Source organism: Amphibalanus amphitrite, unplaced genomic scaffold (assembly GCF_019059575.1).
Source record: "Amphibalanus amphitrite isolate SeventyFive unplaced genomic scaffold, NRLGWU_Aamphi_draft 000259F_arrow, whole genome shotgun sequence".
In the NCBI taxonomy this organism is placed as follows: domain Eukaryota; kingdom Metazoa; phylum Arthropoda; class Thecostraca; order Balanomorpha; family Balanidae; genus Amphibalanus; species Amphibalanus amphitrite.
The window spans coordinates 4052-144050 of NW_024881754.1; the positions used below are offsets into that span (position 1 = coordinate 4052).

General features: G+C 49.3%; 4 protein-coding genes across 11 annotated transcripts; 1 reads left to right on the top strand and 3 right to left on the bottom strand.

Annotated features, from left to right (window-relative positions):
• Window positions 1-11757: 11757 nt before the first annotated feature.
• On the top strand, window positions 11758-29518 carry LOC122386670 (AKT-interacting protein-like). 2 transcript variants are annotated; one of them, XR_006257424.1, is made up of 7 exons: window positions 11758-12036; window positions 24379-24625; window positions 25351-25451; window positions 26416-26603; window positions 26997-27165; window positions 27848-28202; window positions 28674-29518. XR_006257424.1 is itself a non-coding variant. In XM_043376086.1 (6 exons), the coding sequence occupies exons 2-6, from the start codon at window positions 24379-24381 to the stop codon at window positions 27941-27943; spliced, it is 801 nt and encodes a 266-aa protein (XP_043232021.1). In that variant the 5' UTR covers window positions 11758-12036; the 3' UTR covers window positions 27944-29518. The 2 variants fall into 2 exon arrangements, 1 of the variants encoding a protein (XP_043232021.1); XM_043376086.1 differs by having other exon boundaries at window positions 27848-29518.
• LOC122386671 (UPF0598 protein CG30010-like) lies at window positions 29515-33067 on the bottom strand. Its single transcript, XM_043376087.1, has 4 exons — window positions 33008-33067; window positions 31283-31451; window positions 30930-30978; window positions 29515-30540 (listed from the first exon to the last, which is right to left on the bottom strand). The coding sequence occupies exons 2-4, from the start codon at window positions 31448-31450 to the stop codon at window positions 30062-30064; spliced, it is 696 nt and encodes a 231-aa protein (XP_043232022.1). The 5' UTR covers window position 31451; window positions 33008-33067; the 3' UTR covers window positions 29515-30061.
• Window positions 33068-33798: 731 nt separating this feature from the next.
• LOC122386672 (receptor expression-enhancing protein 2-like) lies at window positions 33799-52007 on the bottom strand. 7 transcript variants are annotated; one of them, XR_006257425.1, is made up of 4 exons: window positions 51823-51982; window positions 36656-37111; window positions 33922-35466; window positions 33799-33880 (listed from the first exon to the last, which is right to left on the bottom strand). XR_006257425.1 is itself a non-coding variant. In XM_043376088.1 (4 exons), exons 2-4 carry the CDS (start codon window positions 37046-37048, stop codon window positions 34837-34839), a joined length of 1077 nt encoding a protein of 358 aa, XP_043232023.1. In that variant the 5' UTR covers window positions 37049-37111; window positions 51823-51976; the 3' UTR covers window positions 33799-34836. The 7 variants fall into 7 exon arrangements, 6 of the variants coding, with proteins under 6 accessions (XP_043232023.1, XP_043232024.1, XP_043232025.1 ...); XM_043376088.1 differs by adding an exon at window positions 36084-36137 and having other exon boundaries at window positions 33799-35466; window positions 51823-51976; XM_043376089.1 differs by adding an exon at window positions 36084-36137 and having other exon boundaries at window positions 33799-35466; window positions 36656-37113; window positions 51831-51958.
• An 8283-nt stretch (window positions 52008-60290) lies between these two features.
• On the bottom strand, window positions 60291-115898 carry LOC122386674 (anoctamin-7-like). The gene is made up of 24 exons (XM_043376094.1): window positions 115613-115898; window positions 107398-107544; window positions 98680-98841; window positions 97881-98078; window positions 97278-97532; window positions 96820-97026; window positions 96428-96544; window positions 95773-95889; window positions 86403-86639; window positions 85744-85851; window positions 85191-85355; window positions 82054-82190; window positions 80732-80900; window positions 80097-80265; window positions 79815-79928; window positions 79525-79659; window positions 77268-77488; window positions 75570-75765; window positions 74760-74926; window positions 66958-67183; window positions 66452-66657; window positions 66096-66238; window positions 65587-65809; window positions 60291-61447 (listed from the first exon to the last, which is right to left on the bottom strand). The coding sequence occupies exons 2-24, from the start codon at window positions 107521-107523 to the stop codon at window positions 61346-61348; spliced, it is 3900 nt and encodes a 1299-aa protein (XP_043232029.1). The 5' UTR covers window positions 107524-107544; window positions 115613-115898; the 3' UTR covers window positions 60291-61345.
• Window positions 115899-139999: the final 24101 nt, after the last annotated feature.

Below are 139999 nucleotides of genomic sequence, written 5' to 3' on the forward strand. Positions count from 1 at the left end.
CCCAAAGAGGCCCTTTCTAAGTATTGCCCCTAATTTCGCGACCAACCCCGGCAATATGCACATCATTGGAAAGAGCGTAATTTCCCAAACAAAAAACCCAAGTAACATTTTTCGATGGGGCCCACCTGGGGCCCACGGGACCCAATTGAAATTTGGGGCCCAATGGGGCGGCCCCTACGATTTTCTTCAAAATTTGCACAGACACTCTCCTGGGCCCCCTCTTCAATCTGGCTGAAGAAAACCTACCGGGGAATCCAAAGGAAGGGGCCCAAAGAGGGCCCCAAAGAGGCCCTTTCTAAGTATTGCCCTCTAATTTCGCGACCAACCCCGGCAATATGCACATCATTGGAAAGAGCGTAATTTCCCAAACAAAAAACCCAAGTAACATTTTTCGATGGGGCCCACCTGGGGCCCACGGGACCCAATTGAAATTTGGGGCCCAATGGGGCGGCCCCTACGATTTTCTTCAAAATTTGCACAGACACTCTCCTGGGCCCCCTCTTCAATCTGGCTGAAGAAACCTACCGGGGAATCCAAAGGAAGGGGCCCAAAGAGGGCCCCAAAGAGGCCCTTTCTAAGTATTGCCCCTAATTTCGCGACCAACCCCGGCAATATGCACATCATTGGAAAGAGCGTAATTTCCCAAACAAAAAACCCAAGTAACATTTTTCGATGGGGCCCACCTGGGGCCCACGGGACCCAATTGAAATTTGGGGCCCAATGGGGCGGCCCCTACGATTTTCTTCAAAATTTGCACAGACACTCTCCTGGGCCCCCTCTTCAATCTGGCTGAAGAAACCTACCGGGGAATCCAAAGGAAGGGGCCCAAAGAGGGCCCCAAAGAGGCCCTTTCTAAGTATTGCCCCTAATTTCGCGACCAACCCCGGCAATATGCACATCATTGGAAAGAGCGTAATTTCCCAAACAAAAAACCCAAGTAACATTTTTCGATGGGGCCCACCTGGGGCCCACGGGACCCAATTGAAATTTGGGGCCCAATGGGGCGGCCCCTACGATTTTCTTCAAAATTTGCACAGACACTCTCCTGGGCCCCCTCTTCAATCTGGCTGAAGAAACCTACCGGGGAATCCAAAGGAAGGGGCCCAAAGAGGGCCCCAAAGAGGCCCTTTCTAAGTATTGCCCTAATTTCGCGACCAACCCCGGCAATATGCACATCATTGGAAAGAGCGTAATTTCCCAAACAAAAAACCCAAGTAACATTTTTCGATGGGGCCCACCTGGGGCCCACGGGACCCAATTGAAATTTGGGGCCCAATGGGGCGGCCCCTACGATTTTCTTCAAAATTTGCACAGACACTCTCCTGGGCCCCCTCTTCAATCTGGCTGAAGAAAACTACCGGGGAATCCAAAGGAAGGGGCCCAAAGAGGGCCCCAAAGAGGCCCTTTCTAAGTATTGCCCCTAATTTCGCGACCAACCCCGGCAATATGCACATCATTGGAAAGAGCGTAATTTCCCAAACAAAAAACCCAAGTAACATTTTTCGATGGGGCCCACCTGGGGCCCACGGGACCCAATTGAAATTTGGGGCCCAATGGGGCGGCCCCTACGATTTTCTTCAAAATTTGCACAGACACTCTCCTGGGCCCCCTCTTCAATCTGGCTGAAGAAACCTACCGGGGAATCCAAAGGGAGTGGCCCAAAGAGGGCCCCAAAGAGGCCCTTTCTAAGTATTGCCCCTAATTTCGCGACCAACCCCGGCAATATGCACATCATTGGAAAGAGCGTAATTTCCCAAACAAAAAACCTAAGTAACATTTTTCGATGGGGCCCACCTGGGGCCCACGGGACCCAATTGAAATTTGGGGCCCAATGGGGCGGCCCCTACGATTTTCTTCAAAATTTGCACAGACACTCTCCTGGGCCCCCTCTTCAATCTGGCTGAAGAAACCTACCGGGGAATCCAAAGGAAGGGGCCCAAAGAGGGCCCCAAAGAGGCCCTTTCTAAGTATTGCCCCTAATTTCGCGACCAACCCCAGGCAATATGCACATCATTGGAAAGAGCGTAATTTCCCAAACAAAAAACCCAAGTAACATTTTTCGATGGGGCCCACCTGGGGCCCACGGGACCCAATTGAAATTTGGGGCCCAATGGGGCGGCCCCTTACGATTTTCTTCAAAATTTGCACAGACACTCTCCTGGGCCCCCTCTTCAATCTGGCTGAAGAAACCTACCGGGGAATCCAAAGGAAGGGGCCCAAAGAGGGCCCCAAAGAGGCCCTTTCTAAGTATTGCCCCTAATTTCGCGACCAACCCCGGCAATATGCACATCATTGGAAAGAGCGTAATTTCCCAAACAAAAAACCCAAGTAACATTTTCGATGGGGCCCACCTGGGGCCCACGGGACCCAATTGAAATTTGGGGCCCAATGGGGCGGCCCCTACGATTTTCTTCAAAATTTGCGCAGACACTCTCCTGGGCCCCCTCTTCAATCTGGCTGAAGAAACCTACCGGGGAATCCAAAGGAAGAGGCCCAAAGAGGGCCCCAAAGAGGCCCTTTCTAAGTATTGCCCCTAATTTCGCGACCAACCCCGGCAATATGCACATCATTGGAAAGAGCGTAATTTCCCAAACAAAAAACCCAAGTAACATTTTTCGATGGGGCCCACCTGGGGCCCACGGGACCCAATTGAAATTTGGGGCCCAATGGGGCGGCCCCGACGATTTTCTTCAAAATTTGCGCAGACACTCTCCTGGGCCCCCTCTTCAATCTGGCTGAAGAAACCTACCGGGGAATCCAAAGGAAGGGGCCCAAAGAGGGCCCCAAAGAGGCCCTTTCTAAGTATTGCCCCTAATTTCGCGACCAACCCCGGCAATATGCACATCATTGGAAAGAGCGTAATTTCCCAAACAAAAAACCCAAGTAACATTTTTCGATGGGGCCCACCTGGGGCCCACGGGACCCAATTGAAATTTAGGGGCCCAATGGGGCGGCCCCTACGATTTTCTTCAAAATTTGCACAGACACTCTCCTGGGCCCCCTCTTCAATCTGGCTGAAGAAACCTACCGGGGAATCCAAAGGAAGGGGCCCAAAGAGGGCCCCAAAGAGGCCCTTTCTAAGTATTGCCCCTAATTTCGCGACCAACCCCGGCAATATGCACATCATTGGAAAGAGCGTAATTTCCCAAACAAAAACCCAAGTAACATTTTTCGATGGGGCCCACCTGGGGCCCACGGGACCCAATTGAAATTTGGGGCCCAATGGGCGGCCCCTACGATTTTCTTCAAAATTTGCACAGACACTCTCCTGGGCCCCCTCTTCAATCTGGCTGAAGAAACCTACCGGGGAATCCAGAGGAAGGGGCCCAAAGAGGGCCCCAAAGAGGCCCTTTCTAAGTATTGCCTCTAATTTCGCGACCAACCCCGGCAATATGCACATCATTGGAAAGAGCGTAATTTCCCAAACAAAAAACCCAAGTAACATTTTTCGATGGGGCCCACCTGGGGCCCACGGGACCCAATTGAAATTTGGGGCCCAATGGGGCGGCCCCTACGATTTTCTTCAAAATTTGCGCAGACACTCTCCTGGGCCCCCTCTTCAATCTGGCTGAAGAAACCTACCGGGGAATCCAAAGGAAGGGGCCCAAAGAGGGCCCCAAAGAGGCCCTTTCTAAGTATTGCCCCTAATTTCGCGACCAACCCCGGCAATATGCACATCATTGGAAAGAGCGTAATTTCCCAAACAAAAAACCCAAGTAACATTTTTCGATGGGGCCCACCTGGGGCCCACGGGACCCAATTGAAATTTGGGGCCCATTGGGGCGGCCCCTACGATTTTCTTCAAAATTTCACTCTCCTGGGCCCCCTCTTTAATCTGGCTGAAGAAACCTACCGGGGAATCCAAAGGAAGGGGCCCAAAGAGGGCCCCAAAGAGGCCCTTTCTAAGTATTGCCCCTAATTTCGCGACCAACCCCGGCAATATGCACATCATTGGAAAGAGCGTAATTTCCCAAACAAAAAACACAAGTAACATTTTTCGATGGGGCCCACCTGGGGCCCACGGGACCCAATTGAAATTTGGGGCCCAATGGGGCGGCCCCTACGATTTTCTTCAAAATTTGCACAGACACTCTCCTGGGCCCCCTCTTCAATCTGGCTGAAGAAAACTACCGGGGAATCCAAAGGAAGGGGCCCAAAGAGGGCCCCAAAGAGGCCCTTTCTAAGTATTGCCTCTAATTTCGCGACCAACCCCGGCAATATGCACATCATTGGAAAGAGCGTAATTTCCCAAACAAAAAACCCAAGTAACATTTTTCGATGGGGCCCACCTGGGGCCCACGGGACCCAATTGAAATTTGGGGCCCAATGGGGCGGCCCCTACGATTTTCTTCAAAATTTGCACAGACACTCTCCTGGGCCCCCTCTTCAATCTGGCTGAAGAAACCTACCGGGGAATCCAAAGGAAGGGGCCCAGAGAGGGCCCCAAAGAGGCCCTTTCTAAGTATTGCCCCTAATTTCGCGACCAACCCCGGCAATATGCACATCATTGGAAAGAGCGTAATTTCCCAAACAAAAACCCAAGTAACATTTTTCGATGGGGCCCACCTGGGGCCCACGGGACCCAATTGAAATTTGGGGCCCAATGGGGCGGCCCCTACGATTTTCTTCAAAATTTGCACAGACACTCTCCTGGGCCCCCTCTTCAATCTGGCTGAAGAAACCTACCGGGGAATCCAAAGGAAGGGGCCCAAAGAGGGCCCCAAAGAGGCCCTTTCTAAGTATTGCCCCTAATTTCGCGACCAACCCCGGCAATATGCACATCATTGGAAAGAGCGTAATTTCCCAAACAAAAAACCCAAGTAACATTTTTCGATGGGGCCCACCTGGGGCCCACGGGACCCAATTGAAATTTGGGGCCCAATGGGGCGGCCCCTACGATTTTCTTCAAAATTTGCACAGACACTCTCCTGGGCCCCCTCTTCAATCTGGCTGAAGAAACCTACCGGGGAATCCAAAGGAAGGGGCCCAAAGAGGGCCCCAAAGAGGCCCTTTATAAGTATTGCCCCTAATTTCGCGACCAACCCCGGCAATATGCACATCATTGGAAAGAGCGTAATTTCCCAAACAAAAAACCCAAGTGACATTTTTCGATGGGGCCCACCTGGGGCCCACGGCACCCAATTGAAATTTGGGGCCGAATGGGGCGGCCCCTACGATTTTCTTCAAAATCTGCATAGACACTCTCCTGGGCCCCCTCTTCAATCTGGCTGAAGAAACCTACCGGGGAATCCAAAGGAAGGGGCCCAAAGAGGGCCCCAAAGAGGCCCTTTCTAAGTATTGCCCCTAATTTCGCAACCAACCCCGGCAATATGCACATCATTGGAAAGAGCGTAATTTCCCAAACAAAAAACCCAAGTAACATTTTTCGATGGGGCCCACCTGGGGCCCACGGGACCCAATTGAAATTTGGGGCCCAATGGGGCGGCCCCTACGATTTTCTTCAAAATTTGCACAGACACTCTCCTGGGCCCCCTCTTCAATCTGGCTGAAGAAAACTACCGGGGAATCCAAAGGAAGGGGCCCAAAGAGGGCCCCAAAGAGGCCCTTTCTAAGTATTGCCCCTAATTTCGCGACCAACCCCGGCAATATGCACATCATTGGAAAGAGCGTAATTTCCCAAACAAAAAACCCAAGTAACATTTTTCGATGGGGCCCACCTGGGGCCAACGGGACCCAATTGAAATTTGGGGCCCAATGGGGGCCCCAGGTGGGCCCCATCGAAAAATGTTACTTGTGTTTTTTGTTTGGGAAATTACGCTCTTTCCAATGATGTGCATATTGCCGGGGTTGGTCGCGAAATTAGGGGCAATACTTAGAAAGGGCCTCTTTGGGGCCCTCTTTGGGCCCCTTCCTTTGGATTCCCCGGTAGGTTTCTTCAGCCAGATTGAAGAGGGGGCCCACGGAGAGTGTCTGTGCAAATTTTGAAGAAAATCGTAGGGGCCGCCCCATTGGGCCCCAAATTTCAATTGGGTCCCGTGGGCCCCAGGTGGGCCCAATCGAAAAATGTTACTTGGGTTTTTTGTTTGGGAAATTATGCTCTTTCCAATGATGTGCATATTGCCGGGGTTGGCCGCGAAATTAGGGGCAATACTTAGAAAGGGCCTCTTTGGGGCCCTCTTTGGGCCCCTTCCTTTGGATTCCCCGGTAGGTTTCTTCAGCCAGATTGAAGAGGGGGCCCAGGAGAGTGTCTGTGCAAATTTTGAAGAAAATCGTAGGGGCCGCCCCATTGGGCCCCAAATTTCAATTGGGTCCCGTGGGCCCCAGGTGGGCCCCATCGAAAAATGTTACTTGGGTTTTTTGTTTGGAAAATTACGCTCTCTCCAATGATGTGCATATTGCCGGGGTTGGTCGCGAAATTAGGGGCAATACTTAGAAAGGGCCTCTTTGGGGCCCTCTTTGGGCCCCTTCCTTTGGATTCCCCGGTAGGTTTCTTCAGCCAGATTGAAGAGGGGGCCCAGGAGAGTGTCTGTGCAAATTTTGAAGAAAATCGTAGGGCCGCCCCATTGGGCCCCAAATTTCAATTGGGTCCCGTGGGCCCCAGGTGGGCCCCATCGAAAAATGTTACTTGGGTTTTTTGTTTGGGAAATTATGCTCTTTCCAATGATGTGCATATTGCCGGGGTTGGTCGCGAAATTAGGGGCAATACTTAGAAAGGGCCTCTTTGGGGCCCTCTTTGGGCCCCTTCCTTTGGATTCCCCGGTAGGTTTCTTCAGCCAGATTGAAGAGGGGGCCCAGGAGAGTGTCTGTGCAAATTTTGAAGAAAATCGTAGGGGCCGCCCCATTAGAACCCAAATTTCAATTGGGTCCCGTGGGCCCCAGGTGGGCCCCATCGAAAAATGTTACTTGTGTTTTTTGTTTGGGAAATTACGCTCTTTCCAATGATGTGCATATTGCCGGGGTTGGTCGCGAAATTAGGGGCAATACTTAGAAAGGGCCTCTTTGGGGCCCTCTTTGGGCCCCTTCCTTTGGATTCCCCGGTAGGTTTCTTCAGCCAGATTGAAGAGGGGGCCCAGGAGAGTGTCTGTGCAAATTTTGAAGAAAATCGTAGGGGCCGCCCCATTGGGCCCCAAATTTCAATTGGGTCCCGTGGGCCCCAGGTGGGCCCCATCGAAAAATGTTACCTGGATTTTTTGTTTGGGAAATTACGCTCTTTCCAATGATGTGCATATTGCTGGGGTTGGTCGCGAAATTAGGGGCAATACTTAGAAAGGGCCTCTTTGGGGCCCTCTTTGGGCCCCTTCCTTTGGATTCCCCGGTAGGTTTCTTCAGCCAGATTGAAGAGGGGGCCCAGGAGAGTGTCTGTGCAAATTTTGAAGAAAATCGTAGGGGCCGCCCTATTGGGCCCCAAATTTCAATTGGGTCCCGTGGGCCCCAGGTGGGCCCCATCGAAAAATGTTACTTGGGTTTTTTGTTTGGGAAATTACGCTCTTTCCAATGATGTGCATATTGCCGGGGTTGGTCGCGAAATTAGGGGCAATACTTAGAAAGGGCCTCTTTGGGGCCCTCTTTGGGCCCCTTCCTTTGGATTCCCCGGTAGGTTTCTTCAGCCAGATTGAAGAGGGGGCCCAGGAGAGTGTCTGTGCAAATTTTGAAGAAAATCGTAGGGGCCGCCCCATTGGGCCCCAAATTTCAATTGGGTCCCGTGGGCACCAGGTGGGCCCCATCGAAAAATGTTACTTGGGTTTTTTGTTTGGGAAATTACGCTCTTTCCAATGATGTGCATATTGCCGGGGTTGGTCGCGAAATTAGGGGCAATACTTAGAAAGGGCCTCTTTGGGGCCCTCTTTGGGCCCCTTCCTTTGGATTCCCCGGTAGGTTTCTTCAGCCAGATTGAAGAGGGGGCCCAGGAGAGTGTCTGCGCAAATTTTGAAGAAAATCGTAGGGGCCGCCCCATTGGGCCCCAAATTTCAATTGGGTCCCGTGGGCCCCAGGTGGGCCCCATCGAAAAATGTTACTTGGGTTTTTTGTTTGGGAAATTACGCTCTTTCCAATGATGTGCATATTGCCGGGGTTGGTCGCGAAATTAGGGGCAATACTTAGAAAGGGCCTCTTTGGGGCCCTCTTTGGGCCCCTTCCTTTGGATTCCCCGGTAGGTTTCTTCAGCCAGATTGAAGAGGGGGCCCAGGAGAGTGTCTGTGCAAATTTTGAAGAAAATCGTAGGGGCCGCCCAATTGGGCACCAAATTTCAATTGGGTCCCGTGGGCCCCAGGTGGGCCCCATCGAAAAATGTTACTTGGGTTTTTTGTTTGGGAAATTACGCTCTTTCCAATGATGATCATATTGCCGGGGTTGGTCGCGAAATTAGGGGCAATACTTAGAAAGGGCCTCTTTGGGGCCCTCTTTGGGCATCTTCCTTTGGATTCCCCGGTAGGTTTCTTCAGCCAGATTGAAGAGGGGGCCCAGGAGAGTGTCTGCGCAAATTTTGAAGAAAATCGTAGGGGCCGCCCCATTGGGCCCCAAATTTCAATTGGGTCCCGTGGGCCCCAGGTGGGCCCCATCGAAAAATGTTACTTGGGTTTTTTGTTTGGGAAATTACGCTCTTTCCAATGATGTGCATATTGCCGGGGTTGGTCGCGAAATTAGGGGCAATACTTAGAAAGGGCCTCTTTGGGGCCCTCTTTGGGCCCCTTCCTTTGGATTCCCCGGTAGGTTTCTTCAGCCAGATTGAAGAGGGGGCCCAGGAGAGTGTCTGTGCAAATTTTGAAGAAAATCGTAGGGGCCGCCCCATTGGGCCCCAAATTTCAATTGGGTCCCGTGGGCCCCAGGTGGGCCCCATCGAAAAATGTTACTTGGGTTTTTTGTTTGGGAAATTACGCTCTTTCCAATGATGTGCATATTGCCGGGGTTGGTCGCGAAATTAGGGGCAATACTTAGAAAGGGCCTCTTTGGGGCCCTCTTTGGGCCCCTTCCTTTGGATTCCCCGGTAGGTTTCTTCAGCCAGATTGAAGAGGGGGCCCAGGAGAGTGTCTGTGCAAATTTTGAAGAAAATCGTAGGGGCCGCCCCATTGGGCCCCAAATTTCAATTGGGTCCCGTGGGCCCCAGGTGGGCCCCATCGAAAAATGTTACTTGGGTTTTTTGTTTGGGAAATTACGCTCTTTCCAATGATGTGCATATTGCTGGATTTTGTCGATGTTATAGGCCTGAAATTGTTGCAAACGTTTATTTATGCCCCGAGGGCATACTCCCGGGCCCATATATTTGAAGCTGTTATGTTCGGTTCAGGGGGGCGCTAGCCCCCTAAATTTGGTACCGTTGCACGTAAAATTTTGTCCTCTTTCGAATGACGTGCATTTTTAGCTGTTTTGACGGCTAGAAGTAGGGTTTTCAAAGTTCGTCGATTGTGCCCTGAGGGCATACTGTTTTTTGGGATTTGTGGCCCCCCTGATGGATTCCCCGCATTTTGGCACTAGGATTTTCGATAGAGGACACCATTCTGCACCTATCCACCAAAATTCAGCGAAATCGTAGGGGCCGTCGATCCCTGCTGAATCCCTGCTGAACCCCTGCTGAATCCCTGCTAACTTCCGTTACATCTAATAACTTCAGAATAAAAAATACTCAAAACCGAATCAAAACTCGCGCGCACGTAGGCAAGCATGGCGCGCTCCGGCAAAAGCGCATTCAAATTTGAGATGAGATTTGAGTAGGTACTTATAATTATTTTTTTGAAATTTTTAAAATGTTTTCATGATTTGATGCCTGTTGAAAGCAACATGAAACTTTCAAACTACTTCATTTTTAATCGACGTAATGACATGATGTGGAGATGGAATTAAATTGATCTGCCGCGCAGCTCCCGAACCTCTTCGATACCCGACTCGATTCGACCCGTTATTGATTCGCTGACGACGATATGTATAATACATATTGAAAGCGCTCCGACCCATTCGATCTCCTTGTGGAGTAAGTCCTAGTATTTCATCATTTTTAATCGTTATTTTGATTAAACGTAATGATTCTATCAAACTGTTGTAAACTGATTGGTACTTGTCATGTACTTGTGGTTTAGGAACCCCATCTCTATTTAGAGATATTTATGGAGATATTGGAAAATATAGGGAATCTTGTAAATATTTTCCCCTAGATCCTCGGAAACTAGTTACGTCATCAGAAACCGTACATCTGATTCGCTAGTTGGGTAGGCTGGGTCATTGTAAATATTATTTTCTCATTCATTGGTGGTTTCTTAGTACGTTGTTGGTACGTTGAGAGGCTCAGTGACATGGGTGGGACTAAATGCTTACTTCGAAATCTAAGCTACGTTGCGGCATTGGCGGTTATGTGCGGCGTGTATGCCGCATGATTAGTAAGAGGCGACCACTAAATTAAAGACTCAAACGCTCCGACCGGTTCTCAATGAATAACACTGCATACCAAAAATGCCAACCGCTCTCGTCATAAGATATTCAGCTTTAAATAACTAGGTTATCTACATCATCATTTTGAACCAAATTAATACTTTCAACTTAACTCACTCATTCCTTCCTTTGTTGTCTCCAAACAGTCGTTCGATTGTCTGGAAATCGTATGCTAAATCCCGTACCTGTATGCGACTGGTGCATATAAAGGCCGATAAAAGAATTTGAATAGGCTCTGGCATGCGATTTCCTGGCTACCCAAAAAAGTATGTTTCAGTCTTGCTATCAAAACATGACCTCGCCCGCACAGGGGGGGGGGGGGTTGATGCAACCCCCCTAAGGTTTTTCGCGAATAACTCGCTTAAAAAGCGGCTGATCGCGACGAAACTTTCAGTACCCTCGCATTGATCAATTTAACACCCATCCTGAAAATTTCATGACCCTGACCCAAATGACCTTTGACCTGTGACCTACTTTTCGAGACCATGTTTGGCCGGAACCGCGATTCAGCGTATGTCGGCTCGCATTAGCAGCGCGTTTGCAGTCTTTTCGTGGTTTCAAGCGTTCAAACATGTGATATGATGTTGCCCCCATGCATTAGGGTGGGTGTCAAGGTCACCTGAAGGTCAGGTCAGGTCATTGACCTTTGGTGACCTCGGTTCACTTTTTCGAGTTTGACATGTTTCTAGGTCAGTTTTTTTCGAGCTGAATTCGAATTAAGCAACCACATGAACGTTTACAAAGTAGTTTTGGTGCCTTCGTAACATGTTACGAGGCTGTCAGAGGCGGTTGACACCTACTACAAATACCTGGCAGGACCTCTACTGGTTGACCTGGCCTGACCTTACCCGACCTGGCCTAAATGAATGAAGACATCATCTGTGATCAAAACTAGCATGATATTCGTGATCAGCACCCCGAAAAACCCCATAGCAGCCACACTACGACGTTCTAACAGGTCCCAATTTTCCCGCCTTTTGGGTCATTGACCTGACCTGGAAGGTCAACCGATAACCTAGGACCTTAAAATTGGGTATCATCGGCTTTCTCTCGTCACGGGCAACACGCTCGTTTTTTCCGCGAAGCTCTAGCTTGATCAGGAGCGAAACGGCAAGGGGTTATACCTTATACGTTCGCGGCTGAGTATTAATTTGGTTCAAAACAATGATGTAGATAAGTTAGTTATTTAAATCTAAATATCCTATGACGAGAGCGATGGACATTTTTGGTATGCAGTGTTATCCATTGAAAACAGGTCGAAGCTATTGAATTTTTAATTTAGTGGTCGCCGCTTACTAATCATGCGGCATACACGCCGCACATAACCGCCAATGCCGCAACGCAGCTGAGATTTCGAAGTAAGCATTTATGTTTTCTCTCGTGACGCGTTGTTGCTCAGTGCGCTGTGTTGTGTGTTTTGTGTCACAACGGAAATTAATTATATTTTCTAGAACTAACCAAGACTTCGTACATTAATTGACTTATATGTGCTGAACGGTATCCACCTCAACTTGAATAAATTAAGGACACAATGTCATGTCCAGTCTGATGGAGAATTTACAATATTAATCTGTATGAGCATGGTCGTAATTTGACCAAGCTGGTGGTCTGCAAAGCCAAAAATCGCTGGACTCCTGAGCTTCAACTGCCCTAGAGGTAAGTCTTTGGTAAACAACACTAGTCTTCTTGGTGTGGTAAAAGTATACATTGAGTCCGAGTGACTGTAAAAAGATAAAGTTTTCATATTCTTACATTATTTGACATCCTGAATCCAAAAATGATACTTATATGTCCTGGAAATAAAAGAAAAAAACATAATCAAACCTGACCTAACCTTACCTATTTACCTGAGTCCGAGTGACTGTAAAAAGATAAAGTTTTCATATTCTTACATTATTTGACATCCTGAATCCAAAAATGATACTTATATGTCATGGAAATAAAAGAAAAAAACATAATCAAACCTGACCTAACCTTACCTATTTACCTACAACCTACGGTAACTGTAGCGCAGGCGTCACCGATTACCGATAGCTTCGGCGGTGTAAACAGTCAAGGTAGGTGTATTGTAAGTATATTGATATACAGTCGTCCTCAAAATTATTCATACCCTTGTTAATTTACGACATATTTTGCTTTTTTGATGAAAAGAAAACATTTTGTCGAGCTTATTTATGATTTATATATGACCAACAGGGGAATGAATAACAGCAACATACAACTGACAAAATATTCAGTTTCAGGTCTGTTTTATTCATGAATCTTTGAAAACACTCATGTTCAAAAATATTCATACCCTTAGTTTTCAGAGTTCAGTGTCTTTCTTCAGTAGTCGATAGCATATCCTTTGTTCCTTATTACTGCTTCTAGTCGGTTCCTGTAGGTGCTCACAAGTTTGCCACACGTTTCCTGTGGGATTTTGGCCCATTCTTCCCTGGCGAAAGCCTCCAGCTGGGTCAGGCTAGTCGGTTTCCTGGCCGTCACTCGGGTCTTCAAGTCCCGCCATAGATTCTCTATGGGATTCAGATCAGGACTCTGACTAGGCCACTCGAGGACGCTGATGTAATTGTCCTCGAACCATTCCTTGACTACTTTAGCCGTGTGTTTGGGATCATTGTCTTGCTGGAACTTCCAGTTGTTGCCGAGTTCCAGCTTCTCTGCAGATTCCTTCAGGTTTTCGTCCAGAATTTGGATATAGTCCTCCTTTCTCATGGTGCCCTGGATCCTGACGAGGTTTCCTGTGCCGCGGGAAGAGAAGCATCCCCACAACATGATGTTTCTGCCACCGTGCTTGACGGTTGGCACCGTGTTCTTGGGATTGTAGGCCTCTCCTTTACTCCTCCAAACATATGCAGCATCCATGTGTCCAAACAACTCCAACTTCGTCTCATCAGACCACAGGATGTTTGCCCAGAAGTTGGAATCTTGCTGCATATTGCCTCTAGCAAGGCTCACCTGGCCTTTGCTAGAGGCAATATGCAGCAAGATTCCAACTTCTGGGCAAACATCCTGTGGTCTGATGAGACGAAGTTGGAGTTGTTTGGGCACATGGATGCTGCATATGTTTGGAGGAGTAAAGGAGAGGCCTACAATCCCAAGAACACGGTGCCAACCGTCAAGCACGGTGGCAGAAACATGATGTTGTGGGGATGCTTCTCTTCCCGCGGCACAGGAAACCTCGTCAGGATCCAGGGCACCATGAGAAAGGAGGACTATATCCAAATTCTGGACGAAAACCTGAAGGAATCTGCAGAGAAGCTGGAACTTGGCAACAACTGGAAGTTCCAGCAAGACAATGATCCCAAACACACGGCTAAAGTAGTCAAGGAATGGTTCGAGGACAATGATATCAGCGTCCTCGAGTGGTCTAGTCAGAGTCCTGATCTGAATCCCATAGAGAATCTATGGCGGGACTTGAAGACCCGAGTGACGGCCAGGAAACCGACTAGCCTGACCCAGCTGGAGGCTTTCGCCAGGGAAGAATGGGCCAAAATCCCACAGGAAACGTGTGGCAAACTTGTGAGCACCTACAGGAACCGACTAGAAGCAGTAATAAGGAACAAAGGATATGCTATCGACTACTGAAGAAAGACACTGAACTCTGAAAACCAAGGGTATGAATATTTTTGAACATGAGTGTTTTCAAAGATTCATGAATAAAACAGACCTGAAACTGAATATTTTATCAGTTGTATGTTGCTGTTATTCATTCCCCTGTTGGTCATATATAAATCATAAATAAGCTCGACAAAATGTTTTCTTTTCATCAAAAAAGCAAAATATGTCGTAAATTAACAAGGGTATGAATAATTTTGAGGACGACTGTAGATATGGTAACACTGTTGAATTATATGATGTCATTGGATTATGAAAAGTCTAGAAAGTGTCAAGCGGGACAGAGTAGGACTCGGGCGGTTCCAGCGGGAAAAATTGGGACTCAGCCGACTACAGCGGGACATAGTGGGACTCAACCGACTACCACGGGACATAGAGGGACTCAGCCGATCTCAGCGGGACACAATGGAACTCGGCCGGTCCCAGCGGGACAAAGTGGAACTCAGCTGACTACCGCGGGGCATAGTGGAACTCAGCCGGTCTCAGCGGTACACAATGGGACTCGGCGGGTCCCAGTGGGACAAAGTGGGACTCAGCCGACTACAGCGGGAGATAGCGGGATTCGGCGGGTCCCAGCGGGACAAAGTCGGATTCGGCCTGTCCCAGCAGGACACCATGGGACTCGGCCAGTCCCAGCGGGACACAATGGGACTCGGCCGGTTCCACCGAGACAAAGTGGGACTCGGCCGACTACCGCAGGACATAATGGGACTCAGTCGGTCCCAGCGGGACACAATGGGACTCGGCCGGTCCCAGCGGGACAAAGTGGGACTCAGCTGACTACAGTGGGACATAGTGGGACTCAGCCGACTACTGCGGGACATAGTGGGACTCAGCCAACTACCGCTGGACGTAAGGAGACTCGGCCGACATCGGGATATAAGTGGGACTCGGTCGGTCCCAGCGGGACACAATGGGAGTCTGCCAGTCCCAGCGGGACACAATGGGACTCGGCCGGTCTCAGCGGGACATATTGGGATTCAGCCGACTACAGCAGAACATAGTGGGACTCAGTCGGCTCCAGCGGGACAAAGTCGGCCGGACCGAGTCCCACTATGTCCCGCTGTAGTCGTCTGGGTCCCACTTTGTCCCGCTGGGACCGGCCGAATCTTATTGTGTCCCGTTGGGACCGGCCGAGTCCCACTATGTCCCGCTGTAGTCGGCTGAGTCCCACTTTGTCCCGCTGGGACCGGCCGAGTACCATTGTGTTCCGCTGGGACCGGCCGAGTCCTACTATGTCCCGCTGTAGTCGGCTAAGTCCCACTTTGTCCCGCTGGGACCGGCCGAGTCCCATTGTGTCCCGCTGGGACCGGCAGAGTCCTACTATGTCCCGCTATAGTCGGCTGAGTCCCACTTTATCCCGCGGTAGTCGGCTGAGTCCCACCATGTCCCGCGGTAGTCGGCTGAGTCCCACTATGTCCCGTTGTAGTCGGCTGAGTCCCACTTTGTCACGCTGAGACCGGCCGAGTCCCATTGTGTCCCGCTGGGACTGGCCGAATCTCATTGTGTCCCGCTGGGACCGGCTGAGTCCCAATATGTCCCATGGTAGTCGGACGAGTCCCACTTTGTCCCGCTGTAGTCGGCTGAGTGCCAATTTTCCCGCTGGGACCGGCTGAATCCCACTCTGTCCCGCTTGACACGTTCTAGAGACTTTTTCATATGTATATTCTACTGACGTCATTTAATTCAACAGTGCTTCCATATCCATGTCAATATACTTGCAATACACCTACCTTGACTGTTTTCACCACCGAAGCTATCGGTGACGCCTGCCCTACCGTTACCCAACCTACCAACCTACAACCTACAAACCTACAACCTAACCTAACCTAACCTACAAACCTACCAACCTAAAACCTAAAACCTACAAACCTACAACCTAACCTAACCTAAAACCTAAATTTTTTGCTGTTACCTATTTGTATCAACAGCGTCACAATTGTCCACTCGGACCTAATATATACTAATACCCTTGGTGTTAGTAGAGCAGAATTAACACAGCCATGCTGCAAAGTATGGCTCGTAGGTCGACGAGGCGCATCAGCCCAAGTTCTAAATCCGCAGCAACCCTTCACAAAGAGCCGGAAAATCCGCACTTAACCCTAATAAGAGTACACAAAAGCGATGAACCCAAAAAATGACCAGTTTACATCCGCACTGACCTCTAGTCCAGGCTGCAAAGTATGGCAATTTCGATGAGATCTCATCGGTGCAGGCTTGTTCGGCTGGTGAGGATTTGGTGCAGTGTGGTGTAGTGGCAGGATTGGCTTTGCGACGGACATGGTAGACCAGACGAGCTAGAAGAGGAAAATCGAAGATTAAAACATTGTTGGAGCTTCAACATGTAATTCAGTGTGCTCTCGGGTCCAAATGAGTGTGTAGTGGTCAGAACGGACTATGCCAGCGCTGTTGGTCCCATAATCAGGTGGGTTGCCCGCAAATAATCAACATGACACTCACCACTCGGCTCTGCAGGCGCTGGCGGTAGAGTGAGAGAGATGAGTAGGGCGATGGGAGGATCTTGAGATGTGCAGGGCCGATGGCAGGGCTAGATCACTGCTCACCACCTGGCACTTCAAGCAGTCAATTCTGAACGATTTATCGAATGACTTAAAATGGTGACTTAAAACGGTTTATCGGGTAGGTTAGATGGGTTAGACGCAGCTAACATGTTGCATCAAAAGAATCTGCTGATGCATTTTGCAGCATTCGTAAACGAGATGCGCTCGGCTCATGTGAGAGTTTGGCGTTGTCGCTCGGTGGTAGGGCGAGGTGCACATGGCTGATGGCAGGCCTTGAGAACCGCCACTTCGCCGCGGCTAAGTAGTCAAATCCGCTGTGAATGACTTGCCGATCAGAGTTGTTGTATACAGCCCCAACGAAAGACGCAAAAATGGATGCATGAGATGATCCCACGCTTAGCCATTCAATGTTCATATTTTTGTTTTTATAGCTGGGTATACGTTATCAAGCTGTTAAGCTAACTGGTGATGTTGACATCATTGGGGTAACCATGGTACATAGCACAATAATCACCCTGGAAGAATCGCCAGGGGCAGGTACTGGATATGGTTTTTGTATTGGCTTGACATGCCTTTTGTTTGAGTTGTGTGGTGCGTATTTCTCGTTTCATTTCCATACTACTGAGAGCCGAGGGCAAACTTGCGGCTCATATCAACAATTGAGGCCAGTGCGGATGTAAACTGGCCAGTTTTTGGGTTCGGTGCGGTTTTTTATTGTACTCTTATTCGGCTTTGGTGCGGATTTTCCGGCTCTTTCTGAAGGGTTGGTGCGGATTTGAACTTGGACCGGTGCGCGTTATCGACCTACGAGCCATACTTTGCAGCATGGCGGCTGACACATTGCGTTGTAAGCTGAATCCTGCGTGTGCGGCATAAGCACAACATTCAGCATCGTAGCTAGCACCGAGCCATGTGCCAGGTGCACGTCTGCATGCGTGGGGCGTACCTTGCATGCCTGACACTTAACCTTACCTTATTGTAGGTATTCTCTAGGCCTGAGATCATTGCTCCCTTCAAGCCCCAATGTTAAGTGATAGGTGGCCATGAACATCAGATGTGGATGGAATGTAGTATGTACCTACATAAATAAAATATAAATCCCTCCCTAATCCCTCATAAATCCCCTATACATAAATCCCTCGTTGGCAGGCCATACCATGAAAATGATACCCAGCTCCCTTACTCAGGTGAAGCCTAGTTTGGGGCCTGGGGGTGACATCACCAGTTCATACTTCATAGGCTGACTTGATATGGTGCTGCTAGTTTGTGCTGATGACATGACTCTTAGTGACCATTCACAGTCTGTACATGATGGACCCCCACCTCATATACCATACCTACCTGCACTTCTACACACGGGTAGTGACTGACATGACAGGTCGATAACGCGCGGTGGGAAAATTTGCTGGGCTCAGCAACACGCTAATTGTGGGCTTACTGCAGAGTATCGCAATTTCGATGACGGCAGGCTCACCCAGCCCGTGGTTCAGCATGGTGTGGACTGTGGAATGTGGATATAAACATTGCAGTGTGGTGCAGACGGTGGATATTGTAGTGTGGCGCAAAGCTGGTGCAGAGTGGTGTGACCACTGACATGGTGGCAGGGCAGGCACCTGGACTGGAGAGTCAGAGTCTGAGTTGTTTGGAGTCGTCGGTTTTGGTTAGAGTCAGGGTCGACAAAATCGTACCACATGCCGAAATTTGGAGCCATAGTCGGCTTTTTTTGCATTGAAATCATGCTCTTTGCTTCCTAGGCAAAATAATCTTAGCCGGTATACGGCCAGTCGTGTTATACGGCGCACGTTGATGACGATTTAAAAAATATCATCTGCCTGAAGATGGGCCGGATCAGAGCTAGATTCTGTAGGCCATGGTCGTCGATGAGGGGTCAGATTAATGTGAGCCCACAATGAGAATTGAGGCCTCCCGGGCCCTCTCAGACTGAGCTGAGATGCTCTCACACCAGTTGAGTGCCAGCAGCGTGTAATGGAACGCCTTCGTGCATCGTGATACATAACTGATTCCGCTGTTTGACTCCGCCATGTCCAGACCTCGCGCAACAGATGGCGGTAAGACCAAACGTCTTCGTGACATCCAAACTCCAAAGCCCTTCATTTGGGATCTGTTCAACACCTGTAGCAGACTGCCTTTCTAGAGACCTAAGTGGGAGCCTCTCGCCGGGTTCAAAGCCGGTGTAAGACGGACTCCGCTACTCCCGGACCCGCTTTCCTCGGACGCTATGTCTGGCCTCTCCCGCTCTCCCCTGACGCTTTGTCTGGTCGTTCGTGCCTCTCGGCTCCCCTCCCCCTCCACGTCCGTCGCGTCCGGGGCGGTGTTCACACCTGGCGACCAGCTGCGGTCAGCTGACGAGCCGCTGATGTCCGCCGGCCGACCGTCGAGCGACGGCCACCGAGACGCACCGGCCAACTCCGCAGCGCCGAGCGGTCCAATGCTCTGCTCTCCTGGCCCGCGTGACTGGGGAGTATGGCCGGCGTGATTGCATCCGGAGTCCCACAGGCGGCCGGTTCATGGAGTCGACTCGGTTATTTGCTGTTGATTTACAGTACTGTTTTTGCATTTGTCACGGTGGCTGTTTCCGTGACTTCAGTTGAGGGGATGACCTGAGTGGCGTTTGTTCAGTGTTATGCACCACGCTGTCGTCGCCATATCGTGTTGCCGCCCCACTCACTGTACTGATTGTCGTTCGTGACGGAGCATGAGTTGATGAATCATCTCGGTCCCCGTGTCGGCGACCGCCATTTCCGGCACGCTCCACCCCACCCTGTCCCGTCCGTCCCATCCATCCTTTGTGTCGTTTCCTTCAATCCTTTCGCCCATCCTGTCTCATTTGCTCTCTCCTCTGCTTCGTTAGGTCTCATTAATCTTCTTCCTTCCACTCGTTCGCGCCTCATTTATTGTTGTGTAGTCTCGGTTGACGGTTACTCTATGACTTTTCCATCCCTTGTATAAATGTATAGTCGCCTCCCTACCTACATCTCTCATCCCATCATGCTTTCATCTTTACATCTGTCCTCCATACCTATGTCTCTCTGTTTCTCCAAAGAGGGACCAGTCGGTACGGCGGCGTCCGATAAAACCCCGTGAGGAGCACGTAGCCGAGCCGGCCGGCGGGTGAAATCCTGGGAGCGCAGCGGCGATGATTGCTGCGGTGGCCTCCGTTCCGGTGGCGGCCGACAGACAGCGCGGCAGGCGCCCTGTTAGACAGTGGATATTAGGTGGCAGACAGCAGACAGCCCCGTGGTGGCCGGCCAGATAGTAGATATTAGATGGCAGACATCACACAATGCCGGCTAGCATAACGTGGCGACTGACAGGCGCCGCGGTGGCCGACGCCCTGTCGAACAGCCGATATAAGACGGTATGCATTATACAACGCTGGCGGACCATGGCGCCGCAGCTGCCGGGCTTGGTATCATGTATTTCTGAGTAACGCCTTGTTGTTCTTCTTTTTTTTTGCAGCATAGACCGCTGTATACAGAGGTCTATGTTTGCAGCATTACGAGGGATCTTGCCGATTATTTCGGAAGCCTAGTTTTTCTTTATAAAGACAGATCGCACAAAGCAGGACATCCATTGTGCGATTATCGTGTTTGTGACCATGACTCGTGTCGACGAAGTCATTCGACTAACTTAACGGTGTCGTTTGCCGGGCCAATTTGTGTGCCTACAGTGGAAAAACAGTTTCCGTTTCGCTGTTCCCACCGCGCTCGCGGCTTGCTGGTGAGGACCAGCGACCTGAGATCTGCGAGCGTCCCCCGGGCCGCACCTCTGACTCTGAACGGTGACATTGTGTCTACTCCACCCTCCTCACTCTCACTGCGGGCAGAGCCACGCCGGCATTGTCCGAGCGGTTGATGTTTAAATCGGCGCGTCCAAACGCTTCGTGGCGCGCCCACTTTTCCACGTGTTTGCGCGCCATTCGAAGCTGACCTCGAAGGCGCGCCGCCTCAGTGCTCGGTTGGCCGGCCGTTACGGTGAACCGGCGGGGGTCGTGCCCGCCGCGCCCTGGCACCGATCCTGAATAGACGGCGGTCGGTGCGCCTGTCTCAACTGTCCGCCCACCCACCTGCCTGCCAATCCGATCGTGAGTCGATCGGTGTATTGGTCTGATACACAGAATCTGGCTGCTCAGTGCTCATCTCCGATATTTGCTCGTTTCTTGTTAAAATTTAGCAATTATCTGCCTTTGCAGTGTTTGTGCTGTCTGTTCTCGATCTGATTAGCTCAGCTCTCCCTATCATTTTATCCTTTATCCCTGCCAGTCCTGGTGATCTTCCCCTCCTTTCACAGTCCGCCCTCTCCAGCCTGCCCTCACAGCTGCCTTCGGCCGTCAGCCTGCCTTCCGTCACCTGCCACCTGCCTGCCACTACCGGCCGATCTGGCACGCGTTAGGCATTCGTTGACCCCGCCGGGCGGTCGCCGTGGCCGGGCGTGCTCGGTCGTGCCGCTCCGGCGCGCGCGGCGTGCACGCCCCACGCCGCTCCCTGCAGAGGGGCCGGAGAGAGGCACGGAGAGTGCCGAGGTGGCGTGTCGGTGGGTGTGTGGAATGGTGGGTTTTTAGGGGTCTAACGTGCGATCGTGTGGGTAGATGAAGCTGGGCGTTTTAGTGCGGTGGAGGTGAAGTGTGGGTTGATAATTCGTGGGGCGTTGTCACGGAGCTCAGCTGGGATTTACCCGTGATGGGTGGCGCGAGTTTGATTATGAATGGTTTGTTTTATTTTCATTCATCGGTAGATTAAGCCTGCTATGAACCTTTCCCATACAGTACGCGCCCCTGTCTCGTGAGAACTTTCCCCGAATGACTGATAGAATTACTGTCGGAATCGTATCGCTGGCCGCTGTCTCAGTGTCCACTGTCCAGGAACTCGATGTGGGAGTGTGGGCGCCGACCGCCGCCGTATCAGACCGCCCGGCCGGCTCTGTCCCAGTTTTTGGGCAGTCTCTAGCCTTGGAAATATATCGGTGCTATTGAACGATCAGGTGTTGGTTGTTGGGACACCCACACTCGCAGCCATTTTTTTTTTAGGTTCCAACACCAAGACATTTCAGCCACTGCCGTCCTCGAACGCTGCGCCACGGTACCTATCTTGCAGATCTTTCACTGCATGGCTGCTGTGCTGGTCCTCCGACCAGAATATTGAACGAACTGGCCTCCGTGACCGGCTCCAGCGCTAACCCTGGGCGGCCGTCGATTTGGTATTCATTAATCGTCAGGGACTCGTTTTATTCCGAATGGATTGACCGCAGACCTACTGTGTCATAAAACCACAACATCTGGGTCAAGTGAACACACTCACGCAGCCATTCGTTAGAACTATCATCAGTTACTACTCTCTCATTATGAAGATTGGTGCAGCTACCTACTAGTTTGATTACTTCATGAGCTTCCTCTCTGTCCTGGACATTGCCAGTGTCTTTCCTCACGTCGAGGCATGCTGTACGACCTCCTCATGGAAGCAATGCGGTATGCGTGCTCTGTGAACAGGAATGCCGGTCGGGTCTGTCCGCATGCTTTAGGGTGCGCTGCTGGATTACAAATCCGCGCACATGCCATTCCTTCCAAACGACTGCCAATGCCGGTCGCCGCTCTTTGTTCTTGATCGGTCGGCTAGGCATTGTGATTAACTACTAATGGCTGCGGTTAGGATGGTTTTTGTATGACATCGGTGCGGTATACCGCAAAGATATATCTTAATGTTGAAGATATTAACTTATTGAAATATATATCTTTCAATTTTTTAACCATCAATTATATAACTGGTAGGGTCTTAAGTTTAACCGCTTTGAACTCATCTATCTCCCATGTCCTGTTATCACTTATACTTTTTCCGTCACCTGTCTTAGTCCTATATCATATTGTATTCTACATGTCGTTGTGTGCCTTGTTCATTTCGGTTTTAATATTCTTTCACCGCTTGTACCCGGCCCTTTTCTCGCGCCCGCACCTGCCTGTCCCTTGTCTCCCCCGACGCCTCCCGCGGCCCGCCCAGACACCACCCGGGGCGCACCGCTGTTCCGTCTACTGCCGTTTCCGGCGCACGGGACGGCGGTGAGCGTCGCCGACCGCCGATCAGCATAGCTGGCACCCGCGCACCTCGCTCCAGCGGGCCCGCTTCCGGTCTCGTTCGGCCCGCCGCCGTCACTGGCCGGCCGCCCGGCGGCGCTTGGCGCTTGGCGTCCCTAGCTGGGCGGACATGTGACGGTTTGCGGCGAGACGCGCTGCTCCAGCAGGCTTCGCACACCTTGCTAGGACCTGCTAGGCCGTGCTAGGCCGTGATGGGCCGTGCTGGGCTGTGGTGATCCTTCTGATCGTCATGGGCCGAGCTAGCCGCGCTTAGTCCCGGCCATGCCCGGCCATGCTGGGTCGCACTTGGTCGTACTGTCCGTGCTGGGCAGTGCTGGCTGTTTTGGGTCGCATTCCGTGACTCCGTCGTACTCGGGGACATAATTTACCAGGAAATGCGTCAACACCAGGCAGACATGAGACTGGTGCTGCGTGGGTTAGCGCGTTGGAGCCGGCGGGTGGAGTGGTCACTGGCCAGTCGAGCTCTAAAGCCGCTACGTAGCGGGCGTGGGTGCAGTGGCGCGCGGCGTGCTCGAGTGGAGGTGTGTGGTCGCCGGTCTCCGTCTGGTTGGCTGTGGAGGCAGGAGATGGCTCGTTAATTGTTGTCGGTACCTACTCAGTGAGACGGTGAGTACCGACGGCTGGTTTGCTTTGGAGCGGTAGAACGGACCAGGATCCAAGGGAGCCGACAGCTAGACGTGTAGAAGGTGCCATCACCGCACCGTGATGTCGGCTTTGTTGCACCTTTGGAGCTTTGATTTATTAGCAGGGGTCGATTCAGTTGAATTTCATCAGCATTATCATTAGTTTCATTTTCATATGTTAGTTTTTTCGTAATTCGCGCTTTCCAGTCGCGCTTTCCAGTGACAACTCCGATGTGATTGGTGGTTTTACAAATCCATGTGTTGCTGGTTATCATCTTCAACCTTGTGTACCGTGCAGTATCATTGGCCTGTGGATTGAGCCGTACCATTTGCACCACTGAGACGGCCCTTTGTCGCTCTATCCTGCCGGCCGGTGCGCCTGTTTCCTTCCCTGTTGGCGTCCGTGCCGGTCGGTTCCTGACCAAGTTTACCCGTGGCGAGCTGTGCCACGGGTCGGGTCGGTCCGCCGGTTGTTGGTGATTAGAACGGCTGGTTTCCGGGGCAGTTTTTACCGGGTGATTGATTATGCTGAGTTTACACTTACTTCTGCTGTGAATAAGGAACCTCTGATGCTGGATGGATAGGTTATTGAAATCGAGACTTTTGTGTAAGCTATGGGACTTGCCTACGGAACTAAGACGTGCTACTGTACTGTGGCTCAGTGCCATTTTCGTCACTGTAACTTGACTTGCATCAACATAGATCATGCTGATGCAGCGCACGGATCCATTGTACTTTGTCCCACATTTCTTATATACTTCTCACATACGTGTTGGGAGCCGACAGGCGTAAAAATTATCACTTTTCCGATTTCGCAATCTCATTGTTTGATGATATCTACAGTGTAGTGCTTGCTGTACAAGCGAACTTTGCAACTTGGTCTCAGTCTCGCTATCGTTGCATGTTCCCGCAAAGCTTGAGAAGCATTTCGAGGACAGCCTTTGTCAGAGAAGTTTAGTTAATCCCCGACTCAGGTCGGTTGCAGAGGTGTGTTCCACAATTTTCCTCTGATGGGGACGGGGGACATGTATCTATTCTATTTCCCTGCGCACCTTGAGATGGACGGCGCAGAGAGCAATGCCTTCCCTTCCCTCTGTGGTTGTCATTTTAACACCTCCCCATCCGTCCCCAGATGGACGGGGCGGGGCCGGCGCTGGTGCGGCGCGGCTCCATGCGGAAGCTGCTGCCCAGCGTACCGGACCAGCAGCAGCAGCTGGCCATGAGTAACCAGCTGATCGACAGCCGGACCAGCTCGCCGCGCGGCGCCCACTGCTACGGGCCGTTCTTCCTCGAGTATGCCCTGCTGGCCGAGTACAACCTGCTGCAGCGGCAGCGGCTGCCCGGCGTGTACACCGTGCCCGCCGCGCGGACGCCGCTGGGTGGGTACCGGGACAGACGCGACGGGAGGGGACGGAGGGGATGGGAGAAGTCATGTCTAGGGGGAAGGGGGGGGGGGTTGAGAGGGTGTGTTAGGAAACGGACGGATTTAGGTAGGATGTGAGCAATTTAGAAGGAAATCGAGCAAGAGATGTGTGTAAAGATGCATGCTCACTTAGCTTTCGACCGGTTTTTATCATGAGTGGTATAGTTAGGCTAATAATGCTGTTAAATCAGTTAATCGTGATCAGCATGATCATATAATGCTGAGCGTCTAGTATGATTCGAATTCAGTATTGAATCTGCTGAGTGTCAGGTGTGGCTCATTGTGTTCACTCAACCGAGTGACCAGGATGTTGATGTTGGGTCGTGATACGAAGCGGTACGACGTGGTTCGTGGTGGGGAATGATAGTGAAACTGTGGGTGCGATTGATAAACGTCATGCACTGAGCTCAGAGCTTGCACTCAATGTGCCCTCACTATCGGTCCTGTGGCAATGTGTTAGTCTTATCAGCAAGTGTTTATCCAACGATGTCCTTTGATACGATCATTCTTTGTCCTTTCATTTGATTACGAAATTGTAACTATGCTGTTAACACGCCTACTATTTCAAGCTTGTGCGGGCATGGTCGTGTTCCGTAACATATTTCCCGTCCTGTCGTTTCAGTGTGGTTCGCGGTGTTGTTACCAGGAGGGCGTGTTGTGACCACTGTCCTGTTGTTTCAGTGTGGTTCGGAGTGCTGTTCATACGGCAGGGCTACTACCAGGAGGGCGTGTTCCGGTTCTCCGTCATCATCCCTGAGCAGTTTCCCGACGGAGACTGCCCGGTAAGAAAGGAGAGAGGGAGGGAGGGCGCTGGTGGTTTTGAAAGGGAGAGGGAAGGAAGGATATGGATAGTGGATACCTATAATAGTAAAGGAAAGTCAGCTGCCGTGGAACTTTGTGCCGAGCTGGGGGGGGGGGGGGAGGGGGGCCTGAGCTCTCCAAATTCGACGCCGGCTTGGCTTTGGAGCCGCAACAGACCGCGGAGGTCAAGATCACCGCTAGGGCGGCGGCGGAATTGCTGCGCCCGGGCCCTTCCAGCTCCGCACTAAGTTTCACCCGTGGAAGTCAGAGCTCGTATCGCTCTCAAGTATTAGATAATCATCTAGCCGCCGCTTTCCTTATCTCAGCTCGGCTAAGTGTCATTTCATTCATGTTAGCCTTTGGCTCGCTCACTTCAAGTCCCCGGATGCTGCCTATCGTTGATAGCTTTCCGCCTTTGCACTGTATGAATCACTCGGTTACAATGGCCAGCGACACCCGGTACCTCGTTTTTCCGTCGTAAATGCGCTATTATTGTCGTCATCGTGTCCCTTCGGTAACAACTAGGTCACCGTGCGAACTATTAAATCACACAACATCCGAGCATCTTGCCTTGGTTCGGCCTTGTCCATTGTTTTTCGTGGACGGTACATTATCCAAACATTGAGTGTATCACGACTGCATTGTCACGGTTCTGCCGTCACGGTTTACTAAGTATCATGACCGTGACAGTAAGCCACTGCGACGCCGAGTGTGCGAATTGCGAGGCTCATGACTTGTTATCACTGATGCGCCAGAGAAGACCGAATCAAATCATCATTATCACAGTGTACTGAATAACAAAAAGTGATAACATAAGCATAGTGGACTGAGTAATCGGAAGAGACTGAGCAACTAGAGTAGACTGAGATACCAGAGATTAAGAGGGTGGACCGTGGGTACTATGCCGGGACTATGTTCTAACCTCCCCTCGCCCTCCGCTTGCAGCGAGTGGTAATGGAGACGCCCGTCTTCCACCCGCTCGTCCACCCGGAGACGGGCGAGGTGGACATCCGGCGCGGCTTCCAGCGGTGGAAGCGCAACTCGCATCACATCTGGCACGTGCTGCTCTACCTGCGGAAGGCCTTCTACAAGATCGAGACGGTGCAGCCGTCCAACCCGGAGGCGGCCGTCATGTGAGTGATCCAGGATGCTAGTAGGGAGGGTCAGCTGCCGTAGATTAGAATAACAGTGCTGTGCAGTGCTATAACCCGTGCTCAGTTAAGCCTATAATCTGGATCGTTGTATGTCAACTAGTCTTGTGTTTTTTCCTATACTTCGTGTCGTATAAATGATGTTACTCGTATATTCAATACGTCATATGAAGTCCATTCGGTTCGGGACTGGTTGAAAACTCCGGAACTGAATCAATTGTGGGATAGTGAAACATGACACCATGTTCATTGATGCTTCTTAGCGCCATTTAGAGTAACTGCATTTATTTAGGCAGCGAGACAGCCCGTTATTGGGCTTTCCACGCAAACGCTACGGACTCGCATTTCTGATCCTTCTTTTGTGCCTGTGCCCAGGTTTGAGAAGGCGCGTGACATGTTCGCGCTGCGAGCCGCCGAGTGTGTGAAGCTGAGCAGGGACCGGCTGATGGACCCGCCGGCCTCTGACGACCCGCACAGTATTGTGTTCAGCCAGTTCCGGCCCGAGGTGCACGAGCCCGTCCGACAGGCCATGCTCCAGCCCAAGGTACCGTAGGGGAAATGGATGGGATGGGGAACGGTGGATGAGGGTAAAGGACGGGTGACTAGGGGGCGTGAGAGGAAGAGGGAGAAGGGAGAGAGCAAGTGATGGTGTATGCTGTGAGTCGTAAAGAAGAATAGGGCGGCTGTGGAGTGTTGGAGGAGTGCCGAGTTGTCTCAACGAAACAGTCCCCCCGTTAGAGTAGATACTGGATACCAAGTACCAACTGCTTACATTGTTCGCTGTTTTATGGAGGGTGGACTGTTAATCGTGCTGGTCTCGATCACAATTGGTTGGTGGAGTGTAAACTTCAGGACGGGATGTTTGGTGATTAGATCGGCGTGTTTAGTTTGAGGCCGAATGTGTCTTCCGTTTCGGGTTCACTGGCTGGCATCCGCATGGCTGTGGTAGATAGTAGATATGACCTTATCTTTGTTCCATGTTCCTTATTTACAATATTTGTAATGAAGTTAAAATTGTTCCTTTTGTATGCGTCGTCAGCTGTGGAATTGATATTTGAAATTACCCCCGGACCCATGGCGTTTTCCGTGGAGTGGGTACCACATTAGTCACTATTGTTCTTTGGTTCGTAATTTCTCTTCTGACCGCTGGCTGCTTGCCGCCTGGCTGCTGACTGCTGACCGTTTACATCTGACCTCTCACCTCTGACCGGTTCCGTTCCTTGCAGAAGGAGGAGGACCTGCCCTCGGGACCGGCCAGCGCCGGCTACTCCTGGGTCCAGCCAGGCACTCTGGACATCTTCTCCAAGCCCGAGTCGCTCTGAGGTCCGCCCGCCGCGCCGGACAGCCCGAGTGTGACGCTGAGTGACGTTACGGAGGGGTGATGTGACGGCGAGTGACGTGACGGACGGGCAGCGTGACGGCGAGTGATGTGACACTGAGTGACGTGACGTCAGCCGGGCCCTCGGACGGTGATGCGCCGCCGAACCAAAGCGCCCGAGAGACTGTGATTGTGTGTGTGATAAAGAGTTACTTCCTCGAAGACGCTAGTACGTGGCTCCAACTAAGGACTGCAACAGCTAACTTTAAAGGGACCCTCCCACCTTAACATTAGTTTTGAGTTGAGATAGCCAAGTTTGCGGCCAGGCTCAGAAACCACCATTTATCCTGGTCGCAACCCCCGCAGCTTTATGGTGTTCAAGAAATTTATTCCCTTTACTTGCAGGGTGGGACCAGCGTGGTCCCTATCTCTTAACCATTACGGGAATCTGATGACGTCATCAGGCTTTCGAACGTCCGTTAAATGTTTGATTAAAACGTTTTGTAGCGCGCGGTGGTATATGCTGCTTTGCGCGCAACAAATGCCGCACTTTCAAATAAAGTCGCTAGGAACAGCGGAGATCCCAAAAAGTAAACAAAAGTAAAAGTCTAATATCTTGAAAACCGGTGAATATTTTTCGATGAAATTTGGTAGATATTCGTTTTTGCTCTTTCTGAACCGAGCGACATCACTTTCATGCCAATTCATTAACTTTTTTGAAGGTGGGAGGGTCCCTTTAAACTCGAAGATTACCATCGTCAAGAGTGACGTAATGAATCATAGTGCAGTCTGCAGGTGGACAAACACCCCGCGCAACTGACTTCCTATTAGTGGCGACGGATGGAGAGACATCTACTACGCTGTGAGGCGGACGACCTTGCAGTAGCGACCCACCCGACGAGCCGTCTGGCAGTACAGGGGACCGCGGCGACAAAATCAATGATATTCTGAGAACGAGAGCCGCGGGGCTGCGATATTGACCGTAGTTAGCCGTGTAGTGCGGGACCCGCCGAGACGGGTTCGGCGAATATTGTATAACAATATTGTATAACAATGTAAAACAAGACGTAGTTTGGCAGCCGATTCAGAGTGAATTTCGCTTGCATGCGTCGTTAGGAGTTGAAGTCTGAGGCATGAAATACGAAGCACAAGTACATCCTAATAGTTCTTCACCATTAATATTTAAACATTAACATGTATGTACCGATTGTATGTGATGCTATGCTACGTTTGTTCCTCCCTGATCATAATTGATATTCGTAATTGTATGTTGCTGATCTATGAAGGCGATTGCCGATATTGTATCCCGCTAGTGTGTCTTCCATGGTTGCGCGCATTCCCTCTATGAAGTCCACCGTTACCCCGATTCCAGGGGCGAAGTGACACTGACATGGATAATATGTCCCGCATAATGATGTGTGAATGATCCGTCTCGTCTGACGAATTCCTAACCCGTTTTAATGCCGACACTGACGTGCTTCCTGTGATTCTAGTAGCGGCGGAACCGAACCAGGCCTGGACGCAGCTTCTAATTAGAGCCTGGCGCCGCCGTGGTTATTTAATAAATGGCTAATGCATCGTCACGTGTGTATTTCGGATTATTTACATGATGATACTATTCAACATCTTATATAACGCTGCATATGGCTCGTCCAGCTATGACGCACCATGTATATTGTATAACAATGTAAAACAATGTTAAATTACACTAATGAGTATCAGCTGGGACAAAACCGTGCAGCGGCTGTCAATGACTGGCTACAGCGGATTCGTCGATCGACTTTTAACCCCGCCCGGCTCCGCAGCGGTGGCTTGCGCTTCACAAAAGCGCAACAGATCTTCACCTTGACCGCATGACATTATGAGCACATATGCTGCGTCTGCCTCAAGGCACTCGCACGAAAACATCAACAACTGGTCTAGAAATCGCGTACTGCGCTTTGAGCATATCTGTCATCAAGTATATACAAATGACTCACAGTCGACGAAACAATATACAATATGCAGCCATAACGCCGCATCTCCATTGCACAAAGATGACTGCACCCCTTACCGCCACATGGTACCGCCACTCAAATGCACCCCACCCTCCTGTCATGACCTCAGCTCCCATCAGAGGCCGTCAGGTGTCGCTCGGGTGCGCGTCCATGTTACAGCGGCCCCTCATCTGCAGCAGGGCCGGCACCAGCTCGTTGGTCAGCTTGTACGTCTCGCCTTCCCACTGGAAGTGTGTCGGCGGCATCGTCTCGCCCTTGTCGAAGCGGAAGCCGCGGCTGAACTCGATGGCCAGCGCCGATCGGACCAGCCCGACGCCGCCGGAGCGTGCCGGTCCCGGGTGGTAGACTCGACCCGTGCCCGGCAGCATACAGAGCAGGTGCGGGTCGAACGCGGTCGACAGCAGCGCCCCAGCGTGGTTATACGACAGCTTGAAGTTCGACGACCCGTCGCTAGGCGCCAGCACATGTGTGAACACAATGGGCAGGTCGTTACAGCGGACAAAGTTTCGTTCGCGCCCGCACGGTGATATGAATGGGAACTCCGGGTACCGCTCCGTGTCGTTCATCCGCAGCTGGTTGAAGAAGAAGCGCAGGAATTTCTGCTCTGTAACGAGGGGCAGAACTCAGATTAACACAACACAGAGGAACAGATCAGCGTGAATGGGATGCGTGATTTCTGCCATTTCGATGGTACCGGAACTAATGTGCGTGAGACGCTGACAAAAGATGTCGAAAACATATTAATGACATCTGGAAAATGTAAATGGAGCAAGCGACTTCGAACAACCGTCTTTATGAAAGGCGAATGTTAACAATATGGCGATGAGGCACTGTCATGCAAATACTGATTCCGAACTTCGCGCTATTTGCATTTCAATTCTTATGAAAGAAGACCAAACAGAATGCAATTCAACGCCCCTGATTCAACAAGAAAATGAGATGACTGCATAAATAGTAGGCCACTCCCAAGTCCCAGACCCTATATACACTAACCTTTGATGCATGAGGTGAAATTCTTCATCTTGGCGTCGTCCAGGAACAGCTGGAAAGAACACGGGGCAGGTTACTCGGTCACCTCCGGCACCAACAGGCCACACGTCGACCAGATAATACTTGTATTAACATCACACTTTTTTAATGCAGAAGGGAGAAATCACTAAACAATCTGGCACTCCTTGCCTATTTGGCTAACCACTCACCACCAACTTACAGCCAAGATAAGAACCCATCGTCAGCCATACACAAATACCTCCCCGTCGTCCTACATTGAAGACGACAATACATCCACCATCGTCACCTCAATGGCTCAACATTATTAATTAGTACCGACACCATTCCATACTCACCATTCCCTGATGATCGATATAGTAGAAGTACTCTCGGACATTGGGTGCCGGCGACTGACCCTGGACATAATCAGAGAATGGTCCCAGGTGGGCAGGGCCGCTCAGACAGCGGCGCACCAGGGCGCGCGTCGGCCGCAGGGGCGCCGACAGAGCCGGCAGCATCCCCATCCTGCGGAAATGGCGGGGGAGAGGCTTAGAGAGCGAAATCAGTTAAAAATGCAGCTGCTTCTTCTTTTGGCAGCATGCAATGTGACCATGAGAGTGCTGGCATATCTATGTGTAATGTGCGATGTGCATTATTCACCTTCACTGATTTGGGATTCCATACTCCTTTTGATGCCCAACCACAATGGCTGATAAAAATGATGATGGAAAAAAAATGAACTGGAAAGCCTTGTCAGTCTTAATTTGCCTTGGATGGACTGGTGCATTGCACCTTTTTCATCCTATGTCTGCAAACAGACTGATGCAAATCTGCCCTCCCAGCAGCCAGCTAGGCCCTGTTCCAAGGCATGACACTACAGCACAATACACGTATCAGGGTATTGGGTTTCCATTCCACTTTCCATAGAAGCATCAACAAGCTTGGACACTTACAACGCTGGTCGCTGAAGGGTCAAGGCAAATTTGTTTCAAATGCCGCACCAACAATGTAGCAAAGCATACCATAACCATAGCTCACTGTAAAGTGTAACATCATGCTGTGAAACAGGGCCCGGTGTTAATGTAACTTGTCGCCTCTTTTCAGGTATACTGTCCTGTGTTTATACTTGTCATTACGGAGCGAGCGAAGCGAGCGTAGTCTTTCCTTAGATTAACGGAAATTTCTGAGTATGAGCGGCCGGCCGGCCGGCCGGCCGTGGTCACGCTTTTGCGAGGCTTATATCTCAGCAACCACTTGACCGATTTACACGCGGTAATTTTTGTAGGGTAGCTTCATTCCTTCTACCAAGTATTGGACTATTCCCGATGCATGTGGGTGACCCCTTATGCACGTGCCACGTGCAAAACGAAGAGGTGTCAGCTTTGTAATTGTTGCAATATCTCGGTAACTACTTGGCCGATTGCGCTGAAAGTTGGCATGTAGGTAGGCACCCACTAGGCACTGCATATACATGTGCCAGAGTTGGGGTGCTGCTGCACGTGCGCACGTGCAGGGGTCGTTTCCAGATCTCGGGAACGGCTGGACCGATTGCGCTCAAATTTGGTACACGGTTAGGGACCGGTTAGTAGGGTGCCGTGCACAAGTCAGTTGGGACCCATTTTGCACGTGCGCACGTGCAGGGTGCCGCTTCCAGATCTCGAGAACGGCTGGGCCGATTGTGCCCAAATTTGGCACATCGCTAGAGACCAGTTAGTAGGGTGCCGTGCACAAGTCAGTTGGAGGTACCCCCTCGCAATTTCGCACGTGCAAGGCCCACCCTCTCGCTCGCTCCGTTAGTCGCCCCAAAAGGCGTTATACTGGTGTTTAAGACTCTCTTGCCATACTTTTCTGGCTGGTCCTGCCCAGGTCCTGCCTGCTGTGTGGAAATCAAAATTGTGGGAAATCGGTTTAGTCCAAGTCTGTTCAGTCATTTTCATAATAAATCAACAACCATGAAATGCAACATTATTATGAAAGCTTGAGCTTCAATGATACAGAGGCACGCAATAAACATACATTTGGCGGTGAAATGTAAAATAAATAGGAAAGTGTGAAGATAAAACGTAAACTCAGGCACTTACGTAATCGAGCGTTTGCCTGCGTTTGCCAATGCCACACACAACACAGCATGCGAAGATCGGTGCGGGATATTTTGTATCAGCTGCGCTGTTATTGTGAACTCATTCAGCTGATATGAGTTTTTCTTTTACCGACGGTACCTCAAACTAAATTTTTAGTATCGTCCTCAGAAATACTCAGTTGGTCATCAAAATATCAATTGGCTATCTATTAACATCAAGCCTGTAAGTATTACTGGGAAAGCACTAGCATGCTGGCGAATCGATCCCGTAAGAATCCTCTATCAAATTAGAATAGTATCTAGGATGAGTCTGTGCAATGATAGAAACAGCTTCGGCTGCAATTACAATCAAATGTTGTTGGCGTAGCTGCATTTTTTTTTTTTTTTGGTGATTAGGCCAGGATGTCTTGTCCAAGGTCCAAGGACCAACATTAGCCAGCATTTCGGTATGTTCCGTTCCAGAATGTCCAGCTCTTTTCTGCATATACAAATTTATAAATTAGACAACCACGGAATCTTCGGAAGTCTCTGCAGTCTGCATGATATTGAACTAATGGCCAGGATTATTTTCAGGCAATCACAACACTTCACCGACTCACCATTCCTCGCATATGTGAAGCGTATGACGTATCTACTACGTGTAACCTTACCTACCATTGTCATTTTCATTCATATCAGCATGCCACAGCGTCATACCTCTCGGGCGTGACTCACATCGCCTCGGCCACGCTACTACAAGCAAGCCAAGCCAGTTATAAAGAAAAATCTGAGCGAACTAAAAAAACAGGCCACTCACAAAATGATAATGGTTTATTGTTCACAAATACATTATGTTAGTTGACATGTACGGTATCACGGTGGTGGGCGGCCGGCGGCCGGCGGGCGCTGTATCGCCGCCCCCAGCCGCCGCCGGCGCCCCTCTGGGGGTACGATCCCGAGTGGATGTCTTGTATCCTCGTGACCGGTGGTAAAATAACACACGTCCCAGCCAGCACTAGCACACACACACACGGGTCACACGGGTCACAAAGCCTCGTTAGTCGCAAATATCAGGAATTTATTGGCTAAAGGACGGGACGGAAAAGTGGGGGTGAGCAAACATACTTCACGGGGTAAGCGTTATCGTTTGCGTAAAAAACATGCACACAAACCGTCACGCGTGGCAAAAAATGAACGGCGGCGCGCGGCATGTTTCAGCTACGACAAACCGAGTCGGTCGTGGCGACGCGACATGCTCCCGACGCGGCCCTGTGCGGCCCGTCTGTGCCACACGTTCTCACCGGAGAACGGGGGACAGCCGGGCGGCACAGCCCAGACGACGTTCCAAATGAGATCACAGTAGTCTCTCCAAACGGTCAACACGCAGAACGTAGAACGGTGCATAGTTTCGGTAAAAAATCCCACGGAACAGAAGTTCGGGCGGCGAATTTTCGGTAAAAAGCAGATCGAAGGTAGCTCGCTGGGGCGAAAGATCCCTCGTAAATCGTCCACACCACTCTCCGTTCGGAATATCGTCGTGGAATCTCGAGTAAATGTGCGGCCGCCGCGACTCCCGTGCAGACAGGCGCCAAGACAGCCGATCCGCACTCGCTACTGTGCACCGGCCTGTGGTAGCCGGCTGGTGCGTCCCCGAGGGAAGTCCCCTAGAGCACAGTGACTGGTGGATGGCCCGCAGGTCCACGAGCCCCAAACTCATCCAGTGGAGCACCGGCCTCAACACACCTCTTACTCATTTTCACTAACCATGATCTTTCCCCACCCGACTGGCGTCCTTTGTTTACCCAATGCACGTCCGGCCACCCAGCCCCGCCCCTCGTTACCCGCACTGGCTCAGTCATACTTGGGGATGGGTTTTCGCGTGGAGGCGCGCCGCCGGGGCAGCGTGGCGTACCCGGAGACGTCGGTGGTTGCTGACGACTTGACTCGGGTGGAGGCCCGCTGCCCGTGCAGGGGCGGGCGGGCGCGCGCTGCGCGGCTGCCGCCGGAGCGCCGACCGGCCAGCGCCGCGTCATCGTCCTCCCGGGTGACGGCGTCGTAGAACGGCTCGCCGGAGTTGTACCCGGAGCTGATGTCCTCCATCGACTGCGCCTGCTCCCACGCCGGCGGCGGCGGGCGGTCCGCCTCGTCACTCTCCTCGCGCTCGGCCGAGCGCGGTTTGCGCGTGGCGCGCGCGCGCGGCACCGCCGGCTTGGTGGCGGCGCGGCGCGGTCGGCGCTTGGGTTCGGCGGCCGCCTCGGCAGCTCCGCCCGACGGACCGGCCATCGGGAAGGTGACGGGCTCGGCGTCAGAGTCCAGCTCCTCCGTCACGTCAACGATCTGCGGCAGCCGCTTCACACGGTTAGAGTTGAAGTCGCCGGCGTCCGGGCCGCCGGCCAGGTCGGCCACGTCGTTGACGCTGTAGCTGCGCCTCAGGTGGTCGAGGATGCCGCCGCCGCCGCGGATCGCCGTCTGCATGATCATCTGTCGGAGAGATCAGGTCAGGTCAGAACAGGTCGCGTTATCGCAGGTCACAGCGCCGCAACGCGCCAGGTTAGAAGCACAAACGACCAAAGAGTGCATGTGGAACACAAGGAAGGGAATGGACAGGTAGACAGGTCATGATTGATAGATGTTATGACGGGAGTAGACAGACACACGTCTCCGTAAACCATAGTAAACAAAGTGGCACAACGCAAAGGACTATGTCCAGAGGAACACATCACTTGGATTAACTCAAAAGGTGTAGCTTGAGGGATTTGAACATAGCCGCTGTAAATTTGAGCAGCTACTGAGTCAAGAATTCTATGAAAATGTTGCCATGAAGCGGAAACTGCTGACAGGGATGCCACCAACAGACTAGCTCACATGACAGTTTTCTGACCGAGCCAGCCCAACAAAACTTCAGGCATGCCAATCCGACGCTAACCCACGCTTCCGCGTCCCCATTTGATTTCACCCTTATGGGCCATCAACATTCTCGGCAGGTTTACATCCCACGTGAATCAGGTAAGCACACACGCTGTGAGCGCCGCTATATCGCGCGTGTTTATGTAAATCTGTCCGGCGGGCGCGGCGGCCGCACGCAGCTAGGAATAGACCTGTGCCGTGCAGGTGCTCCGTCCAACGGAGCGGGAGAGCGCTGCGGGCCGGTCCTTCTCGAGTCTCGCACATACCGGCAGTAGGAAGGGAGGGGCGGGGATGACAGATGGGCTACAGCACTGGGTTCAGGATTCTGGGAGTCTGGTACTGACAAACGTTTTAGATATCCGGCATCGGTTAACACAGTTCAGGATTGAGTCAACAATGATCGGCGGTAAGACGGACACAGAAGACATGGCAACAGCTCTCTAAGTGGTTGGGAGATCTGGGTTGTTTAGGTGGAAGTGGAACATCATTGGAAACCGACAGGTTTATCATCAAGCATTATCAAAATATTTTGAGGGACGGTACTGGATCAAAGGTTAACCTTTGCAAAAGCAGCTCGGCATGCTGGAACAAGAAGTCACCTGCTTTAACGTGATCGCCCCTTTGCTACATAACAAGCTACCAGTAAGCAGCTCATCACCATCTGCACAATAACCATTGGCGGAGGAAAGTAAAACTAATCAAATTTGTTCAAAACCACTCATATATAACTTAATCTAACACCCGCCTGAAGCGCCGATCTCACCTGGGTGGCCATGTTGACTCCCCGCACACCCAGCGTCATGACGGTCGAGTAGCTCTTCTTGCTGGCGCGCTCGATGTACTGGTCGATCTCATTCTCATTCCGCTCCAGCCAGGGATGCACAAACTTCTTGTAGAGAATCGAGGACCCCCGTGTGACCGGCGAGAGCAGCCATATGACCAGCAGGATCTTGATTTCATAGTAGAAGGGAAACCACACCAGGAACAAGTCTGTCACCGTCTCCAGGCACGTGAAGAAGGCGAACACGATCCAGTACATCATCCATTTGACGTACTCCTTGATGTTCTTGGTCCTGACGGCCTTGTACGAGGCGAAGGCGGGGTAGAGCGTGCCGAAGACGAGGATCACCAGTCGGGAGAACATCTGGGAGAGCATGGTGACTAAGGGCGGCCGCGGGCGGCTCCCGGCCGGCCCTCACCGCGTCGGAGCCTCCTCCACCTGACGGGCAGAGGGCGGCGTTAGTCAAGGGCTCAGTGGCGCCACAGCACGGAGACTAAAAGGGGAGACACGTGGGTGTTATAATTTAATCAAACTCCTCCGCTACAGGACTGGGAGCACTGGTGTCACACTGGGGTCACCTTCGTCGCATCAGATGCTGCACACGAATTCCTCACATGATGGGCAAAACGACACAGAATGCAATTGCTTTTATTTCATTTCAACGACAGATACACTTTCTCGTGTAAAATAAGCATGAGGATGACCCATAATTTAATTGTGAACCGCGACTTAAGTGCAAAAAGTTCTAAACATAATCAAATTGGTGGGATACAAGATGCCGGATATGAAATGAAAACGAAGTTAATACGTGTAACAGAACAGATAACCATCAGAGCAGAAAACCATCAAATGTCAGTTGGGCTCTCATGTAAGTCAGGCTCTCGACCCTGGGAAGGCCAAAGCTGTGGCTTTGAACTCCTGACCATGGTAACCTCGGCTCACATCAGCCATGTGCAAGCCCGGTTCACATCAGCCATGTGTAAGCCCGGTTCACATTAGCCGGAGCGCGACAGAGCCCCGAACAATGCCGTTTTCCCCTCATAACGACACACTGCACTACCGGTCGGAACTGGCCATAGCGGGAGGCACCAAGGTTACATGAGCCCCGGTCTAACAATGTCTAACAGTCCCGACGCGAGCCAACGAGTCAGCGGGTTTACCCATCAGTTTTAGGTATCAGTGTCCTGCAGAAAACCACACCAAGCCGCGCCGTGCAGGAGACGGAAATACATTCGGTAGCGCCTACACAAGCACAGCAGTTCATTAATCACACCCATTGCTGAAGTGGTCCACAATGCCTGAGTGACGCAACAGGTTCAGCTAGCGTCCACGAAGGAGGACTGAACGACTCATCGGCGCCTTCCTTCCCGTCATTTCCGGGGTGAGGAAGGGCTGCTCTTGGCAACTGCTTCGATTACAGCATCCCTCAGAGAGGAAGCTCATCTTTTTCCGGAGGTTAACCTCTCAGACTAGCTACCTGCCTGTTTAGTAACCGATAGTCCTTATCGTTCTACCCAATCAGTGTTAAAAACACATGTGATACATGTGCATCTCATGAGGCGATCGGCTACGAAATGCAACGGAGCTGGAAGCGATGACGTAATGGGAGAGCTGGTTGAGACAGTCAAGACCACGACCGGTAGCAGAATAGAAATAAAACACTCAGATTCCAGATGCAGCACGTGATGCGATGGCCCTCACGCGCGGCTAGCTAACGGAGCAGACCAAGCTCATCTCTGCGTCATCAGCTTTAGAACGACTCAGCTGATTGCAGAATACTGGCGACAGGTAACGAGTGTGAATTTTCTGGCGCTAATGCAATCCCGACCCAAATCACGGTGACTTGCGGCTGGCACATGGGAATCCCTCTGGCTGTGACGGGCGGGCCCTCACCGCGGCCGCCGGCGCAGCGACCGCCAGCCGCCCCGGGCAGGGTACCCGTGCCTCGGGGCGGGGAGCGGGGGGAGGGGCTGGCCCACTGCCAGGAGCGCAGCACCTCTCGCTTTGTCGGCGGACCGAGCGGCGATCAGCTGACTAGGGAAGGGCGGGGCTGCGCGGGGGAGGGGAGCGGGCCGGAAGCAGACGGCTGCTCGTGGGACGGGGGGGGGGGGGGCGGGCCGCGAGGTCTGCCTCTGAAATGCCGTGTCAGCCCAGCCCCGGCAGCGGTGGCGGTCGTCACAGCCCACGGCGCGGCGTGCACGGCGCAAACGGTGCATGGCTACTGCTGGAGCGTTCAGCGGCTCAGTCACAACAAAGGAGCACCTGACACCAGGCGGCGAAGCTGGAACGCGGCTGAGCTCAGACGGCTGAGCTTCTACAGCCTCCAGAGGCACCCTCCCCAACACCCAACAGCGACACAATAAACAGCAACACTGGATAATAAACACTCAAAACAGTCGACCTGGCGAGGTCGGCTATCGGCGTGGGTGAAACAACAGCAGGACGCCGAGGGTCGACAGAGCTGCCGAGGGGCTCAACAGTAGAAAAACTAGAGCGCGATCACGACACGTAGCACGGTGCATCGCTATAGAGGGTTTGATAAACACTTCGTGTACCTCACCCGCTACTGAAAGCGGCAAAGACAGCACCCAGACCCAGCTCCAGTCCCGTGCTACCGTCTGCGGAGGCGACCGATCGGCAGCAGACGCTGTATCGCGTCACGCCACAGCCGTACCGGGAGAGCCGGTGGCGGCTGGCGGCGCCGGGCAGGCACGCGACATGTCGGTGCGCCCGCCGCCGGAGGCCAGCCGTTGCAGACGGAGCTATCGCCGCCATCTCCCCCCAGGGATGGAGGCGGAATCCGCGGAATCCGCCGCGGAGGGAGAGGGTGCGGTACAATCCGCCTCTGGGCGGAGGACACCCGACAGAAACTGCTGCTGATGGGAGCACATCGGCCATTACAAGCTGCCACGTCGAAGCAAGAACGCCAGCTACAATCCGCCGCGGAGAGAGTACTCCTGAAAGAACCCACCAACTGAGAGAGCCTGTTCAATACAATCTGACATTGAAAGGAACACGCCCGAAATACTCGTAATCCGCTGGAGAGAGTCGATCCGCGACAGACTCAGTCACTGGAGAGCGCACACCAGTTTTTAGTCTCCACGCAACGCATTTATGCTTTGCGAAACGCAGCAGGCACGGGACACAGCTGTGTTTCGGATACGATAAGTGATTCAGGACGAAATACCAATCGAACATTACGGATTCATCCGAGACGTCCGTTCAGTCACCACGGCAAACGACGCCGTTTGGTCAAGTCAACTCAGCCAGTCATCGTATCACGTGACCCAGCCGGTCGGCTCGGTCGGCTGATTTTGCGTGTCACGTGACCCGCGCCGACCTGTATTCACAGGCCGGTCACGTCTCGTTGAACAGCGCAGCGGACTAGGATCGGGGCCGGCAGCGGCCTAAAGCTCGCCGGCATACATACACGCCGCTACAGTATATACAGCCCCGAGGGGAAAGCAGGACAAGGCGAAGGGAAGCGGTCGATGGAACACAACGACACAAGATAGGACGGGATATGGTGAGACAGCAGGCCAGGACAAGGCAGGCAACACATGGCAAGGCAGATGAGAAACACAACAAACGCCAGACAGACCAAATAATTGAAAATGTTCAATACGAAGAAGTAGAACTTCTATGGAGTCTGACAAAAACGAGTCAGCGTGAAGGTAACGAACGGCGAGATCGAAAAACGTCGATCGATCCAAACCTCAAATACAATTTGATTCGATCCAAGCGAGTTTAGCCATTGAAAACCGGATATTTTTCGATACTTCTGTTCCTATTTGTAAGCCCTGAGCCACAAAAACCACGGAAGGGATACAACAATTGATATCAGTCATAATGACCTCCTCTCCCAACCGACAGTGAGTAATACCTACCCGTCCGCCGCTACCCAGTCCATCAAATACCGGGCTCGAGCGGAAGCGAGAGTGGTCAGCCGAGTTCAGAGTCGTCCCGGGTGAAAACTACGGCCCCAGTCGGTCATTTGTATGCACCGCCCGTGTGAGGCCATGGCCAAACGTAACAAGGCCCAGTGGTAGTAAGGCAGCCCTGCCGGCCGGCAGTGCGGCTCAGCGAGCGTCAATGTGCTGTGACCGAAAGAGAGCGGCCTGTGCAACGATCGCGATGACATAGGTCGAGGGAGGAGAGGGTGGCAGGGAAGAGGGTGGGAGGGAGGGGGAACGAAGGGAAGGAGAGATAAAGAGAGAGGGAGATAGAGAGAGGGAGATAGAGAGAGGGAGAGGGAGAGAGAGAGAGAGAGAGAGAGGGAGAGAGAGAGAGGGAGAGAGAGAGAGAGGGAGAGAGAGAGAGAGAGAGAGAGAGAGAGAGAGAGAGAGAGAGAGGGAGAGAGAGGGGGGTCAGCCGACAGAAAACAAATGATCCCCTCTCCACTTCAGCGCTTCCCTAATTTATAAATGAAAGCCTTGCAGTGAGGGTCAAACACGACGCAATCAAAACGACCGCGCGGCAGCTGTTCAAGTGGCCGGAATCGAGCACAAGTGGCATCCCGAGCACCCTCAGTCGCCTCCGCCTCCCCACACCGGCCCTGCAGGGTGGTGCAGTGGGGTGGGGAGCTCTGCAGCCCATCAGCCCCGCGGCGGTACCGGTCTGTCCCACCGGCAGCGACCACAGAGGTCTGTGAGCCGTAAACACGGTGCTACCGCCTCGGTAGCCACATTAGCGAGCACGGGCCGTGTCGATGGCGGGTCGCGGCCCGCCGACGCCGTCACCGACGCCATGATTGGAGCGCCGGCCCAGCGGACCGGGGAGGACGACGGTACACGGCCCCGCCGGCTCGGACGGAGCGGGGCAGAGGGCTGGCCGGAGCACGCCACTGCAGGACCCGGCGACCCTACCGGACAGGTGGGCGCGCCACCTTATATGGCCGATCGGCGACCCTGGGGCGGTGGACACTGAGCGGCTGCTGGAAACAATGAGCACCGAACCAAGGGCTGCCGAACCTGTCCAGTGTCCACAACGGACGGGACAGGGAATATCGGAAAAGGCAGGCCGCAGAGCGGTATAGCAACGGAGCGCAGCATTGACTGAGGTATAAGCACGTATGTCGCCCAACATTTAGCACAGCCGACAGCACCCGGCAGATTCCTATTCAATGCTATTTGTAAATTAGTTGAGAGCTTCCCGTTGCTCGGATGTTTATCGAATAGCGGCAGTTGCTGGCGCACGGTAGCAGTGAAAGGTAACAGCTAACAGCTCAGCAGCAATGTAGCCCGCCGCAGGTGCAAAGAGTGCAGCACACCATACGCCTCTGGTCGGCTGGCCTCAAAATTCCAATTTGCATAAGCGAGCCACGGCATGCAGAGAAGAGAGTTAGTCATACTAGCATTGGAAATGAATCACAACATAAGAGAACCGCCACAGACAGATTTCTGGGAAAACGAACAAACGAACGCAATTCGTTATAAGCATGACGTACGGCGGATTGTGTGGGATGGTTCTGCATATACCACTACTGTGCAGTTACGAAAGCAGACAATTCAGCTAGTGGCACGCATATTGTGCAATACTGATCGAGCCGCAGCACTACCCTACAATCATCCAGTCAAGTTGAAGTGGTGATCGATTATCGACGCGATTTTCCGCTGTGCTCCAAATTCGGAGGTAAGCACTGAGTGACGTCACCCGTGTCCACCCCTTGTGGGATGGAAAGTAGGGAGGGGGCAAACCGACATCAAAAACAAGGGTGACAGAACAAAGCCTTGTGACGTATGTCGCCCGACCCAGCCCCCCCCCCTTCCCCTGTGTCCCACCGACAGCGTTCACTGGGCGGCCGCGACCTCCGTCGGCAGCTCAATAACAACGCTATCGATTCCGCAGACTTGCCTCAGCTGTGAGCTCCACTGCCGCCTGTCTGCGCGCACAGGGCCGCACACGACCACACTGGTCTCCTGCGGTACACACCGGGACCGAACACCACCTCCGAGCAGCGCGGCGCGCTCACTGGCGGCGGACTGCCGCGCGGGCCACGCACGCGCCGCCGCTGCCGGCGGCGGGGACACGGCCGACGCCGAGCGCCGCAGTAACCCACTGCAGGGGCCGGGCGGACGGCGGGCGGCAGCGTGCCGACGGCAGCCAGCCAGCCGGTCCGTATACGGCTGGGACTGTCTGAGACAGCGGCGGCCGTGAAAGGGAGACGGCGCTGACAGCCGCTCAGACTGGCCGGTCAAGGCCTTGTTGTCGCGAATCAAAAGAAGAAGAGCTTGACGTCATACAAGGGATGATGTGGCACCTTCCCGGCGCGGGGACTGATGTCAACACAGAGCGGAAGGGTTATTTATGGTATTTATTGGCCGTGAGAGCAGCAGTACCAGCGGTGGCGCACACCGGCCGACCGTCATCCGGACCCAGCCAAACCAGTAGCCACCCATAACGAGACAACCGTCCTGACGTCACTCCAAACCGGCGGCCACGAAATAACTGGGAGCAACTCCCAGCACAGCCACGCGCCTACGTCGCCATCCTAACATAATAATAACTCTGAGACAAGAAATTCGAAGCCGAAAGCTGTCACATCCAGCAGGTGACTATGAGCGCACCGGTAATCCGCTACCTGTCTGCTGCTAGTTCCGCCCGGATCAGGGCGGTGTCTCAGTTTCTGTCATTTTCTCCACCTAGCCTCCGTCGTCAGCTGACCAGTGGGCAATCGATGGGCGGCGGTCTAGCGGCAGTGACCGTCACTCTGGCCGGCCTCCGTTCTCCGCCGGCCCTGACCGGCGCGGCGGCGGCCAGCCACGTGACTGGCCGTAGAGGCCGGCGTTTCGGGCGGCTCACCGGGTCCACAAAGGAAGTGCACGGCCGGTGACGGCCTTCAGGGCGCCACCGAGTCAGTCAAGGCGGCCGGCGTGCCGGTGCGAAGTGAGTCAGAGTCCTCTGGCGTGACTGAGTCTCCGACAGCGGCACGCAGCCCGTCGGCCGGCCAGCTGTGGATCATTATCCCAGACAGCTCCGGCACGCAGGACGGACACTTGTTCCAATCAGGACAGCAAATCGGTCACGGACGTTATCGATCGACCTAACTCGATTTAAATCGATGATCAATAAACGGAACGTTCTTGAATCAGCACAGCCCCGTCCCTCCTGTCATAAGCATCTGGCTAGATTCACTCCGCCTGCTTCCCTTAGACCAGACGCCGTCCGGAGTGGCGCCTGTCTCAGTCGCCGCCCGCTAGAGTTCTCACTCCGAGCGTCCCTCCGACAGCCGCCTGAGGCGCCCAGGTGGGACGCAGGTGGTGCCTGAACTCCGTCACACCCCCATCAGGGAGGGTAGGAGTTGGCACAGGGCCGGTCACTGATCGACGCCGCCGCGCCGAGCGGCGGCCAGATTCCAGTGCCCGGCGACACGAACCGGGCAGGCGTGGCAGCGGCCCAGGACGGGTCAGGGCTGGCAGAAAGCCGGCAGGGGTGGGAGAGGGGGCTGGCAGAGGGTAGAGGAGTCAGTGATGGGGGGAAGGAGCGGGGCGTGGCCGCGGTTGGCGTGGAGCTCGCAGGGGACCGGTTTAAGTCCAGTAACTAGAGAGCAAGTGCACCATGCACGAAACCTCAGTTGTGTAGTGTGTACTGCTTACATACTACTTTCTATGTTTGTAAGCATGTGTGCGATTATTTTGGCTAGTGGGACGGGCCACCTGTTGCCCTATACTCAATGAATGAATGACCCTCTTACTCCCGGTAAATATTCAAAGCGGACTGCGACAGAACATGGCGACCAAACCAGCATAGGTTGGACATTGCAAGACGAATCCTAGCAGCTCGCTGGTCGAGATATTTCACAGCAAACAGAGATTGACAGGCATCACTGGTCATGTTCACATGACAACCACCACCTCATCGACACGCTTGTATAGCGGTATCACCCAAAAATCCCAGAATTAGCTTAACGGATCGTAACCGACGCCGTTCTCCTCAGTAAACACGGTAACGAACACGGAAAGCGAACACGGGAACGGACTCAGCCAGCGCAGCGGAGCGCCGAGAAAACGGTTCCGCTGGACTGCTGAGAGCTGAGACACAGCTCCAGTGAGTCTGTTCCTGACTTCCGTCCGGCGCCACGTCAGCTAAACGTCCTGTGATCATCGACCATCCATCGCTATCGCCCGCATAAGCGGAGGCGGATATGGCGGCTGGCGGGTCCGCCAAGAAAGGAGTCCGGCCAGTTTGGCGGAGGACGTTCAGATTAGCGTTCGGAAACTGCTTAAAATGACTCAGTGGAAGTCATAGACATTAAAATGGAGCTCACACTAGTTCAGACTGGTGATCGAAGCAAGAAGCACCAGAATCAAACGATGCATCACTCGGTAGATGTTTCGAGAAACGTGCAGCTATCGTAACAATATCGACCTATTTTTATTCACCAGCTCTCCCTCGCTCCTTACAAAGATCTTGCAGCGATTCTGACACTAGATTCTCCAGCGCCGACAACTCCTGTGCGCACTTTGCACGTCCCAGGTCGGGAGAGAGTTCTTTGTTCCCCGGCCTGCACCGGCCTCATGCTGGGATCGGGCTACGCTCCATCTGGCGCGGAATGTTGGTACGTGCGCGTCGAGCTCGAGCGAACATGGGTGTCGATTTGTATACCTTTGGGGGTGCTGCAGCACCCCCAATGCTCAAATGAGCACCCCCAATGCTCAAATGAGCACCCCCAATGGTTTTCCGGGCACCCCCAAATGTTCCAGTTTAGCATCCCCAATGATTTGGTCCCTCAAAAACTCCCACTAACTCTGCTTGAGGAAAATAATTGGTTCCGCAGTCTTTCACTACTAAAAATAAAACAATTACGCAATTTACCTACAATGCATGAAATAAAGTTGTAAAGAAAGTAAAAGTTAGTCTTAAGAAGAAGGGCGTAAAAAGATGTTAAGTTGCAAAGACACTGGTGTGGGTCCGTCGTAGACGGGTGTCGGACCCTTAGAGCTGATGGCGTGTACCCTTTACAAGCCGGCAGGGGGCTCCAGAGACCGGCGACGGGCCCTCAGAGGCCGGCAAAGTGCCATCAGAGGCCGGTGGTACCTTCAGAATCTCTAGAGACCGGCACGGGCTCAGATGCCGATGGGGCCCTCAGAGTCGCCGGTGTGGGGCCTTCAAATGTCACCGGTGGGTGGCCATCACATGTGCACTTGTGGGGCCTTCAGAAGCGACGATGTTGGGCCCTCAAAGCCGCCGATATAGGGCCTTAAGAGGCACTAGTGTGGGGCCCTCAGATATGGCAATGTATGGCCCTCACAGGCGCCGTTGTGGGGGCTCTCAGAGACACTGGTTTAGGGCCATCACAGGCGCGCGTGTGGCCCTCAGAACTGCTGTTACGGAGCGGACCCTTCATAGGCCGACAAGAAGATATCAATAGGTCACCGGTGCCATCAGGAGCCTTGTGGGGTTCTCAGAGACCGGCATGGCGCTCTCAGACGCCGCTGGGACCCTCCGAGTCACCTGTGTGGGACCGTCAGGGTCGCTGATAACTGACAAGGGCCCTCAGAACCGCCCATGTGGGGTTTTTAAATGCATTGGTGTGGGGCCTCAGAGTTAGGGGTGTGGGGCCCTCAGAGACGCCGGTGTGGCGCTCAGAGGCGCCGGTGAGGGCCCTCACAGTCGCCGTTATAGGGGCCCTCAGAGAAATAGGTGTGGGGCTATTACAGGCGGGTGTGGAGCTCCCAGAGAGCTCCCAGAGCCCCCTAACCCAGCCAGCAATTTGGTTCGGCGCAAGTCCGTTTTGCCCCGGCAACTCCGACATGCCAGACTCGGGCCGGTATAAAAGGAACGCCGTCAGAGCCGGGGTTTGGGTCGATACGGCTCTATTCCGGTTAGCCAGTCTTGGCCGTAGCGCTCCCGGGTTGGTATGGTTCCGGACCGCCAAGTCTGGCTCAAGTCCGGCTCCCTGCCACGGCTCAAGTCCGGCTCTCTTACGACCAGTCCGGCTGCCTCATAGCTGCTCTGGCTTACTGTGGCTGAAGTACGGTGGAGGTACGGCACGGCTGATGCGGCATAAGTCCGGCTGTGGTGCGGGCGAGCTCCGGGATCGTGTCAGCTCCAGTAGAGCCCCAGACCTTGCCCGTACTTTAGCCGGAGCAAATGCCTGAGCTATCCAGAGTAAAACCAGCTACGGCCAAGGCCAAATTTGCTGGCTGGGAATAGGCCGGTTAGGACCCCCAGAGTCCGGCAAGTGGCCCTCCGAGGCCGGTAAGGGCCCTCAGAGGCTGGCTTGGGCCCTTATGGAGATCTTATTGTTGATACTTGTGGGCCCATGAGGTGTTTTTTACGAGCCCTGTGGGGCCCTTCTGAGTCCAAATATGGTCAACATGGACCCTTATCGGCCAATTGGCGCCGCAGGGCCCCTCAGGCCCGAATAACCCGAGCGGACCGTGAACCTGATGGGGGGGGGGGGGCACGTTCCTCACGGGCCCACCTGGCTACGCCACTGAGGAAAATCGTAAACCTGTAAATATCCAAATGCGATCACCTTTCATTTTTTCAGCGATTATTGTGATCGTCTAATTACTGCCAGAGCATCGTAGCTACCGTTGTCTCCGCGCAATGTCCGCCCCTGCGGACCGCAGCGACTGCTGCACCGGTGCTAATCGCCGTCATCGGTTTCTGTCACCTTTTAACAGAGGTGCCGGGACTGCTGCCATACTGCCGGCAAATATACGACTTTTTTTCGGAAAGATGTTTATGTAATAAGGTAGCCAAGTACTAGGGCGAGCGGAATGATTTTCAAGAAGAACGTTCTGCCCTTGGGAAATATTAGTGGAAATCTCGGCATTATCAGTATTCAGTACCTTATGGGGATAACCAACCCTATACGGTTGTGCCCCATGGCAAAGCTGCAATCTTTCACCCGGTGCAGGGGTTGAGCACCCCCAACCATTTTGAAAAATCGACACCCCTGCGAGCGAAACAACGAAAACAGGAGAGTTGGTGTCACGGAAATAGAACTTCATTCTAATTGGACATGACGGGTGGGTTATTGCACGATGAAAGTGCTCAGTGCTCACTACAAAATTGTATTTGTTCGATGCAATTCAACTGTTTTTGTACCTGTATCACGAAACAGGCACACCAATCGACGTTGTTTCTTCAGCCTCAGTGATGTAACACTAACAGAAATGTCACACGCAGATGTGACAAATAGCTCACCACAATCCCTTACTCCCACCGTGCCCCCACCATTCGGCCCAAGATAATCGTTAGTACAAACGAGTGCCCTCTCCACTCTCCCATCGTTTGGCCGGCCGTCTCTCGGCAGTCGGCACTTCCTCGATCTCCCAGGGAAGGGAAGGCCGGCTGACCCTGACCTCCACTCCGGAGCGGAGGGGAGGGGAGAGGGAGCGGGAGGAGCGCTTCCTGGTCCGCCGGCGAGACAGGAAGAGTCGCGTCGCCCAGTGCCGCGCGCCCCACGAGACAGCTAGGCGGCGTTCATCAGGACGTCACAGTAAGAGGAAGGTGTATGTTTGGTTATATCAGCAGGCAGTCTTTACCTCTGAATGCCAGAAAATTAGGACACGATGAATATTAAGTTATGCACAGAGATAAGAGTTCGATATTAGAGCTTCTGCAGTTTTGTCATAGAGATCACAACTATAAGTACCTACTTTTATTGTATGTTTTTCACAATTTTCCTTTTTTCCTTTCTTCAATTGTTCCCCATGGGAATACCGGCAAAGATTGCTTTATACCGACTACTGGACGTCTACTTATTTAGTCTGTCCATCTAAAAATCCCTTCAGTTCGCCGCGTAGGTAGGTAGTTGAAGACACTGTCACGTCACACTGAACACCTTGTCCTTGACAAAATCTAAGGTATGGTTAGATGAGAGTAACATCTCCATTATCTTTTAGCATTTTGCTGTTTCGCCAATAACGAATAATATTCAGTAAGAAACAGGGCTGCGGAGCCGGATTGGAGTCGGAGTCGGTCGGAGTCGACAGTTCTGCCCGGAGACGGAGTCGCCAAAATGTTGCCGACTCCGACTCCGGAGTTGGAGTTACGCTGCATGGCTCAACGTCATGCACTGCACCTGTTTGCTTGACGATACTGCATTCGAAATTATATTTTGTCAAAAAAGGCCATTTTGTTGTGTTGGACGAACGTTTTCAACGAAAGAAGCAGAAGACGATGAATGCCACAGAACCTGCTTTTTAATTCTGCATGTTATTTTTAATGCAGATTTGCAACGCAAAACCTTGGAACGCATAAGGGATGGTTTCAGGCAAGATAAAACCAGTATAGCGCCTTTTGGGGCGACTAACGGAGCGAGCGAGGGGGTGAGTCTTGCACGTGCGAAATTTCGAGGGGGTACCTCCAACTGACTTGCGCACGGCACCCTACTGACCGGTTTCTGGCGATGTGCCAAATTTGAGCACAATCGGCCCAGCCGTTCTCGAGATCTGGGAGCGGCACCCTGCACATGCGCACGTGCAAAAACAGTCCCAACTGACTAGTGCACGGCACCCTACTAACTGGTCCCTAACCGTGTACCAAATTTGAGCGCAATCCGTCCAGCCGTTCTCGAGATCTGGAAACGACCCCTGCACGTGCGCACGTGCAGCAGCACCCCAACTCTGGCACATGGATATGCAGTGCCTAGTGGGTGCCTACCTACATGCCAACTTTCAGCGCAATCGGCCAAGTAGTTACCGAGATATTGCAACAATTACAAAACTGACACCTCTTCGTTTTGCACGTGGCACGTGCGTCGTGCATAAGGGGTCACCCACATGCATCGGGAATAGTCCAATACTTGGTAGAAGGAATGAAGCTACCCTACAAAAATTACCGCGTGTAAATCGGTCAAGTGGTTGCTGAGATATAAGCCTCGCAAAAGCGTCCGCACGGCCGGCCGGCCGCTCATACTCAGAAATTTCCGTTAATCTAAGGAAAGACTCCGCTCGCTTCGCTCGCTCCGTAAACACCTCCATTATGAACTTCAATATAATGATTTGGTTATAATGGAAATCAGATGGAATAGGGCTTTTTGGGTTTGTTTTTAGCTTACTTTAGTTATGAGTAAAAGGCCTACTATTCCATCTGATTTCCATTATAATCATAATCACCAGTATAGCGCCTTTTGGGGCGACTAACGGAGCGAGCGAGGGGGTGAGTCTTGCACGTGCGAAATTTCGAGGGGGTACCTCCAACTGACTTGTGCACGGCACCCTACTGACCGGTTTCTAGCGATGTGCCAAATTTGAGCACAATCGGCCCAGCCGTTCTCGAGATCTGGGAGCGGCACCCTGCACGTGCGCACGTGCAAAATGGGTCCCAACTGACTTGTGCACGGCACCCTACTAACTGGTCCCTAACCGTGTACCAAATTTGAGCGCCATCGGTCCAGCCGTTCTCGAGATCTGGAAACGACCCCTGCACGTGCGCACGTGCAAGGACTACGCTCGCTTCGCTCGCTCCGTAATCATAGTCTACCTGACCCGTGGGTCCATCTCTGAACGATTGGGACATCTCGAATTTTCCAAAGAAATGAAGTCAAACGAAATATCCAGGGACTTCTTGTCTCTACGGTACCTGCCTGACTGCGTCTATCCTGTAGCTGAGAATGATTCCCGAATGAGAATATCCTAGGATGAGAATGACTGAGAGCTAGAATGACTCTCGCTAGCTCAGCTTGCAGTGGACTGGAACTACACCGGAAGGGAAACTCTCTTTTTGTAAATCGAGGGTAATGATTCGTGCCGACAGCCGAACTGCCGACCTAGGACGTATAACGGGGCCAAAGATGATCCCAAGACACTATCACTGTAGGAGACCTCGATACTGCATCTCCACAGCCAGTTGAATTGCTGATAACATTCAATATTGCCCAATGTTACTCAAACTTCAAGTTCACAGAGCAAGCTATTTCAATTTGGCTCAAGTGCTGGTTGTAGTAGGAGTGCCATACTCTCATTTTTATGCCCATACCTATTTTCACAGTATTTGGGACCCTGATGTCAATGTGGCAGCCACAATGGTTTCACTGGAGTCCACACTCATCTGGGAATCATTCAAACAAACTGAATGGCACTTGGCACTTGGCAGCAGACTAGCATGAAGAAAGGCAATGAATATCATAATAGGAGTCATATGCTTTTCCTTCCTTAGCCTGGGAATTGGGAAGGATGCCAAATACAGTCTACATGTTACAGATATGTACTAATTACCAGAAGGTAAATGGCACAAGGCATGATTGTAGAAAATAGTTTCCTCAGTGATGATGACAAAAGGCACCTTATGACATCTTCAATTCACAGTTGAGTTGGATGGATAGGTGACTTAGAAACCAGCCACAGTAATCATAAACTGGCATGGCAGACCCAAAAATCAATTGCAACAACACAACACACAACACAGCCAGGACATAACCATCTTGATCTATGTCAGGGTGACAGCAACTGAAACAGTGTGCCACCATCTCTGTAAGCTTTTGGCCTTATGCAATGATATGCTATTCATATCACACTTCACAAGCAGGGAGGCTTCACAAGCATAATGCTAGAGGCCGAACAAACAAACCTAGAGTTGGACTTGCCAGGCCATCAATTAAACAGCATCTCATGACTCATAATAAACTAACCATGTATAAATGTATCTTCTGGCTTCTTTTAGCAGAAGCAAACTGAAACAGGTTCAGAATCTGGAACAAAATCTGCGGCTGATGCAGCACATCTTTTATTTTAATTTGATGGCCTAAATCATAATAGCATCTGAAAATCAGACCTGACATGTTTGCTTTCTTTTCTTATTGAGGAAAATAATGCAATTTTGTCAACTTTGGAAGCTTCAAAAGTGGTAAATAACCCCAGATCATATGCCTGCCTTAGATAGCCGATAGGTAAGCACGCCATTGGAGTCAGAGCCAGGCAGTGGGCTTTCGTAACACTGTGACTCCAGAGTTTAGCATCCATCATCCATCACAATCGGCAAGATGGAATATTGATATAGACCAGGGTTTCAGCAAATTCATATAAATAATTTGATAGTAAACTGAAGGGATACAGATAAATAGTCCTGAACTAACCAAAGGACCATCATGAGTCATGAGCAAGAGCTCAAGTTTCGTTTTAAAACCAACATCAACATGCATCGCGATCCACATCAACATCAACATTCGTTGTAACAGGATTTAAAATCCTCACCTTTTGCTTTACCAAGGCCGTACCCTTACGATGATCCGCAACCAAATTACTGAAAATTAATAGCCAACTGTCGATATCTTTAAACTTCAACTTGCAATAGCAGACCCCGCGCCTCACGACGGACCTCACGACCACCCAACCATACTTCGCCGCCGAATCAACTGCAACGCGCGTTCTTGTTTTGATTTTGGTTTGAAAGGAATGCCCATTCAGATGTTGCCCTAAAAATATGGATTTCGCACTTTTTTGGAGAATATTTCACCTTTTCTAAAATTTGAATTTTACTGCATTTTTATTCCTTAGCTGAAATCAACCGATTTTTGGCAGCCTATATAAAAATTATATCAGGATCACCAGAATATTAATGCAAATAATCAAGCCAATGAAATGGACGTAACCATATATGACATAACCAAGGCTATGGACATAACTTATGCTGATTGAGCCTTGGCACCGTTTTTAGCGTCATCTATAATATTCTGAAGACGATGCTACTGCCCTCTGCAAAGATAATGAACCTAAGCCGCAGCAGCTGTAGAGATGCGAGTGGACGCGGTGTGGGCAGTCATAGGCGGCGGAACGGGGAGGGCAGTGGCACCGGGGCACCGTGCCCCCTTTGATTTTGGTATTTTAACCCTCGCCGGACCTATTGGTTTTCTACATACGCGCCGGCCGAGGGGGGGGGGGGCGGGTACGACCCCCCCTCGCCGTTTCGCCCCTGGTGGAGCTAGCGCGTCGCGGAAAAAAACGAGCGTGTGCGCCGTTACGAGACCCAGAGATTGGTACCCGATTTTAAGGTACTAGGTCACCCGGTGACCTCTGAGGTCAGGTCAAGTGCCCCAAGGTACGGTTCAGTTTTTGGTGAATAACTTCGCAAAAAAAACGGTCGCAGAGCCGCGATTTTGGCAGCATCGTGTTCGCCTCGCTCATGCGCGTCGAATGATATACTTTTTGCTCGGGTCGGGTCAACTTTGGGTGTTAACCTCAGGTCAAGGTCAGGTCAGCACCCCCAGGTCACGAAGCTGGTCGAAAGAGGTCATGTCGCATATCATTCGATTCGGCAGGTCTTCCTGAGTCCATTTGGTGGCTTTCCCGACTCGCTAGCTCAATTTGATCGGGAGTTATTGACGAAAAACTAATATGACTTTAACCCTATTCCTGGCGGGCTCCGCCGGGACAAGAAACTGGCGGGGGGGGGGCGATTCGGCCCCCGCTTCAGATCTCAAAAACTACACATCGTAGCGACAAACGGCGAACGGCGTTTGATAGGTCGTTTAAAGATCTACAACTTTTACATAAAACATTTTCAGGTCAGGTCAATATTGAGGTCACCAGAGGTCATCATCGATACAATGTTTTGGAATTAGTTACCTATATAACTTTTAAACTAAGAAACATAGAGACATAAAACCAATACATTTTTTGTTGCTCTCGCCGAGGCGATGCGAAATAAGTATGTGATGACCTTCACAGGTCAATTTAAAATTTGACCTGAGGTCAAGGTCAGGTCATTCATCAATGAGGTTGTGGGGTATGGTCATGCTGCATACCAAACGACGCGCCTTGACCAGGCGAGCAGTTTGGTACCACTTACAAGTCTTTAGCACCATCATGTCGTGATTTATTGACAGAAAAACGATTTATGACGTCACATGACCTCAGATGACGTTTGCCGGTGCCCCTGTCAATTAGCGGCACCAGGATCATCACCGATGAGATAATCTTCTGTAATACTGAAAGAACTGGGTGTTTTTGACTCGTTTACACGAAGCAGGAGGCGTTTCAATATTTTCCCATAGGCTTGCAATGTAAAGGTCACGAGTCTGGCCTGACCTCAGGTCACAGATATGAAAATTCTGAGACATAAAAATTGCACATACTGGTACCCTAACTAAAGCCTGAAGAGAAGAAATTGATCGGTCAAAAACTCTAGCTCTGGCGTGATTGCAAACTTTTCTGAGGTAGGGTCACCAAACCGCCTCTGGTGACCTGACCTGAGGTCAGATCAACTCAAAATTTTCAGAAATGTTGCGTAAAAGCCTTTAAGAAAAAGTCAGAAAATTTGAGCTTCCTAGCTCAAAGCGTTTGGGAGATATAACCAAAAAACCTCAGGGGGGGGGCTCCTGAGGCCCCCCCCCCGCCAGGAATAGGGTTAATGGACGTCACACAAGGTCAACATTGCAAAAGTGACGCATCTAACCTTGCAAGGAGTGCATCAAATCACGATTCTGTTTGCTTGAGATAGTTGGAGATCGTTCCCGGCGCCAGAATAGCAGTTTTCATTTTCCCCCATTGACTTATAATGGTGAGGTCACGAAGATGACCTGACCTCATATGACCTTTAGGAAAAATCCGAGATATACAAGTTGTGACACTCATAATGGATACTACATAGATCCTGTAATTTTCATTTCCCTGTGACATCTCCTCTGGCAGTCATGAGGGCGTTGCAAAGTTGCGACATCTGAAGACCGTGCAGAGGTCCACTTATGACGTCATAGGTCAGTGACTTCACCTGACCCCAAAATTCGGTTGGTGTCAATTTCACCTTATTTCACCTGAGTTTGACCTGACCTCCACCAGAAAGCAACCTAAACCGTTCCTGATGGTGATATAACCAACACCATTGAGCTTGAAATGAAAAATTGGCCATAAAACATGCATCACACAGTCCTAGTAAAATTGGGTTCCTGTGCTGACCCTTGGTGACCTGACCTGTGACCTGACCTGGTATTATCAGTGACCTCTAATAGCAACATATATGCTAGGCACTACTGATCGCTGTATCGCTGATTTTCGATAAAATGCGTTTTACCCGATGTTATAGCGCATTACATGGAAGATCCGTGACCGGCAAAACATTTTATATTTGACCTGACCTTTGACGTCATCGATGACCCCGGGGTCACTCAAATTGGATTTCCATCGACAAATTTGATAGGGCTTTCGAACGACATTTGAATTTTGCGGATCCGTCCAGTGGTTTCGGAGACAGGAGGGGGGGGCAAAAATAGCCCCCCCCCCCCAACCAGGTCGCGTTATAAACGGACCCCACCAGGGCGCGGGTTAATTTGGACCGTCATTGCTCACGCTCTATGGGTGCCACCGTATTACTGACTTGATTTTCGGAGAGCGAAAAGGACAGGGCGTCGGATAACGAATTTTCACTGGGTGGGCAAATGCCAAAAGTTTGCCCGTAAAGCAAAATTATGTATTTTTCGCCATATTTTAGTTGCTAAGATGGTATCTTGGCCAGGATCCCTAAAGAACAGGGATACCCGATGAAGTTTTTGCAATATCGCTGCGGTCACGGAGTACAATTCTGAGCCGTCAATGTATTTTCTTGAATGCTGATTACGAGACAGGCCGGGGTTGTAGCGGTTCACTCCCGACTGTAGCTGTAACTGGACGAGACTGACCGAGACTGACTGAGGGAGTGTGCCTGTGAGAGACTGCCTGCCCGACGTCGGTCGCCGGTCGGGCCAGCGCTGAGCGCAGTCGTCGACTCAATCCGCGCCGGGCCAGGAGTGTTTGAGCATCCCCTGCGGTTTTTCGGATATTAAAAAAACGGCGTGTGCATTGCTTCCGCACAAATTTTAATTTAGTAAATTTTTGACCTCAGGTCACCAGGTCACTTGGGGTGACCTCACCTCCTAAAAAAGTTTCAATGTCTGTCATGGCTACACTGAGTCGCTGATTGCTTTTAAACTTTCACCGACTGATATAAGGCCAACAATTTGTTCAAAATGTACATATATCTCGAAGCTTCGAAAACGATGAGGTAATGGTCATCTTTGCGATCTTCCCATTATAAGTCAATGGGATAATTCTTCGGAATGCTTGCGACAAGGTATCACTCATGTTAGTTGTCGGACTTCCGTCCCTGTCTTGAGTTGGGATGTTTTACAACGTTTCGGCCAGTCTCTTCTCCGGCCGCCGTCAGGCGTTCTTTGGTCCTTAGAAAGACCTGTTTGTAGAGTTGCGCCGTAAGCGTCTTCCTCCTCCTCCTCATCATTTATTCTTATGTCCATCCATGGTAAATGGCTTTTCGGGTGCTAAAGTAAATACATACAAATATATAATACACATACGAAAGCTAGTAGTAACGCTTATGTAAGTGCACAATACCCATACGAAGCCACAAAGCAGGGGCGTAGCTTCCTATGCATACAGTTGGTGGGGCAGCTGCCCCACCAACTTCGTGTTTTGCCCCACCAATAAGTGTTCTGCCCCACCAACTTAAGCTGATTTCTAAGACTTTGTTGTTTTGCAAATTAATCTTTTTCGCACTGAAAGGCTTTGGAGTGTCTGTTTAATGCAACATATAATATCTGTAATGATAGGAATTGATTCAGTGTGGCATTTTATTCAACATCATAATCGGACATTGTGGGTTTGACGACATTTTGCCCCACCAACTTCCCTGGAAAAGCTCCACCCATGCCACAAAGTATACGTAATGTACATTAGTGACACATCTATCAGTCGCGTTCCCTCCAGCCAGTCTTTCGCTCTTTTGCGACACAGCGCCGCTGAGCGAGCCCCTCTCACACCGGCAGGGGCGCGATTCCATTGGGCAGGCGCGCAGGAAAAGAAAAAGTTTCGTCATGCACTCGTCATACCTTATCGAAAGCTCCTGTGGTCAGCGGGAAATGATCTCGGGTTTTCCTGGTGGTAAAGCCACGGTTGTAACTATTCCACCATAGAGGCCGACATAGTGGCCTCGATAGTGGAGCGGTTAGAACCGCAACCTAATTATCAACGGGAAACCAAAGTTCAATTCCCGCTAAGCACAGTAGCTTCCGAATAAGTATGACGCGTACGGCACAATCCTACAAACACTAAGGTCCTTCTAAGGACCAAAGAACGCCTGACGACGGCCGGAGAAGTAGGTGACTGGGCGAAACGATGTAAAACGAACATCTCAACTCAAGACGGGGACGGAAGCGAACTAATATCAAGGGTAATTGGAGGAAATTGAAATGCGTTTTGTGTGTGTTTTTTTTTTAAACGTTAATATATTAACGTTTTTTTTCACAAAAAAACACCGAACCTAATTTGACCAAATATGCACCTAATCTGCACCAAACGTGCACCAAACGTGTAACAGATGACCGTCGTAAAAACGGCTACCATCGCTTTAGCATGCGCCTACCAGAAGTTATTAGCGAAAAACTGTTGGGCTTCTTACAGCCTACGACGACCTAAGATGGCCTCAGAGATATAAAAAAGGATCACGGGTACCATTTTTCAGTTTAAAGTGTCTTATAGAATTGTTAATATGTGTTTGAAAGTGTTCAGAATGGAGTCTGTCCAGAACAAAACGCATTTCAATTTCCTCCAATTGCCCTTGATATTAGTTGTCGGACTTTCGTCCCGTCTTGAGTTGAGATGTTCGTTTTACACCCTAAATCAATATACATATGAATGTATCTCACGACAGCTAACAGCATTGAAGCGCGCGCCTCATAAAGATAGGTATAGTCGACTACAGAATGATGTTCCACTTTTCACAGGCAATTATTTGCCTGGAGTGGTAGGCTGTGCCGCATCACACGGACTGAGTCCACAAATTATAGCTTTGTCCCAATGCTCACAATCGACACGCTTAATTGCGTGATAAACGGCACAACTTAGCGCTCCGGTCAACTGATAGCTTCTGAGGAGTGGAACATCATTCTGTAGTCGACTATATATACTTACATACGCATAGAAAGGCATGTTACGAAACACGCGAACGGATAAAGATGGTGGCGAAGGGAACTTCTCCCAAAACTGTCATTCCTTTTTAGTCACTGCCCCATACACCTGTATGTGATGCCTCAAATAGAGTTGTAGGTGAAGGGAACCGAGGCTACCATTCGATCCTTCAGATAGCACCTTGTATTAAAAGGCATAATATATCAGACGCCCCCTCCCCTTTAACAGCTTTTTGGTGTCCAGGTTGCGGACTCAAAGCGTGCGGCTAGACCCACCCTTGGATTCGCCCCATAACTCTAAAAAGTTATCGCGTCCCTGGCCAGGGGGTTCCTGGCCAGGAACGCGGGCCTGTCCTTTTTACAACGTTAAGACTAACTTTCTTGCATGAGGAGTCGAGGACCCATGCAGATATTGCCGCGTGATATTAACAAAATTTGACATAGAGGCATCTTGTTAAGCGTCATAATTGTACAAAATTCAGGAGTGAAAAACGTGTATCTATGCTGAGAAACACATAAAATTTTAAGGTGACTTTTCTATAAAATACAGAGACGATTCAGTGGCCGTCTTTATTTTGAATTCGAGGTGCCTGACGACGGTCAGCTAAATTATCGCGCATGACCAATACCACGATATGTCGGTGACTAGTCCTGCTCGACGGCGACTAATGCTCGACCTTAAACGTCTTCAAATGGAACCGCCGGATGGTGTCAGCGCGTCTCCAGTGGGTGATGATTTTATGATATGGGACGCAATTATTTTTGGACCACCAGACACCCCTTTCGAAGACGGAACGTTTCGCCTCAAGCTACAATTCACCGAAGAATATCCTCACAAGCCACCAGATGTTCGATTCATGTCAAAACTTTTCCACCCAAATGTTTATGCAGATGGTTCAATTTGTCTCGATATATTGCAAGGTCGCTGGAGTCCAGTCTACGACGTTGCGTCTATCCTGACATCAATTCAGTCTCTGCTAAATGAGCCGAACCCAAACTCTCCAGCCAATGCATACGCAGCTCAATTATATCAAACGGACAAGAAAGAATACGCTCGCCACGTTCAGGCAATGGTTACTAGCTCGTGGAAATCATTGGATGACGATCAAGAAGGAACAAGTTATCAAGAGACAGTCGAACCGGATTCTGGAAGAGAGTCTGATCTTGACGAAGTGTCATGACGGGCAGCGTTTGGGAAGTGCGAGCTGGGAGATTGTACCCGGTAAGACTGCTAACAACTGTTTGCTGTTGGCCAGATGTAAATTAATCATAATGTTGGCATCGCATCAATGTATTCGTTGAATCTGACCTACGCAATGTAGCAATTTTCCTTGTGAATTTTCTTTAAACTGGCGGGCATATGTTTTAGTAGGTACTTACGACTAGTCTAGAGAGCGTAAAACAACGAGGTGGCAGCAGCGGGCTTCAATCAGATTACACTGCAAAATATTGTTTCAACGGTGTTATCACACAATTGTTCAAACACATTTTGTGGAAAAATATATTATAGTGCCTTTCACCAAGCTATCACATCTACCCTTTAAACTAAAATGAGTACACATCAGAATGGGGTCAAAGACGAGCATTATACCTGTCTATGCCAATTACAAACTACATGAGTTCATCAACTCATCGATTGATTCTATTCAGTTGTTGGAGTGAGAATCGGATGAGCATTGCAATTCGAAAATATTTACGCAAAGATGGATAGATGTCTTGCTCAGATTAGCATCACGCGCTAGTGCACACTGCTAAGTGCTAATTAATCGCAATCAGCAGACATTGTATCTACAAACGGCGCCACATTGAAGTCCCTGCTAAGTAATTAGCAGCAGCAGCTAAATATCCCTAAATATGTATTCAATTCATTATAGAGACAAGATGTGTTTAAAGGGATATGTAACCGTCTTTCTTCCGCTTTGCCCTTATGCGCCACTTGGATCAATAAATCGGCCATCCGTATTTTAGCTTATCATGGCACGAGTATCATTGCATAATATTGAAGTTAGTAATCTGCATACCTATGTTTCTCCTGTTTCCGAAATCAGCAGCAAACTGCCATCTATGTATTCTTGTTTGCCTATGAAGTAAATTACCTTTCAAGCAGAGACGATTATTAGAAAAGGAAATAAAATAAAATGTCAATGGTAGGTATGGACGTTATGCAATAGAAATTTAAGAGTGGAATATACCTGTAGTGCTTTTATTATCTATAGACTGAGCTAAGATAATACATTCAGGAGCCTTCACTGTCCAATAACAATTATCTCCTCGTTATAATTATCTCCTCACTATTTTTCTTTATAGATGCGTTGAAATCACGTGAAAAACGGCAGCTGAAAAACGGGAAAATGGGAAAAACTGATGTTGACAGCAAAGCCTTGCAGTGTGAAGAAGTAATCCTTCACGTCGTCAGTGGACAAAACAAAGCTTTTGTCATACCGAATCGCGCACTATTGTTTACAAAGAAAAAAGATTGACTGTCATGGAACTTGGCCGATTGTGCTAAGCTAATAGCATAACATATCTTACGCTAAGCAAACTGCTCTCGACTGGCGTTTCAGTTCGAGCGTTTTTGACTAATTTGACTAGGAATATCAGTCGGATTATGATTCGTTGTAGGTACTAGGTACGCAATAACTACACATACTGTAAGGCAACGTAACAAACTCAAGTTGTCTAAGCTTGAATTAAATGAATCTGCGCTTCAAATGACTGTGAAACGAATATTAACCGCTTTGTATAACAATGAATTATACACATTCTGTGTTAACAAAAGTGTAGCTGCATTCATATTCATGTCATTTATCTTCACAACAACGCTATCTTCAGATCTACATAAGTCGGACGATATTGGACGGCAAAAACACTGCTGATGAGGCTACCATTGAATCAAACGTACCGAATTATCGCACAAGTACGACCTATAAGCACTGTTGATATCATAAATCCTTTGATTAAGTGATATTCGGATGTTGTACCAAGACGATCAGCAAATCCTTGAAAACCTGATACAGCAATAAGCATAAGGTTAAGCTGCTATCATTGTCTTGCGGGTTTTCTTTCTAGTGTAGGCACGATTTACATTCCATAGATATTTAGATAACGATCAATAAAAACAAACAAAAATCCCAACGGCTGAGCGGATGTTACCAAATTCCAAACTAATACCTATCATCATTAAATCTCATTCAGGACTAAAAACAAACCAACACAAAATAGTTAAAGCACTTAAACACAGCACTCCGATGACGCTAGTCACACATTATCCCTGATTTTAACAGAATGTTAAAGCATGATACACCTAATCTCCAACTGAAAATCGTAGTTCATGGAATGTATCGATAAAAATAAATTGGTGGCAAAGAGTCACACTGTCCTCAACCACTGCACTCTCCGGAATATCCGGGTAACGAAGCCAGTCTTTCTGGCACAATACACAACAATACCTCTCGATACGACACAAGTGGCCCTGGCGGAAGCAGCCTAGCCGGAACAATGGCCCAATGATATCGCTTCACCAGTGCCATCTGCAAAAGATCCTGGCGGGCACACACGCACTACAGGTCCAACACAGTTCAGCAATATTACGGCCTCTCAGCCAGCCGTCCGAGCGGCGCAAGGCAGCGAGGTGCTCCTGACCCGGGCGGAAGGGTCGGCCGGGCCGCCACGGCATAAAACGCCGCCGGGCAGGGTCGCGACCGGCTGACCGGGCGGCGGCAGGGGCGCACCCAGGCCCGGCGGCAGGGGCGCCCGGCCGGCCCGGCCCAGGGTCAGACGAGCGTTTCGCGATGTCAGGAGGGCGGCTGCCCGTTGTCCATTCGTCATAACGCGGTGCGCACGCCGTCCTCCGCCTGGCCGGGCAGGTAGACGAGGGTGTCGGCCGGCGGCTCTGTCAGCTCGTCCTTCTCCTCGTCTCCGCCGCCCTGCGGAACAGGCGTCCGGTGATGGGACGGAAAACAATGACAGGCGTCCAGTGAGGGAACGAGAAACGCTGACAGGTCACAGGGCCCCGAGCTCGGCGCACAGTAAAACAGGGCCAGTCCGCCAAGCAGAATCTTTACAGGAACATGGCGGAAGTGAACTAGAACCCCTACATTTAACCATTTCCTAGATATCAATATTGATATGAATGGCGCGGCATTGTTTCGCAGCCATTAATAATGCACAACATGTCATCATTCCTTATTCATTCGCCACACGTCCACCATAATATGGGCTCCGACCGCTTCCATTTCATGGACATGGAAGGTGCTATAATTTCCTATTTCATAACGTTGGTGGTGCAGTCGCCATCGCTACCGCCACCACCTCACTCTATTTCAGCCAAAGAGACCTGATATACAGATCTCTATGATATTGGCTACCTGCCGGGGTCCATCCACAATGGTTCGGACAGCACATGGAGATTCCTGGCAGGAACGCCATCACCTCAGGAATGTCGCGGCCACTCGGGTGCCAACAACACCCCGGCATTCTTAGTGCCGGCCGATATTGATTTGTCCTCTAACGCTTCCGACCTTACGACTATTATTGTGCGAACATGAGCCGCTGTCACTAATGGAGGTCGTTGCCGCAACCAGTGGCGTATCCAGGATCTTGAAAAGGGGGAGGCCAAACCTACTCAAGGGGCCCCACCCTTACCTGAGGGCCCCAGTGGTAGAATACTTAACCCACGCACAGGTGCGGTTTTTTGCCACTTTCGCCATGTGAGGGAGCCTTTTTAGGCACGCTTGGCAATCTAAAAACTCTGAAGGCTCATTCTGGCCTCTGAAAGCCTCTCTTCGGCAACAGAGTGAACGACTCTGGCCTCAGCCGGCCCCATAATGGCCTCAGGAGACCCATGCTGACCTCCCAGGACCCCACGCTGGCTCTTTGGAGCCTTTGAGTCAGTCTAATGGCCCTATGCCGCTCTCGAACCCACGCCGGTCTCTAGAAGCCCATGATGCCCTCTGAGGGTTCCGCGCCGGCTTCTAAGGGCCAAGCTCCTACCTCAGGGAACTCAAACATGCATAAGATCTGAAGTATGGCTGCCGAGGCCCTCGAAGTGGCTTTAATGGCCCGACGCCAGTCTATGAAGGCCCCGTGCTGGCTTCTGAGGGCCCAGCACCAGCGTCTGAAGTCAGATGACAGCTGGCCCCACGCTGGCCTTAGAGGGCACACGCTGGTCACAGAGGGCCTCACACTGGCCTCAGTGGGCTCCACATTATCTTCAGAGGGCCCAAGCTGGTCTCAGTGGCCGGTGGGCCTCAAACTGACTTCAGAAGGCCCCACGCCGCTGGGCTTTGTAGACCCCAAGCTGGACATAGACAGCCCTACACTGAACATGAGGGTCCCACACTGGCCTTAGAAGGCCCAACGGCCAACACTGTCCTCAGAAAGCCCCACAATGGACTTAGAGAGCCCCACGCTAGCCTTAGAGGGCTCCACGGCTGGCCTTAGAGGGCTGCGCGCTGGCTCCTTAGGGTTCCACGCCAGCGTCAAAGGGTCCCACCCACGCCCAAGTCTAAGCTTCTGGAGGACCGCCGAAGCGGCCTCTGAGGGCCTCAACGCTAGCCTCTGGGGCTCAGCCTCAGCCTCTGATGGCCCTAAGACGGCCTATGAGGGCCCTACGCCGGCCTCTGAGGGCCATCAAACGGCAAAATTAAAATAGTTTGACGTAGTTGACTTTATTTAAGGATTTAATGCCTAATGACTTTATTTAAGTTTGGGCCAGTACTTCGGATAAGGCCCTGAAGGTCGTTTCTCTTGGGACACCCAAGCATGCACGGACATCCAGAATTTCGCCCAGAAGGGGGCAACCTGCTCTCGAAGGGCCCCGGGTTACCTGGGGGACACTGACAACCCAGGCAGGGACGTATCTAGAACATTTCGATGGGGGGGGGGATTGGGCACAGTGAGTCCGGTCCCCTTGCGGACAGGCCCCTCTGTCTGTCTGTCTCACTGTTTGCCTGTCTGTCTGTCTGTCTAGGCCCTGAGAAAATGTGGAAAATTGGCAGGTAAAGTATCATTTTGCCTGAGCAATGTGCATAAAATGCACGGTCTTTTATGAAGAAGCGAAGCGAGCGAGCCGCTCAGAGTCGCCGGTGTTGGTCCCTCAGACGTGTCTGTGAAAGGCCGTCAGATGCGCTGGTGCGGGGTCCACACAGGCGCCGTTGTGGGGCCTTAGGGCTTAGAGACGCTGGTAGGGGTCGTCATAGGCATGTAAGGGGCCCTGAAAGTTACTAGTGGCCCTTCATAGGCCGGCAAGGGAACCTCAGATGCCGGTAAGAGGCCCTCTGAGTCGCTGGTAAGTGGCCGTCAGATGCGCTGGTATAGGGCCCTCGGAGGCGCCGGTGAGCGGGCCTTCAGAGCCGCCGATGTAGGCCGTTAAGAGGCGCTGGTGTGGGAACCTTAGAGGTGGCGGTTAGGGCCCTCCCAGGCGCCATTCTGAGGCCCCTCAGAAACAATGGTGTGGGCCGTGTGGCATAACAAACAGGTGTGGGGCCCTTACAGCTGATCTCTCATTAGCCTTCAAGGACCCTCAGAGGCCGGCAAGGTCCTTCAGAACCTGGGGTGAGGCCCTTCTGGAGATAAGTGTGGCTACATAAGAGCCCATGGCGTGTTCTCAAAAGCCCTGTGGTGTCCTTTCACTCCTTTCCAGTTGAACCGTGGCCAGCGCGGACCCTCTGATGTCAATTGGCACCGTAGGGCCCCTCCGGCCCGAGGGGACCCTAAACCATATAACGGACACGTGTCCCCTCGCCCCTGGCTATGCCATTGAATCCAAGTGATCAGGGGCCCTTTAGGTAATCAGGGGCCTCTCAGGTGACTGCAGGGGCTTTTCAATTGATCAGGGGCCCACCAGGCTACCGTGACCAGGGGACCCTCTGATAATCAGGGGCCGGTTATACCAGGGGCTCCTCGGGAAACTAAGGGCCTTCATGTGACTGCAGGAGGTACTCCCCGGGTAAGCATGGCCCCTCAGGTGACCAGAACTTCATCAGATGACTGGCCAGGGGCCATACAGGGGTCAGGGGCCCATGGGTAACTAGGGGCCCCTCAGATAACCAGGAGCCCCTCAGGTAACCAGAGGCCCCTCGGATAACCAGGGGCCCCTCAGGTAGCCAGGGGCCCTCGTAACCAGGGGTCCCTTACCAGGAGTCCTTTAGATAACCAGGGGTCCCTCAGGTAACCAGGGGCCCCTCAGGTAAACAAGGGTCCCGTGACCAGGGACCCTCAGGTAACCAGGGCCCCTCAGACAACCAGGGGCCCCTCAGGTGACCAGGGGCCCCTCGGATAGCCAGGGGTCCTTAGACAACCAGGAACCTCTCAGATAACCAGGGGCCCCTCAGATAACCAGGGCCCCTCAGGTAACTAGGGGCTCGTCAGATAACCAGGGGCTCCTCAGGTGACCAGGGGGACCCTCAGGTAACCAGGGGCCCCTCAGGTAGTCAGGGGCTCTCAGGTAGTTAGGGGCCCTCTGTGTTCGTCACTGTGATAGATATCGCTCTTTGATATTGGTTTTTCTTACGAGTAAAAGACGCTCTGTCTGGTACTGGAATTAAGACAGGGAGACCCCGCCATTCTGGGGGCGGAGACCCAAAACGCCTTCGTCACACTGGTCCCCCTGAGTTATCCTTGGACCTCAGGCACCCGAGGCCCTCTTGGGTACGTCACTGCACTCAAGTGACCCAAAGGGCCCACTTGCAAGTCTGATCCCAAAGGGGGAGCCATGGCCTCTTGGCCTCCCCCCTGGATACGCCACTGGCCGCAACTTCCGCTTTTTTCTAACATCCTCATTCTTTTTTCTCATAGTGCTCTCCTGCCCCTCTCTTTCTTACCTACTTTTTCTCTTTCCCACTATCAGTCTCTCTCTTCTTTTTTTTTTTTCTCTCTCTCTCTCTCTCTCTCTCTCTCTCTCTCTCTCTCTCTTCTCTCTCTCTCCCTATCTCTCTCTCTCGCTCTCTCTCTCTCTCTCTCTCTCTCTCTCTCTCTCTCTCTCTCTCTCTCTCTCTCTCTCTCTCTCTCTCTCTCTCCTTCTCCCCCTCCTTCTCCCCCCTCCCTCCCTCCCTCCCTCGCTCACCGTTCCTATAGCGCTCGCATCCGCCAGCGCCTGTTTGGCCAAGTAGCGCTCCCGCTTGATCTTCATGTTGAGGCTCTCGGGAACGTCCGGCACCACCAAGTCGATCATCTTGCAGATGAAGAAGACGACGTGCTCGAAGAGGATGACGAAGCCGAGACGCACGGCCAGCAGCCGCCAGTAGAAGGTGGTGAACTTGCCGTTCTCGTCTCGGAAGCCTCGGTACCTGTCGATGGTTGGTCAATCAGCTCGTTGACTAGCCGATAGGAGTCTAACATATACGGCATCCCGGTAAAAGAGAACAAAGGATATGTGTGTAGAGGTTTGGTAATTAGTACGCAGCATTGTAGCAGATAAGCATGACTATTGACTTTCTAGGACACGTCTGCATGATCAGTGATCACATCATTTCATTCAAAACCATGCACTTTAATTTAACTCCCATAAGTTACATAGTTAGAACGCCATCTCCTACCAACGTAGCTGAAAATGCGATGCCGTTTAGTGTTTACCTGCAGTCGCCCTTGACGTCGGGGTCCGAGCTGTTGGGTGCGTACGCCATGGTGAAGTTGACGTAGCCCTCCAGGTGCCAGTGCATCTCGTACTGATACAGCATCTTGGGCAGGAACTCAGACGTGAAGGCAATCAAGAAGGCCTGAAATGCCGGACATGTTGCAACGACATCAGCAGACAAGAATCAACGTCAACAAATGATAAAAATGACTCTAATCTAATGCACTTTATGGAAGAGATCGCTCTGCAATCTCTGCTCTGCAATTCAGCATATCCCATGATCTAGCATAAAATGAAAATTTTGGAAAGTAAAAAGAATATATTTGCCCCAACACAGTTCGGTCGGCTATCTCACATTGCTGATGACGGCAAGGTGGGCCAGCGTCTCGAGGATGGTGAACCAGATGCCGATGTTGGCGCACCGCTCGGGGACCGGCCGGCGCGTCTCGCAGAGGAACTTTTGCGCGTCCAGCCGGATCTCCACCCAGTTGTTGAGCAGCGCGAACAGCGGCGCCAGCGGGAACGCCGCCACGAAAATGGTGATGAAGCCGAACTGAAGCACTGTGCAATGGAAGTTGGTGACGAAGCGTTTTAATTTGACGACATGCGCATTATGCAGAGTTGGGTAAAGCACTTTTATAAGATCGTAATTGCAAGAACTTGTTTCAACACGATTACTGTACGGTACATGCAATAATTTACGCAATATATGTTCATATGCGAACCCAGAATTAAAAACTTCCGATTTCAATTTTCAAGGTATGCCGTTCACTTAAAAAAAAGCTTCTCTGTACTAAGTTCAGGATTTCAAGTACCAAAAGCTGACAAATCATGCACTCTCTCCAACCCAAAGCACCGTACCCATTTCCAGGTACTCCTGGAAGAGGCCCTCGGAGTCGATGAGCTGGTAGTCCTCCTCCCAGCGGGTCTTGCTGCACGCGCCGCTCATGCCCTTGACGCCGCGGTTCTGCCAGAAGGCCTTCAGCTTGGGCAGGATGATCTCCTGGGCGTTGTTGACCATCTGTTTGCCGATCATGATGACCGCCAACTGCTGTGCCAACTCCACCAGGCAGCCGCCCGCGGCGCACTGGGGAACCGCGTCTCATGGTCAGCTCACGAGCGACTTGGGTGCTCTGATTGCCATTTGAAATGCATTTGAGTCGAGGGTGGGACTTTTAATACGAGTTTTAATAACCTTCTTAACCCTCGCCCGCACATGCCATTTTCCCATCCTAGAACGCACATGGGGGGGGGGGGGTTGCCACCCCCCCGCGCCATTTCGTTCCTGTTGGAGATAGAGCTTAGCAGTAAAGACCAAAAAGATTCTTTGGGAAGAGACGAATCCAATGATACCCAGTTTTACCTTCTCAGGTCAGTCATTGACCTTCCAGGTCAGGTCAAACTAAAAAAATGTTGCTGTTTTGGGTCACCGTTGGATATCAAGTGCGCTGCTTATCAAATACCGATGACGATGCTGTTTTCTGGTGCCAAGCCAGCTAGAACCTCTTTGTCACACTATCCGACCAGAATTTTGCTGCTGAGGTCATTTCAGGTCAAGTTAGGTCAAGGTCAATTATATGTGTTTGTATGTCTGTGTGTGTCTGTGTGTATACTGATGTGTGCACCGATTGTTTTTGGGTCCATATCTCATGAAATCATGATCTGAGAAGCTTTTACCAAAAATGCAGTCAAAAAACTTCACAAAAAGTAAATTCAGCTTGCCTAAAACGCAATTATCTTAGATGACCTAGGTTGACCTTGACCCTGACCTTGACCCCTGTACATCGTCGAACAACATGTTCCATGATAGGTGGGAGGTAAGACTGGCAAAAAAGGCCGAAATCGGGGTGTCAAAAGCTCACAAGGCCCATGGCAAACGCAAGATGTTGAGAATTGGCCATTTGGGTCATGACATGACCTGAAAAACAAGGTCATATCTCCGAAACCAAAAATCACAGAAACTTGAAATTTTCAGTGGACATCAAGAAAGGATAGATGAGCAGCTATACGAAAAATCAGCCTTCTAGCTCTAAAAATGTTGAGTGCAGAGCAGAAAGACTGCCTGGGGGGTGGCAACCACCCCCCATGTGCGGGCGAGGGTTAAGAGTTGCTATATGTAAGACATTCTTTGTTAACCTCCTTGCGCAAAAGTTATTTTCTACAACACGTTGTGCTGGATTCCTCAGACTAATGATCCGCTACGTTACCTGACATGCATCCTGGACTTCCAGCACGCAATGTCCTTGTCTAAGTAAATGGATAAGTGGCATACAACGCTAAACGGATAATTATGCACACTGCACACTAAGCGTTGTATATGCGTATGGACACAGCGCAGCTAACGGGTGACTGATACATTACGTTATGAGTTAACTCTTGCCGTGAACGTTGTTTAGTGTTCACACAAAAGCTGCTAATTGCTATTGGTTTCTTCGTTAGATTATCACGCAAGACGTCCCTTGTGGCACGTGCGTCTCAAGATATAACCGACGGCCTGATGTAGTAGGCAGAGTGGCAGGAGTGTGATGGGAGGGAGAGTGGAAGAGCAGGACGTCTGCTGCCGCGCGCGACGGCCGTTCCTCATCCCGCTATCTCATTAGGGCAGGGGCGTGATCGAATTAGCCTGCGAGTCGGCTCTGCGGCCAGAGCCGCGGTCGGTCCCAAGGTCCGCGGTCGGTAAGAAACACGACCGCCGCCGAGCCGGAACCCCGGCCCCCGAACGGCGCTCTGCACCGAATTCCGGACTGGCAGAAGCGCTAACAAGGTCTTAAAAATGGTGCTAAACTTGGTAATAAACGGCTCTTTGATCGCCGTGTCAGGCTTCTTGCTCCGGTATTTGTGGCAAAAGCGACGTTCATATAGAAGCTGCGTATAGTTCGTTTTTTCTAAGTTCGACCCTCACTGTAAACATCTTTTTGAACATAGCACGAGAATTGCTGGCTGAATTACTTAGAAAACTGGTTAGCGCACATTGTACTGCAGACATAAATAATATTTTCCAAATAAGTTTTAAACACCGATGATATATCATTATGTTTAATGCCGTGCGATCTATTGATCAGTTCAGTTATAATTTTTGATAAGATGTCTATCCCTGTGGGGTTGTAATATAAAGGCAAATACGAGCTAGGTGTCTAAGAAATAAGAACCAGGAAGCAGTGGCGCAGCCAGGGGGGGTGAAAGGGGTGAGATCTCACCCCCGTCTCTTATCCTAGGGGCCCACCGTCGATTCGAACTGTAACGTTATGCAGCCTGACAATTTTTTATCTCTAATGTCAAGGTCCGTCATAGGACTGAAAAACAGTTTTCAGGCCTGATAGGCCCCCCCCCCTTTAGGATTTATAGTCCCATTTTATGATTTAAGGGGGTACATCCAAGGCCCGATTAACCTAATCCAAGGCATAGGAGGGCCCGTTCCATGGCATGAGAGGGCCATTTCAGGCCTGAGAGCGCCCATTTCAGGTCTGTGAGGGCCCATTTCAGGCCTGAAAGGGCCCAGTTGAAGCTTGAGAGGGCCCATTTCAGGCCCTAGAGGGCCTGTTTGAGGCTTGAGAGGGGCCCATTTCAGGCCTGAGAGGGCCCATTTGATGCCTGTGAGGGCCCATTTCAGGCCTGAAGGGGTCCATTTCAGGCTTGATAGGGCCCATTTCAGGCCTGAGAGGGGCCCAGTTCAGGCCTGAGAGGGGCCCATTTCAGGCCTGAGGGGCCCATTTCAGGCCTGAGGGGCCCATTTCAGGCTTGAGAGGGCCTGTTCGAGGCCAGAGAGGGCCCGTTTGAGGCCAGAGAGGGCCCGTTTGAGGCCAGAGAGGGCCCGTTTGAGGCCTGAGAGGGCCCGTTTGAGGCCTGAGAGGGGCCCATTTCAGGCATAAGAGGCACCATTTCAGACCTGAGATGGCCCAGTTACGGTATGAGGGGCCCTTTTTCGACATGATAGGGACCATTTCCGGGCTGAGGGGGCCCATTTCAGGTCTGAGAGGGCCCATTTCAGGTCTGAGAGGGCTAATGTCAGGCCTGAGAGGGCTAATGTCAGGCCTGAGAGGGCCCATTTCAGGCCCTTGAGGTCCTGTTTGAGGCCTGAGAGGGGCCCATTTCAGGTCTGAGAGGGCTAATGTCAGGCCTGAGAGGGCCATTTCAGGCCTGAGAGGGGCCCATTTCAGGTCTGAGAGGGCCCAGTTCAGGCCTGAGAAGACTCATCCCAGGAATGAAAGAATCATCCTATGTGTGGGAGGGTCCGTACTCCGTGCCTGGTCTGGGTCTGAGAGGGCCTATCCCAATCCTGATTAAGCCGATATCATGTTTGATATAGGTCAACTCACCACATGTATATTGATGGCCCAGTTCATGTCTAATGGGCCCATCTCAAGACTCAGAGATTTTATGCTTCAGGAAGCCTACCCCAAGCGTGAGGGGGCCCATAGAGGTTTTTGAGGCTCATGGAGGTCCGCAGTACGATTTGTCAGCCTCTGAGAAAGCCACGCAGGGCCCTTAAGATGCCAAGCCGACATCTGAAAATTCCTCTTCTCTTCAGGCCTAAGCCTGCCTCACCGCCCGGCCCCACCCTGACGTCTAGGGGTTTGACGCCTAGGTATTCATCAGGGCTCCACACCGGTCCATGATGGCTCCAAACTGACACCTGAGGCTCCTGCACCGGCTTTTGAGGGGCCCACCGACCTCTGATAGCCACCACGCAGGTCTCAAAAGACCATGTTGATTGTTGATAGCTAAACCCCCAAGTCTTGGAAGGCCTGTGCTCTATGCAGATTCTTGATAGCTTTACGAGGGCTTGTAAACATCCCGAACTGGCTCTAGCCTAGCTCGACCGCGCCCCGCAGAGCAGGGCCCCAGGCTTTCCAGTTTTACGCCCCTAGGGGATGTTTGAATATTCCCTTCTAACCTGACTCCAGGGTCACGTAGCGACAAGTGCGGCGGTAGGAGGCTTTCTAAAGAGCGTCGAAAATCATGGAGAAATTACTTCAGTCATTCTTGTATTCTTGTATTCTTGTATTGCATAATATCACCAACAGGCATGATCCCTATGATAGGTGAAGTCAAAAGATAAAATACGAAAAAAACATGCAAAATAAACTATCATAATAAAAACAGTATTCTCATGTACATTGCCCTAGAGTCTCACGGATCCGGTATAGAGGACGAGGCGCCTCTTGATGCTTCCAACAGGATCACATAACACATCAGTTTGAGGCTGGGCTTCCAGAAATTTGTTGGTGGCACGAGGACAGCGCGTAAACAGGCCGTTTGCAATGCAGTTCACTCGCCCACGCGGCACATGGAACAATGTCGACACAGCGCTGCGTGTCGCTCTGAGCGGAGCGTGTAACGAGAACGACCGTAGAAGATGAGAGGATGACACCGAACCTTTGAATACCTTGCACAAAAATATAATGTCACTCTCAATGCGCCTGGCATGTAGCGATCTCACGTCGAACAGCTTCAGCAGGTAATGATATTCAATCGAGTCATGGTGAACGTTCGTCATGTTTGCCAGCCAAATCAAAAACTTGTGTTGGACACGTTCCAAACGCACGAGATGACACTTGGAAGCACCGGCCCAAACTACAGAACAGTACTCTAGGATGGCCCTAACATTTGCATTGAATGCCGCGAACACTGCTCTCCTGTCCAGTTTGCACCGCGGAGAGGTCGCCTGGAGGCTCCGCATGAGTAGCCCTAGTGCCCGATTGGCCTTTGAAACAATCACATTTGTATGGTCTGCAAAAGTAAGTTTTTGGTCAAGTACCACACCCAAATCACGAATCGAAGTCACTTCCTGCAGAGTGCTACCACTGATTTGATACACAGATGGATATATGTCTCTTTTGAGCGTGATTTTAAAAGTTTTACACTTCGAGGGATTCAGCTTGAGCCCCCAGACCGCCGCCCATTCCGTTACAGCATCAATATCGTTCTGGAGCCTTTGTACATCATCGTGATTTCTAACTTTCTGAAAAATCTTCAAATCATCGGCAAACATCAAGCAATCTGTCTTGACGACAGATGGCAGGTCGTTCACAAGGAGCGAAAAAAGCATCGGACTGAGCAAACCGCCCTCCGGCGTTCCTGAGACAACTGGGGCCCACTCTGACACCTTGCCGTTTAAAACAACTCGTTGCTTCCGCCTTCCTAAATATGACGACAGCCACTTCAGAGCCAACCCTCTCACACCATACATGTGTTCCAGTTTGTACAGTAAAAGACGATGGTTAACGCTCTGGAATGCACTTGAAAAATCTGTGTATACCGCATCAAGTTGGACACCCTCAGATATTGCGTCATATCCACTGGACAGAAAGGTAGCCAGATTTGTGGCGCAAGATCGGCCCGGCATAAAGCCATGCTGATAGGACGAAAGTAGTGGCTGAACATGATGCATGAGTTGCTGACCGACTACCTTTTCGAAGATTTTGGCACAAATTGGGAGAAGTGATACTGAACGATAATTTTCGGGTGAACTGCGAGAACCTTTTTTGAATATCGGAACAATGTTTGCCTCAGCCCACTGTTCAGGGAAAATACCGGAAGACAGAGAAGACGAGAAAATTTTACATAGGGGGACAGCAAGCTCGTCGGAGCACTCACGCAGTAGGCGGGCACTCAGGCCATCTGGGCCACATGCTTTACCTACTGGGACGTTTCTCAGGAGATCGCGCACCGTCTCCATCGAGACGTTGAAGGACATGATATTGTCCTGACTGGCCTGCGAGATGACTGGAAAATGGGTGATGCGTGGGTTGGTTTGTTTGTTTGTTAATTGGGGCTTTAGGGCGCGCCGACTACTTAGGTCATTTTGCGCCCATGATGCGTGGGTTGGAAAACGGGTTGGAAAACTTTTTTGAAAAGGTAGAGTTTAGAAGGTTGGCTCTGCCTACGTCATCCGCGACCTTCACGCCATGGTCATCTAACACTGCCATGCCCCTGTTCTGCCTGAAACACTTCAGAAATGTCCAAAAACGCTTCGGGTTAGTCGCAAAGTCTCATGTTGCAGTTCAGACCAAAGCCCACGTCATCATGTTCATCGAAGGAAAAGTTTCGCCTATTTCGACACTCGAGGACATACATATAAAGGTATAGCGCGCTGAAAGTGGGTTCGATAGCTCTCTAACGCCTGCAATCAGCCAGGGGGGGGGGCGTATTGGCCAAACCCGATCATAATTTAAGAAGGCTAGAAAGACGAGAAAAGCAACAGATAGCTGTAGGATGCTTCAGAATCATAGAGGTCATTTTCCGATTAGGTCATCGCTGAGGTCATTGAAGATGAAATTATGATAAAATTATGATAAACACAAAGACAAGATTACGACGAAAAAATTCTAGTTTTTATATTTTCACAAATAACCGTATAACTCGTAAACCAAAGAGCTAGAGCTTCGCGGAACAACTCATTCGATAGGCCTTTCAAAACGTTTTCGCTTTTAAGATTTGACCTCAAAGTCTCATGTCAATGGTTTGGCAACAGAGCAGAGGGCAAAACCATCTTAATAGTCGCATTTTACCAAAATAGTTTTGCTAAAAACTTTTGCAAGAACTTTGGTGAGAAAAATTATGAGACATTTACTTTGTCATCATTCTCTCGTTAACATGCATCGAATGTTAACACCTATAATTTCACATAAAAAGTTCAACTTCAAAATGTGACCGCAGATCAAGGTCATGCCCTTACTTGAGAAGTTCATGATGGTCATCAACTGATCCGTATGGATGATTTAACACCTTCAAGACAATTTCATTACTCTACCTCGTCTCCTATATCCAAAATAATAGTCGAAAAACTGATGTTGATCTTTTTAAAAGCTTTTTGACCTAGCCCGACCATTTGAGTGGCCGCTGGCCATCAATTGCACGCTGTCCATCAAATATGGGCAGAATGGTCGTGTTTCTGTAAATATGCTGTTGTTTTTTATGTGCCTCTTCAGATCAAGAGATATTTGTCCTTTTCTCCGATTTGGCTGCTAATGATCAGGACAATGATATTAACTTTCGTTGTTGGTAAGGAGCCCCCATTAGGTTGAGGGGGGCCCACTTTGCTGGGGGGCCCATCGCGAACGTCTCTCACCCCCGTCGCCAGAGTTCTGGCTGCGCCACTGCCAGGAAGAAATAATTTTGAGTAAAAATAATCGTCTGTGAAATCAATGTGCGCCAACCAGTTTTCTAAGCAATTCAGCTAGCAATTCTCGTGCTGTGTTCAAAGAGACGATTACAGTGAGGGTCGAACTTAAGAAAAACGAACTTATAACAACGCCATCAGAGGACGGATTCGATACAATTATCAGCGAACACTGCGCAGAAGGCCTTGTTACGGATGTTTCTTTTTACATTATTAAATAAATAATAGTAACATTTTTCAACTTAATCATGCAAAGTGTTTGCCTAACGTAATATGATTTGTGCAAGCGTTGCGGCACAGCATACATTCAGGCGTTTTCCATAATTCCGATCCACCACAACATTATGAGCAGGCACGCGTCTTTTTTGGAGAGAGTAGCATCATACGATCTTTAAAATTATGACGATGCTGGGTCCAAGAACGACCAAAACTGTTTATTTTCACATTAAGGCCCGTATATCGTATCGACTGAAGTTCAAATGAAAAGTCGGATAAATTCCGACTAACAGGACGTACGGAACAGATGATTTTTCTCACTCACGTCTTCGTTTCGCAGCCCGAGGATATGGTTGTAGTGGCCCGGGTAGCCCACGAAGCGACCCTTGAAAAAGGCGATGTAGAAGATGGACGAATAAAAGTTGATGAATTGGAAGACAAACACTTTGAATGTCAGGTTATCCTCAAACTCGCTCTGGGTCCGATGCATCTCTGGAAAGCGAAGCGGGGTTGTTAGCTGGAAGGCCAATACCTAAAGCAAGGACATGTTAGTGGCGTTTGAGGGGATCTAAGCTCTGAAAGCACCAGTTGATATACAAATAGTACGGGCGTTATCGTTCATCAATTAACCCATGTAACCAGGCAATGGGCATTGCTAAGCACGTCGGGCTACGACGACGCCACACGATTAATGTTACTATATGCGAACTTCTATGCGAACGGTCGCGTTATACCACAGTGTTTACATGGATTTAGTTTTTGAAGGCAGTTGAGGAAGGTTAAGTACCTACAAAAATAAATTTCGATTTACTCCATTGTAATCATACAATACCGAAAAGCATTCCATTTGATTCTAACGTACAAAGAAAACTAAAATCAAATCAATCTTCAATAATCTAAAATATATTTCGTATTATTGATAATGATTCCATCCGGGAACCAGCGCGGAAAATGATCAGCGACTCAGCCGTTCCAAAAATCGCTGACGGAGCTCCGCATTCGGCGGCAGATTCTTCGACAAAGCGTCGCGTCCGACAAAGCCCCGCTCTATCGCTCGCCCGCCGTTGTGCCGCGCCAGCACGCGCCCCGGTCAGCACCCGATGACGTCACCAGTCCCCCCGCTGACGTCACGCACCCCAGACGGTGAGCCGGTAGGCGAGCTTCTCGTACACGCGGCCCATGCACATGATGAGGATCAAGTTGACGATGGCGCCCGATAGCGAGCTGATGGCCTGCGCCTGCGAGCGGAACGTCGGGTTCTGGAAGAGCGGGATCGAGACCAGCACCCGGTAGATGATGACGGCCACAATGAAGATGATTACCAGTGACATCTGCCGGGAAAAAGACGACATTTAGCGTGTCAGCAGTGGAGATAGACGGGCTGATGAATGATGAGGTGGAACTTGGTTTGAATTATTAATGTGTCGGCTTTGTTCCTGATTTGTCTGTGCGAAACTCGGGGGATTGAGTTGTGCAATTTTTGACTGACCAAGTTAGCAGGTCTGTCAGTGGAGACAACTTTTGGGTTGTCCAAGCGGCGAGAAGGCGTTGTGAACTTTGAAAAGGTGGCGGCGCTCATCAAAATTTCGGTCAAGTTGTTCACTATTCTGGGTCCCCGGAGGAGCAGCGATCGATTGCGGTCGACCGGCGGGCCCGGTCAAGTCGCCACCGCTCCGGGGACAGCCAGGCGGACCTCACCGGTCGGCGGCACGTCTCAACTGCCACTTCAACTGAATCAGGGCAATGCAACATCGCATCAAATGTGATTTAAAAATCGATATAACGAGCATCAACAAAAGCTCCATAACATTTGTCATGCATCTTCACACGGTCCGGGTATACATATTTATGTACCTAACTGTTTGGGGAAAAATCATTTTCATCCAAATAAGCAATCAACAAAGCGTACACATATTCTACCTTCCTTGTTCTTATCTGTGATCTTCGTCATATTTAAATTGATTCACCACATATACGAGTATTCCAAATTGAAACGACTCAGGAATCAGGCGCAAAACCCTGCTTAAAGCGTGATGCGAGAATCGGCTCCATGCAGAATGCACTCCAATCGATGTGTGCTAGACAGGGCAGAGGTACGACAAGCAGCACAGTTATGTCCGATGGTCTGAATTCTTTATGCGGCCGCTTTAGTCTGCGGCGACCGAGGCGAAGACATAGCGTTCGAAGTCGCACGCGATGTGGGTGTAAAAATAGTGTTAGATCAATAAGACCGTGACGCTTTAATAACTATACAGCATAGAACTGTTGCCTAGTGCAGACTTTTCAAAGCTGTAACACGTTTGAGATTACTTTTGTGAAAATTTAACACACAATTCAACGAATCGGTTGGGCTGAAATTGCACGGTAAATTACTGTCCCTGAAATACAGAACCATGTACCTACATTTCGGTATCTTCTCGTCACCATAGCACTCTCAAATAAACCACAATTGAAAGTTTCCTATGAGTCAACAGTCAACACTAACAGGGAGGATAGCAATTCTATCATCCCCCGGTCTGAGACGAAACAGGTAATATGAGCTTTTGGCATAGTTTGTGGTCCATCATAAAATTATGTAACACTAACAAGTGTACATATATGCGAATGTGTGCATTTGTGCGAGCCTTCCCGAGCATTGACCATTGGTCATTGAGTAAAAATGTGTGGTTTTAAATATTTCGTTCACCTGATTTACTTTTCTCATTCATGACGAGATTACCGAGCCGCGTCTTCTCACTACAATGAACATCTACATTTGTATTATGCGTGGTTCTGCATTTAAGATTGGCCCCTACGCTGCCCGCCTACCCCGGTCGCGGCGGCAGGCTCTCACCATGAGCACGATGATGCCGGCGCCGGCAGCGATCCGCTTCAACCTCACGCCGTGGGGGAAGGTGGGCTCGCGCTGGCCCGTGATGGGGTTCTTGCCGTAGGCGGGTGCGCGCGCGGCGAAGTCGGGCCGCGGCCGTTCCTCCTCCTCCTGGTAGTCCATGCAGTCCCAGTGGTGGGAGAGCGTGGCACACTTGCGCTTCCAGTACTCGAGGAACGTCACCGCTGCAGGTCACGGGGAAACGGCTAGATCAGAGATTGAACAGCTGGGGCTGAATGGTCGCTGCTTTGTAAGAAACGGGATGGGTGAGAGGGAAGGACTCAGGGTCTTCTTTTCAGCTGCAGCCATTGATAGTTGATACCACCAGCCAGTTTGACCTGCAACGAAAAGGTCATTCTGGATGTTGCGGACGTCTCTGGCTTTCTTGTGTGGACTGTATAGTGTTTGCTACGTCTCGCAGCATTCGGGTTGGCGGCCGGGGGAAATTGTGAGAGGATGTAGGATTAATAGAGGCAGTGAACGAATAATGAAGAAGGGAAGTATCTAATCGGTAAATAAATAAACACGGATGAATAATTTACGGATCAAGGTTCAACAGCGCCCGTCTCAGAGCGCACAAGGAGCACACCTCGCGGCATGCATGTTGGGTCGTTCAACAGCGCCCGTCTCAGAGCGCATCAGGAGCACACCCCGCGGCATGCATGTTGGGTCGTTCAACAGCGCCCGTCTCAGAGCGCATAAGGAGCACACCTCGCGGCATGCATAACCGAAGGTTTGTTGTCAATAGTTAAAACACTATTCTTTAGAATTGTGTTTTTCTACGCTCCTCCTCCTCCTGGTAGTCCATGCAGTCCCAGTGGTGGGAGAGCGTGGCACACTTGCGCTTCCAGTACTCGAGGAACGTCACCGCTGCAGGTCACGGGGAAACGGCTAGATCAGAGATTGAACAGCTGGGGCTGAATGGTCGCTGCTTTATGTAAGAAACGGGATGGGTGAGAGGGAAGGACTCAGGGTCTTCTTTTCAGCTGCAGCCATTGATAGTTGATACCACCAGCCAGTTTGATCTGCAACGAAAAGGTCATTCTGGACATGGTCCTCCACTTTCTGATAAAAGAGCCCGGTACCGAGCTACACAACTATGCAAGGTACGTTAGCTATGTCTGAGAACAATCAAACGGAACACAAGATGATCATCAGAGAATGGTTATACTATGTAGGTAAAGGACTTTGCACACGGCCAGATAATGGTTAAAAGAACGGAAAATAGGTAGTACGCGAGACAGCTGACCGGAGGTTTAGGCATTTAAAAAGTTTCGCTGATTTATCACAAGGTCATTTAAAGTAAAACTACTTAAATATTGCTTCCAAACTCCCTTTCGACATGAACGGTGTGAGCAATGTCTTCAAGGTTAGCAAATATCTTCGGCAAATATAAATGGCAATATTTTCGAGGCCGGCAGACAGACGAACATCTGGCCAATCTAGCGTCATTGATGGTCGACCTTTGGAGCCTGATGCAACTTGTACATCATGCGGAAGCTTGATAAAGAATGCACTGAAAGCTGGACGGACGCTATTACATTATTTTTTATTGGATATCGCAAAGGGTTGTGAATGAGAGAAAACCCGGTGAAGCAGCAACTCGCGAGCTAAAGGGATCATTCACTGCATGATGCATCATGATACAACATCACTCTCCCTCTCCCTCCCCCACCTCTCTCTCTCTCTCTCTCTCTCTCTCTCTCTCTCTCTCTCTCTCTCTCTCTCTCTCTCTCTCTCTCTCTCTCTCTCTCTCTCTCTCTCTCTCTCCACAGCTAGTGTCCCGCTGTGCCAGTTCCGCGAGCGCTATGGACAAGTGGCGACTGCCGGGGGTGGTCTGTGACCCACAGGTGCCATCGCCCAGCTGTGGTCGGCCGTTATCTGCTCCGGAGAAACAGAGCCACCTGAGCGACACACCTGCGACCGAGGCGCACCGACCACACCACCATACCGTCCGGGGCGGTCCGTATGGGACGTGTAACAGTGGGCATTGTTTATATAGAGCTGCCGCTGTCAGGTGAATCAGCGATGTCGCTATCGAACATCGGAAATCAGGATTGATATTTAAAACTGACTAGTGATTAGGGCTTCAGGTGAAGCCAAGCAAAACTGAAGTAATTATGGGATATACGATAATTTGGAGTGGGAGGGCTAGGCGGTGCCTGTCACTGGCTGAGTAAAGTGTGGGTAGCAAGCGAAGTTATAAGAGCGATGGACTCACCCCAGAACGAGACGAACACGCTGTAGAACACAGTTCCCGGGTGGTCGAACAGGTAGGCGATCTTGGCGTAGGCGCAGATGGTGTCCAAGTACCAGTAGTTGCAGTAATCACACAGTGGACACATCTTGAACTGGCCTGCAGAGGGGCCAAGAGGAATTGTCATCAATAATTATCGCAACCAGCCAGCACGCCAAAAGATAATTGGGTTTTAAGTTCAGATATTTAGCTATATAAAACATACTGAAACAACACATGACAAAAGCATGAGAGTCTGTCAGAACAAGACTCACCTGGGTTATCACATATTTCGTTCGCCACATCGTTTCGATTTATGGTGATGACACCGTACATAAACACCAGTAACCCTATCACAGCGGCAGGCAGCAGCCAGCCAGTGTAAAAACCTGCGGCAGACGGACCGAATGTCAGTTCAAAACGTAATTTTCAAAACGCTGCAGCTCCACAAATGCACCACAAAACGTTTCACTCGAGAAACCCGACACAATAAGCAAAAATAAAACTTAATAAAACGGTTGAGAGCTAGCGCTGAACTGGTATCAATCATTGCTGACCTAGCCAGGCGAAGTAGATGCCGATCTTCTCGCCAAAGTACTCTCGGATATGGTCGAGCGGCTGGTACTTGTACCACCGCGAGTACCGCCCCCAGTACTCGTGCAGTATTTGACGGGCGTTCAGGCGGCTGTGGTCGAGGTCCGGGTCCTTAGGGACCTTGAAGTCGCCCTGAAATCACGCCAGTACTGACGATTGTGAGGGGCAGAAGGTGGACAGATTCGCTGTTTTGGCGATGAAAGCTCAAGGCATTTTGAGGAAATTAGGATTAATTTTAAATTGCTCTTCTTGTTTTTTTTTCTTTGGTGAAATAAAATATGATTTTGAAGACATGAGGCAGCATTTAAATTACAAACGGTAAGATGATAACACTTAGCAATGTTACAGACTTGCTGCTCTGGTATATTTCGATGAGCCGTAAAACATGACTCGACTCCCCCCCCCCCCAATATTATCCACTGACAGCCTCCACCGTCCGAAGAAATATCAACCCACATATATGTGGGTTGATATTTCTTCGGACGGCGGGTGTATACACCCGCACCGGGACAGCTTCTTCCGCAGCCACCTCACGCCTCCCGTGACAATCAGTCGGGATCGATGGATGGTGCCGATCGGCCGCGGACAGATGCCTTACGTCATGCAGCGGAAAGGCGGCGTTGTAGGTGCCCTCGTCCACCAGACGCTCGATGCCCACTTCGCCCTGCTTCCGTTTGCCGAACACGGACGTGGCCAGGATCTCGTAGACGATCCGGATCCGCTGACCGGTGGAGAAGTAGTTGTCCTGGTCCTCGCTGCCCAGAAACCTAACGGAGAACAATGCATGTAATGATGTGAAACAATGAGATTATTATGAGACTCTTCACTTTAAACATTTCTTGCAACCAGACACGGATAAACTAAAGTGACATCAGAATATTCCAGTAACTAGGTTTATATAATATAGCAGGTCTCAGAATACGCTATAGGCCTATGTCCAAAGCATTAATAATGATAATTTTCTGATAAAATATTGCCTTGATATGGCAGGCTGCTACGTGTGTGCGTTTTTGTTCCTATGCTGAATGATTGTTACATCACCCGTCTCTTCTCGCGCTTTGACCACTTATTTCTATTTCACGTCCATAAGGTATTTTGCTTTTAAATACAAGAATGCAAATGCAATTTAACTTTACCCGCCAACAACAGGTGAAAAGGGTAGAAAATTTAATCATTCTTAGTTTCATCAATAATGAAAATAAAGGCGATAATAATGACTAAAAAGTTCCATTTTGAGCGGGTTTGGCCAGTGCGCCTGTCGCCTGTGACCCTCGTCAAGGTAGAGTTAGGCTGTCCATCAGCAGTGTATCCGGGTGAAGGGAGGGAGTCCATCGGAACTATGGTGCAGCGGGGAGCGGACGGAGGCCACCGCCCTGCTGTGGCCGCGGGCGCTGCCACCGCGCCGGTCTGGCCTTTGTGCGACGGTCACCGGCAGCCGGTCACGGCGGATGGCCTCGGGGCATTTATCAGAGGCCGGCCGTATATGGAGGAAAGGGACCAGGGCCGGCTGGCGCCGCCAGATGCCGGTCCACGTCAATTACCAGAGACCGAGAGAGAGAGTGAGAGAGAGAGAGAGAGAGAGAGAGAGAGAGAGAGAGAGAGAGAGAGAGAGAGAGAGGGAGAGAGAACTGGTGGGAGGTAGAAAATCGGTCATGGAGAAAGACAAGAAACGAGAGAAAGTCATGGAACGGTAAAAGGGAAACAAATAGTCACCAAATGTCATAGACCAAATAGAGCAAGGGAACTGTGGCAACCGTTTGTGCAAGGCCAGACTGCGTCAATTACGGGAATATAATACGGCAGCAAAAGGTCACAATGGTACCAGTTCTTTATGGAGCCCTGCGCTGACAATGCCCTGGCGGGCCCATTACTGGAACGAACGAGAGCTGGCTCAGCAGCTCTGCACGGTTTCCAACTCACTTGTCTAGCTTGGCCTTCTTGAAGGGACAGGTGAAATACTCGACCGGCTTGTTGGGGACGTCTTGCTGCATGACGTTGGGGATGTGCAGCTTCTTGAGCACCCACTCGGACCAGTTGTGCGGCATGTTCGGTCTGACCTGCGCGCAGCGACGATGGCGGATAGTTAGACACTCATGCAGAGATTGGGTGAATTCAGTGCCGGCTGCTGGCGGCGCGACACTGCTGATAGCAGCATTAGCAGGGCAACGCTGCGCTGATTACCAACTGAACAGACCACTTTCAGCGGGGACTTTGGAAGGCACTCTGAGGCGACTACTAATGTGGCGCTGCATTGGCTGAAATGACTCGCTGATACCACCTTTTCGTCGACACTGGTTATTGATCTGGGCCGCCTGATTGCCGCCAGGCACGTTATCGGAACTCCCGCAGGCACGGACAGAGAGCAACACGAACGCTGATACTGACACGCACACGCACACACATACCTCTACAGTGAGTATACACTATGCGCACGCATACAAACACTCATCAACACACATACATACACACATCAACACACAAACACACAGGCCTACAATACTATGGTCAATATAAATGCTAGCCTATGAATTTACATATGACCGTCAGAGTCACACATGCATAAACACTAAACAGGTGAAGAAAGAGAAAAATGGGCAACTCCACGCCAATGGACCGGTTTAGAAAATGAATTAACGGAGCATTTAGTTTCTATTACTTTTTTTTGGGATAAGTTATGGCTCATTGTGATCACTTGCGCGTTGCAGATTCAAGCGTCGCATGTCGCTTGTTTTAACCCAAAAAACGAGGGTTAAATTTCTGCATGAAGACTGCAAATAAAATATCTTTCGTAATATATGTATCCTTATCCATCCGATAAGCCAAATGGTTCCTTCGGGGTACCTGAAACACCACATTAGACAAACAAATAATGCTACAAAAATATGAAATTTAATAGCCTACTTAGTGTGCAGAGCCATTACATGAATTCCATAACTACAAAATTTTCAAATTGTCCGTTTTGCAATACGACCTGCCGAGATTCAAGCAAATCATGTCAACTATGATGACCGAATGTTATTTCAAATTAATTAATATCTTCTCTGACTGGTATTGATTTAAAAATAACTGATAAATTCTTTAAATCTTGTCAAAAATAGCGTTGTAAAATGTAGGAAATCGACAAATGTAACTAAGATGAATGTCAATGCTGCTCTGTTGAAGAAAAGTATGGTTAGGAAAACTTTAAACGCTCTGAGGGTGTTTTCTCATGCGTTAAACTGAACGTGCAGGGTGTTGGTGTTAGGGCAATATCAAAAATGCAAAAATATTTTGTTTCCATATAGTTATCACTTCAAGAAATTATTTCGTTCAATAGTGCTCCTTTGAGAAGGAGCAAGAATATCGAAATGAAACCCATTCTCATTGTTGAAAACCTTGGATTTGGTAATGCTACTTCAACGAAAAACTTCGATTTGAAGAAAACAGCCTCGATGGAGAATAGAAAACACTTTGAACTTGGAGAAAAGCATGCACAGCGCCTGCCGCGAACTTGGCAAACGTACAAAAATCACCTTCGAAAACTTTTTATCCGACATACACACATCCGTACGGTGTGCCAGTATACACTATATACTGTGCTTCACTCGGAGGGCAGGTAACAATCGGGTTACAACCGAGCGGATGGAGAGGGCGGGCTATACACAGACCCTGCACTGGTGCTAGTCGACGCAGCCGCGTGCGAGTTGCTGCCGGAGAGCGCGTGCCGCTAGGTAGGGACGGCCGGGCCTGGCCGGGAGCTACTCACATCAGTACCCGTCCGGGCGTCCTTTTTCTGACACAGGCGCAAGTGGCACAGACAGAGAGAAGCCAGCTACGGTGATCGGGACCGAGACGCCAGAGGCCGGCGCGCGGCACAGCGCCGCGGCGCTTACAGAAGCATGGTGGTGGTGGCGGTCGATAGGTAACTTTGCTACGTGAAGTTCGGCGCAGCTCGGCATCACCAAGTGAAGAAGAACAGAAGCACTTGAGAGAATAGCAATGAAAATAAAATGGAAGACAAAATGTTTCGATGTTGTGCTTCTGGTTCTCAGTTCACTTCGTGATGCTTTGCTGGCTGGGGTTTGAATCAGTGAGGTGAAGTAAGCTTGGTTCAGTAGTGTGGCGTGGAAAGGAGTTAAAGTGACATCAGTGCTGTTCAGGGGCTAATCTACAACACTCGGCACTTATCTTTGTGAACATCAACAGCTGTGTTTGGGTAACAAGGGGTAAAGATAACTAAAAGAAATGATAGATATGTCGATTCCTTTGAATTGCGAACCACAAATGAGCACTGTTTTGACTGGCATAAATTCAATTATAACCCATGAGAAACCGCTAAACCGCATTTGAACCTCAGTCCTCAACATGGATAGAAAATCAAACGCTCTTAGAAACACAGTAATTACCATGGGCTTAGTTTGCCCTCAAACTGGCCACTAGCTAATTTCACAGCTGAAGCCGTGCCGATAGCTCGCCTCTCGGCCGGCCGCGGCCGTCCGCCGCAGTCAGACCGCTGGGGTATAGACTGTCCCGCAATGCACCCGTGCTGAGCGGTACAGCATACTCCCTACTCTGGCTGATTGGGTGGGATCCTCGCACAGAAGCTTCCCTATCGTCGACGCTTGCATATATCATCATCATCACATGCTGTGGAGAGCCAAGAGGCCTCCTCAATCATGAAGCTCTATAAGCAGGGCCCGTTTATCTTCTTATAGGCTTTTTATCTGGCCTGATGGAGAAAAAGAGCAGATTATGGTCTTACTAGCCCACTTCATGTGCCCGTAAAAGCTTTGGGGTGTGCCGCGGTGTATTCTACATATAACCCGTATTCTGGGTCATTTTTTATGCCATTTTGTAATGTAAATCGAGCATCGGCGCAGTATTTGACTTCCGATTCCGTTCAAAGGCAGCACAGCACAACGTGAACGGCATTTCAGATGGGATTTGGCTCGAACACCAGCGATTCCTTATCGGAGTGTTTGTTAGCCGAGTGGGGACGCTCTCGCTAAGCTCGCGCTCTATATCTCTCCTAACCAGGCTATTTGTAGACCGGGTCTGCCGCGATATTGGCCACTCACTATGCGGGCGATGAATAGTTCCATTTTGGGGCTCATCTGGGTGGCGCTCATCTGAAGCTGGTCTTCCACGTTCATTCTGGTGACGGAGTCAAGGAAGCCATCCAGGTACTGAGGCCCGATCGACTTTCTCGGCGTGATTCGCTCCCGGACCATGTGGAAGAGTGGCTTCCAGGAAAGAGGACAGGATAGCAGAGGTCAGAGGACAGAGCAGGGGGATGAAAGGAATTGGTCAGGGCAGATGTATCGTACGTTTTCCTGAGGAGAAGGGTCAGAGAAATAGGTACGGGCTCTTGTCATCTCCTGGGGTGTTGGGAAACAAATGGCTTGTGAAATCATGAACGACGATGTCATTAACTGTCGACGAGGGACGCTTTATTCGCGGGCTGGTGAACTATTCTGGGAACTTATTACCTCCGGCGGCACTCTCTGGATTTGTGGGGGTGATGGGACCGAGCTGTAAACCGAACTGCACTCGTCGAATGACGGGCCATTATGTCAAAACACTGCCCGCTGGCGACGTGGTGCACGGGAGCCGACAGACGCAGAGACTCACCTGAAGAGGTGCCCGCATCTTCAGCTCCTCTGCCCAGGTGCAGAGCACGTCCCACGGCGCGTGCAGCTTGATAAAATAAATGGTTTTCTTCGGACCGGGAACGATTTCCTGTAGCAAAATATCATCACCCTCTGTTGTTATTTAGTTATTTAGTATTTCTATTGTGATGCATATTTAGTATTTCGTTATTTAGCTGTTATTTAGTGTAGTTGTTACTCTGAATACAATCTGTTCTCCTTTTATTTTAATGCTCACCAAAACGATTCATTCAAAGTATTGCAATTGTCAATACACTCTGAAGACGTAAAAGGTTAAAGTATCCAACATGTGGCTATATAATTACATATATGGCGTGAAAAGGATTGCTGTCAAGATTCGTGAAACATCTCTACATTTAACGTTAATGGCAAGCTCCTCGATCGAAAACAATTGAGCTTGAAAGTGTATAGTTAGTGTAGTGTAGTGGTTAGCTGACTTTATGAACATACAACAATGCCCATTGCGCAATGATATACTTAGTATGATAATGATGTGCGCGTCTTTCAACAGCATACTGAAAACGTCGTACATAACCAGCAGCCACAATTATTTCTCATAAGGTCATAACGCAATAACGTGGACTCATACGGCTTCCTCAGCCGCCTGAACGGGCTTCTTACCTCCTCCATCTGAAGGCCGGCCTTGCGAAGGTTGGCCCTGAACCGGCCGCGCCATGCCTCCTGTTTGAGGAAGCGTTTTTCGGCCAGCCTGCCGCGCACCTTCCCCTGGATGGTGGTGTCCTCGTACACCAGGATGTAGTCGATCCGACGCTTACCGTCCCGGAAGAAGCAGCTGTCGATCTCAGCCGGCAGCTGCGCGTCCTTCCGTCGCTCGATGTGGTACTCATTGTTTTGGTTCTGAGAAATGAGGGGAGTTTGGTCATTGCCTGTGCTATAGAAGCACAGGTAGGAAATAGAAAACTTCTTTGTTATAGAACTTGTTTGAAATATAAAGATTGAAAACTTAAACGATATTTGCTCTGTTTTGATGCCACTTTTTGTGCTACCGCCAACTTTTGCTTATTTCCAACAACAGGCATTGCGATGTATTTTGGACAAACAGAGCTAAAATATAGACTGCTGAAATTTTTGTAAGAAAAATATTGAATGGTAAACACAAAACCATCTTGTGATAACCGATTTCGGAAAGCCTGGCATCTCCGAGTCAAGCTTGCCGTCCAGTGTTGGCAGTGACGGCTCTATTTCACACAGCTCAGTCGACGGTTGAATAAATCTAGAGAGTGAGTTAATATTTGAGGCCGGTCAGCCATCATGGTAATGATGATGGAGATGGTGGTCGTGAGGTTTTAAACTTCGCAACAACCACAAGCTTAACTAGTGTCACTTATCAACAGCTGGTCTCTCGATGCTTCACTACGATTGTTTTGGAGCAGTGGGTGTTTGCTTGGTTTGTGTTTGTTTGCCTGCTTCGTAGGTATTGTGGTTTTGTGTGTAACTGTATGGAACCCTCGATGTCATCCATGCAGGTTTTTCACGGTCAGCGCAAGAACTAAAGTGCACAATTCTATTTATCGGTAACCCTAAGCAGCAAACTTCGTAGGCGAGACGGAGGAGACTGCCTTCGGAAAAGGTAAAAGAAGCCATCCGTTTTCCAATGGGCTCGCGCTTTCATGAAATGTGTCAGCGGCTTGCCTCGTCCAACGGCACTCGCAGCTCCGTTCAGATCAGCCGCGTGATGCCGCGTGATACCTGCCGCGTGATACCTGTCGCGAAATTGGTTCCGCCCCGACTGGCACGCCCATCGTTCGCAAATAAAAAACAACGAAATGTGTTCCAGTAGACCGACAAGCAGAACGAGAAAACAATTTATTTCAGCTCAGTCTAGATAGTGATATAGCTAAGCCACGCTGTAAAACAAACGATTGCAATTTGCAATGGAGGAAAATACAACAATATGAAAAATAAGGAAAGTTTTGTTAACTTTTTATTATTTTAGGTAGCATTTCAATAGGCGATTTACAAAATTTCTGACACAGGACACATGCGTTTGACTGACATTTAGCTGTTTATTTCCATCCCACCCTATCCAGTCCAGTGTTCGCCCTGGCTCGACGGGCTCCTAACGCGGCAGCACCGGTGCACTGTTTTTCCACGACCGCCCGCACTGATCACGGCAGTGTAACGGCGGGATACCGCCACCCCACTTTCTCTAATGTGTCCTGACGGCTGGACGCCACCGATATGCAGCTCACGCAGCTACGGCAGCGTGCAAAACAACAGCTCCGTATAGGTAGGTCCATACAAGGGGTCACACCTGACAGGGGCTGGTGCTCCTGAATGAGCTAAGACTACTGAAAAAAAGATCAGTTAATAAAAAACGCATTTCGTGGAATCACATATTGCCTGTGCCAAGGAGGCTAATAAAAGATACGGTCTGACCTAAATTCATCCGTTTTTTTTTTTAATCCAAACTAACTCCTTAATGGCACACCTTGACAATGATGAAATCATTTTCTTAGAACAACTTCTCTTCATTTTGTATGGTGATTCTCTGCTAAGGAGTTCTTTGAAATAGATCTTTTATGCGATATCCCATGCCGGCACGTATATACCTAAAACGTAGCTAAAAACTTCCCTGCACTGTAAACTCATTTTGACAAGGGGTTGTCGTACAACGACGAGCGTTTGTCAAAAATACTAATAAAGGTTATGTCGAACGACGAATATCTTGTCATAGTTGGTTGAATCAACAGGGCAAATATAAGTATCAGCCCCAGCACCTAGTCGACCATTCATAAAATTGACGAGGATTATGGAGGCTATTGTGAAAACTACCAGGGTCTTATTCGTAATATGGAACATAGATTTGCTTATGATTTGTAATGTATATCCTTGTCGAAAGAACCAGCTACACCATTGCAAAAATGCTGATACATACTTATGTAATCTATGTCCTAGTTGAAGGTATCAGCTACACCTTTGCAACACGGACTTTAGTTACGCTAGTTAGACGTGTTAGTAGTAACATACACAAAGCTGTTACTTGTTATATAGGTGGCGCCAAAAACGTTTCCGGCCGTTTCATTTTGAAAATTTCAGTTGCGCACCAACCGCCGTGCAGTGATGTGGCCTCCTGCTCACTTCCGTGAAAAATGGTAGGTGATAACAGTGTTCGGTCGTTTTTGTCATTTTTTAATGAAATGTTATGTCTTCCAACTACTAGTAATGCAGATTGAATCAGAGAAATTTGCTGAATAAGTGCGTGATGTATGGAAGTAAGCACAATGTGTTCTGCTCCAGGCCATATTGTTCTGCATATGCATATTAGCGATTCTTTCTTTCAGGCTTTCATCAGGAGCGAAAGCTCCAGCTTGCAAGCAAGGGTCGCTACACTGAAGACAGCAAACTGCAGAAACTCAAGAAGTCTAAAAATCAAAAAGCACCTGAATTCCAAGGGGCTAATGAATTCGAATGCCCCTTAGATTCGAATGGGTTTGCCCCTTAAAATTCGTGTTCCGCAGACTTAGAAATAACATATTTCCGAATCAAGGCATTCCTCGATGTTGCGAGTCCCCAAACCAGTTATTGCGAGGCAGGAAACCCAAGATGACTATCTTAACTCAAACCTAATGCATGTAAACGTGTGATTCTACAGTGTGCTCGTAAGTGATGACGCTCATTGCTTTTTCGCATGCGTTATTGCCCTTGCCCCTTGGGTCATCAGTGTCATCACCATTGTGTGTGTAATGTGTATGTACCATTTTAAATACATGACCTACTTTCAGTAATGCTGTTTTGCTGTAATAATGAGACTGCAGAGCGGCGACCTGCGATTTGTGGAGAAAACTGACGAATACAAGGGAGGTCTTTGTAAAACGTTACAAGCCTGAGACTAGTAGATTGCTTACAAGTACAGGTTTGCTGCACGTAGACATTACTATGCTAACTAAGATTTACATTGATTTGACTGAACAAGTACACGGCTCAGCCCTGTTAAATGCAAACATGCGCAGGTCTTTACCTAGTAGCCGCATGATCATAACTAGGAACACAGTCGTTCACACAACAACGACAAAGCAAACTTTGGTAGCTAGTCTAACGAACTACATGTGAGTGGGTTGTAAGAACAACTACCATGACAAACAATAGGGTCGTTCGATGACATGGCAAAGGGTGCGGGGATTTGCGCTAAATAATTTTCCTTGTAAAAGTAGCAAACGTTTGTTGAAATGAGTTTACAGTGTGTCTCTTTGTTGTTAGCATGAGGCAGCATGGCTGCGTGCGAGCGAACAGTGCTTCACAAGATAAAACAAAAAGTATGAAAAATAAGCCTATTGAACTCTTCACAAAGTTCAGCTCCATTTTTCCTTCCCTAACTTGCTGAAGCGCTCCACCGGGAGTTCTTAGACTGGAAAATGCCTGCATCAGCATTTCAACGAGTGTTTCGACTGCGTGCTGGCGCCTAAGAGGCACTGCATCAGCCGAGTGGCCCCCGCCCACTGAGTCACGACCATAAACCGTGCCTGCTGTCCGCGGCGGGGGCCGGTCTCCCACACGCCGCTCATATACCGGCACTGTTTACTGGTCACTGCAGTCACTGGCCACTGGTCACTGGTCACTGGTCACTGGTCACTGGTCACTGGTCACTGGTCACTGGTCACTGGTCACTGGTCACTGGCCAGTGGTCACTGGTCAGTGGTCAGCGGTGGTAACTGAAGGTTACTGATGGTCACTAAGGGTTACCGATGGTCACTGTGGGCATTTACTGCCAAGTAAAGTCACTGGGGTTCACTGAGCGTCACAAAAGATGACCATTGACCGTGGACTATTTATAGTGACGGATGATAGCTGGCAGTGCCTGTCACAGATATGGCAACAAATGAAATAACTTTTCATTGCAATGGTTCCCTGGTGTTCACTGCTGATGAACCAGCGTCTGGTGAGCCAAAGACATCGGCACTGAAAATCACTGACGGCTTCTGGTGGTATTCGCCAGCCAGTGGGAAGGCCGGTCAGTGACAACTTTTGCACGTCAGTCAGCGACCATCATTGAAGACCCCTGTAGAGTATAGAATCCTCCGCTCACTTCAGTCTCTTCCGATTGCTGACACCCTTACGGGGCCACCGGGACAGTCGCCTTCATTGGAGGGTCGACAGATGACTCCCAGAGGTGACCGAGCGGGGCATGCACCTCTGGCTTGGAACGGGACCCTGAACGGCCGTACGATGTGTGAAACGGTCACCGGAAAAGGGCAGTGACCGATTGATCTAGCATTGACCGTCGCAAGGGACGCGGGACTATCAAGTTATGTAGAAAGTGCGAGAAATCAGGCATTACATGCGCGTGTGTGGAGGCCACAATCTACTGAAATGTCGCGATGCTTGATCGCTTCCGAGGTTTTTGCGAAGTCATGGAAACCAAACTGAGCCTATAGCAAATATAGGCATGTCATGCAATTTAGGAAGAGGGCATGTTATTGTTGAAGTACATTGGCTTACACAATGCACAATTATTGCACATAGCTGCCCATCATTGTATCATGGGCGATCAAACATCAAGCCCACATCTTGAGGCATCATGTCACGCAAATTAGCACTTACCTATCATTAATTCCCTTGCGTGCAACTCGCGAATATATGAACAAGCATAATAGGCCGTTCTAGTGTTCACTATTTTTTAGGCATGATCCCTCTCATGCACTGAATTAACATCATGCCATATTTACTTTATGCAATACTTTGCAGCGCGTATACCTACGTCACAATAGTTATCATTGTATCATGGGCGATCAAACATCAAGCCCACATCTTGAGGCATCATGTCACGCAAATTAGCACTTACCTATCAGTAATTCCCTTGCGTGCAACTCGCGAATATATGAACAAACATAATAGGCCGTTCTAGTGTTCACTATTTTTTAGGCATGATCCCTCTCATGCACTGAATTAACATCATGCAATATTTACTTTATGCAATACTTTGCAGCGCGTATACCTACGTCGCAATAGTTATCGCTTCACGCAGCATATTGTTCCAGTTTTGTATAATTTCCCAGAACGTTTTACACGACGTGAGCCATTTTAGTATTTTAGCATCCTTTCGAATCCAGAAGCAGCTCAATGCGGCGCACAGCATAAACACTCGAACACTCCGAACAGCTTTCGGCTGTTATCATTGCCAGACGTTGAGCTCCGTCCACCTTTCTAGTTCCTACAAGCTTCTCAGTTCCTTTTTTCACTCAAACCCATCCTAGTCCCACTGCCCCACCTCCGAACCACCCTAGTCCCCTCCTAGTCCCACGCCGCTACCCCAGTCCCTGTCCCGCCCTATACATAGTCGCACCCAGGCTGGCCATTGGCCGCCCCCGACTTTATGCAGTACACAACGGCCGCCCACAGTCCAACCTTCCGACCAAAGGTCAGCAGAGATATGAGGGCGATTTGGTAGACGCTGACCGAGGACAGCTCGACTGAATGTGCTGGCATGCCGAGGAGAAATGGCGGCTCCACAACGGCGACTGAAAGTGAAGTGAAAATAGACTGTGAAAATGGACGGTGGAATTCGGAGGCCTTGACACTGCCCGTTTAAAATGTTTTTTTAATTAAACTGTTGTTCGTGCGGCGGGAGGAACTCCAGCTGTCAAAACACCTCAAATATTAGATATCTGATGTTAGAAGACAGTAGAACAAATATCGGTCGTGAGCAGCAGCCATCGAAAAGATACGCCAGATATTAGACACCATACGACATAAAAACGATCAGGCCTTGGACACTATAGAAAAACAGCAATGTGATAAGACGTATTTCAGACATCGGATGTTAGGTAAGCACAAATGCAGCATACAGCTGCGCCGCATGGTGCAAGAATCATGTAGGTAATCCAATAGACAAGAGACATGCATTGACCTCCAAACGCCAGCAACCAGAACTCGGACTATCGGAACCTCCAACAACGCCTTAGCAATCAGACTTGGGCCTTGGAAATCAGCCCACACATCAATCAGTGCCAAACTCATCTAAATTCAGACATGGACGCTAGACAAGATCCGTTCTCCTCAGACATCTGGGCAGGACATCAGCAGGAAATCTTAGCACGTATCTAACCATGGGGCATCGTACCTACATCAGGTGTCGAGAGGCATACGTGGAATATCACCCAGCCACCAACAAACAGGACACATCCTTCAGACATCTGACTCAGCCGTCGTACATGAGACAGAACCGGAGAAGTGGACATTCTTCCTCTGACATCAGACAGGATATCAGCCGTCGGACATGAGACAGAAGCATGAGAAATGAGAAATGAGACAGCCGACACATGAGAGCCCTAAAGAAAAAAAAAAAAACAGAGCATCCGCCGTCGGATATTAGACAGGTCACCCGACGTCAGATATGATTCGGCTGGTGGACATCAGCGAGGACCTCGGCCGGTGGACAGCTGTCCTCTGATATCAGACGGGACCCATCTGTCGCAGATCTGACCGCTCTGTCGGCCAGCACGCACCGGCAGTGCGGCGCGCCGCGGCCGGCGTGGCGCGGTCGATAGGCGCAGAGCGGCGCCTACCCACCGACCGACCCGGTCCCGACTGGACAACAGGGGAGCTGGCGGGACCGGCGCGCCGCTGGCCCGGTGCCATCCCACCCCGGGAGACGCGCGCCGCGCCGTGCAGCCGCCTCGGAGAGCTCCAGCGGCCGGCACCGGACATCGGGACAGCCGGACTACGGCGCACAGCCATTAACCGTCCGTCATTCGAATAGGCGCGGGGCTCCGGGCGCTGAAATTATTCCCCGGAAAGATGCTCAAGTAGTAGAAACTGGCGCCTCAGGGCAGAGCTGGATCCTGAGCCGGAGCTCGATACGGGTGGTGGGCCGGGAGAATCAGGAGAGCCCCGGTCAGCGAATGTGCAGTTGACCCTGCCGGCTCTCTCCGATATTGGATTGACACAGCATCGTGGGACTGACATCCAGAACAGATCCAGCGCGGCTCTGCAAACACTCCGGGGCGCAGCGTCTTTAGCCCGGAGAGAGGGAGAGAGAGGGCGAGAGAGGGAGAGAAAGGGAGAGAGGGAGAGAGAGTGAAAGAAGGACAGAGAGAGACGGACAGAGAACGAGAAAGAGGGGCTAGATAGGGAGAAGGAGAATGGGAAGAGAGAGAGAAAGGGATAGAGGAAGAGAGAGAGAGGCGGGAGAGGGAGAGAGAGAGGCGGGGAGAGGGAGAGAGAGAGAGAGAGAGAGAGAGAGAGAGAGAGAGAGAGAGAGAGAAAGTGAGAGAGAGAGAGAGAGAGAGAGAGAGAGAGAGAGAGAGAGAGAGAGAGAGAGAGAGAGAGAGAGAGAGAGAGAGAGAGAGAGGAGAGAGGAGGGGGCGCTACCAAAACAGCCGTCCGCGTGCGCGGCGACTAATCAGAGAAGGTTCCGTGCCGGCGTCGGCGGCTACTGCCTCTGACGACCGGCTGATGGAAAAACAACGAGCTCTTTGTTATGCCTGATCGGCTGGCGGCAACAGAACCGTATGTCGAATGTCTCGATCTCGCGCCGAAAGGGCCAATCGGAAGTCGGGAAAAGGAATTGGTATCCCAGAATATCATTCATTCAAGTTAAGAAAACTCGCAACTTAATATGTTTGCTTTTACGATAGACGGACGTCTTTGAATTGGCATTCGCTTTCACAAAAGTTTGGAGAAGCTTTGCTTTTAGTGTCGTGCATCATATCTCCTATATATTATCTTATGCGATTCACTGTCGGTCTAGAAGACAAATGCTGCAATCAATGGCGCCTGATCCTAGGTGTACTATGTTCCCACCTCATTAACCGGTCTGGATGCCAGCACTCCTCAGTCCTTTGCGTCTATTTATTATGCCATCGTCTGTGGTTTTCATCAAAGTCGGTTTGAACGAGGATTATTCTGAAGTTTGAAATGTCGATTGTTGCGCTGACCCTGCCGATCGCGCGATTCCGGTTCTATGGCAGAATAGAATCTGGAGTCCAAAGTTTAACGTGCGCACATAGCCGCGCACGGTCGGTCCCCTCACTGACTTCGGCTGGCTACGGCTTGCCACCAACCGCAACCATACCTGTCAGGATGCCCATAAATGTCGAGCGCCCGTAGCGCTTCGAACCCGGACTGTTATAACCGGGAACGCGTGCTCTCACCACGCGGAGTCCATCGCTCTACCGACTGAGCTACGGGACCGAACGTAGCCATGTCTGTGCATTTCCGATTAATCCATGCTTTCATCTATATGATGCCTGTGCTACTTTTCACAGATGAATATCTGGAATGAAAATAGGTAAATAAAAGCCCATATACTATAAGCCCATATAATATAAAGCCCATAAAGCCCATATATTCAGGTTGATGCTGATCCATGTTACTCACTTGACATAAAAAGTAGCTCTCACTTATAGAACAAATGCAAGTGGAGTCTAAAACAGGTCAAGATAACGGCCTATGGGGATATCAGTTGAGCGCTCTCTGTGCTAAATTTCAGGAGCAGACCTACGGTCAGTTAACTATCGTTCATTAGCATAACTGAGTTTGGGCGTGCGAATCTAGGAATGCGCGCCGAGCTCCATATAAAGTTAAATATGGCTCACTGAAAGTCAGCTCGTCATCGAGGGATTGCAATCAATTGTCTGTTCATGCCTTTATAAGAAAGTATCATAATGATCTTCAAGGGAGGAACACAAGGTCATTCAAGTATGAAAAGGACGAAAACGATGACGCCTAAAACGAAGACTTTTAACGTGCAAATTCGACCAAACTTTTGTTTTTATTCCAGCGAACCAACCCAGACTAAGTGGGAAGAATTGGGCATGAGGGTTAGGACGCTATCTTCTATAGTTTAGGGACGGAGCAGCGCACTCGTTACCTGCATCACTATAATTCTATCACACATCATCCTTTACCCACAGTGACGTGCCGATGTGGCAGGATGGGACGCCGGTTACCTCAGGATCGGCGGTGAGGAGGGCGGTGAATCAGGACGCTGGTTACCTCAGGATCGGCGGTGAATCGGGACGCCGGTTACCTCAGGATCGGCGGTGAGGAGGGCGGTAAATCTCTCGGCTCCAGTCAGAGACGCGTCCATAGCCAGAGGTTTGTGTCGGGCCTGCTGCTGCGCCGCCGCCAGCATCGCCGCCTCCGGCTGCCGCATCGGGAAGCGGTATCACCACACCATCCAGCCTGTTGACTCTGGTTCGGGATCGGAAGGATTTCTGGGCTTTGCATTAAACCTATCTACGATAAGCTGGATACATCAAAACCGAAACACATCAGCTATTCTGTCTGAAACTGTTCGTGAAATAGGTGATATAAATAATAAAGAAATTAATCTCTGCCTCGAAGTTATCAATTAATGCAATCGATCACGCTGAGTCCGTGCTGAGCTTTCTGACACATTACGGCCTGCGTTCGTGTGGCTGTGCCCGGCCACTGTCGGGTTCATTTCTCATCAGCTATCAGTGGCTGTCAGCCGGGTACAAAGCTGCGTCAGCTCAGCCCCAACCATCCCCTCCACCGCCACACGGGCGGTGTAGCGGTGGCGGTAGCGGCAGCGCTGCACCCTCTACCAGCGGGACCGTCCGACGGGGCCATCGCCACGGGCGCGTCGGAATTCACGGCCCCGGCACCGGTATCGAGCGGCCCTCCCCTGCCCTGCCCTGGCCGCCGTCCGCAGGGCTCACATCACCGCTGCTGGCCGGGTCGAACGCGAACGTCGCCAGATCCTCCACGCTGCCCTGCCGCTGTCCGGAGAGTTTCCTCTGCAGCCAGCCCGTGATGGAGCCTCGCTGCTCCACCGGCTGCGCGCGGGACGCAGGACGTAGGTGCAGGTACAGGACACAAGAGGGAAAGAGCCACGGGAAGTCAATCTATCAGGAAGTTACCGTCCATCAATGTATCACCTCGAGGGGTATCATTGGCCATAGCGGAAACGGAGACAAAATGAATAATGACTTTAAAAAAAAAAAAACGTTGGAAGAACAGTATGTGGAGGTTTTCAAATCATTCTCCAGATGAGCAAATGCTGTTGATTATTTTCAATTAAATAATCGCCTGACGGCGTGCAATATTATACCTGTTCTGGCTCATCTCGGATTATCTGGATGGCCTGGTAGGACCTAGTGACTCTCGAAGGTCGTCTTGAAGAGGCACTGCTGGAGGGATGGGGCAGCAGACTGAGCCGCTCAGACTCAGGCGGGGAGGCGGTCTGGAGAGGATCCTGGGAGGGTGACGGCTCAGCAGGGAAGGCCGCCTGCTGCTCTTCAAGTCCCTGCTCTTCCGGCTGGGAATGATACGATAGGCGCGATGGAAACATGCATAGTACGAAAGAAAATGTAGGAAAGGAATGAGATGGGAAAAAGGCATTTTATATTGACAGACTGGTTTGTGCCTCTGCAACATTTGTATTTTTAAACAGTTAGAAACCCTGAAGGGCTAATTCTTTTTCTCTCTAAAAAAAGCACGAGACTGCCAAAGATGGCATTCAAATATAACTTGTCTGCTAGCACGGAGGCTATTGTAAAGTCCCGTTACCTGTTCTTGTTGGTACCCCTGGAATTCTGGGATAGGTTGAATCACAGCACTGCCAAAGGGTTGAGGCATCAGGCTGTTTCGCTCCACTGCTAGAGCCGACGGATTCAGGGGAGGATCCTGAGGTGTATCCAGGAGTGCATCCTGAGAGGCACCCAGGAGACGCCCCTGAGAGGTATCCAGGAGAGGATCTCGAGAGGCAGAAGATGCGGCGGCAGCAGCGGGATTCATTTGCTCCACACTGCCCTCCAGTCCTGTCTGAAGGCGGCGATGGAAGAGGATCAGGTCGATTACCTGTCCTAAGATCAATAGGCTTTCAACATCAGCTCTGGGCGAGGGGCGCAGTAATCCCCGATATTTCGCATCCCGCGGATCATCGAGAGGAAAAAACATAGCTTGAGGCAAGGCTATTGCTCTTATCTTATTAGTTTGTGATTTAGGTGAAATACGACAGTTTTATTTCACAAATTATTGCTTGCTTAGCCCAACCAATTCGGTTGAAATAACATAAAACCTATCAGTTGAAAAGTCCACTATTCAAATGTCCGTCATTCTAACAGACACTTTATCTCTCACGCGCGCTCAGCGCTGCCCCACGAATATCACCTGACTCCTCCGCTTCTTCCGAAAGCTGGCGATGGAGCGCAGCGACCTGACCAGCAGGGAGGATCTCCTAGGGGAAGCGCTGCTGGACCGCCTGACATCCAGCGGTGAGGGCGAGGGGTCCAGGAGAGGAACTTGGTCAGATGAGTCGGCGGCTGCGGTCATCTGGTCACCTTCCTCCAGCCCTTCCTCCTCCTCCGGCTGGGGATGGAAAGGGATGGGATGAAGGATGAATAACATGGGTGGGATGGATGGAAGGTAGGACGCGTTGTTGTTGTTGTTGTTGCTGTTGTTGGAAGGTAGGACGCGTGTTGAAGTGCATATAGGGATGGGGTATTTGAATGGGATCAAGAAATGAATAACTTACTTGGACAGACACTCAAATACCCATGCAGCTATTTCACTTTTGATCAGAGTAGACACCTTTGTTGTCAACAGCAACTGCTCAGATCAATCACGTAGTTATAACACCCGGTGCTAGACGTGATGGGAGCATTACATATTAGACAGTCAAAATAATAATAATAAAAAATAGTAAGCTTCTTATAGTTGTTTTAGCTGCGATAGTCGGCCAGCTGTGCAAAGCTCCAAATCGGGTGCCGAGAAAAGATATGAACTAAAATCAAAGGAGAAACACACTGTTATTGAGTTAGGTCTTATCAAGGAAAGATGAAAGGACGTTGAAGGGTTAGCTTTAATGAAAAAAGCGGCACCTCATTTCTCGAAACTGATTGAAACAAAACGCAGCTCTGGCGGAGATGACAGCATGAAATGAATGGGTCTGGCAGGATGGAAAGGTTACCATGGTGATAGTGACGGCTTCAAAGGAGGGCGCCGCGCCGTCTGGGGCCAGGCCGAGCTCAGAGACGTTCTGCACGTTCTGCGCGTAGCTGGAGGCGCTGGTGCCCGGCTGCGGCGGCTCCAGCAGGCTAGTCTGCTCTGTGGTCCCGTCATCGGGCACCGCCTGGGAACGGACAGCTGCTCACATAAAGAGGTCCGCCGTGAGCGACGGCCGGTCCGATACGTGCACTGCACGCACGGAGCGGCCTGACGCGCCCGGAGGGCAGGCCCCCCGGCCGCCCCCCTCCGCGGCTACGGCCCGGTCGCGTGGTCTCTCTCGTTTCCTGACCGGATGCCTGCTGACGCCGTCATGGCCTCTTTTCCGGTGTGAGTTATGGTGCACATGGTTACACGCGTAACGAAGTAACCACGCAAGCTAGGCTGTTAATACTTCATGACCTTACCATACTGGGAGTGTTTGAATAGCAAAGGGTTTCTTTCAGGTGAAAACTGACGACATTTTAGGAAGGATACTTGACTAACAACCATTAATTGTCACTTTGCTATGATGGTTGTGTTAGAAAAGAAGCAATGAGCAGATCCGTCGAAAACATCAAAGTTTTCAGTATGTAACAATCAGTAAAGGCTTGATGACATCTGGTTACCTTAGTTTCATTCTGGCCTAAAACTGGCCAAAGCATTTGTAATTTTCGAGCATAAATGGAAATACTTGCCTAAATCTTGCACTGCAGAACACCATGAATATTGTTAGAACACTTTCTCTCCAATCACACATTTGTTCGTAATCATGACACATTTATGAGATATGAGAAGCTGCACATCGTTCGTATTTCAGGCAATTCAGCCAGGGGTGCAAACTCATGTATAAAATTAACATATAACTCATAAAGCATGGGGCTTAAAATGAATTTTATTCGATTATTTCGAGCAAATGTAAGGCATTTAAAAGATAAGATTGCTTCTTTAAGCAGTAGGTAAACGAATATTTATGTAAACATTACTATCAATCTTTACGTATCATATATTATGACGTTCAACAAATATACCAGGGCCTATTTTAACATGTTAACTGGGGTGGCAAAACCCACCCCAGTGGTGCGGTTTTCCACCCCAGTCGTCTTGCTTTGCCACCCCAGTGCAAAACAGCCCAAAAGTCTGCCCACAGATATTGGCTGCCGACAATCACGGAGGCGACACATTCTTGGGGCGAACTCAGCTTGACAGGGGGAAAAGGGCTCACTGAGGCGCCACCACCACCAATGGGATGCCCTCTCACTACTGGGGGCGCCCTGCCGCAACTGTGGCGCCCTACTTTTTTTTTATAAATTTAGCTTGAATGTTTGAATGGACGGATTGACAGAGCCGGAGCCCACGCTAAGCAGAGCTTGTTGCGTAGACCCCGACCCCTACCGTCTGATCGCGCAATTCCGGGTAACGGAATAATTTAGATGCCTAAGTTTAACGTGCCCTTCAAAGCCGGACACAACCTGTCCCACTCAACTGACTTCAACTGGCTGCGGCTGCTCCCACCAACCGCAGACCATCCCCGTCAGGAGTCTCAAATATCGAGCACCGGAGCGACTCGAACCCGGGCTCTCACTACCGGGAGTCCGGTGCTCTACCAACTGAGCTATGGGACTCTCTAATTCGATTGGGACACACTACCGGCAATGGGGCGCCCTACCAGCACTTGGGCGCCTACCACGACTGAAGAGCCCTATCAACATTCGGGCGCCCAGACACGATTGGGGCGCCACACCACTACTGGGGCGCCAACTGCACCTTTGGGAGCCCTATCAGTATCGGCCGCAAAATTAAATTTGTCATGTGGCTATGAGACAGGCCGTGTGATCAACAATGGATTTTCAAACGCACGTGCACGCATTGCTTCTGACGAGGGTATTTCCAAGAGAAAAATCTGGCGGGCGGCGGTTTAACCCGCGCCCCACTGGGGGTCCTGGATTTCCACGCCCTGCTGGGGGGGGGGGGGGGGCGGGGATTTGAACACCCCCCTTCTAAGTCGGCTCCTGGGCCAAGTAGCGACACGCGGTAAGCGGCATCCGAAAGGACGTCAAAAACCATGACGAAAATACCCACTTGTTATTTTTTTAGGTCAGGTCAAAGGTCAGGTCACCAAAGGTCATCAAAGGTCAAATTTTGTTATTTCAACATTTTTCGAAACTGCCGACGGACAACTCGGGAACCAATAGAGCTACAGCGCCGCGGAAAAGCGCAATCGATAGCTCTTTTACAGGGCTTTCTGAATAATGTTCTCAGGTTTGACCTCAGGTCAACGGTTTAGCCTCCAGAGTGCAAAAACTTCGTTTTCTTCAATAACTTTTGACTCAAGAGAGACACGACAGTATTTTTGCCAGCATGGTGTTCCTCTCGTCTAGACGCGTCGAATGAACTATAATTTGACCTTGAAAGGTCAACTTGAAAATTTGACTACAGGTCAAGGTAATGACCTGAACGGAAAAGGTCGTGCTGCATATCAGTCGATCCGCAACGTCGAGCCGAACACATCTAAGGCGTTTTCATCGCTCTAGCTTGCCTCTATCAGAAGCTATTAGCGAAAAACTGTTAGATACCATTCGTGACCTGATATGACCTCGGGGGCATAACGAGGGGTCACGGGTGCCATTTTCTGGTTCAGCGTGTCATGTTAACTCGTAATTTAGTGTTTGAAAATGTTTAGAATGGCGTTCGTCTAAAAGAGGCGCTTTTCAATTTTCTCCCATTGACTTATACCTAATGGAGAGGTCGAAAAATTGACCTGACCTTAGGTCATCGATATCGAAATTTCAAGATAAAGTGACCTCGAGTGACGCCGGCTGCTTGGTATGGGAAGGTGTTTATCATGGACGGATCGGGGGGGGGGGGGGATTTGAGGGCCATCGGCATAAGCAGTAAAAGTTCTCTGACGAAAGGGGGTTGCACCATGCACAGCCGACTTTTGGCTTAATTCTTTCCATGCATCGCCCGAAAGGGCTATGTTAGAAAAAAAAACTATGCCAACAAAGGCCTCCAGACACTTTCCCGAAACGTTAGTCCTTACGTACTACCGTCACAAAGAAAAGATTCTGAGACTCGATTGCGACGCCCCCCCCCCCCATCGAAATGCTGCGCACAGCAGTATTTCGGTGGGGGGGGGGGGGCGCCAACACAAGAGACAGGGGCGCCACCACTGCCTGGCCACCCCAGTCCAATTGTCTTAAAATAGGCCCTGAAATATACTAGCCCAAAATATCTACAATTATATTGTAGATATTTTATACAAGCATAAGCAAGGTTTAGGTTTCAGGGTGACTGTGAACAACAATCGAAGTCAGCTTAACTACGAGGCAAAGTTGCATATTTGTATGGTATGTCTAAAATAACAGAAGCAAGTAATCTCACTTTGTCACAAGGAGTGCTGTAATCATAGGCGTCGCCAGAGATTTTCGGTTGGGGGGGGCAAAATCAACTTTTGTGTTAAAATTTGCCTTTCCCCAGTCTTTACTCACTCGTTTTACATATCATTCGACGCGCAATTATGCGAGGAATCCGATGGCGATAGGTAAAGGTTGCTTTCTAGCTATGACATGTAATTTTTTTTTTTTTACAGAAAAATTCGAAATTTTGAAATTTCATGACAATAACGACTGGTAGAATCATAGTATATAGTGGCTGCGATTGCCGAGGCACTGCAGAGGGCCCATGTGCAGACGCTCGACGCTCATGATCATTACCCAGAAAAAGGTGAAAAACGCTCCATTTAATCGGATCACCCTGCTAAAACCTTCATTCACGCATGCATGCAGAGGTTTTACGTGAAATGTATACTGTATAGGACTTATCCCAGCCGCCGATCGTAGCTAAGTCGGGCATTCGGCGGAGAGTGAATGTCGGAAGTGTGAATCGGAAGTAAATCATCTTTGTTCCAGCGAGAGGAAGTGTTTTGTTCACTCGAGTGTGAACAAAAGTTTCTCGTTTTTCGTGTGAAGGGAAGCGTTGCAAACGCGAACAAAAACTGTTAAACGGAACCAAAAGTTACGCACGGCATAGCGACAAGGGATCCCTTAGAGATAGGTTTGGGACTTCCAGGCCATTTCAGGCCACTCAGGGTCAGTGCTGACTCTCAGAAGCATGCTTAGGATCCCGGAGATCGGCGTGGGTCACCTCAAATATTTACGTGTACGTGGTGCTTTAGGGCTTTCCGAGCCCAAGGTGGGGCCCTCAGGGGCCAGTGTCGGCGGCGGGCGCTAAGAGACTAGGCCCAGGGTGAGCCTGGAGCCCTCGGATAACAGTGTGAACCCTTGGGGTCTGTGTCGAATCCCTAAGGACCCTATGAAGAGACATAATAAACATGTGTTGCGGACCTCAGAGGGGCACGTGAGCTGTGACCCTCAGATGCCGGCTTGGATTTAGCAAAGTCTGTCGCCTCAAAAGTTTGGCTGAACTATCAGAGGCCAGTTAAGGTTCTCAGAAATGTTCGAAGGCTCAAAGATCCCTGTATGGACCCTCAGAGAACATGGACACCAGTGGGACTTTCAAAGGCCGGTTTGGGCCCTCTGAAAGCTTCTTTAGGGCTCAGTGGAGCTCCTTAGGAGCCTTTGTGTAAGGCAAGCTCATGAGCCCTGCGACACTTGTACTTAAAAGTACCGCGCAAAGTGACGGTGGATCCATCAAGCCTGACCGAGGAAGGGCCTGCTATAATTTGATTCACCGAAGCAATTGACATCCTCGTGCATTCCCCAGGTCAATTGGTTCGGTCACTTTCGAATTATAGCAGGCCCTTCCTCGGTCAGTGGATCCACCGTCACTTTGCGCGGTACTTTTAAGACAGACTGTACGGTACTTGAGCCTGTCGCAGACATTTGACGAGAGTTGAGAAAGGCCCCGAAGATTTCGTTTCACGCGTTGAACGAAAATTGTGTCAGCACTCCAAAACTTCCGAAAATCAGCTGTAAAATGTAATAAAGAACGAACTAGGAACATGGAATGAATCACAGCATTGACATTTCCGAGTCTGGACTCGGAGTCTTGAAGATTTTGGAGACTGCAAGTCAGACTCTGGTTTGAACTGCACGCTCCAACCGAGTCTGACCTCACAGGCATTCTCAGAAAGGTACCCCCATTTTTTCCCGACTCCAAAATCTCATCGGATCTGTATCGATCTCAGGGGGTGCCCGGTCCGAGGTTGGGGGGGCAAGCTGCCCCGCTTGCCCCCCCGTGGCGACGCTTATGGCTGTAATGAATAATTTAGCCAACAAAATACCTGACTTTGTAAGCACCATAAAACTGACTGATTGTAATGCATTCCAAAGGAAACCAGCCATCATAAAGCAGAACGTTGTGCTGACATTCCATCCTCGTTCGTTGACTGTGTCCTATCTCTAACTCGTGCATACATCAGTTCGTCACTGCAACTATTAGATATCTTTATTACGGAGCGAGCGAAGCGAGCGTAGTCTTTCCTTAGATTAACGGAAATTTCTGAGTATGAGCGGCCGGCCGGCCGGCCGGCCGGCCGTGGTCACGCTTTTGCGAGGCTTATATCTCAGCAACCACTTGACCGATTTACACGCGGTAATTTTTGTAGGGTAGCTTCATTCCTTCTACCAAGTATTGGACTATTCCTGATGCACGTGGGTGACCCCTTATGCACGTGCCACGTGCAAAACGAAGAGGTGTCCGTTTTGTAATTGTTGCAATATCTCGGTAACTACTTGGCCGATTGCGCTGAAAGTTGGCATGTAGGTAGGCACCCACTAGGCACTGCATATCCATGTGCCAGAGTTGGGGCGCTGCTGCACGTGCGCACGTGCAGGGGTCGTTTCCAGATCTCGAGAACGGCTCGACCGATTGCGCTCAAATTTGGTACACAGTTAGGGACCGGTTAGTAGGGTGCCGTGCACAAGTCAGTTGGGACCCATTTTGCACGTGCGCACGTGCAGGGTGCCGCTTCCAGATCTCGAGAACGGCTGGGCCAATTGTGCCCAAATTTGGCACATCGCTAGAGACCGGTTAGTAGGGTGCCGTGCACAAGTCAGTTGGAGGTACCCCCTCGCAATTTCGCACGTGCAAGGCCCACCCTCTCGCTCGCTCCGTTAGTCGCCCCAAAAGGCGTTATACTGGTATCTATATGCCTCCCATGAGCTTGCCCTGACAAAAATGTGCTCGTGATCTCGGGAATATAATATTGACGAGCCATGTCTGTTTTTGCAGGTGGGAGGGATTGGTTCGATACAGGTGGTGGCTGCGTCCGTCCAGGCCAGCTCTGGACCCTGACTGGAATAGTGGTGCGATCAATGCTGCACACGGCACCGGACGCACACACACACATACTGGCATACACCTTATCATGCTCACGCACATACAAGTAGATAGGTGTCTGAATTAACTTACAGTTAGTTCAGGAGAGTATGATTACAGACAACGCAAAAGCTATTCTGGGTATTAATTTACAGTTCATTTAGGAAACGGTCAATGCTACTGAGTTTGATTTTATCCCTTTTCGCAGACTCAATCTGCCATTCCCTTACAGCTAGATTTTAGCCAGTGCCAAGCTCGGTAGTCGCCAGGACCCGTCTTGAGCGGGAGCTATTACCGCAGTATCCCGTGAGTAGACCGGTTCTCAACACCGCTCGGCCAGGCGGAGGTCCAAGTGACCCCCGATTGACGACCCATTGGACTCGGCCTCCACCGGGGTGAGTATGCAATCGCTGACGGTAAATAAGCCTGAGTGCCAGCTGACCAGACCAGATTATGGAAAGAAGTTAAATGCAGCTGTAGTGAAAAATATGCATGTCATCGTCGACGAGCTTGTTACAATGTTACATTTTGCTCGTTAATGTCATACATATATGAAATAGAATATGTACTATGTGAACAAATTTCCAGGTACATGATAATATGTTACATATAGGTAAGAAATACGTATAGAGTGCAAGTATTGAAGGAGCATCCCATTTGCAAGTTGCAACACAGATACTTCAACGTATCCCAATATCACATATGACAAGCAAACAACCACCACAAGATCCCACACCTGTTGGACGTCAATATCTGTGACATTTGCCGTCCAAACACGACGTATCTGTGGCTCCCAGTGTCTGGGGGAGGCTCGGGCGGGCGCCACATGTCCATCACAGCATGTCCCAGGCCGGTGCCGCGGTCGGTCGGCTCAGTTTGGTCCGGTCCGGACCGAACACTTGTGCACCTTCTGTGTCCTAGAGTGAACAACAGCTGCGTGGCGGGCCACTCATCCAACCACCACTTCCTACGACAGTCTTCAGTGGGATGGGCCCCGTGCTGTCAGGTCATAGCGAATGATTCATTGTGAAGCTACTGAGAGCGTTATTCAATGCAGATGCTATTTTCATGCTGCAAAAGTACATACAAATTTACCAAAGACTTCCGTAGCTCCATATATGCTCGGATTAGTAAGGCGGCAACATTTATTAAATGCATACGTTGTTTATTTTACGCTTAAACTTTTGTAAAACTCATGCGGTGATCCTCATTTATATAACATTGTTTGCCATCGTGCACTGCTGTGCCATATCTGCCGCATGCTTATTGGTTTCACTACACTACTTCATTGTGTCGGTGGGGAGAGCTGTCGGAGTTCAGCGTATTGCTTGCTGACACAAGGCAATTCAGCTGGATTTGTCTATGAAAGGAACGATTTCCCAGCACTGAGAGAAATGGAACTCAATGCTCTGTCCTAGAGCATTGCTCTTAACTTGAAGTGAATGGGTGACTTGAACTTCGACAAACCCTGCCGGCTCATTAAATGAACGAAAGTTAAAAAAATGCATAAGAAAGAAAAAAATATTCAAGAAACAGTTCAACAATCGATAGTTGATCAAAGGAACGTGCTTAATCCAGTGATGATTCGAATGTCAAAGCATCAGCTTTAGTAAAATGCAGTCAAATCGAAACGTCACTAATATATTGTTTTATTGGACACAGGGCTGCGGAGTTGGAGTCGGAGTCGGAGTCGGAGTCGGTCGGAGTCGACAGTTGTGACCGGAGTCGGAGTCGGAGTCGGAGTCGATATTGGAAACCCCAGCCGGAGTCGGAGTCGGAGTCACCGAAAATCTGTCGACTCCGCAGCCCTGCCAGGTGTGCGGAGTCGGAGTCGGGAGTTGGAGTCGATCGGAGTCGACATTTCTGCCCGGAGTCGGAGTCGGAGTCGGAGTTGGTTTTTGAAAGCCGGAGTCGGAGTCGGAGTCGGAGTCGCCGTAAATCCATCGACTCCGCAGCCCTGATTGGACACAATATGTTTTTCTTCTTTCAGCCACAGCCAAATGCTGATGAACACCCTAAGTTTCCACTAGGGGCAGGGCAGACGGCAGTCATTGCGCACAGCTGGGCTTCTTCAGTCGCTTCACTAAGAAACACTTGTGGAAGCACGCCGCGAATGGTAATTAAAGCTTGGAGTTTGGCATGCGGTCAGTTGGACAGTTCAGGATAGACTTCAGGCACGGACAGCCGAAGTTGACACTTCGGTGCAGCTCGACATTCAGTCATTCAACCACAACCCACGGTCTTTATTCAATAGATACACTGCATATCTGGCGGCTGATTGGCGTGTTTACTATCTGGTCTTCCAGAAATCTCATTCTTTTGATTGGCGCACACATATGACATGCCTTTTTATTTTTAGTTGCATGATATGTACGTAAAGCAGTCTGCAGCATCATGCGACCGCTGCAGCTGTGGGCCTTACCTCGAGCGAGTCATTGGTGATGATGTGCGTTAGCGAAGAGCTCACACCCTGGTCCAGTGAGCCGTACTTTTTCTTCTTGGTCTTGGAGTCGACCGCGCCCAGTTCGTATTTCTCTGAACGGCTCATGACGTCTCAGTGCTGTCACACCTGAAGCCACAGGACACAGGCAATGTTGAACGTATCCCAGCATGAATCTATCAATCGATTGAATTAAGCAGTTATACTTTTCGCTGTGACATTAAAGGTAGTGTGCCAGCTTTCCTGGACCGTATGGAGTTAATGGCCCAGATAAGGAGAACCGGATTTTTAGAACTTATCCATACCTTCAAAACTCATGGAAACGTCTTAAATTCTTCAAATTTTGAGTACCCCAGTGCGAAATTCGCCCCGACGGGTTGTCGGTCGTACCCCAACCACATTTCACACCACTATGAACAATAAATGCACACACTGAAATCGCTATTACCGATATGCTCATCCAATCAAGTTTCGATAAACCCGTTCATCATCAGCTCCTGCAGTTTCGAACACGCCTGTTAGGTGGTGCGGTAGACCACGCCCAAAGCCAGGGCCCCGGTAACGTGAGGTAGCCGAGTCAGGGCAGCGTGCGCTGACCCAAGCCGGAGCCGCGCGTCCTCCCGGTGTCATGTGATAGCCCGGGGCTGCCCGCGGGGATGCGGTAGACCGCGCCAAAAGCTGCGGCCCCGGCTTGGGTCAGCGCACGCTGCCCCGACTCGGCTACCTCACGTTACCGGGGCCCTGGCTTTGGGCGCGGCTTCTGCTCATACTTTGTGGTGCGGTGGTGGTGCGTCGGGCTGCGCGCTCTGACTTCGGCCAAGAAAAATGCGTCAGCTGATCATTGTCATTTCTGCCCACAGGGGAGCACTGCCGCTTCAATCCTACAGGGTGTTGCAGCTAAATTGGGAATTTTTCCCGCTTACACTTAAAGTGGCATAACTCAGTAGAATGAAGAGACAGAGCTTTCAAACTTTGAACGTGTATTGACGCACATGTTCTCTACCCTCTCACTCAATGTGGCCACCATGAGCCTCCTTCACCATCTCCAGGCGGCGTCGGAACGCGCCGCACGCGCGCTGAGCCTCCATAGGATCGATGCTGCTGGCTGCCTTCTTGATGGACTTCTTGAGGCTCGAGATGCTGTCATGGGCACGTGCGTTGGACCTCTCCTCAATCGCGCTCCACATCCAAAAGTCGCACGGATTTAGGTCGGGTGAGTTTGGAGGCCACGTATCCTTTGGGACATACAGAGGGATCTTCCGACTAAGGAAATCCTGCACCCTCCGGGAAGCATGAGCTGGAGCCGAGTCCTGTACAAGTGTGACTTTCTTCAGGTCGTAGTACTTCGCCATCCAGGGCAAAAGCACTTCTTCTAAGATGGCCAGATACTCCTCTGCGCCGATTCTTTCTCCAGCAGGTATGAAGTGAGGGGGCATGACGCGACCGTCGCTCGCGACGGCTCCGAACACCATCACAGAGGCTGGATTTTTGCTTATCATCACTGGTGGAACATCACCGGGGTTCGAGGCGATGACTCTTGAGTTCCGGCGGTTGGCAACTTCGTCTACCACAAACTTCTTTTCGTCCACAAAGACTCTCACGTCTCCTCCATGGTTCTTGAGCTGGTTCAGAACCATCGGGACCCTCTCCTTCCGTAACGCTTTTAGACGCTCCGTCAGAAGGTTCTGCCGTTTCCTACTATACGACCTCATCCCGAGGTTCTCCTTGACAGCCCTGCTAATGGTGCTTTTGCTCACCCTTCGGTCTCGCGCTAGCTTACGCATTGAGACACCTGGTTTGGCCTCAATAGACCTTTTCAAGCCCGCGAGAAACCGAGGATTCCGTTTGCGGTCACTTCGCGGCGCATGGGGACGTCTACTGACATCTCCTCCACCGTCCATAGTAGCGACAGTGCGATATACCGTAGACTTCGGGTATCCTGTTGCGATAACGATCTCTTTCGCGCTTTGTCCAGCGCGAACTAATTCAGCAACTGTACATCTACGCTGTTCCTCCATGACTGTTATCGGTTTTCGTGCATCAAAAATATTAGCACGTGAAAGAGCATTGTTGAAATAGTATCATGTCAAATTTTCAGCCATATCCTCCAAATAACAAAATTGTGATTAGGTTACGAACTTTGTCCCAATTTAGCTGCAACACCCGGTATTGGCCGTGGTGTCTAACGGTGGCGGCCATATTGCGCAGACCAAGAACCGGCCGCCGCCTGTGTTGAGGAATAGGGAATTCGGGACCTCGATTTACGTTTGCGGCCGCCGCATCCGTTACGTTCAAGTTACGTAGATACGGAACCCGGCATCTTACGCAGAATTGAGTGAGGAACACGATCGTATCTTCAGAATTCCTTAAATTCACTCGCCGGACCTACATTTGCCCCGGCCAAGGGGGTTGATTGAACCCACCTCGCTAATGCGCCGCTAATTTAACTAGAATTAAGCAGTAAAGTGGTCGTATGCGGCAAAGTATAATGCAGAGTGACTGGTAGGAACCCGCTGTAAAGGTCTCAGGTCAGCCGGTGACCTCTGAGGTCAGGTCAAGTGATGTGATATGGCAATATGAAACATATGGGTCATGACCTTGACCTCAGGTCAAATATGTCATTTCATGCAAACATGTCATGCGATATATCATTTCACTCGATTTCACGAGGCGAATACGATGGTAGCAAACTCGTTAGCGGTTATGAATATTTGAGAATGGTATCTCCTACAAATATGATTATGTGATGTTGATCTCCGGTCAACTATGCTATTTCATGCAAGCAAGGCATATTATGCCTATTTCCTGTTATATTGTTTCGAGAAAGAGATCAAGAAAATGGCAATTCATTTCGACGTTGAGCTGTGAGTAATTTGAGAGTGAAAACAGCCAAATAAAAGTAAAGTGCATGTGTGGGCCGTAATTTTCAAGTAGGTATAGCAATTTGCAAAGCAACATGTATAAGTGTTCCCCGGCTGAAGTAGGTATCGGCGCATATGTTTCCGGAAACCGGGAGAGCGGCGTTCCGTTTGACTGCGTACGCACGCCGCCAACTTCCCACCACCTGTGCGGGGGTGGGCGGGCCGATACTGTTATCTCCCCTCCCGGGCTCTTATCTCCCCCTCGATCACTGGCGCTCGGTTCGGCGGGCGGTCTGCATCAAAGGGTGTCATTTGTGGAAGGGTGTAAAAGGTCAATAAAGAGCGGTTCAAAACAAATACTGCGTACGCACGCCGCCAACTTCCCACCACCTGTGCGGGGGTGGGCGGGCCGATACTGTTATCTCCCCTCCCGGGCTCTTATCTCCCCCTCGATCACTGGCGCTCGGTTCGGCGGGCGGTCTGCATCAAAGGGTGTCATTTGTGGAAGGGTGTAAAAGGTCAATAAAGAGCGGTTCAAAACAAATAAGTGTCAAGACGCCAAGACAGAACAAATTAGTGACTCGTCAGTCTGTCGACGACAGTGTGTGCGTGTGCGTGTTGCCGTCAGCGCTGTGACGGCGACATGGCGTACCGTGAAAGACAGTTGAACGACGCGGACATTGCGAGACTGTTGGCGACGCAATCTGACAGTGAGGAAAGTGAGTACGAGTCAGATGTGTCGGAGGACGACTGCCTCGTCGAACTCCAGGTGGTGCCCAGTGAGACGCCGCAGGACGGCGGCGTGCCGAACGAGGACCAGTCCGATAGTGAGCCAGAGACTGATCCACCTGCCAGAGGAAGAGTCTGGAAGAGTCTCACGAGACGACTGACGGTCTCAGAAAAAACACTCGCCGAAGCCGATCTTCAAACCCTGCCGGAGGCACCTTCAACATACATCGTTCGGCGAGGAGGGCAGGTCGCTGCCGAGTGGACGGTCGAGCCTGAAAACGTCCAGCGCAGGCGCGACCGGGCGAACATCACCCGAGAAACACCAGGCCTGAAAGGACCGGCAGCCAAAAATGTCAAAACAGAAGGCGAGGCATTTGGCCTATACATCAGCCAGGACATCATGAATATCATCCTGACACACACCAACCGGAAACTGGATGACGCCAGGCAAATTTTCGCGGAAAAGGGCAGTTCCGATGAACAGCGAAAAAAGAAGTACATTCTGGCGCCTCTGGATGAGACCGAGCTCCGAGCCTTCATCGGAATGACCGTGCTCCGCGGCACGTTTGACATCGGAGTCGATGATCTGTTCTCGGCCAAGCACGGGCCTCCCCTGTTCCGTGCCGCCATGGGGAAACAGCGGTACCTGGCTCTGCTGGCGCATATTTCCTTCGATGACGCAGCAACACGTGACGACAGGCGGCGTGCCGACAAGTTCTGCATAATGAGGGAGGTGTTCGGCATGTTTGACAACAACCTCAGACGTCATTACACGCCATCGGATGACATCACGATCGACGAGTCGCTCATCAAGTACCGCGGAAGGTGTCCGTTCCGTGTGTATATGCCGCAAAAACCTGGCCGGTACGGAATACTGGTGAGGACGGCATCTGATGCCCACAGCCGTTATCTGTGGAAGGCCTGGGTCTACCCTGGGAGACCGGTCGAGCCGGAGCGTGCCCCTGCCAACAGTGTCATCACCAAAGTGGACGAGCTCGTCAAATATCTGGCCCTGGAGCTCGTCAAAAGTGGCAGAAACTTGACGATGGATCGATACTTTACCTCGATACCTCTCGTGGAAGACCTCCGTGACCTCGGCCTGTCATCGGTGGGGACGCTTCGCTCAAACCGGGCGCTGTTGCCAAAGGAGCTGGCGGCGACAGCAGGCAGAGAGGCTGACAGCTGCATGTTCGCCTACAGAAACGGCGTGCAGCTGACATCTTACTGCCCACGCCGTGGCAAAGTCGTCCTCGTGGCATCGACCATGCACAAACAGTCGCTCATCGATCAGCGGTCTAAGAAGCCTGAGACGATTCTGTTTTACAACAGCACAAAAGGAGGGGTCGACGTCATCGACGCCATCATCGAAAACAGCGGCTCTTCCGCAGGCGTTGTCAGAAGGTGGCCCACCAGGGTGCTGACGTTTATGGTGGCGGCATCCTGCCTGAACGGGTATCACATTTTCGTGACCCGGCACCCACAGCACCGACACGCTGACGTGAAACATGGGGGCAGGACAGCGTTCTGCCGAGCTCTGGCGGAAGAGCTCATGCTGCCTCAGGTGCAGCGTCGAGCGAAGCTCTACCAGGAGCAAGGATCGCTCAACCGCGTCACCGTGCACGCCATCGGCTCGGTGCTAGAAAGAGACCTGATGGCTTCTAGCACATCCGGCGCCGGGCCAAGTACAGCTGGACCGGAGAGGGGCCGGTGCAGAATCTGCATGGAGGAGTCTCACGGTGAGGGCTTCAAACGGCGGAAAGGTGCTATGGGGAAGTCGAGCAGGTGCGAGGGATGCGGGCAGTATGTGTGCGCGAACCACAGCAACAAGGTGTGCAACTCATGCATCGAGTGATCTGCATCGTGTGACAGTGATGTGATCTGGTTGCAGCGAGTGATCTGGTCTGACAGTGGTGTGAGCTGGTTGCAGCGAGTGATCTGGTCTGACAGTGGTGTGATCTGGTCTGACAGTGGTGTGAGCTGGTTGCAGCGAGTGATCTGGTTGCAGCGATTGATCTGGTCTGACAGTGGTGTGAGCTGGTTTCGGGGATTGGCTCGGGGTTTAGAACCTGGTGCTTATATCTGTGTTTAGAACCTGTGTCTTCGAAGGCTCATGGTTGCTCATTGTTCGAGAGATACGCTTGTTGCGTCTCCTTTGTTGTAATTCAAGATTTACATGCGTTATTTGTCATTGAAAGCGGTTTTTTGTCAATAAAGTACTGCTGAATGTGATTTGTATATTTCGAACAAATAACCTGAGAAAAACACGAGTTTTTTTGCGTATAACTTTTGCTAGAGAAGAGATTGAAAGACAATGATCGGGATCATGGTATTACAGGTCACTGATGGTCATCCTACCGAAAATATCACCGGTGAACTTTATAAGGTATCCATAGGTCGTCCGAGGTCACCAGAGGTCACCAGCGGTTTTTCTGCACTTACTTGTTATTGAATAGAGATAGAGACTCCGTTCGACGTTTATCGTGTTTGTCTCGTCAATGCGGATCGAATGATATGCAGCATGACCTATTTCGGTAAGGTCATGACCTTGACCTGAGGTCAAATTTTCAAAATGACCTTTCGAGGTCAAACTATATATCATTCGACGCGTCTCGACGAGCCAAGCACGATGGTGCATGAATCGTTTCTCTATTTTCTCGTGAATGCATGCTATAGTTAAAAACATTTTTAACGAAATTTGCCAAGTTGACCTTGCATGACCTCTGTAGGCCAAACCGTTGAGCTGAGGTCAAATCTGACGAACCTTGGCGAAAGAGCTTGAAAAGAGCTATCGATTGCTTTTTTCCGCGGCTCTCTAGCTCTTCTAGTTTCCGAGCTACAGCGGAATATGTCCGGCAACACCGAAAACACTGAAATTTGACCTATGATGACCTCTAGCGACCTCAATATTGACCTTAGCGAAAAAATGACCGAAATACTTTCGAACGTACTTGTTATGGGCTTTCGTTTGCTTTTTTCCGCGTCTTCCTAGCCCTCTTCGTTTTCGAGTTAGACGGGGGGGGTCATTTTGGCCCCCCCCCACCAGGGCGAAGGTGGCTCAGACCCACACCAGGGCGCGGGTTAAGGCTCGACATTGTGTTGTCCAGTGGCGCGGGAACCGGGGGGGCTAGGGGGGGCTGAGCCCCTCCAGCTTTTCGGCTGGGGGGGCTCGTAATGTATTTGAGCCCCCCCCCCCCCAGCTGGAGGAATCGAAATCGGAAATCTACCAACATAATATCATAGATTCATACATAGGCGTGGGAACCGGGGGAGGGGGCAGTGGGGGAAGCTTGCCCCCACAACTCTGCGGCCGTGGGGGCGGTGCCCCACAACGTTTCATGAGGCCAGGAACCGTTGGGCAGCTTGTCCTCCCCAAATTAGGGGTTGTGGGTCACAAAGGAAGAAAGCATGTAAGTGAAAAATCCACCTATTTCACTGGCTCGGCAACTCATTTGGCAGATTAAAACCTTTACTCCAGGTTGCCAAAACGGTAGTTTCTTCACTCAGCTGAGACGGAATACCTCACTTTTTGAAAATATTTCCGTTTTTTTTTTGTTGTTGAAAAGGCCAAGGTCTGAAAAATAAGTGGCCTAAAACCGGTGAGAAAACTAGATTTGGGGGTACCCTAGGTTGATTTCTATTATGGTTCAGCCCCCCCAGTCTGGAAGAAGTTCCCGCGCCACTGGTGTTGTCTACGATTAGACAGCTGATAACTCATTCCCGTACGTCGTATGGTCGTAACACTATAATGACCTTTGCTTATTGTCACAAGTGCGCCGCATTCGCAATTGTTGCCGACGCCTGTTTGCAGGTGAGCCCACTACAGTTGTTATACATATCTAAAAACCGATAAACTTTTAGGCGAAAAAGGCACTATTCCAGGCCCATTTTTGATTTTTTTTGCGATATTAGGTAAAAACAGAAGCTTCTTATCCTAGGAAAAATAAAATGGGAAATCTTCCAAAGGTGGCACACTACCTTTAAACGGTTATAATGTCTGTCTGAAATGATATTTTATGGCTCTTTGAACGGACACCGGACACTAAATAGTGAACAGTACCTAAACATACCTGCAGAAAAAAATGCCTAGCTTTTCGGAAAAGTATAGTCAATTTTAAACTTTTCTAATGTTTTGTACGACTCATAACTCTGCTAAGGTCAAATAATCGGTTATGCACCGGTGCAAGAACCAATCAAAACTCTCATCACGGGGCATAATGGGCTAGGGATTGATGAATTACGTAAAGGGATGATGAAATGGGTGATGGAGGCAAAGATGAAAAGTAAATTGTTGATAACCTTCTGAATCGATGTGATAGATGATCATAATCATCCTCTGCGATAGCTTATCCCACAGTAATGCATCACCCTGCATCACCCTAATAACAAGGCTGGCTGCCTTAAGCTGACAGACGGCACACATTAAAAATTAAAATGAATAAGGAGGTGTATTGGCTCGGCTTGATTTACATAGAATAATGCGGCTTTGTAGGTAGGCGAGCAAAGGCACGAATGGTTTAAAAAATCACAACAAAATTACAATGGAACTACGTATATCTGGTGTGGGAACTGTGCAGTCTGTGCAGTGTGCGTGTGTCGTAGCAAATTACCTGTATGTTACATATAATCCGACTTCTTAATAAAACTTATGCAGAGGATAGCAGCAGAGATATGATATCTTGGCTGCCCTGTGGACGTTAGCATCCTGACTCTTTTCTCCACCACTGCGTCATTCAAACGCACATCGTTGCTGTATTTTTCCCCATTAATGGCACATTTAGTAATAAAGCTATTTAAATGCATTAAACTGCAAAGTTCAACCGCCATAAGCACCAGTTTCATATCCTAAAGCGAAAAAGAAAGCACAGTCTACTCAAAATTCCTTTGACGATCACAAATGTGACAAACGCGCAATAAATGTCAACAGGTAAAACTGAAAGGTGCCGGGAGATTTGCAAAGGAAGATGGAGGTTGTTATGACAACACACAATTTATATATGCACCGCTATTCCGGAACATCCGTTTTCACCAACGTTGTTTTATGAATCCATGCCCAATCTCTTTTGGAAGCATCAAGCATAGCGAAGGAAAGTGGGCCCTTAAATTCTTAGACCTAAAATAAATTTGTAAATGCCTTTACCAAATACGAAGGGCGCAAATAAAGAACCCAAAACACAACTAACTCATTTCAGGTTGAGTTGTTCCAAGTTGCCAAACAGTTGAAATCCTCATTGCTTACATAAAAACGCGATATATAGATGTTTTTTCCCTAAATCAAAAGCTGGGATTTAAAACCACGAGTTGGGTCAAGATCTGTCTAGAGCTTCAACATAAAGAATTTGGTGGGAATCGTTGGTACCTACTGGAGATCCCACCCTGGGACGGATGGAAGAGATGATTAAGTTCCATGCTAGGATGTTCCACTTCTGCATAATACATAACTAAATAAAAGAATGGAAATGAAATGTGATGAATGTATAAAACTTGGATTGATTGAACTACCCAAGTTGCGATTCTCACCGCTAGATGACTTTGGCTAGAAATTCGCTGAGGTAACTCTGCAGTCTGTTTCCACGTGCGAGTTTTATTGTTAAATGTCTTCCTTCTTTCATAACAGTTATTTCTGGATTTTCCGGTGATATGTTGATTGCTCTCGTTTCGCACTTCAAGTGAAGAAGCACAGTCATGTGCTTCTTATCCTTGGTGTAGGTACCTCATTCGGCACCGTCGCTTCTTTCCGACGTTCAGGCGTGCTGCCCGGAGGTCATTTAGTCCGCAGTGCGTCAAAGCTCAGTGTCGACGACAGGCCGGCGTTTTATGACCGGTCCAGACGCCCGCTGTGAGCCAAACGAGCTGTGGGCAGCTCCTCAGAACCGCCCTCTCGACACGCATGGCTCACAAGGACGGGACGGTGACCTTTAATAAGTCGGAGGTGCACCCAGGAGGGGAGCGGAGGATACTGTTGGTGCACGCTCGTGTGTGTGTCTGTTTACCGCCCACTCATGCTGCAGGCTGCCGCGAGGTGACCCCTCCGCCAGTCCGCTATCGACCTGGCCTGAATGATGTATGACATGGTCCAGACGGAAACCAACGAGGTGGACACGAACTGCTGAGGTCACTGAGGCGACGTCGTTTACCGTAAACGCCCGTTTACCCACTCTGTAATGTACACCAAATAGCGTAATGCTTTTCATCGGAACGTAAATAAAACTTGAATGCCTTAATCAGTATGCAGGCTGTCTGCCGACAGCCCTGCCTATCTATTATCCGATCCTGCCAATTCTTTGCCGACTGGCTTTGTTCCAGGACGTCTCACCACTTCCGTTAACCTGACGCCATCTCCGGATGGCCAGTGGAATGCGGTGGCCGCAGATAGCATTAGCCCTGCGGCGCTTGAGATTGTGGTCACGAGTGGTCCCAGGGCGCCACTCGACTCAGCGATCGACGCCCCCGGTGCAGTGGTCTCCGCGGCGCCCCCGCCCACGGCGCCCCTCACGGTGCCCTCAGCAGTGACCCTTCAGTAATTGCGAATTCAAGGGAGCAAAAGAACTGCTCGTCCCTTCCCTAAAACGGTACACATTTTCAACAGGACGCTCATGAAATTGTGCAATGTGTAATGCGCACGAAAAACAAGAGTTTGTTCTGCCAAAGTGACCTAGACTTCCGCCTGTGCATTGATGTGTCCCTGGAGGCGCCAGCCGAGGGAAGTGAGTAGAGGTCTGCACCGGCCGGCTGCAGCCGCGGCTGGCTGCAGCCCCACGGCTGTGGGCCGGGGCGGCTGCAAATATCTCCAAGAACACGGCTACGGCTGTGGCCACGGCTGTGAGATTTCAAGCTCAATCTTAAGTACTCAAATATAAAATTTTAAATCCTGAATCTTACATTCTGATAAGCAGTCTAGCCTGTAAAAATCATGCAAAGGATGCCCAGCAACATTGAAAGTGGTGAAGCCTTTGAAAACCTGTAATGGTTTTACCATTTGCTGTAGGGGAGTTTGCACTCTGGTACAGAATACTAATTATAGGTACCGATTGTTCCTTCATCATCAAGAGCTTGACAGTTTCAGAAAATGCAATATGTTGCATTGTCACATCCCTCTCAAATCAATCTCACCTGGTCATTAGGAGAGCACCTTACAGCTACTGAAGACGAGCGTTCAATAATTCTTTCAGGTAATAGAAAATAAATCACGTCTAGGTAAAGGCAGGTAAGGGCTTCATTAAATATTATCTAAAATAACTCTTAGATGTATTTCTGGATTTTCGGCAAGTCCAATTACATAATATAAAACTGGCGCTTTATGTTCTAACTGGTGTGTGAGTGACCGCTAACAGAAAATGCTGATCAACGAAGCCAATGGAATTAGATTATAAGTGAGCATGAACTTTACTTACGGTCAATTCACATGATGGTGAAAACCCTGAACACGTAATTCACATGACGGTGAAAACCTTGAGCACAATATTTCTTACGCGAGCTGTTGACTTTACTAATAAAATGACGTCTTTTTCTGAAAACGTAAAAATTTGATAATTTATCTTTGTTTGAGAGCAAGTTTTCTACTGTTTAACATTATTTTTTATTGATTATAATTTTTATGGCTGTTTATAGTGACACAAAACAATTAATTGCCGCTTCTTTGCTATTGACGTCGTTAAAAACTCAAGTGAAATTTTTGATTGAAATAGGCAATTGTGGCTCGCACGTCCTTTGGGATTTGAGCGAAGATCATTATTTGGAAAAATCAAAATAGATGAATGTTTTTCTTTCTTGGATGCTCACTAGTGTTTTGATGCCTTGCATATCAAAATAGTTTGAGACTTGCTCAGAAGGCTGCTTCAAGCCTGGCATATCACACCCCAGAAAATATGCAAGGTAAGAAAGAAGCAAGAGTGTTGACTAGACAATCACTTTTTGACAGTCCATCAACTTCAGTTTCATTTTCCATACCTAACATTGATAATGAAAAGCATCAGGGTCTGTTGTTCTGTCCCACAACCATGCTTCAGGATTTGGCATTAGATGTCTACACTGCTAGTGCTTCTATTCTGGTTCGTTGTTTATGTTTTCTGTTGATGTAGGTACCTACCTACCCATCTTTCTTAACCCTTTGCAGGGGCTTGTGTAGGCATGCGATGCGCATCAGGCTTCAGGCCTTCCGCCTAAAGCCAGATACACAACCACTTAACCTATGATGCTTCATGAGCTTGAGAATCTATAGCCCATTCCATTGCAATGTGCTTTTGGCTATATGTTTCAACTAAAAACAACTTATTATATACTATTTGGTTGCATTTCATTGAAAGTATCCACGGCCGGCTGACGGCTGGCTGCCCACAGTTTGCCACGGCTGTGGGCGGCCGTGGCTGTGGAGCCACGGCTGCGGGGCGGCTAGGCTGTGGAAAATTGCAGCCGTGCAGAACTCTAGAAGTGAGTTACATATGTCCCGCCTTTTCTTATAACTAAAACAACACCAAACTGGATAGCAGTAAGAAGCTTGGAACTCTTACATTCACCGTCAGGCCAAGCTTGTTGCCATTTACCCATAATAAGAATGGTATTTTCCCATCTGGGTGCTCCTGCAGGTCACTAACGTGACATTTTTACGGATAGGTCACGGTCGTTTGGCTGACCTTTGCCTGCGCTGTGGACGCCGTCAATAATTTCATGCTCATCGGCTTGTTGAGGTCACCACGCCATCAGGACGTGATGGCCCATAGTATGACATAAATGAAGGGCACAGAACCCACCAGTAAACCAGATACGAAAGGAGCCTTATATAATGTTGCATATGACGAGCTAGGAAAGCACTAGCAAAAGTTAGAAAGGAACTGTGACTTTCGTATGACAGAAAGGACAGTACTGTATCCTCTAGTGAAGTAGTTAAAGGGAACAGTGCCGTTGGTGCAGCACAGGCGAATTGGCTATAGTGACAGAATGCTAAAGACCAGAGGCTCCGGCAACCGGTAAAACACGGGCCACTTACATAGATGGCGGAATAGATTGCGTATCGAAGCGTGCCATGGTATCCAGCGCCTTTGCTTTTCGAGCCTTCGAATCTGCTCACGACTTTGAATAGCTATGGCTATTCCAAATACTAAGACGCTTTTTTAATCAGATCTGTATGGCTTCAGAAACATTCCTCTATTTCTTAACTGCGGGGCGAAACTTAAAGCGCATAACGCCTCGCTTCAGGGCATGCCTAATACCTTTATCAAACGACATAAGGCAGACCCACCAAACCGACCCATAACTATCTACCCACTGCCGTCCTGATTGCAACTGAAAATGAAATCATAGTCTTTGTCCACTGTGCTAGCCCTGGCTGAATATTCCCACATTACGGCCTTCGGACCTGGTCCCAACTTTAAATGGCCCCACGTATATTTATAAAAGGAATTATATCACATATACCTTAGCTCCCTGAGATCGATGGTAGCTCCACAAACGTCGCCCCTATCGATTCTGGTGGCGGCCCAGAAGGGAGGTGCTTGGACGCCACCCATTTGCATAGAGCGCCGATGCGGGCCGGACAGAGAAGGGTCGGATTGGACGCCTCTGCCGTCACCGTCGTCCTCCCTGGTGCTGGGTGTGGTGGAGGAGACTGGTTGGGGAGGTTGTTCTGAATGTTTGTGCACGTGGGTCTTTGCAAACACGTGTGAAAGAAGCAGCTGCGCGGAGTCGATCGTACAATTGCAGCTGTTCGTGGCCATTGTTTCATGTTCAGGGTGAGGTTTAATACCTTCTATGATTAGAAAAGAAAGGGCATGAACTCAAGGTTTGGTTTTGAAACGGATTAGATTAATATTTTGAATGGTTTGGGCGTATAAAAACCTCCTGGTCCACCTCACTTATGTCCGCGATGCGTTCATAGATGATTACGCTTACCGTTACGGCAACGTCATGCATCTTCGCATGGCTCAAGACGCGCTGCTGCTTATAGTTAGAAGCAACAGTCGACAACCATGGCAACAGAACTCTGTGATTCGTTACACACACAGCTTTCATCACTATTTCATATTAGAGCTTCAGCATTTTACAGACTACCTACAGGCTACAGCGCACATATGCATCAGCTTTAACCAATATTTGTAGTTCATGGGCACCTCAGCGGCTAAAACCGACGCGTTACTATGTCTGCCTTCAATCCCGCCCCGACCACGAGTTATGGTGTGTATAGTGCAACGCGACCTCTATCTCCCAGTGCACCTCAGCTCCACCCCTATCATCTGCGGCTTATGACGCCTCAGCCTCCTCCGACAGCCGCCTCACGGCGAGTCTCACCTGATCAACAGCCCAGACATTCCCGTCGTGTCGGCCGAGCCTGCCCGCCGGTCACCGCACGGCCGCCGCCCGCTCCTGCCGCGGCGCACGCTTAGTCGATACTGACGCATCGACGACTATACCGACGGTCCCCGGCCGGCGGGGGCGGCGACGGGGCCGACGGGGGCGGGGCGGGTCCTCGGCCGCCGCCGTCGTCGTCACCCGGAGCGTTATCGTCGGAGGGGAGGGGAAGAGAGGGGACAGGGCGGTCATTAGCTCGTGCACCCAAGGGCACATCCGCCCGGCGCCCTCTGATGCGCGTGGGGGATGGCGATTTCAGAAAAGCGATTTGTCGGATGTTTTCCGTACCGGAAAAAAGAGTCATTGATAGAATATATTTTTAATCAGATATAGTCAAGTCAAAAATCGTCACGGGTTTGTGACTTATCACATTTGCTATATGTTATTTGTGTTCACTGGTATGAGCAGACAAATGTATAATAAAAACAAGACACTTTATACATCTTTGTGTGGTCAGGGTAGATAACTAGTTAAGAGTGCAATGTGCCCATTTGAATAAGATCGCTGATTTTCTGTCATTTTTTAATTTTACAGCTTGCGTAGGTCTTTGTGGGTGATTACATACTTACTTTTTATGCACGATCATTTCACTGAGCACTTTTGAAATGAAGTATTATGACAGTCGAATTGTGCCTACGGAATCTTGTAGGTCATATTTGTCGGAAGTCTTGTGGTCCAGCTTACAAGTGTCACTCAAGTTCCTTAAAAAATTGACTCAGCACTCCTCCCATTTATCCACAATGGGCGAATGGTGTATGTAGATCATTGAGCTCACTGTCATTGTTTATTTGGTAAAATCTGACACTGGTGAACTGGTGTCAAGGATTGTTATGTCGCTTAGTGACGTCACTGAGAGCTGAGCTGATATTTATTTTGCTGTTATGCAATCAGTATGTTTTTCCAGAACGGGTATTTATGACTGGCTTGTAAATGCATAATAGCAGCTAATGCTGTTGTTGAAACAGAATATCGTGCTTCTCTTATTTGTTGTATCATGTATGTGCTGCTTACGTATTATATGGAATTAGACGCCCTTTTAACACTGAAAGCAAACTGCAAATAGAAAGCGACACTCCTCTGTCTAGACTACCTTATGCCTTGTGAATTAAATCAAGCTATCGCATGTGTTTCTGCCGACACACCCATGCTTATGTCACACAGTATTTCTTTTTTTTCCGTTTATTTAGAAGCCAAACAACTGAGGACGAACGCATCTCATAACAAAACACAGGAAACGATGAGCACATAAACTGTTTCCCGAGTGGGGATGGACAGGGTCAGTGTCCCACTGTACCTAGCACTGTACATATTAGCACTGTTTGTTGTCATGGCATTTTTAGAGCACACATACAGAGTTCACACGTTTTGTCGTCGCTCGCTAGTCGCCAGCCAACACAGCGGACGAGCACAGGGCGACCGCGCCGGCGGCAGCAGCAGCGACAGGGCCGCCGCGGGCAGCCGACGCGGAGGACCGGGCGGGCAGAGAACGGAGGGCGGGCGAATCCGGACCAGACGGCCGGCGCAGCCAGCGCCCCACCCCCACCCGGGACCCGGTGCGCGCCGGGAGAACAATGGACTCAGTTGTCAAGGAACAAGGATTCGAAATGGGTTGTGAATTATCTTTTTCTCTTGATATGTTTGCAAGCCTGCCCCATTTAAGGACATGTGACTGCATTGAGTTTGATTTCAACGCGTAACGCTCTTCATTTGATGCTTCAATTTTGACTAAGGATAAAAAGTGCTGAAGGTGTGGAATACTTGAGTTATATTTTGCTTTGAATATTACTAACTTCGCTATTGTAGATATTAGCGTGCCTAAGGATCCTAACATAGATACACGTGGAAAAACCCATGACTGATTTGTAAATCTAAACGACAACTCATACTTGTGCTTTAAATGGTCGATGATCTCTTTTACATATTTTTGCGTCACATCGCATTCCCATACAAGATGAATTAGTGTTTCGTCGTTTAAATTACAAAAGGAACAAAGTGTGCTTTCAGCTATTCCTATCCGATGTAGGAAAGTATTTGTTGCCATTATCCTAGATGTAAAGCGATAATGAAATGATTGTAAATAAGTACTGCGTGTTGATTGACGGACATCGTCCAGTGTCTCTTCATGTATTTGAACATCTCTTATCCATTTACGTTTGACTGAGCTTTGAATATTGCTCGGTTTACTTTTAAGTTTGGCTATTAATACTTTATATACTTCGTGTGATATCTTACGAGTTTTCCCTAATAAAGTTAATTTGAAAGGCATAATTGGGAGTGCTACGTTTTTTACCTCTTGAGCGGCTATCGAAAGCGCTGAGATGTTTCTTACAAGAGAGGCATGACATAAAAATGTCATTTTTACGTTAAACAGCTCACATAATTCGCTCCTACCACGCAACGCTCCCGTCTCTTTATTGAATAGGTCAACCAAAAAACGTAGGCCTTTTTCATCCCAGGACTTCACTATAGATTTCCTGAATTTCGTGTGGTCGGAGAACCACAGAGGCTCTGTCAGAAGCTCGGAAGGGGCGAGATGCACTGAGGCACAGAACGAAACCCATGCGTTTAATACGTCTTTCCAAAACCTATTCTTAAAGCGTTTTGCAGTCACATCCTTCAATTTAGAGACACCAAAGCAGATAAGCTTTTCAACGGATGGCAAGTTGTTATTGACATGGCTTGCCCAAACTGCGTCACAACTTGACCAGTACAGTCTTTGTAACCACGATGTTTTTAAACTTTTGATGAAGGCTTCTAATTCTACCATCTTGAGTCCACCGCTATTATAGTCTTGCACCAGTTTACTCCTCTTTATTTTGTCTGATTTACTATCCCAAATAAAATTAAACAGTAAACAGTTAATTTTCTTAATAATATCCCAAGATGGATTCGGCAAAGATGTGAAAAGATGTACAAACTTCGATAATAGCATTGCTTTTACCACAGTGATTTTGCCAAGAAGTGTTAGCTTTCGCCGTCTCCACTGTGCAATCTCTTGCACTAACTTAGGGATAACGAGACTTACATTTTTATCTTCAATGTCGTTATTTGTACTATTGTAAACAATCCCAAGGACTTTTAACTCATTGACTACATTTACGCCTAGATTGCTTAAGCATTCATTATCTTTGCTTTTACCAATCGGTAAACATTTAGTTTTGTCTACATTAACTCGTAAGCCTGAGACCTTTGTAAACTGTTCAAGTTCATTGATTACCCCTCTTATTGATGGCTGGTTCAACTGCGAAAAAACTATCAAATCATCTGCATATTGTGAAACACGCGCCTCTATTCCTTGTCCTAATGCAATTCCTTTTATGATCTCCGATTTTATCATTTGGCTAGTTAGGGGCTCGACAACTAAGTTAAAAAGGTAGCCTGATATCGGGTCACCCTGCCTTATGCCTCTTTCCATATAAATTTTATCGCCTAATTTTCCGTCAAGCAGGATACGAGCATGGTTGTTTGAATTCAAATAAAACGTTTTTACCATTTTTACGTAAAATGGTCCAAAGTTATAATAACGAAGCGCTTCTAGCAAAAACTGCCAGGAAACTGTGTCAAAGGCAGCTTCGAAGTCAATAGCCATTGCACAGCCAGACGATCCCACATTGTTCACGTGCTCTATGACGTCATACATCAACCTGCTATTCTCGCCTATAAATCTACCCGGGATATAAGCCGTCTGCGAGGGAGATATCAATGAACTTAATACTGATTTTAATCTGTTTGCAATTGCAGTAGAAACTATTTTGAAATCTACATTAAGTAACGAAATTGGTCTCCATCCCTTGATTGAATCCATAGGTTTCCCTTGTTTTGGTATAAGCGTGATGATGCTTTCCTTGTGTGAATTCAGTACTTTTTGAAAAAGAAGTCCCTCGTTTGTAGCGCGAAACAAGAATACTCCTATGAGCTCCCAAAAGTGTTTAAAGAAGGTGGAGGTGAAGCCGTTCGATCCTGGCGATTTGCCTTTCTTCATGCTCATTAAAGCACCATGTAATTCGTTTAACGTTAGAGGCATGTCTAAAACATCTCGTTGGTCTTGCCTTAACTTTCGCGTAATATGCTTTCTGAGATACGTGGTGGGGTTTGCGTTGCTGTTTTTCTTATATTTTTCTTCTAAGTTCTTTGAAAAGTGCTTATTTATTTCTTCTTTATCATTAATGATGGAGTCACCTATTTTGAGCGACTGTATTGAGTTTCTTACTGCATTTCTTTTTTCCAGCGACAGGAAATACTTTGTGCATCGCTCTCCCTCTTCGAACCATTTTACTCTATATTTTTTTTTTTTTTATTTACCCATTTAAGCTATCGCATGTGTTTCTGCCGACACACCCATGCTTATGTCACACAGTATTTCAGGAACTTTTACTAAGCTCATAAAGAACATAAAGTGATAAAAATCGCATGAAACTGCCCTCTCGTGGAAAACTGGAATTTCCCGGGGATGAGACACAAAGGACAAATTATTCGGCACTCATCTGTGCATAAAACTAATGCATATTGTACATGGTCATTGGTCCGATGCTAAAGGTAATGATAGCATTCATCGATAGGGGAAAGTGGGGTAAGACGGCCGCACCTTAGCTTTGGAGCCATTTTCGGCCGGTTAGAAACATCATAGAAACGGGAAACTGAGTGAAAACCTTTTTTAGACATTTTACTGCCATTTGCCAGAAGATGAGACTTAAGAGCTGATTCAACAAAAAAACTACAGCTATTTTTGCAAAACCTTGCAAAAACTCGTCTTACCCCACCCCATGGGGTAAGACGGTCAAATGAGTAGGGCAAGACGGCCAGCTCCTTTCACCGACCAGCGCAGCTCGCAACAAATGCCCGAGATTAGCCGCATTGATACAGTCGCTCGTTGGTCTCAAGTGCTTCGGAAAAGGCAGTATACGAGATTCGTGCAGAAGGCGTATGCTTGTATATAGGCCCTAGTTCAGAAACCTTGTAGAGCCGTTTTTCCCATTCATTATTCGAGGATAAACTGTGCCGAAGGAATATTGCTAACATGTCTGTGAGTATCGAAATCGAACATATTCTTAACAGAAATGCTTCTTTTTTTCCTACAGCAACAAAAATATTTTCACCATTACAGACCCATTGGATCCATAGTTGCCTGTCTTACCCCAAACTCAATGACAGAAGTTCAGCACGATTTTTTTCTGTGGACAATTTGATGCAGGCAAAGCAAATCCGCGGTAAATGAACACTGGTGGCATATGTGTGTACCACAAAAGATTGCGAGTTTTTAACCCTGTAGTGCTGCACACAAAAGCTTGCACAATACATTATGGATCTTTTCAATGAACTGAGGTTTTTAAAGAAATCAAAATAAAAGATTATTGACTGAACACAAATTCACCAGACTTCAATGGTGGTGTGTAGTGGGAAAGGCAATTCTGGTCGTAATTTTTCTCGCTCGTAGCGCTATCGGCTTGGTCTGCAGAAGGGGTGCCCGTCTTACCTACCCTGACCGTCTTACCCCACTTTCCCCTACATACATATACAGCCTGTAGGTGTTATGCTGTGTTCACAGGTAACTCAAAATTGGATATTCTAAGTCGGAAATTTTTACGTTTTTCACCCCGTATTCCTTTTTAGCATTTTTACACAAAAAAAATCATTTTTCATCTCAAGAAATTCAATTCATGAAATTCATTTCAAGAAAAAAAAAAGAGCTGCATCGAAGCAGTTCAAAGAGTTTTTCTTTTCTTTTTTCCTTAGTCATGCTTGTCACCACTGTCTCACAAAAATGATTTTTGTATAATTAATTTTTGCTCTTTCAAGGCACCAGCCTCGCCGGCCTCGGCTCCATGCTTTCACGATAGGTGAAAGAGGGTGCACTGAACCCCCGATTGGCTCCCATCAGTATACCAAGAACCATCGACCGCCCGTCGACCCGCGCCTTTATCAATCGGCACGCACCGCACATCGCCGAACCGTGGACAGCACCCGAGTACTTCCAGTGAGCACGTCCCGCAGCATTTCGAGCAGGCTCGAGGTCATCGCACCAGTGGCACCCGCACAGTATGCTAAGGCAGTTGGTTTCATTTAAGACTAGCTGACAGGCGGCCGTCAAGTGGTGGTAGTGTGACGGCAAGGCTTGGAGGCTAAATGACGCCCGTCGACCCGGCTTCAAAACTTCGTGACGAATTTTCATTGGTCGCGGCTGCTCTGGAGCGGCGTCGATCCAGCCTGGTTACGACCGTCATTACTCACCACTTCAGGTCCGAGTTCGCAGCGCTAATGTGCTCAGTCCGCTACTTCCGAGGGAGGTGTGGATACCACGGAGGCCACAGAGTCCATGCATCGACTGGCCGGCCGAGGACGGCGACTACATTCCTGGCGGCTACGCGGTATACAGGGTGATCCAAAAAAATTGGAACCCCTAACTTAAAATGTCTATAAGTCCGAAAGTATTCACTTTATTGACAAACTGCAAACATCATTAGAAAGAGCATTAAATCTTTTATAAAATCACGTCAAATTAGTGTATGTATGTTGTAAAGCATTGACACGCTATTAGCTTTTGGAATGAGCGTCAGAAAACTGAGTGAAACGAAATCGTCAATTGACACCACATCCAATTTCAATTTTATTACATAAAAGTTTACACAGAAGCACACAATAGAACAGATACACGCGTCCTAGCTTCCGCTGTTCATCCCAGCATGTGCTCAAACCGAGCTCCGTTGGCCGTCACGCAGGCCTGCAGTCGCTTCGGGACGGCTCCGACGGCGCAGGCCAGCAGTCTCTGGGACAACTGATCCCAGCAGGCCGTCAGCCTTTCCTTCAGCTCCTCTATGGTGCTGATCCTCTGACCTCTATACATAATTCGCTCCAGTTCGCTCCACACGAAGAAGTTCAAAGGGTTTAGGTCAGGACTCTTCGGTGGCCAGCCATCTGGCTCGATGAAGGCCGGGCAGGCCTGTTCCAGAAACTCGACCACTGAGTGGGCGGTGTGGCACGGAGCTGCACGGAGCACCGAATGACTCAGGGGGGTGACACCGTAATGCTGTGCCATAGGCCGATGTTGTAGCCAGCTGATGAGCAGGAATGACGTCATCGGCCCATGATAGCCCTGACCAATGTGATCCAACCCATTGCGACTTAAGGGCCCTGTTTCACCGGTGATAGCAGCACGCTGCTATCAAATTGCGCGAGCTGACGTAATGTGATGACGTCATACTGCTGACGTAAGGGGCAATTCTGGCGCACGATTGCCGCAATATTGTTTTACGTCATCAGCTAAATGTTCGAAGTTAATGTCCAAATTTTTCCTAAACCCAACTTCTTTTAAATACATCATATTGAAAAAATATATATCAAAAATATATATATACTATCATGACTGCGTAAACTCTTACTTTTAGGCTCATACGTCACTTAATGCCGCCGCCAAGGTCGCGGCAATCGTGCGCCGGAACTACCCATTACAACAACAGTATGGCGTCACGACATGACGTCAGCTCGCGAAACGTGATAGCAGCTTGCTGCTATCACCGGTGAAACAGGGCCCTGGTGACCTCTGTGACTTGGCCTGACCCATCGTGACCCTGGGTGACCTCTGTGACCTGACCTGACCCAGGGTGACCTGAGGTGACCTTAAGTGACCTTTGTGACCTGAAATGACCCAGCGTGACCTAATTTGACCTTTTTATCTGGAATTCACCCATTTGGACCCCTTCGTTCAGCTTTTCGCGTAAGTACAAGACTTCTGAACTGGTTATTATCGCGTAAATGCCTTATTCGTGATAGCGCCGTGTAGCAAGCGGTTCACCTAGTGTGAACGCGGTCACGGCTTTCAGCAAGCTGGCACGCGGAGCCCGGAGGTCTTAGCTCCGCGTTGCCGGAGCTGAGCGCCAGCTGGACAACACGCGGCAGGAATGTATACGGTCACTGGCTGGTCTTCATGTCAGCGAATGCCGAATGGCATGGCCAGCTCAAGTACAGGCCGCTGACTCCAGGCGGCCAGCTGCGCCTGCAAGCTGTCTGCCATCAAGCCGGTGGCGGCGGCGTGGCCAGCGTGCCGAGCAGCTGCACCGCGCGACACCGCCGCGCAGCCGGCAGCGGCCCCATCTCCGACTAGCACCGGCCTCGCCGAGCGCCGCCCCGGCGTCAGCTACTACTGGTTCAGGTCGGGCACCATGGCCGCGGTGGCTCAGTGTCCTGAAATTGATTTTTCGAAGAGTGTGATTGAAGCCGCAAGGACGTCACTATTTCAAAAGGACGTCGATATCGGTGCGGAGTCTAGGCCACTGCAGATCCCTTAAATCTCTTAAAATTAGCGATTTTCACTAGCAATTTTGACTAATAGCAACTCAAGACAACTCAAATGATCATATAGACACAAAGTAATGCCAGTTTACCCCTAGGCCCTAGTACGATACAAAATTCAATTATTCGCCACAAACACCAAAACAACACTTTGAAGATGTTTAGTTCTTGTCCATGATCGTACAAAACAGTCAACAAATATGCTTCAACAAAATTCAGCCCAAGAGCCAGCGGCTATCACTAAATATTGACGTCATAAGGGGGATATTATATCGAGCAAGAGGAGTGACGTAAAAAAAAAACACGTCCAAAAAAAGAGATGGAAAACAGTTCGGAAAATTAATTCCCATGGCTTCCTGTCATGAAATTCAATTAAGAAAGCTCCAAGGTAGACGCTGAATTTTGCTTGGCTGGAAAAAAAAAATGTGACATCATTGTGCACTTTTCAGTTTTGTACCGACGTCGATTAAATGGGAATGACAAGGTCAATCGACGTCCCCAACATTGCGTGTATTTTGAAGCCGAGGACGACATACTTTAATTAAAACTGTTGAAATTCGGTAACTTTATTTTAATTCAAACAAATAAACACACATTTTTTCCCCAACCACCATCAACATATGCAAAATTAACTACTTTTGAAGGGCATGTTCCAGGGGCAGCGCTACCCCGTTACTGTGACCTTCTGAGGGGAAAAATAATTAAATATGTTACAGTGATTTGATACAAAAGGTATGTTGTGTGCTTATAGATAAATGTCGAAGCAATATATTCGCATGATTAATTTCTATCTATACACTGCACAGTTACTAAAACTGAAAAGTGGAAAACGACGTCCTCAGATCCCTCTATTCCGACATCTTTCCTCCTTCATTGGCAGCTATTACCTTCACATGGTAAAGGAAAAAAACCTATCCAAATCTGACGCACAGAAAACGAAAATAAAACCGCGTTGTTTACTGTTGCGGCAGTTGGCCAGCGGTGTAGGAAAGGAGAGCTGAGTATAAGAGTGGGTTTGTGAGGCCTTGGGATATATTTATTGTCATTTGTGCATAGCCGTGTTTTTAGGCCACAGAGGTGATATTTCTTTTTGGTAGTTTGCTTTTGGTGTTCGATATACCTGTCGACTTTTATCTGTCAGGGACGTCGTTTGGCTTTGCGGGACGTCACAAAGACAGTCTGTTCGGGTGTGGGTTTCCACCCAAGTTCACGAAAATCAGGACACTGCGGTGGCTCGGCGCAGTCGGCCCAGAGCGCGGCCAGCTCGGCCAGCACCGGCAGCGACAAGTCCAGAGCGTCCGTGGCACGGCTGACCAGCGGCAGGTGGATGCAAGTCCCCGCCGAAATTTGGTTGCATCGAAATTCGCCACGACATTCAGTTCCTAGGGCCATAGCGTTTCCATGCTAAATGCTCTGACTTTGTGAAGCGATATTTCCAACGCTTTTACTTTTTTGTATATGGGCTGCACCTTACCCCATCAGCCCCGCGTTGAGGCAGAACCCACCGGCCAGGCTCCATCTGCCTCTCCCGCACTAACAGAATCAGCCTAACAGAATCAGAATCGCCGATCAGTTCCGGCCGTTACAGCCTGTTGGTCTCTGAGCCGATGGCACCAGAGCCACAGCGGTTAGTCAAAGCTTAGCAGGTGCTCCAGAGCCCCGTCAAACGACTGAGGAGGCACCTAGCAGCAGCACAGTGCCGTCGACCGTTCCCGAGCCGATAACCAAAACTACAATGAGTTCCACACAGTCACTATGTCCGCTGTCGATGAACAGTTGCCCCCTCCCCCTCCCCAACTCCAAGCTGGATCCGCGCTTGAACTCAGTAGTTGACAGTATTTTGTTGACAGTATTTTTGGTTCTAACTTCTATGCTGTCTAGCCACGAATGTGCGCATAGCTTGGCATTTATATCAACCTATGACATGCTAATGATCGTGTACAAAACAGCTGGCTTTGTGTTTTGGTCACCTAGTTTCTGTCTACCCGTTTCAGTTTGCTACGGGCGGGCCCACGGCTTAGGTACAGCAGTCGGTACCGTCGGCACCGACTGCAAAATAGAGAAAGTTGGCTGCAATTTTTTGCTGTTGAAAGGTTGCAAGGATATTGAGTCAAACGGTTAAGAGGCCGCTGAACGTTCATTGCATTCCAGTTGGATAAAATCGATCACGAAACAATTGGCGCAAACCCCATTCAGTTTCGCTGCCGTGGGTGGGCGGAGTCGGCGGAGTATGGGCCGATGACGTCATCCTCCCGCCGGCCGTGATTCGCCCCGATTGGCCGATGTCCATACCTGGTTAGAGGGCCTTGGAATGACTATTTTTTTTGCTCCTGTTGAAATTTAGATTCCTTACAATAGCACGTGAATGAGCTATTTTTATTCATGAACCTCCAACATGCGACAATGCGACATGGTCAGAACAGCAAACCGCAAATCACTGATTTGCGCATAATGTTCAAAACCGTTTCAGTGAGTTTCGTGACACAAATTTTATAGGCATATAACTTGGGCAATATTTATAGTAATAGTTAAATTCAATCAACTTGGTTTTATAGAGAATTAAACGTTCTTTCCAATGGTGTTTGCAATTTGTCAATAATGTGAAAACTTTCGGACTTACGGACATTTTAAGTTAGGGGTTCCAATTTTTTTGGATCACCCTGTACATGTATACAAGATTAATCATATAAACCAGTTGTTTTCGTGTCAATGAAACTCAAACGCTACACTAAGTTGCAATAGCCGTTTTCACGACGGCCATCTGGTACACATTTGGTGTAAATGTGGTGCAGACTTGGTGAGGATTTGGTCAAATTAGGTTCACTATTTCTTGGTAGCTTTCAGCTAAGGGTGCACTAATTGCTTATGTACATGCCTCGTCATATCATCAGACAGTATCATCAATTAAAATACGGGAAAAAAATTCATTATATGAAGATATTTGTTATCAAAGAGATTAGATGCAGATTTGGTGAGAATTAAGAGCATTCACCAAATAACCCGTCGTGAAAACGGCCAATACCTATATCGTTGAAGTACTTTTTGCTATTTCAAGCGCCGCTCTATGTTCCAATCAACTTATAACCCGCGCCCCGTTGGGCTCTGCCGAGCAACGCGCCCTGTTGGGGGGGGGGGGGCATTTTGGCCCCCCCCTAAGATCTCGAGAACCACGCAACCTAGCGACAAGCGGTAAACGGTGTTGGATAGCCCTATCAGGGAACTACCTTGTGACCCAATTTTATTGACCTAGGTCAAACCGATGACGTCACAGGTCAGGTCAAAGGTCCAATTTTCACCGTTTACAGGCATTTCAAGAGATGCGTTGTAAAATCGAGTAAAATGCATTTCATTGAAAATCATCGATAGGGAAATGTTCTTTTAACACATATTTTGCTATTTGAGGTCACTGATACCAGGTCAGGTCACAGAGGTCAGGTCACGGGGGGGTCACAATATGAAAGTGTCGTGTGATACATGTTTATGGTCCATTTTACATGACAAATGCGATTATGTGGGTCAGGCAGCCTTTGGGGCCAGCTTAGGTCACGTTTTGGTCAAGGTCAGGTCAAGGTCAGGTCAAGGTCAGGTCTAATTAGGTCAAATTTCAAAGTTATTATTTTTGCATAAAATGGGTATCGAATCGATGCATCTCGTCACGGGGAGTTCAATGGTGGTCTTTGTTTTGCCGTGCGTGGTCTAGAATCGCTAAAAATTGAGTTCAAAAATTTGACGTCATCATTTTTGAACAGTTTTTTCGCTATAACTTGGCCAAAAAACGAGATATCGATCTAAAATTTGGTATGTATATAGAAGAGCGCAGGGACTATCACATATATTCCGGTTTTTCGAAATTCGGAAAAATTTTGGATTTTTTCAGTTTTTCTAAAAAAATCAATTTTTTGAGTTTTTTGGGGTCAAAAAACCAAAATTTTGAAAATCCGAGACAGGAGTTTTGTAGCGCCGCTTTTTGTCTACTAGACCATATAAATAATTTTGAAATTGCTTGATAACTGTAGATTTGGTGAGCGTTTCAAGATTGCATGTTTTTTGCTCATTTTTGCTCGAACATGACCTCAGTTTGACCTCAATAACTCCTGACCTAAGGTGACCTAAGACTTGAAATTTGGTGTGAAGGTGTCAAATTGATGCCCGGGAAGGTACTGAAAATTTGGCGGCACTGCGCGCCGCCGTTTTCTTGCTATTCAGGAAAAACCACAGGGGGGGGGCAAAATGGCCCCCCCAACGGGGCGAGGGATAAACGAATTCGATAAGTTGCTTTGTTCTCAGCACTTTTATTATGCATTATGTGGGAGATTTAGTTATAATAACCTTACCTTTACAGGAAAAAATCGATTACATACCTACAAATAACAGATTTCTAGAAACTTTTTACTTCCCGGGTAATGTCTCTGCTAAATGCCTAAAAAGCTTGCATCTTCTTCAAGGATCTTTGAAACAATCAACATACGCAAATGCAAAGTCAATAAGATCAAACGATAACGAGAGTCGTGTTCTAATACATTTCTTTGGTGTTACATGAAATGTCACCTTGGTTTTACATTTCGTTTCACGAATTTTACAGGTAATGCAGGTAAAGCCGTCAAAAATTGTGTGTATCATGAAAGCATTTATCCAATGATCCTTCTAGGTATATACCGGTATAGTGTTCATTAGGGCGGGTCGATGGAAAAAGTTTCCAAGTGAAGAGCGATTTTCCTACGGGCTGATCCATAAAACGGTTAAAACATATTTTTTGCGAATTTTTGAAAAGGAACTGGGCGCGCCGTCAACGGTTTTTCGAGACCACTTTTGCTAATTTTTCTCGTTGTTTGCAAAATGTAGTGGGAAAAATTCGAAAGAGGTACTATATTTACCACTTTCCTAGTTCTACATGCTTACCCCCACCTCTTCACAAAGTTTGGAAACCCCAGTGGCAGAATCGTGCTCAGAATAGCGATTAGCATCGGCGCTCTGAGCGCAACGAAACCAGCGCCATCTATTGAGCGAGTTTGGCATAACATTGATTTTGACGGCTTTCCGACCGTTAAAAGCTGACGCAGCCGCTGCCACGTCGGGTATATGGTGTTCTTTGGTGTTCCTAGGTGTCTGATGTTCCTTATTTGACACTAGGTGAGTTGTACCCATTCGATCCGAAATACTTCAGGAATCATAAATTGCTCCGGAAGCTATACCTATAGTGATTTCGCAAAGAAAACAGCGAGATGCTTAACTTTGATACCTATATGTTTATCAGTTAAATAAAGTTTTGCAGACAGATAACATCAGTCCAAACCGTATGTTCATTTTTAAATGCAATGTAGCCAGCCACCTAACCGTCCTAGGACAGAAAATCACACTTCGATAATTGATTCAAACGCCGGCATGAGAGCGTTGCATTGCGTCCTGGTGGCACACGTGATGTAACCGAGACGTGCTCTCTTAATAACAGCAACGTATGCTGCCTAAGTTAAAAACCGGACGGCTCGCTCCACTGCCTGAGTAGTGAGTATGGGTATGCACCGGATCGAAATTAATTTGCTAAGCAGCGGGTCGAAGGTCACCCTCTTCCAGCGAGATTGCTATTGGTGACTCTGATAACGCGTTCTTTGGACCGATCTATGAGCTGCATGTAGTGCATGACTTGTTTATTGCAAAATGCTGATAGAATCGCATATCTTTATGTCTCCTGCCTCATTCGCTTCCTATACTTTTTGCCATAAGTGTCTCGAGTCTTTTTATCACCATTCCTTAGTTCAGCAAGCATCGCAGTGTATGCACTGTTTGCTGGCTGTCCGGCCAGTACAGCCCAAAAAAGTTTCCTATAGTGAGCCCGGTACTTATTCCTGTCGATTACTGGGCGAATAACACAGACCGGTGAGCTGAGAGGTCTCGCAATAGCTGGATGCTTTGGAGTAATCCGTCTCTGCAATGTTTACTCCGTAATTTCGGACCACATTGGGACATAGTGAACAACATTGAACTCGGTGATAGTTCGAAGCTGGTCAATATATGTTGTATGATGGGCGATCGCGACGGAATACGTAACTTGCAAGCTGCCAACGTAAGCCATTTTACCAAATTCAAGGGCTCAAGCTTCCTTACTGACAGCTACCTCAGGATTTGTCAAGAGCGTGACGCCTGCTTCCGGGCTGTTCAGAAGTGTTCTCTGATCTGGACTGCATGGCGTTGCCCGAAACGGCACGAACGGTTCTTGCTCGATGCACAGGCACTCTTGGTAAATGGTCCACTGATCGGCGCAGCTTTAGTCCAGTGGCTTTTCCACAAGTCTTGTAAACTTGTTTAATAGTTTGGCCCTTGTCTGATTTTGGTGTAAAATAGAATAAGCATTGACTACCGGGCTCATTTACTGAAGCAATATGCTCGTCAAACAGGCTCGTCATAGCCGATGATCCAGCACGGCTACCTATCCTATTTATCATGATAAACGACGCATCCTTATGCACGTAAAATGCAGAAGGGCATTTCCTTTGTAATCACTTGCCTATCCGAGAACAGAATGTGAAGTGTCACCGAGGACCACCACGCGGCATTAGTTCCGTTTCGACATGGAGGCTCTTTTCCACTAACTGCAACAATGTCACATGATTGGGATCACAAATTGCGTCGGAGACCACTTAGCAGCTACTACCGCGGTTATTATGAGGTCAGTTTCCCTCAAAGCTCGATGCTCCACTGCTTGCTGCGGTGGCCCAGCCCCAATAGGTCATCAAAATAGGATCTGATGGTCCGATGAGAACGCGCGACTCGGGCAGTGATATGATACGCGGATCGCCGATCAGCAGGATACCTCGCAACTCATCCTCAGTCTGTTGTCAGATGAAGCCGGGCTAAGTTGACGAGGCTAACTTAGTGCTTAGTTATTCTGCAATTGAGCTGCTACTGTTCAGTTCTAACACTAGGTTTGCATTTAAAAAGAAAGGTTAAATTTACATGCAAGGAAATAATCGAAGCCAAAACTGAAAATAATGCTGCTGAAGTCTCAGCGCAGAATCAAATGACTAATTGGTCCAGCGGACACTATCGCACTTGGCGCATAATGGCTGTGCTTAAGTCAGGTGAACCCCCAATATGTACATTTCATGGCTACTTTAATTGCAATTGACAGCTTTCACGCTATATACGCTCCTGTGCCTTACGTTTTTTTCATCAGCGCCCTAAGATCGCATCAGCAGAATGCATATTGTCTCGGCCGACGCAAGGTTAACAGTCCTCTCAAGAGATGGCGCTGCGATCGAGTTGCGGAAAACCGATACAGAGAGCATGGCACCATGGCCACAGTTAAAGAGATACAGCCAACAGACTTGCAGAATAGGTTGAAGAATAGCTGAAGTTTCGAGGTATATATTTGAAAATAATTAATCATATGATATTTGTGCTCAAAACTCGCGTGCAGTGAAAATGTAGCGAAAAACACGGTTGATTAATTGGCTGCGGCGACCCGCAACCTCAACCAAAAAAATTGAAAAAATTCACACAGTCTTCTTGTGACATGCTCCGTAGGAATTTCGGTCTTCATTATGTGTCCTCGAAAAAAAGTTCTCGGATGACCCGCCCTAGTGTTCATTTCTGTGTTTCAACGATGCCATTTCATACTTCTTCCTTTCTCTGCTAATACCATCTTCGAAAATCCCTGCATAACGGTGTGAGTGTGTGTGTGTGCGGGCTGTGGGTTTTCTCAACAACCGAGCTGACGTCATAATTCAGCTGCTTGCGTTTGCGAGGCGTTTCTGAGTAAATCTGGCTGTGATAGGGATCCGGGTTTGGGTCAGTGTGTGTGTGTGTGTGTGTGTGTGTGTTTGCGATTGCACGTGTTGCCATGTCGGCGCGTGACCAGACCGGGAGCACACGCCGGAGGTTTATGGTTTGGATAAGCGGTCATCTAAACTTACTTTAGCTTCATGGCAGGGATTGGCTCGCTACCGGATTTGCGTGACGGTGGCAGTACGGCACAGTCGGAGCTAACAACAGTACGAATCATGCGGCACACATGAATTCACTTTTTTTTTAATCGTGCAAAGTGTACAAGTGGTGTATAGGATCGGCAAACATTAATTTATCAAGAAAGGTGGCACCTTGATACTAAAACTACAGGGTGTTCCAAAAAAGTGAGCCCCCTAACTAAGATCGACTGTATCTCCGCAACCGTGTATCCTACAGCTTTGGAAAGCCGCTCATTAGAAAGAGCAATCGAATTCCATCCAGATAGGTCGTAATTCTGTTACATAGCTTGCACAACACGACCAGCATTGTGAAAAGCACAATTCAATACCAAATTCTTAGTGAAATATTTAGGGGCAACGGATATGGTTAAAATTTCTTCACATCTGACTGCATATTTCAGTTCACGTGCTTTTATTCATTCTTCGCGCGTGAACTTTTATCATAAAAAAATGAAGACTGAATGGATGACCTAGTTCAACCAGTATTTTGACCACTCCAATATCGGTCGTGCGTTGCCGTCAGCAATACACGTTTACCGCCGTCGCCGTGTTTCACCCGATCTCGCAACACATTTTGTTCTGGTCGTTCTCGGTGTAATACGTAATCATTCAGAGCCACACTAGGTAGCCTACTAGAACCGAAATTGACCGTTCTTTCCAACAAGGGGTCTTTCATTATCGTAGGACATACGGTTTTGGAGATAAAAGCAATAATAGTTAGGCGGGGCATACCGCCGTCGCCAAGTTTCACTCGATCTCGCAACACATTTTGTTCTGGTCGTTCTCGGTGTAATACGTGATCATTCAGAACCACACTAGGTAGCCTACTAGAACCGAAATTGACCGTTCTTTCCAACAAGGGGTCTCTCATTATCGTAGGACATACGGTTTCGGAGATAAAAGCAATATAAGTTTGGGGGCTCACTTTTTTGGAACACCCTGTATGTATACCTGTACTACCGAGTACAGGTATACTACTACCGAGTACTTACGCAATTCTTGCTGATAAAGTCAAATAAATGAAGTCTAACTTGTGATAACTATATAATGCCTTTAATTAAAAGCCTGCTTGAATAAACTTGATGACTCGAATTTGAAGCTAGCGAACATGAAGCTAAGTGTTTGAAGCTAAAGCTGAATATCGGCGTTTGCTTTTTGAATCTCGTAGGAAAACAGTTAATGCTTTAATAATAATTACAACTAGCAGATACAAGTGTTATGCTATAATGTGGACTTGACGTTGTTATATACATTGAACCTTCTTTATAAGAAACAAAAACTTATATAAATGAATTTGGTTAGAAGTCGCGAACATAGGTGAACATGGGTACTGGTAGCTACTTAAGACGAGGTTTAGAAATTGAGATATAGCCAGAAACGTCTTCGTTAATAAATAAAATTTATTCAGCTCAGTCTGATTATACATATTTTGACTATTTGGTAAGAAGATAACCCGGTCAGCGATAGTCCCCAATCTGTATGCACCAGTCGTCTTTAAAAGCTTACCAGACATAAAACTAACCTTAGTCACCAGCCTTCGTCCTTCTGGAAAACAAAGAACATCCGGCCCGTGTTGATCTGGTGCTGTGAGCGTCTCGCTCATGTCATCCATGGCTAAATGGCTAATCCGATTGTGGTTGCAATATGAGTCGTCCTGTGTTCCGCCTATGGTGTTAGACGCCCAATGTCACTCAAACCAGACTGATAACTACAGTGATATATTCGATATGTAAGTGACTTTGGTTGCTATGTAAAACATTTATGCGCTGGTTCATTATTTCTTTCATAAGGATATGTTAATCGATCAAACTTTTGGAATCGTTTGACCTATAAATGTTTCTAGCCGCAGCTCATCAGCAAGCACACACTTGACGAAAATTAAGCTCCAGTCTATAGAATGCCGACTATTCCGTGGATGAGCAACAATGATACGGTGCAAAAGTCATATTTGCGTCAATTCAGTAAACTTGTTATGTAACTGAAATAGCCACTCCCGTGCTCTTTGTATTGATTATTAAATTTGCGCCGAGATGAACAATAGTCGTTATGTAATGCTTTTTTACGGGAGGCTGCTGCAAAGAGAGGGCCAGGAAAGCCCCGATTAGAGCCGGCAGGGTAAAATACATCACGACAACAACAACAACCACACATGACCGAAGCTCCCAAATACACCTGTTATGACATGAGATGTGGAAGACATGAGCCAAAAAAAAAACAACACTGTTTTCAGACATACTGGGCTGGCTATAGACTTTTCCACGCTCAGTCAAGCTCCTTTGCGGTCAAGATTTTCAAGGTCACCGATTTTAAGCCAGTACTGACCATGGTGCCCAGCGGCATGCGGCGAAGAAGGTTGAAATGACAATGGCGATAATTTTTCCTAACAATATTGGTTGTTCGCTGTTC

What these genes read in the sequence shown, in the direction of transcription:
- LOC122386670 (XM_043376086.1), top strand. Translation starts at nt 24,379, where the DNA reads ATGGACGGGGCGGGGCCGGCGCTGGTGCGGCGCGGCTCCATGCGGAAG. An exon ending in CGCCGCGCGGACGCCGCTGG is followed by an intron (nt 24,626 to 25,350) that starts GTGGGTACCGGG and finishes CTGTTGTTTCAG; the next exon opens with TGTGGTTCGGAGTGCTGTTC. An exon ending in TTCCCGACGGAGACTGCCCG is followed by an intron (nt 25,452 to 26,415) that starts GTAAGAAAGGAG and finishes CTCCGCTTGCAG; the next exon opens with CGAGTGGTAATGGAGACGCC.
- LOC122386672 (XM_043376088.1), bottom strand. Translation starts at nt 37,048, where the DNA reads ATGCTCTCCCAGATGTTCTCCCGACTGGTGATCCTCGTCTTCGGCACG. An exon ending in GAGTCAACATGGCCACCCAG is followed by an intron (nt 36,138 to 36,655) that starts GTGAGATCGGCG and finishes AGACTCGAGAAG; the next exon opens with GACCGGCCCGCAGCGCTCTC. An exon ending in GGAGCACCTGCACGGCACAG is followed by an intron (nt 35,467 to 36,083) that starts GTCTATTCCTAG and finishes TCTCTCCGACAG; the next exon opens with ATGATCATGCAGACGGCGAT.
- LOC122386671 (XM_043376087.1), bottom strand. Translation starts at nt 31,450, where the DNA reads ATGGGGATGCTGCCGGCTCTGTCGGCGCCCCTGCGGCCGACGCGCGCC. An exon ending in ATATCGATCATCAGGGAATG is followed by an intron (nt 30,979 to 31,282) that starts GTGAGTATGGAA and finishes TGTTCTTTCCAG; the next exon opens with CTGTTCCTGGACGACGCCAA. An exon ending in TTTCACCTCATGCATCAAAG is followed by an intron (nt 30,541 to 30,929) that starts GTTAGTGTATAT and finishes CCCTCGTTACAG; the next exon opens with AGCAGAAATTCCTGCGCTTC.
- LOC122386674 (XM_043376094.1), bottom strand. Translation starts at nt 107,523, where the DNA reads ATGAGCCGTTCAGAGAAATACGAACTGGGCGCGGTCGACTCCAAGACC. An exon ending in ACCCGGCCAGCAGCGGTGAT is followed by an intron (nt 95,890 to 96,427) that starts GTGAGCCCTGCG and finishes CCGATGCGGCAG; the next exon opens with CCGGAGGCGGCGATGCTGGC. An exon ending in TCGGGCTGCGAAACGAAGAC is followed by an intron (nt 67,184 to 74,759) that starts GTGAGTGAGAAA and finishes GCGGTTCCCCAG; the next exon opens with TGCGCCGCGGGCGGCTGCCT.